Source organism: Bidens hawaiensis, unplaced genomic scaffold (genome assembly GCF_021521415.1).
Source record: "Bidens hawaiensis isolate Kalapana, Puna unplaced genomic scaffold, B.hawaiensis_p1.1 tig00007737_1, whole genome shotgun sequence".
NCBI lineage: Eukaryota > Viridiplantae > Streptophyta > Magnoliopsida > Asterales > Asteraceae > Bidens > Bidens hawaiensis.
In genome coordinates, this window is record NW_027491536.1 from 727,349 (window position 1) to 871,527 (window position 144,179).

Consider the following 144,179-nt stretch of genomic DNA (forward strand, 5'->3'; position numbering starts at 1 on the left):
TTTGACTTCATTAGTGACCTCCGTTCAAAATGGATTGAGAAATACGTTAAATTGGAATAAGATGAAGATAAAATGGAGTGAAGAAAAATGCATCCTCATTAGTAACATTTGCATGTTACTAATGTTACTTATTAGCATAAATAAAGGTTCTAGGGTAATTATAATATGATGATTTATGTTATTAATAATATTGAAAAAGTAGTGCAGAGTTACCACAAAATATTGAAGTTGTTCGTATTGCTCGATCCATACATAAATTCAAATTCTGACGGTCCTAAAAAAAGTATAAATTATGTATGTTTTCACAAATAATTTGTAGGACATAGTTCACTTTTTTATGAAATTAAAAAATAAATAACGAGACTCTCGTTATATGAGGGAAACATATGTAACACCCTTGGTAAATACAACATCGTCCCACTCTTAGGCAAATCTCACATCGGCCATGGACAAGAGAGATCATTGGTTCATAAGTAAATGTCATGTCTCTTTAATCACCGACGCATTTTGGGCTTAGTTGGCTGTGGAACACATATAAACTCCACGGTTAAGCGTGCTTAGGTGGAAGTAGTACTAGGATGGGTGATCTCCTGGGAAGTCTCCATCTGGGCAACCAAAAACAAAGCCGTGAGTTCCCGGATGGGCAACCCATCAGGGACAAAGCGAACAATATTAGTGGTACGAGAGGCCGGGGTGTTACAACATACTTGTATACTACCGTCTACAAATCGAATAAAACGAATTATATAATACAATAATACGACATGAAACAAATTCAAACCGTAGTTTTTTAAACAAAATAGAAGAATTCTAAACTAAATGAAAGCAAATACCATAAGTGTGTCCAATTTAATTAATTTTCAATTTCTATTTAAATTTTGAAACCATCACTTTAATTATCTTTCTTTTTGAATTAAAAAATAATAATTTTTGTTTGGTTTTTTACTTTCAATGGTAAAAATATTATTTGTTTCTAAGGTTACGTACCAATGGTAACCATCTACTTTTTTTTGAAAGAAGTAACTATCTTTAAATATTTAACAAATATGAAATAAAAAAATAAATTATTTATAAAAATATTTTAGTTTATAAAAAGTAAATATAGGATTAAGTGATTATGTTGAATATAGAGGAGTTTAAAAGTAGATGTAGTATCGGAAGATAGTTGAAAATTTTTGTGTATGAAAGTGAATGAGTGTAACTATAATATGATAGCTGATGTGACACGTTTAATTTCTTTTTACTCATCCATAATTGTGAATGCTCTAACATACATTAACCTTACATATAATGGCTTTAAGCCAAAGCATTCCATATTATTATTATTATACTTTTTTCTTTTTTTTTTTGTCAAATCACTTCCTTCTTTGATTTTTATCAAGTAGAACTCGATAATTCGATGACATTAAAAAGCATGTGTAATCCTTTAAATCATAAACTAGTAAACATAAATGCTCATATATGTATCTATAATCATAACAATATAGCAGTCTCATAAATGTTCATATATGTAACCATGCACATCAACCCCAAACGGTAAAAACTATAAAGGTGGAAGTCAAGAACTCACCTTAAGGTAAAGCTCGTGTGTTGATAACGAAAGAAGCAAAGGCAACACGAACCACAATGACCTATAATAAGATTGATCAGTAACTAATGTTACATAAATTTACCATGACTGGGCCACATTCCGCTCATTCACTCATCCAAGTTTCAAACCATCCACCCCTAGTTTCATTTGCATGCTAATTTGATCCATAGCCAACTAGGCCTCTTTTATGTACGTTTATTTAGAACCATTCAACACGGGGTTTATGGGAAACCGGGAGTCACAAAAATGCTTGTACATTATGTGGTAATGGAATAGATGAATGAATGTAATGAATAGGGTAATGAAATGGACAAAGGATTAAAATAGATAATTACCATTTCATTGTCATGTTTGGTTACCATGTAAGAATGGAATGATTAATCACTTTATTATTATTTTTATTTTTATTATTATAAAATAAAAACAAAATTAAATAATACTAATAATAATAATAATATGAATATTCGTAATAACTAATTTTTAGGACCCTCGTGTTGCAACGAGATCGTTAAACCGTATATAAACATAATCATAACAATGTTGAATCACGTATCACATATGTGTGTTTTGAAATGTTAACTCGTCAAATTTTTAAAAAACTAATATTGATAATGTAGTAATAGTTCTAATATAATAATAGTTATATTATAATATACAAAACAATAATAAATAATTATATAATAATAATAATAATATAATAAGTATAATTGAAAAATAATAATAGTTATAATATTATTATAATTATATAATAGTAATAATAATTGTTGGCTCTATTGACTTTTTCATCCTTGAAGTAATGAAAAAAAACACATACCAAAAGAATGAAAATCCTAAAAATGGATGGAGTGATATACGTCTATTTATACATCTTGAATCCATTATAAAGTTGTGTATATTAAATGTTTTGAGTTCGGTTTAGTTCGTGTTTTGTTTATCTTTTATTAATTTAGGTCTTGAGTTAAGTTTATTTATGTTTATCGTGTTTTAAAATCTTTTGGTGTCTTGCATGTTAAGCTTTAATTCTTTCTATAATTTCATGTGAAGTTTAAGTTCGTTTTTGCTCATCATTGGTTACATGATTAGTTCACTTAGAGTTTTGATTTGTTTTCATGTAGATGGTGGCTTGAGAGTCAAGGAAATGAAGTCCTAGAAGGTTCATATCGTTTCTTAGAGTTCAAGGAAGATATCTAGCTTGATTTAGCAATAAAATAACAAGAAAATTCCGAATCCCTTCCTAGTGTGCGTTGCGTCGCGCGACCAGGAGGCCAAGGCCCGTCGCGCGGCGCCTAGGCAGTCTGGTCAGCCAAATTTTGCAAATTAAAGGCCCAACTCGCGTTATATAAATATATTTATATACCTAGACGGGAGAAGACTTGTTTCCAGCCGATTTTGAGAGAGAAACCAAGGGTTTGAAGGTATTTTGAAGCTAGGAATCAAAGACGATCAAGAGTTCTTTCAAGGAGGTGTTCAAGGATCAATCACCATGGTTTTATTGCTCTAACTTTCATTCCTTGTTCATTGTTTCTGTCATGTCTTTCTTCTTTGTTTTTAATACTTGTTTGGGATTATTTTTAAGAATGATTCTAGGCTAGACTTCATGTCTACCTAGGTTTGATGAACATGTTTGACGCTTGATTCTTGCTTTGGACTATTGTTTTGATTATGGATTTGTTGATTTAATAGTAAAGACTTGATTTTGCTTTCATGATGCATATGAGTGTTTGTTATCTTGAATGATTGTTAACTATTGCATCACATAGATCTTTTATCTCTTGATTTTGTTCTTCAGATTTAAGGTTCATGTTTAATCAATTACTTGGTGTTTTGATTATTGTGATTGAATAGGCCTATTATGTAACATCTGCCCCGATCCGACCCGACCCAGGTACCCGTTTCTCTGACCCGATCTCTTTCTTTTATGATTTAATATTTATTTATACTTATATTTTACTTTTAATAATAATATATATTTTCCTTCCCGCCTCTTTCTCTCTCTTTCTTTCCGCCGTCCCGTCCCTCTCCTTCTCTCCTTCCGCCTTCTTTTCCCTCTTGTCGTCGTCCTGCCCTTACGCCTTGTTTCCCTCTTTCTTCTCTTTGCTTGTCCTTTGTTCCTTCCCGCCTAAGGTTGTCTGCGCAGCTCCACGCGCCAGACCCCTTACAAGGAAGCCTGCGCGAAGACCAGTTGTTCCTGCGATACGCGAGGCGAACTGTTCCCGCAGCGCGCTAAGAATTGTAGTTCTTCTCGCAGCGCGCTAAGAACGGTAGTTCTTCCCGCGACGCGCTAAGAATTGTAGTTCTTCCCGCGGCGCGCTAAGAATGGTAATTCTTCCCGCGGCGCGCTAAGGATAATAGTTCTTCCCGCGGCGCGCTAAGGTTTGTTCTGTCAGCCTTCGCCCTCGCGCGTGCGCTCGAGCCTTCTCGCGCTAAACCCTTTGAGTTTTCTTCTATTTAATCTAGCCGTTGCTTTTGTGTTGTCTTATCTTTTGTGCTGTTGACCTAATCTGCTTTATGTCTGAAAAGTTACTTTCGGCGCAGCATGCGCACCAACCCCATTGGTTGGCAGAAAAAGTGACTGACATTATCTTTTGAGATCTGCTTTTTCCATGCCTGACCAGTACCTTTATCTGAACCGCCCATGCTTTTTACTGTTCCCTGTCAGCCTTTTTCTCTTTTTCCCTGCTGCCATATCTTTTGATATCTTTTACTTGCCTTTGATATCTTTTGTTATCTTTTGTTTTGTCTTGTTCTGTTTGTCTTGGAATCTTTTCCCCTTTTTCTGGATTCATGTCTCCTAGGGTTTCCCTATAAATAATAATGTTATTTTCCTAACACTACACACACAAAACACTTAATCTCTCTTCCTTTGCTCTCTGCCGATTGTCCTTCTGCCGCCTTCTCTCTTGCCTCCGTTCTCTCCTCTCTTCTGCCCAGATTTTCGGTAATATATATATATAATAATTTACTTATGCAAACTTATAATCAAGACTTAAAACCAATCATTAAAACAATAATCTTATTTATAGGTTAACTTGTGCTTGTTTAAAGTTGGTTCTTGCTTTATCTTACACCGCATCGTTTATCAAGTGAGTAATCTCGTACCTAATCCCTTTTTATTTTTACTGTTTTGGGATGTTCATGTGTTCATACAAACTTAGAGTCTTAAACTTGTTTATGAACTTTAGTCGCGCAGTATCCCATGTGTTGAGGACGTTTACTTGGCTGTTATTTGTATGTGTGTATCATTAACCGCTTTGTTCGGCCTATTCCGCAGTTTTCATGGATCCATTAGATGAACACGGGAGACCTATCGTTTACGGTTTTCTTTGTTTACACTTGCACAGATGTTTTCTCGTTTTTGTGCTCAATTGGGAGCACGGATTGAACTATGAACTATGAGCTATGATCTATTTAGGCTTGATCACAATTTGATTGCACCCTTGTTAAACACCAGACATACACGTGTTGCGCGCAGATTTATTGTTATCTATTATTATCTATTAAACTTGATTTCTCACCAACACGCAAGTGTTTGACGTTTATTTTAACACATGTTCAGGTTTGCAGTAGCTGTTTTGGAGCTTGTGGACACGTAGGAAGTTTTCTTTATTTTTGACCTAGATTAAAATGTGTCAAGACAAGTTTTTGCTGTTCGAATATTATGATTTATAATATATTGATTTATGATGATTTATGTTATCTGTGTTTACTCTGCGCGTGCGCGAATGAATGTATTTATTAAATATTGACACCCAATAGTGTCACGAGTAATGAAACAATATGTGGCGCCCCGATGTATAATCCGCCTTCGGTCGGGGTGTTATAGATTGGTATCAGAGCTCGTTGACTTTAGGATAGGTGGTTAGACGTAACGGCCTAGAATACCTAAGAGTCCCTTCTCGCGCATGAGAGAAATCTCATGTTTGCGCGCTTATTGTTAATTACTCGTTATTTATGAATATGCTCGCGCTTGCGCAGTATATGATTTTATGTTTTATTTCGCGATATTTCGATTTTTGTTGAATTTCGATTTTTATTGATTTTACTTATATGTTCGTTTGTTGGATTTGAAAATCCGAAAAGTCATGGTGATACATGAATAGTTGATTTTCAATTTCCATTTACGATTATGTTCTGAGGTTGGAGACTTGAAAAGTCATGGTGATACATGAATTGTCAACCTCCAATACTCATTTTCTTGTATGTTTTATATTGAAGATTGAAAAGTCATGATGATACATGAATCGTCAATCTCCAATACTCGTTTGCTCGTATATTTTAAATTGGGAATTCGGAAAGTCATGGTGATACATGAATTGTCGATTCTTGATTCAAGTTTGTTACCTTTATTAAGTCTGCATTTAGGGTCATTTATTTTACTTTAACTTTTGACAGTAACTAACTCCGCGAAACCAAGCTTTACGATGACATACTTTGCGCTAAAACCAAGATATTAACTAAAATTAAAACTTTTATAGAATGCCTCCGCTATCTCGTCGCCATCTCAAGAAGAAAGAAGCCGCGCGCAGACGCTCGCAGCAACGTTCCCAGGAAATGGCCGCCGCAATAGCCCAAGCCTTAAACCAAAACAATGCTAACACCTCTGGTTACAACATTAAGTCCTTTAACGCGGGTAACCCTCCAAAGTTCACAGGTCTTGAAGGAGCCACCGTGATGCTCCAGTGGCTTGAGAAAATAGAAAACACTTTCCTCCACACCCAATGCCCCTCAGACAGACGAACCCTATATGCTTCTAGTGTCCTGGAATCTAGAGCGCTTACATGGTGGAATGGAGTAGCTCATGCGCGTGGCGCAGAAACTGCTTCCAACATGCTCTGGGAGGAATTTAAGGAAATTCTGACGCGAGAATTCTGCCCTCCCAACGAAGTTAAGCGCTTGGAGGAAGAATTTTGGAATCTTAAGCAATACAGTGGCGAAGCGCGCGAGTACGCGACGCGTTTCCATGAACTAAGTTTGCTGGTCCCTCACCTTGTTACCCCTTCCCGCCGAGCCATAGAGAAATTCCTTGGGGGTCTCCCCATGGAAATTCAAGATTCTGTATGGGCCAGAAACCCAGCAACCCTCTCTGACGCCATCGAGTTGGCCGCTGTGCTCAGCGACAACCATGTCAGAGCAGGAACTCTGTTCCTGCGGGGAACTGAGAAGACCAAACCCACCAAAACTGTCCCTGAACCAACAGAAACCAAACCTGAACCCTCGAACCGTAACAACCTCAAGCGCAGGCGCAAAGCTTACGCGCTTACCAGCCCGCCCATAGTCCAGCAACCCATCTACCAACCTCCAGTTTACGCGCCTAACCCACTGACAGCCTACCCAACACCTCCTGTAGTCCATAACTATGCCTTAACCAATCCCGCACTCCCTGCCCCGCCACCTAAGAAACCTTACACAGGAAATCAACCCTTTTGCCCAACCTGTAGACTTCACCACCCAACCCAAACCCCGTGTCGACAATGTAACCGATGTGGCCGCGTTGGTCACTCTGCCGAATACTGTAGAGTCCCTCTCGCCAACCCAATTGCGCCAACACCACCAGTCTACTCGCAGAATCCACAACCAACCTACCAAAACCCACGACCCAGGTCGTGCTATAACTGCGGTGATCCCAGTCATTTCCGGAACGCGTGCCCAAGGCTACAAGTTCAGATTACGCAAGCGAATCCGGTGAACCAGATTTCAAACCAAGTGACGCGTGGACGAGCTTTTAACATAACCGCGCACCAAGCGCAAGCGAATAATGACGTAGTTAATGGTACATTTTTGCTTAACGGATTTTATGCTTCTGTACTTTTTGATACTGGCGCCGATCGAAGTTTTATTTCTCGCGCCTTCGAGCAGAAGCTTGCGCGACCGCGCGATAACTTAAAAGAAGATTTTTCAGTTGAATTAGCTAACGGTGAAACTGTTTTAATTAACTCGGTGATTAAAGATTGCACGCTTAACCTTAACGAAAATGATTTTCTGATCGACCTCATCCCCATGCCTCTTGGAAGCTTTGATGTTATCATTAGTATGGACTGGCTCTCGAAGAATCGCGCCGAAGTTATTTGCGCCAAGAAGTTGATTCGCATACCTCGAGAAAATGGTGATCTTCACATCTACGGCGAAAAACCCTACCGCGGTCTTAAACTTATGTCTTGCGCCGAAGCCCAAAGACTCATGCGGAAGAAGTGTATTGCATTCTTAGCCCATGTGGTTAAACCTGCTGAGGAAAGAAGAAGCTTCGCGATATCCCTGTTGTGCGTGATTTCCCTGAAGTTTTTCCTGATGATCTTCCTGGTATCCCTCCCGCTCGTGAAGTCGAGTTCCGTATTGATCTTGTCCCTGGTGCTTCCCCCGTAGCTAAATCTCCTTACCGTCTTGCGCCCGCTGAGATGCAAGAATTGGCAAGTCAACTTCAAGAGTTGACCGCTAAAGGATTCATCCGCCCTAGCTCTTCGCCCTGGGGTGCTCCGGTGTTGTTCGTTAAAAAGAAAGATGGATCGTTTCGCATGTGTATTGATTACCGCGAGTTGAACAAACTCACCATTAAAAACCGGTATCCCTTACCGCGTATTGACGACCTCTTTGATCAACTCCAAGGTGCCTCTTGTTTCTCCAAGATTGATCTCCGCTCTGGCTATCACCAGTTGCGCATCCGCGATGAAGATGTTCCAAAGACTGCTTTTCGAACTCGTTATGGCCATTTTGAATTCTTGGTCATGTCCTTCGGTCTAACCAACGCACCCGCCGTTTTCATGGATCTAATGAATCGGGTGTGTAGGCCTTTCTTGGATAAATTGGTGATTGTGTTTATCGATGATGTTCTGGTGTATTCTAAGACCAAGGCCGAGCATGAGCAACATCTTCGGTTGGTGTTGCAAAAGCTTCGAACCGAGCAGCTCTATGCTAAGCTTTCCAAGTGTGAATTCTGGTCTGATGAAGTACAGTTTCTTGGCCATGTTGTGAACAAGATGGGTATTCATGTCGACCCATCCAAAATTGAAGCAATCAAGAACTGGATTACGCCATCCTCTCCTTCCGAGATCCGTTCCTTTCTGGGCTTAGCTGGTTATTACCGGCGTTTCATTTCGAACTTCTCGAAAATCGCTTTGCCTTTAACAGCTCTAACGCACAAAGGTAAACCGTATATTTGGGGCTCGAAGCAAGAAGAAGCCTTTCTATCGCTCAAGCGATTGTTGTGTGAAGCTCCTGTTCTTGCGCTACCTGAGGGTAATGATGATTTTGTCGTGTACTGCGATGCCTCCAACCAAGGTCTCGGTTGTGTTCTTATGCAACGAGGCAAGGTTATCGCTTACGCATCAAGGCAACTCAAGGTTCACGAAAAGAATTATACAACTCACGACCTCGAACTTGGTGCAGTTGTTTTTGCCTTGAAGATCTGGAGACACTACCTTTATGGTACTAAGTGTATCCTTTACACTGACCATAAAAGCCTTCAGCATATCTTTGATCAAAAGGAACTTAACATGAGGCAACGCCGATGGAACGAACTCATCAGCGATTACGATTGTGAGATCCGGTATCATCCTGGTAAGGCTAATGTGGTAGCCGATGCGCTCAGCCGAAAACCCTGCCAACTTAACTGTATCTTGCCGCGCACCCAGCTTCACTTCGCGCCGATCCAAAGCAACCTTGAATCGCGCATTCGTGACGTGCAGCGCGCATCCATCAGTAATGGTAACCTTCGCGCCGAGTTAGCGTGTGGCGCGGAAGCGCACTTTGTCCCTAATCTGAGTGGAATTCTCTACTATCTTAATCGCATCTGGATTCCCTTTGATGAGAATCTTCGCGCTGATATCCTGAGTGAAGCGCACAAATCTCGGTATTCCGTTCATCCTGGCGCTGATAAGATGTACAAGGATTTGCGCATTACTTATTGGTGGCCCGGTATGAAAAAGGATATTGCTGTGTTCGTAGCTAAATGTCTGACTTGTTCTAAAGTGAAAGCTGAACACCAACGCCCATCTGGTTTGCTCGAACAACCAGAGATTCCTACGTGGAAATGGGAATGTGTAGCGATGGACTTTATTACCAAGTTACCTTTGACAGCAAGCAAACATGATAGCATTTGGGTAATAGTGGATCGTTTGACTAAGTCTGCTCACTTTCTGCCCATTCGTGAAAACTACCGTGTTGAGCATCTCGCGCAGCTTTATGTCAAGGAAATTGTCTGCCGCCATGGTACTCCTTTGAGCATCATATCCGATCGCGATGGCCGTTTTATATCTCGCTTTTGGAAATCTCTCCAATCTGCGCTAGGAACTCGCTTGGACATGAGTACGGCATATCATCCTCAGACTGACAGACAGTCTGAGCGAACTATTCAAACTCTTGAGGATATGCTCCGATCTTGTGTTCTTGATTTTGGAGGTAATTGGGATTCACACCTGCCTTTGACCGAGTTCTCTTATAATAACAGCTATCATTCCAGTATTGGTATGGCCCCATTTGAAGCACTTTACGGTCGTAAGTGCCGCTCCCCGATTTGTTGGAGCGAAGTGGGAGAAGCTCAAATCACAGGACCCGAACTTGTTCAAGAGACAACCGATAAAATCGCCAAGATCCGTGATCATCTGCTGACTGCCAGAAGCCGACAGAAGAGTTACGCAGATCGTAGGCGGAAGCCTCTCGAATTTCAAGTTGGTGATCTTGTTCTCCTCAAAGTGTCGCCCTGGAAGGGTGTTGTCCGCTTTGGGAAGAAAGGTAAGCTTGCTCCTCGTTATGTTGGTCCATTCAAGATTCTCGCGCGTGTAGGAAAAGTTGCCTACAGACTTGACCTACCGCCCGCGCTCAGTAATGTGCATCCAACGTTCCATGTATCCAATCTCAAGAAGTGTTTAGCTGACGAGAACCTTCACATTCCACTTGATGAAGTTCAAGTTGATGAAACTATGCATTTCGTTGAGAAGCCTGTTGAGATTATGGATCGCGAGGTAAAGCAAACCAAGCGCAGTCGCATCCCTATCGTGAAAGTTCGTTGGGAGTCCAAGCGCGGAGCCGAGTTTACATGGGAAAGGGAAGATCAAATGAAGATCAAGTACCCGCACCTGTTCTCTGCGCAACCTACTTCGAGATAAATTTCGGGACGAAATTTCTTAAAGTAGGGGAGACTGTAACATCTGCCCCGATCCGACCCGACCCAGGTACCCGTTTCTCTGACCCGATCTCTATCTTTTATGATTTAATATTTATTTATACTTATATTTTACTTTTAATAATAATATATATTTTCCTTCCCGCCTCTTTCTCTCTCTTTCTTTCCGCCGTCCCGTCCCTCTCCTTCTCTCCTTCCGCCTTCTTTTCCCTCTTGTCGCCGTCCCGCCCTTACGCCTTGTTTCCCTCTTTCTTCTCTTTGCTTGTCCTTTGTTCCTTCCCGCCTAAGGTTGTCTGCGCAGCTCCACGCGCCAGACCCCTTACAAGGAAGCCTGCGCGAAGACCAGTTGTTCCTGCGATACGCGAGGCGAACTGTTCCCGCAGCGCGCTAAGAATTGTAGTTCTTCTCGCAGCGCGCTAAGAACGGTAGTTCTTCCCGCGACGCGCTAAGAATTGTAGTTCTTCCCGCGGCGCGCTAAGAATGGTAATTCTTCCCGCGGCGCGCTAAGGATAATAGTTCTTCCCGCGGCGCGCTAAGATTTGTTCTGTCAGCCTTCGCCCTCGCGCGTGCGCTCGAGCCTTCTCGCGCTAAACCCTTTGAGTTTTCTTCTATTTAATCTAGCCGTTGCTTTTGTGTTGTCTTATCTTTTGTGCTGTTGACCTAATCTGCTTTATGTCTGAAAAGTTACTTTCGGCGCAGCATGCGCACCAACCCCATTGGTTGGCAGAAAAAGTGACTGACATTATCTTTTGAGATCTGCTTTTTCCATGCCTGACCAGTACCTTTATCTGAACCGCCCATGCTTTTTACTGTTCCCTGTCAGCCTTTTTCTCTTTTTCCCTGCTGCCATATCTTTTGATATCTTTTACTTGCCTTTGATATCTTTTGTTATCTTTTGTTTTGTCTTGTTCTGTTTGTCTTGGAATCTTTTCCCCTTTTTCTGGATTCATGTCTCCTAGGGTTTCCCTATAAATAATAATGTTATTTTCCTAACACTACACACACAAAACACTTAATCTCTCTTCCTTTGCTCTCTGCCGATTGTCCTTCTGCCGCCTTCTCTCTTGCCTCCGTTCTCTCCTCTCTTCTGCCCAGATTTTCGGTAATATATATATATAATAATTTACTTATGCAAACTTATAATCAAGACTTAAAACCAATCATTAAAACAATAATCTTATTTATAGGTTAACTTGTGCTTGTTTAAAGTTGGTTCTTGCTTTATCTTACACCGCATCGTTTATCAAGTGAGTAATCTCGTACCTAATCCCTTTTATTTTTACTGTTTTGGGATGTTCATGTGTTCATACAAACTTAGAGTCTTAAACTTGTTTATGAACTTTAGTCGCGCAGTATCCCATGTGTTGAGGACGTTTACTTGGCTGTTATTTGTATGTGTGTATCATTAACCGCTTTGTTCGGCCTATTCCGCAGTTTTCATGGATCCATTAGATGAACACGGGAGACCTATCGTTTACGGTTTTCTTTGTTTACACTTGCACAGATGTTTTCTCGTTTTTGTGCTCAATTGGGAGCACGGATTGAACTATGAACTATGAGCTATGATCTATTTAGGCTTGATCACAATTTGATTGCACCCTTGTTAAACACCAGACATACACGTGTTGCGCGCAGATTTATTGTTATCTATTATTATCTATTAAACTTGATTTCTCACCAACACGCAAGTGTTTGACGTTTATTTTAACACATGTTCAGGTTTGCAGTAGCTGTTTTGGAGCTTGTGGACACGTAGGAAGTTTTCTTTATTTTTGACCTAGATTAAAATGTGTCAAGACAAGTTTTTGCTGTTCGAATATTATGATTTATAATATATTGATTTATGATGATTTATGTTATCTGTGTTTACTCTGCGCGTGCGCGAATGAATGTATTTATTAAATATTGACACCCAATAGTGTCACGAGTAATGAAACAATATGTGGCGCCCCGATGTATAATCCGCCTTCGGTCGGGGTGTTATATATTAGATCATAGAAGCTTGTTGATAGTTGATTAGGATTTTGAATGTTCTGCTATATTCCAATAGCTGTGAGGTGAGGAGTTGTTCATGTGTCTTGGTCAATCGCTATCTAGGTTAGATTAAGTGACAATATTCTTACGTGGTTATTGTGTTGATCCTTGTTCATGATGTCGTGTTTAGCTTATCAAGTTATCTAGGGTTTAGTGTTTCGTGAGATTGCTTGCTTTAGATACTATTAATTAAGCCTATTTGATAACTGTGAGGAAATAAATTTAACTGATTGCTTAATAATCTAATAATTATTCTTTGGGATATCGTTTCATTTGGTCAAGGGTCCTTTAGGGTTTGTTAGATGAATATGTTTAGAAATCAGTTTCCATATCATGTTAGTTGTCCATTGCTTGATGATTGTTGATGCATGGGATTCTTACCTAGGTAGATTCCTTCTCTTATTGGTTTCGATCTTTTGTTTGATTGCTTGTTTCTCGTTTACTTGTTTATTTACTTTCTTAGTTTAATATTAGTTTAAAAATCCCCTTTAAAACATTAATAATAAATAGTCGTGTCGTAAGTCGTGTCTAAATTAGTTAATTTACGTAATTTATAGAGTCCTGTGGGTTCGATATTCCGACTTACTTAGCTTTAGTACAATTGATCGGTTTACTTGCCGGTGTTTTGTGTAGTTGAGTCTTAGGTCTAGTTTTTATTACTTGTTTAATTTAGTTGATATTTAATTGACTATTTTCACAACATCAAGGAGTTTCATTCCTTGTGGAATGATCTATTCCATTCATGCATGATAACCAAAGAAGCTTTTTTCATTCCTTTTGAATGACTCGTTACATTCCAAATTTCATTCCTCCATAACAAACACTACCTTAAGCTTTTCCATTTGTAAAATAGTAACATACATTAATAAACAAAAGAGTAAAGTGCCATTATCGTTCTCATTGTTTGACTAATAATGCGAATTTAGTCCAAAAAGTTTATTTTTTTGCATATGGATCATCCACGTTTCCCAGTTCTTGCCAATTACGTCTAAATCACTAACAATGTTAAATTTAATCGTTAAGTCAGGAGGGAGACATGTATTTTCAATATTTCTTTTTATAATTCTTATTTCGGTGAACTGCAATTTTTCCTTATGGTTTGTCCAAATATGCGGTTTTAGTTCAATAGTTTCAAGTTTGCAATTTTCGTCCTTGTAGTTTCATTTAACTTGAAATTAAACCAGAATTTATTAATCTCGTTAAGTCTAGTCGTTAACCCATCTGCGTGCCCCTTACATGACGACCGGTTTTGTCGTTTTTCTCCCCAAATAAACCTCAGTTCTAATTCGCAGTCTGGTAGTTAACCCATCTGCTTGTATTCGCAAGCCCCCGACACACTGACATAAAACTTATATAGTTATATGTCATAACATATTAAGAGAGTGGATCAAACTTAACCGAAATTGTTTTTTTTGTACTTTTAGACACACTAATAAAGACTGAAGTTTATTTTATATGTTACCAACTAGTCACATTAATCAACCTGCTTGCTGGACGTGACCGGAACTTGACTGATACCAATCGTGTTAGTTACATAGGAAATGATATGTGATAAGTGCACGTAAACCATCTAGTTTTAACAGTTCATATAATATACAAAATTTGTAAACCATAAAATAAATAAGTATTGAACTACTAAATAAAATGTTATATTATGGCCAATATCTTTGCCATGAGATATTGGTTCATTACTAGCCTTTCCTCATTTGGAAACCAAAAGAAATGAACAACTTTTTCATATAAGGTAATGAGAATGAGAGCATTTATGTTGATCTAGTGAGAGAGAGGGAAAAAAAGTAGTAGCTACTGACTTATATGATCTCCTTAGTAAAAAAAACAATATAGTTGATACTCATGTTTAGTTATATATTATTCTAGTCATGGATTCCTCTCTTTCCCATGATCAAATGCAAATGAACCAGCTTGAATCTGAATCGTACTTCAAGCTCAAAGTTGAGTGCATGAGAGTTTTACACGCGTTAAGATCCGGGGATTTTATGAAATCCATGATGATTATTGAAGATTTGCTGGTTTCATACGAGGACAAGCCGCTAATTTGCATATCCTTGATTTATCGAGTGCGATGGATGGTTTGTGTTCAAGTAGCCATTGGTATTAGAGATTTGGAAGCAAAAGTGGAGAAGCAGTCGAGTATGCGGAAATGGAAACAACGTTATCTCCAAACTCGATCGAGTTTGCACGTTTTTACGTGTGTTTGTTGTATGAAACTGCAATTGATGAATGTGATCATTTTGATTCCATGAGGGAATGTGAATGCACAAATGATATTAAAAATCTGATTGATCCTGGGAAGGATGGGTTGCCTCAGGTAATGGGTGCGAAAATCGACGATGGGCATGTGCATTTAGATGCAATGTTATCCCCAAATTCTAAGGAACTATTTGATTTCATCAGCCATTTGCTTTATGTTGATCAAAAAGATTATGCATCAGACCCAAGGCCTATGCGTTCGCATGAATGGGTTAAAAATGATTATGATTTGATGATTAGCGATCCCAAGGAAAATGCACGTCCCGCGGCAGCTAAGTAGGTTATAAAGGAACCTATGTGAGTAAAAAAGGATCCAGGCTAAGATGCTAAGGGCTTAGTTCTTATAGTTAGCACGTATTTCCCTTTTCTAAGCTTTTCTTTGTTATTGGGACAACTCCTTTGCTCATCTCGAAAGTCCAATATGAAGGTAACCTCTTCAAGTTCCCCTAGAGTGGTGTGCTTATTATTTATGATAAGCATAACGAACTCAAAACAGTCCTTTGGTCTTTATATTTTTATCATTTGTCTTACCCATGCTGCTCTTCAAGGCAGTCTCATATGCAGATGTGAAGTGTCCTAGGGGCTGGACGCACATGGTTGGTTCAGGAACAGAAGACATATTATAATACGTGTCTTCCTTTCTTCAGCAATTGGATTAGACATCTCTTTGAGTTGTTAATACTTTTAGCTAGTGTCTCTTCTACTCATATGGTACATCCTTGTTGTTGGGCCGACTCCTCTTCTTATCTTGGAGGCCCAGTTAGAGTGTAACCTCTTCAAACACTAATAACAAATGCATGATAGTTTGTTTTCGATAGTTGTTCACATGAAGTCATAACAATAGCGTGCCACAACCAACTTTTCAAAGTCATAACAATAACGTGCCACAACCAACTTTTCAAGGTAGGTCTGCAAGAAAATAATATAAATAGGGAATAAACTAGGAGAACAAGCAAATCTATAGGCATTGCGCAACCAGTTAAGCATACCATGGCCACGCAGTGCGGCGTGCTCAAGGGGCTGGCCATTGGCCGGGCCGACTATCTCTCCTCGTTCTCCCGGTTCAATCTTGTTCGTCCCGGTTCCTCATTTTAACTCGTTTTTCGCTCTTTTCAACCATGTTCAACTCCCGAAACCTATATTACACAAAAATGTTAGTAGTGTACAAATTCTAAATAAAAATGATCAAAAATTAATAAAATATTATAAAAATATACAAGGGAAATATTTATATTTATCATTATATCAATACTGTGTCTTCCTTTCTTCAGTAACTGGATTAGACATCTCTTTGGGTTGTTAATAGTTTTAGTTAGTGTTTTTTCCACTCATATGGGACTTCCGTGTTGTTGGGTCGGCTCCTCTACTTATCTCGGAGGCCTTCAAACACTAATAACAAATGCATGATAGTTTGTTTTAGATAGTTGTTCACGTGAAGTCATAACAATAACGTGCCACAACCAACTTTTCAAGGCCGGTTTGCAAGAAAATAATCTTAATAGGGAATAAACTAGGAGAACAAGCAATTCCACAGTAACAAGCATCCAATAGAGAAGGCTAAGATCAAGAAAACAAGAGAGTTGGAGATTAGCATGCTCGGTTAGCATCATCTTTAGGTTTGTTTTACTTGTTTTCAAGATGAATTCAATTTTTAAACCTGTTTCTTTTAATTTGTTCTATTATTATTATTATCATTATTATTATGAGAGGCTAAAATTATTAGAACTATATATCGATGGTCTAACGAGTAATTTTTGAACCTGTTTTCTTTTGATTCGTTTATTTTTATTATTATTATTATTGATGATGGGTAGTGTATCAAGCTAGTGTGTTTTGTTTTGTTACAACGGTGTATTATTGTTCTAAGTGTTTGTTTATTTAAAAGAAAAGTAGTTTGCAATTTGGATTATTTAAAAGAAACGATGGCATTTGTAAATGACTTTGAGTCGGAGCCCCACCAACTACATCCAAAGGTGCCGGTAAACGACACTAGCCATCTGTACCTAGACGCGCTTGAGTAGATTCTCGAAGCGTATATCAATCAGAAGCTTCAATAACAGACTATGGATATGATGGTGTCTATGTTGATTGACAAACTCAATGACACACTTGTGGGGAAGAAGAACATGTCGAAGCGTGTGAAATGTTGTGCCTCAAGCAGGTCGAATGACTTGAACAGATGCTTGAAGGAGATACGGAAGAAAGAGCCGAGGTACGAAACAAGTGTTTGTATTATTTATTTTCAAGTCATAATTACTATATATTTAAAGTTTCCTTGTTTTTATATATAATGCAGCTTCAGAGGCCATTTTCATCATCGGGTGACGTTTGTTATTGCGAGTGCTATAGCTACTTACGGGGCGATGATACTTACGGGGCGATAGGGTTGAGTAAATGATTATAATGTTTAAATGATGAAAATATTTAAACACTAATAACAACAACAAATGCATGAATGTTTGTTTGGATAGTTGTCCACATTAAGTCATAACAATAACGTGCCACAATTTCAAAGTCGGTTTGCAAGAAGACGATATAAATAGGGAATAAACTAGTTAGTAGAACAAGCATTTCAACAACCACAGTACGACAAGCATTCAACATATTAGTGCAAAGGTTGAGATCAAGAACACAAGAGTAGCATCATATATTGGTTTGATTTACTTGTTTACATGATGAATTCAGTTTTTAAATATGTTTCTTTTGATCATGTTTTATTATTATTATTATTATGAGTGGCTATACATATTAGAACTATATATCAATGGTTTAATGAGTAGTTTCTGAACCTGCTACTTTCTTCGCCATGAATAATAATAATAATAATAATAATAATAATAATAATAATAACTAATTCTATTTGATTTTTCATGCTATGCAGTTAATTAGTTAATTGTAAACTTGTAATTTTTCCTTTCATTGTTATTTGTGTTTGTCGAATTTCACCTATTACGTTTTATTTGATATATGCGGTTACTACGACATTGGTGAAAAATATTCTCTCCATAAAATATAAAATGCATCAAAAATAGTTAAACAAGCCAAGCCGCTCACGAGTTGCTCGTGAAAAGGCTCGATCGAGCCCGAGCTCGAGCCTAAAAGTAAGCTCGTATAGGAAAGGAGCCCGAGTTTTTCTTATCAAGCTCGAGCCGGCTCACGAGCCTGTCATTTATTTATTTTTTCAAATATAAATTTAATAATCACTAATAGTATATATAACATTAAGAAAAAATAAATAAAAATAACTAAATAATATATATTATTTTATACTTAAACTTGTAAATGGAAAAATATATAAATAAATAATTAATAAATAGTAAACGACCAGAACCCGAGCTTGAAAATCCAATCACGAGCCAAGCTAGACCTTTGAAAATAGAGCTCAAAATGAGCCGAGCTTGAACTTAAGCTCCGCATAAATTAAACGAGCTCAGCTCGACTTGTTTTTTCCTATAACATATTTTTCAATAACAATATTAATAAACTATTTCAATTCCGTTATTTTCGACCTTTTCTAGTCTATTCCATTTAAATCATATTCCAATTTCCAACCAAATGCAACCTCTTGCTTTTATACATATAAAGACTTATTATAATTTTCCTGTCCACAATAACCTCTAAAGTCATATTCTCCACGAAATATGTATATATACTACAAAATTAAACTTATGTTATATACCACAAACTGTCACCAATTCTCTACGACACCCATAATTCCACGTAGACTTACAATCAACACCAATCAATATTATTATCTACATATATACATAATATATTTATACATAATATTATTGTTATACCAACCCATACCCAAATAATGTCCATCTTATCCCGCCACCACCACCACTATGCCACCGCCATCCGCCACCATCACCACCACAGCTTCCGCCACGACCATCTTGTCTATTGTGTCGTCACGACTCAAATAAACACAAGACCAAAACCCTAGCCACTAGTTATCAACACCACACCACCCATTACTCCCCAAGGACAGATGACCCAAGTCTTAAATCAACTTGGTCCAACCGTGCATGGGTGGCCTCGGGGTGTGGTACTGTGCTCGCTTCCCTAGCGAGCACAATCATTGGGTCATATGACTCACATATATGGTTGGAGCCTGTTTTATTTGGCCTCATTGGCTACTTGTTTGCGGACCTTGGGTCCAGTGTATACAATTGGGGGATTGATAATTACGGTGATGCCTCGACTCCAGTGTTTGGTTCGCAAATTGATGCATCATAAATGGCCCTGGACGATCACCAAACGTCAGTTTGCGAATAATTTACATGCGTTATCGCGTGTAATTACTTACGTTGTGCTACCGATTGATCTGGTTTTCCATGATCAACCGGTAGTAATGGGGTTTGTGGGGATGGCTAGTGGGTGCATTATGTTTAGCCAGCAGTTCCATGCCAAGCATGGAACTAAGAGCAAGCTACCCGTGGTTGTGGTGGCTTTGCAAGAAGCGGGCGTGTTGGTGTCCCGGTCACAACACGGGGCCCACCATCAACAACCGTATAATAATAATTATTGCATTGTGAGTGGGGTTTGGAATAGGTTTTTGGATGAAAATAAGGTGTTTGAGGCTCTAGAAATGGTGCTATATTTCAAGCTCGGTCTACGGCCACGGTTCGCTCCAAACTCCGATTGGACTGAGGAGGTGGAAGAATCTCCGGGAACTTATTTGCCATGATAGTTGTTATATATTGTTCTTGTTATGATTCAAATTCATAAATAAGAAGTATATAACATTGTTAATTGCATTAGTTATTTGTTACCATGAAAAGATACATGTTACACTTGCACTCCACTTACTGTCTCTATAAATAAAGATTTGATTCCTGCTTCTTAGTTAGTGAAATACATTACATTATCTACACAATATTTTTTTTCTATATATACATATATATTTAGCTTAGCTCAATCACAATATATTTCTCTGCTTAGTTGTGTCTAACGGATCATGAATATTAATGTTATGTACCGCATGTTATATGAATGCTGTTATGACCCCGTTTGTCTTCTGTAGCGATGCAAACACTATCTTTTAATAAAATAGAACGGGCGAGTGATATTCTCATGAGCATAATTCATTGGCAGCAAAAACCATCAAGATTCTATAGATCATTGGTACTCCTAGTGAGTCCTAGAGGTGTACAAAACCAGTTTAAAACCCAAACCGAATCGGTTTATAAACCGAACCGGTTTGGTCAACGGCCAGTCAAAACCGGTTTGACTCAAATCGGTTCGGTTTATAAACCGGTTTCGAAGCAAGATAGGTAGGCCTGGTCACACCAGTTCGGTCCGGTTTATAAACCGGGTTGACCGGTTTTTCTCAAACCAGTTCGGTTTTAAAACCGGTTTGATAGATTTGAAGGGGAACCGGTCCTGAAACCGACAGTTTGGGTCGGTTTGGAAACCGGTTTGGGTGAAACCGGTTCGATTCGGTTTGCCTAAAACCGGTCCCAAACCGGTTTTTTTGTACACCTCTAGTGAGTCCTACAGTACAGTGGCGAAGGTTCTCAAGGGCCCGGGGTGGCCCCGACCCCCCTGTTTTTTTACGCAGCAGTGTAAATTTACCCGTTTTCGTCCAAAAATTTTTATACGTAGTGTAAATTTAGTCGTTTTCGGCCGAAATTTTTATACGTAGTGTAAAATTTAGCCGTTTTCGGTCGAAATTTTTTATATGTAGTGTAAAATTTAGCCGCTTTCGGTCGAAATTTTTAATACATAGTGTAAATTTAGCCGTTTTCGAGCAGAATTTTTTATACGTAGTGTAAATTTAGCGTTTTCGGTCGAAATTTTTATACGTAGTGGAAATTTTAGCCGTTTTCGGGCGAAATTTTTTATACGTAGTGTTAATTTAGCCGTTTTTGCCCAAAAATTTGAGCCCGTCCGTCTTTATTTGTGAAATTTTTTATACATTTTGAGTCCGACCCCCTCGGTGTCTTAGTCCAAGCTTCGCCACTGCTATAGTAGTTTCTATTTTCTATAGTAATGAACTATTTGGTATAAAAATTAGATACGGCCCATGACCCTTTATTGGGCCAAGGCCCACCTTACCAACCAACCTAAGTCAAGGGGTGTAAAAGTAAAAATCAGTTCCGGTCGAAACCGGTTTGACAAGATCCGGAACCTGTTTCAACCCAAACCATGGAGTTGAAGCAAGGTTGAGTACTCGTCCGTTGACACCCGTTTAGAAATGGATAAAACTAAAGTAGACCGATAAAAAGCCGTAACCATTTTGGAACTGAGCTAGTCCTTTTCTACTTGGAAAACGGAACATTTTTGAGTAAAAATTAGTTTTGATTTTTGTTGACCCAAATCATTGCGGGTTTGAAACTGTAACCTTTTTGAAAAATATAAGCATACTTTGTTCACTTGTGAAATTATATACCTAATAAACTTTCTACTAGTTGAATAAATTAATTTAAATCTATACCTAATAAATGAGTAAATCAGTAAATGATTGTGTCACGTCTCTCAATTTCGTGAGCCAAACTTATTATTCCTGTGATAATTAAATTTAGATAAATAAATTTTTCTTTAGCTATACATTAGCGTGACTTAAAAATCAAATTGAACTAACTTTGTTTTCCTTCTTATTCATAACAAATCATTCAAAATTTAAGGATTTTCTAGATCTTCATTACGAGATGCTAACCATTTAAGATTTATTTTCATTCAATCTATGTAATATATGAGTTTATAACTTAGTGATATAATAAATTAACATATTTCATTAAGTAACTATCCGTATAATGATTATAGTTCAATACTATTTAGTTATTGCTAAATACTTATAATCCAAACATCGATGATTATATTTATATTTTATAAATTCTTGAGTAACTCGTTTTCAATATGACAATGCTCTAGTGGAGCCAGTGACTTTTCTAGGGAAGATCGATGGTTAGAATCTTGTTTGTGACAAAAGTCATGCGCGAACCAACGATTTTACCTTAATGGGTCTTCAAATGGTAGGTTTCCCTTAAATTGGTGGCGGACCGGGTCACCATTGCTATTTGTGATCATGAGCGTGGGATCTTAGAGGTGCACAAAAAACCGAACCCGAAAACTAAGAACCTGTTTTTTATAACCGGCTTTTACTACCCGAACCCATACCCGACCCTAATCGTAGGGTTCGGATAGGGTATGCATTTCAGTACCAAAACACGTACCCAGAATCGCACCTGATTTGTACTTGGTAACACCTGAAAACTAAAACTGATTCCATACCCGAAATCGGGTTTTTCCAACACCCGAAATCAGTCCTTTCAAATACAAGATCTATACCTGAAAAATACCACAAAAGTACCCCAAAAAAGTACAGCCCGTAGAAAACCCAATCTATACCCGGAAAAAACCCGAATGTAGGGTTTTTCAATACCTCGAAATAGGGTACTCAAATACTAGTTTTAGAATACCAGGCTCTATACCTGACCCGAACATAGTGCATAAAGTATGGTTTTAGAGTCAATACCCAGACCCGAACCAAACTCGACACGGGTATTGCCAATACCTGATTTTCCGATACTTGGTCATACCCGAATCCGGTCTTATACCCATAACTGATATTAGAAAAACCCGATTTGTGTACCTCTATGAGGACTTTTTGCTAATAGGAGTACTGGGTACCCGGGCTTTGTTGTCCCTAAAAATAAAAATTGAGTAACTTGTTAAGTTTTGAGATTCAATAAAATACATAAACGGGAACTAATAACTAGCATGTCATGTAATTATTGTATATCATTATTGTATATCATAAATACATAAATGAGTAACTTTTTACTTCTCATTTCATTTTCGGTTCACAAATCATTAATAGATTATTAAACAACCTTAATCATTGTATATCATAACTATATATAAAAAGGTGAATTGTTCTTTATTATAACAACATAAAGCAACGACTTAAGTTATAAAATAAATAAACCCCAACCACCACCCTCCACCACAAATAAATATATTAATATTTATAAAGGGGGTGAAATGCAACACACCCAATACTCAAGGGAGTGAAAGTGGATCTTATCCACCCACTAAACATAACAGACAAATTGTGGTGTTTGTTGACAACATTAAGAATCAAGAATCCAAGATAATTATAGCATAACAATATGTGTTTAAGGATTAAGTCATTACCTTTAACTTTTACTTATTTCTATATATTCTTTGAAAAATCATAGACATGTCTAAACTCAGCTTCAACTCATGTAGTACCTTAAATAAACCAATGTCCGGCTCACACTCTCACACTCAGCTATAAAGTGTGCTGCTCAATGTTTTCAAACCCGGCCAGAAAGTTGATTCGGACGACTTATCGGGTCCAAGGTCGGACCGGCCCGGAAGGGCAGACCGGTATTTGACCCGGATAACGTCATAGATAATATATTTATTTTTTATATATATTATAATTCATGTTTATGGATTATGTAATATTTATTAAAATTTTGAAGGATTATATATGTAATTGAAAAATAAAATGGATAGAAGGTAATATTTGTATGATTTTTTAACAAAATAAATATTAAAATAACCCTAATTTGAGAGCATATGCAGCCGTCGTCTTCCTCTCTCCTCCCTGGTCCATCAACACAAAACTAATATTCTGATCGCAACCAAATAACCAATTAGATCCGGCACTAATATAGCTCGTATCTTTTTCTTCTTCTTTTTTTTTTCCATTTTGTCTCACAGATCTTGATCTGGGCATCTTCTACCACCAATCCGATAGATGATGAATTGAATGCTTTAAAAGAGTGACGATGATAACCCAGTTGTAGATGAAGCTGCGATTTATGGTTTGAGTCTAGATTTTGATTTTTTTTCAATTAAAAACTAAATAAAAAATAAAAAAAATGGATTTACCGGTTCACCCGACAGTTCACCGGGTCCGGTTCGACTGTGAACCGTTAAAACCGTCCGGGTTCAAATACCATGACCCGACCCGGTATAGATGCCGGGTCCCGGTCGGACCAGTCCGACCGGCCGGGCCGGGCTGGGTTTCAAAACACTGGTGCTGCTAATACATAAAAGGACAAAAGAGAGAAAACTTAATAATACACAAGACTCAAACTCCGTCTCAAAAACCAAACGAGTTTTATTTGAGCCTCGAGCTCGACTCATTTGCACCCATAACTGAAATAATAAATAAAAAATCCCCAACCAAACCAACACTCTCCTTCATAAAATAATAAGGGAAAATTCTAAATATAGCCTTTTAAGTTAGAGAGAAAATGTGTTTTAGCCCTAAATTCTCCAATATTCCCAAAATAGCCCACATAATTTGGACTGAGACAACACATTGGAATAAGATCCAACCAGATTTTTAAACCAATTGTATTTTGACACGTGTAAGAATTTCTGAAAATCCGACTAAATTTTTGAAAATATTGTGAGACCCGTCCACATTTTTCTCACTAAATATTTATCTCAAAAGCAGTCTTCATAGACGGTTTTTTTATGTTTCCTAACTTATCTGTCCAAATTCTAAAAACATTGAAAAATGTATCTTTAAATTCCGTCTTCCATGACGCATTTCAGACGACCAAATTTGTACCAAGAAGACGATATTTTGGCTTTGTTCTTATAAGTTGAAATCTCGTTCACACCGACAATATTTATTTTTAATCCGTTCACACTGACAAGATTTAAGTTAATTTCATTCACACCGACAATATTTAAGTTAATTTCGTCCACCGCAAATATTAATATACAAAGGGAGTGAAATGAAACACGCCCAATACTCAAGGGAGTGAAACTATATCTTATCCATCCACCAAACATAAAGACAAACAAATTGTGGTCTTTGTTCACAACATCAAGAAATCAAGATTATGCACCAAACCCATCAAGGGTTTAAGGATTAAGTGATACCCGCATGGGGTTTTGACAATAAAACCCCATAAAAACCCTAACTTTACCTTCCACAAGAGCTTATCAAGACGGCTGCTGTTACCAAGAAGCTTGGCCTTACAGGGCTTCGGTTTAAAGGGTCAACAATGGTGTTTATGTTTACTACACCCACCGCTAGTAGTTTCAAGAAACCACCTACATGTTTACGGCTTTGTCAGTCAACCCCTAGCTCTACTCATTCCAGTAATAGTACTAGAGATGTTCAACGAAACCGTTTCCTGGAACTGAACCGGTGGACCCGAACCGGACCCGAACCGGTTCCTACCCGTTTTTTTAGGAACCGGACCCTATCTGATTCAACCCGATGATCCGTGACCGGTTCTCGCATTTCTGAGTGGGGGCGGGTAGGAACCGGAACCGGTTCTGGAACCGAACCATCCGGAACCGGTTCCTAACCGGTTCTAGCCGTTGGATCGAATATAGCCGTTGGAAATCGTTTTTTGGCCGTTTTTTTGCTCCCCAAGCACCCCACTACTAGTATAAATAGGTATTTGGTGTCATGGGTTCATCACAACACTCAAAACGCAAACCCGAACGCAAAAAAATACAAAAAAACGCTATTATAACGTTTTGAGTTATCTAATCTCTTGTTTTCTCTTCTTCTATATTCATATATATATGTTAATTGTTTTTTTTATTTTTCATGTTATACAAATACAAATCGTAGTTTAGAATCCAAATCGCAAACGAAAAACGAAAAAAAATAAATTTTTTACACTGTAACCGGTTACGGTACAGGAACCGGTAAGAACCGGTTAGATAGGTTAGGGGTCCGAGGGTGGGAGAACCGGTTCGGTTCCCTAACCGGTTCGAGCCTGAAACCGGTTTAAAAGGGGGTTTTGAATATAGGAACCGGTTAGGAACCGGTTCCGGTTCCTAGTCCCAAACCGTTTTGAACATGCCTAAGTAATACCCTTCAAAGGTTTGTAGTTTTTTTTTTTTGGTTGGAAATAAAAGTGACATTTGTGGGTTATGGTTAATTTTGGGTGAAAGCGGTTATGACTATGAATATGATTTTTTTTAGTTCAAATAATCATATTAGTAGTTGCTAGTTTTTCACTGTGAATAAGATTATTTTTTCATAGATTTTGTGACTTTTGGAGTTTTGAAAGTGGTAGTGGTATGACTAAAGTAAGATAGCGTTTGGGGGGTGGGGTGGGGTGGGGGGGGGGTTGCCACCCGATTATCGCCCAATTTGGCCATTTTGTCGCCCGACATATCGCTCGCTGGGGGGGGGGGGTGTTGCCACTCGATTATCGCCCAATTTGGCCATTTTGTCGCCCCAGTACAGATAGCCTTACTAGTTAAGTTAAGAAGTTGCTGGAAGAAAGAGAAATATGATTATTTGATGAATGTGAATAAAATTAATTTTTGAAAGATTTTGTGACTTTTGGTATTTTTAATTGGTTATGTGATATGTGAATAAAATTAGTTAAAAGTTGGGGTAATTAGATATAGGGGCAGCTCGAGTGGGAGAGCTTGAGCTTAGTTCGTTTCGAGCTCTTTTTCTAAAGCTCGAGCTCGGCTCGTTTTGACTTACGAGAGCTCAAGCATAGTGTGTTTCGAGCTCTTTTTCTATTTTTAAAGTTTGAGCTCCGCTCGGGCTTAACTTGTTTATTAGTTGTTATTTAATTTAGAAAAAAGTCTTCAAATACTTGTGGTTTGTTGCTTTCATCTATTTGTATACAAATTCGAAACCTTTAACACTTTGAATACCTACTGATTTCAATCGTAACCATTTGTATACAAGTTTCCAGAGTTAAATAAAACCGTTCTCCACGGGAGGGGTTTTTCGTCTATTCCAATAAAAATGATCCAAATTTTTATAAAAGACCAAGTTAAAAAATTAAGCCCGTCAGAAAAATACATGGTATAAACATATTAGACTCGTCTTCCCAAAATTTCATATCAGAATCATATTCTTCGATACACGGTAATATATGATCGGCTGCAGTATATATTGCAATCTGCTGCAATATAGATTCAAGATATAATGTTGGTAGATGTTTGATCAATAATGCAGCAACTGTTGCTGCAATATATCGGTTACGTTTATGTTCAAGTCAAAAAAATCTGAACTTTAACACTTTGGTAGATGTTTTGAACGGGCAATTAGATCAATAATTCAATAGTTTGACCAATGGTCAACTGTTGATATATGAACATGTGAATCTTAAATAACATTTATGTGCTTTCAAATTGTGTTCAAATTAGATCATAGATTCATTATCACCTCCTTTTTATAAATATAAATAATTCTTCTATTTGAATCTTGTAAACACAGTTTGACTATTATGGAAAGTCAACTGCTGCTATCTTCTTTTTTAGGCCTGTAAACGGACCGAACAAACACGAACAAGGCATGTTCGTGTTCGTTCATTTAACTTTTAATGAACACGAACACTTAATCGAACAAATATATGTGTTCATGTTCATTCGTTTAAAAAACGAACATGTTCGTGTTCGTAGTAGGCGTGCAATTAGGATTCAAATGATGTATTTTGTTAAAGGTTTCAGATTTGTATATAAATAGATGGAAGCAACAAACCACAGGTATACAAACATATTTTTTTTATTAATTTATATCCATTTTTAAATATTTTATATATTTTGAGGAAAAATCTAACGAGCCTAAACTTGACTCGAGCTCGTGTTCAGAATCTTAAACGAGTCAAAGCTCAGCTCGAGCTCAGCTGTGCAGTGTGAAATTAACACAAAGAAGTCCAAACAAGTTAAAACTTACTTTGATTTCGAATAGCTCGCGAGCGGCTCAACTTGTTTGCACCCTAATTAGATAATTATCTGTTTTGAGTGTTTGGATAATTATCTGTTTCCTTATTATTTATTTTCAGGTGGCGAATTCATGATCCGCATGATAAAAAAGACCGCTTTTGCAACATCGCCATGGTTTTTAGCCCATTTGGATATAACTCACGGTCTTCTATCTGTACCATGTTATTTGCTGAAAGTCAAAGATATTTTAACATGAAACGTAATCCATCATGTGCTGACTTTAGGCTCCATTTAGAATCAAGTGGAAGGAATTCGTATGCAAGGATGGTGCTACGTAGCGATAAAGATAGAATCTTGGGGCCTGTAAATCCACACATCGCTCCTGTCATGGACTCTCGTCCACAAACCCCGTTAAAAGAGAAAGATTCCGAACCGCTAACGTGGAATCAAGCAACGATGGCGTTAAGAGTTTCTAAAAGAGACTCGCTTTCTTCTAATAAATCGAATGTTTACGTGCCTAACGGTCATGCGGAATCAGTCATAACCGAACTCTATAACCATGAGACAGATATCAGGAATGGATTTGAAAATTCCCAAAGTCAACCATCAAGAAAGTCAACTTTTTCATCACCTAAAGTCAACCAAAGTTATCCAGTGTCAAAAATTTCTGAAGATACACCCGTGCGTAATGTTCGGTACGCACGCTCAAACATAACCAAGCCTTGTGAACCCGAGATAGAATTAGGGAATGGATATGAGAAACTCGAAAGTCCGTCATCAAGAGAGTCAACCCGCTCATCACCTAAAGTCAACCAAATTTATCCAATGTCAAAGTTGAGGCGTTTAGAAAAGACACCCGTGCCTAAAGTTCAGTATGCAGACTCAAACATAACCGAGCCGTGTAAACACGAAACAGCGCTCGTGAATGGATATGAGAAGTTTCAAAGTCAACCGACTAATGGATACCCGACTCCAAAAAAGTCAGCCCCATCAGCACCTAAAGTCAACCAAAAAAATCCAGAGTCAGAGTCAAAGTCAAAGTTTTCAGAAGATACACCTGTGAACGGTGTCCACGAAAAAGACTTGCAATGTGACGAGTTTAACGAAACGTATATCGTACCTATAGATTCCAAGGACTCGACTCATTTACAAAAGAGGCTTACGAGCATTTATGACAAGGTTCTTGTAGTTGATGACATCATCACAGCAAAAGATGTGGTCAAGAAACTCACTACTCAGTACCGTCATCTTGTTTATGCTTGTGATACTGAGTTATGCATACTTTTATAAGTTATTTGCTTACATATGTTCTTAAAAGTTAAAACATTTGTGTTGATAATTATCAGGTGGCTGCAATCGATGTGAAACAAGAAACACCTGTCGATCATGGAGAAGTTATATGCTTCAGCATTTATTGTGGACACGAAGCCGACTTTGGAAATGGAAAATCTTGTATTTGGGTTGATGTTTTAGATGGCGGTGGCAAAGATATGTTGGATATATTTTCACCTTTTTTTGAAGATCCCGGCATTAAAAAGGTTATTAAAGTTTTTTTTTAACTTAAATTTTTTACTTCATGATAGTTAAAAAGGTGTTTCGTTATATGTAGGTTTGGCATAACTATAGCTTTGATAACCATATTATAGAGAATTATGGGATTAAGCTTTCGGGCTTTCATGCCGACACAATGCACATGGCTCGGTTATGGGATTCTTCGAGAAGAATGTCGGGCGGTTACTCTCTAGAAGCACTTACAAGTGATTCAAAAGGTATCATGTCGGGTGCTACTTTAGGTCCTAACGAAGAGTTAATCGGTAAAGTGTCGATGAAAACCATATTTGGTAGAAAAAAGCTAAAAGAAGATGGCAAGGAGGGCAAAATTGTAATTATACTTCCGGTTGAAGAGCTTCAAAGGGTAGAACGGGAACCGTGGGTTTGTTATTCGGCTTTGGATTCTATAAGCACTCTCAAGCTTTATGAAAGATTGAAAATTAAGTTATCGAATCGAGTGTGGAATTTTAACGGGGTCACGAAGGGAAATTTGTTTGATTTTTATGAACAATATTGGCGCCCGTTTGGTGAGCTTTTGGTGAAAATGGAAACCGAAGGGATGCTAGTTGACCAACAAATAGCTGTGGATCGGTTTCGTAATTGGGCTTCTAAATTGTGTCCGGATGCTATGTTTATGAATGTCGGTAGTGATACACAGTTACGCAAGCTGTTTTTTGGCGGGATTGAAAATAGGTAAACATCTTTTTAAAAACGGGCATTCTTGACAGTTGCGTTGACCCGACCGCTTTCTTGTTGAATATTAAAGGTTTTTGTAAATATAGAGTCAAATATGTTTAGAAAAATAAAATACCCATTTCTTTTTAACCAACATTTATTACCCATTTGAACTGTTGAGTCAAAACAGAACCCGAATAGAAAGAAAGACTTATAAGACAGTTTAACGATTACATGTATGGTATGGAAAGAAAGTGTAATGTTTTTGGTAAAGGGTAGTTTTGTCAATAAATGAGTTTGTAAAAGCTTTCCACTTGCTGTTCTTAACGGGCCAGGTTGCATCGACTCGTAACATCCCCCCCCCCCCCCCCCCGAGGTTTAAATTTTGTATAAATTTTGAATGTGTCAAATTTGAATATTAAAAATTACAACTGCAGTCTTTTTTTTTGAATAACATGATTCAGAAAGTTTTATACTTGGATGACTTTTGACCCGCTTTCTTTTAAGCTAACCTTTTCTTTTTAGCCAAAATTTTAAAGTCAGAAACATAATATTATACCGTTGATGGATTTATTTTTTATTTGATATTATGTTATGCAGCAAAGATCCGAGCCAGTCTCTACCATTGGAGAAGGAATTCAAAGTTCCAAATGTTGATAATATAATCGAAGAAGGCAAAAAAGTCGCCACTAAGTTTCGAAAAATCAAATTAAAGCAATTGTTTCCGGTTTACAAGCTGAAACGTACACTGCATCCGGCTGGCCTTGGCCTTCAACTAGCGGAAAAGCCTTGAAGACTCCTGCAGGGAAGGTATCGATGGACTATGATTTTATTGACGATGACGTGGAGGAAAAGGATGATGACATGGATGATGATGCTGAGGTGGCAGAGACCAAGAGTAAAGTTGTTACCAATAATTCGGATTATGGTACTGCTTATTTAGCGTTTGGAGGGGGGTCGGCAGGACATGAAGCGTGCCACGCAATTGCTGCATTATGTGAAGTTTGTTCTATTGATTCTTTGATATCCAACTTCATCCTGCCTTTACAGGTAATGGATTTTTTTATTTTTTTTTGCTTAAGATTAAGTATAAATGCTTGCTGACATGGATATTGGTTTATCTTAATTTTTTTCATTACAGGGTAGCCATATCTCTGGTAAAAACGGGCGTATTCATTGTTCACTGAATATCAACACGGAAACCGGAAGATTATCAGCTAGAAGACCAAATCTTCAGGTTTACTTGATGCTTGATTTAGTAATATTAACATTGTATGTGGTTTTCTTAATGTTTAGACTAGAGGTGCACAAAACGGTTTAAAACTCAACCAGTTTGGGTTGAAACAGGTTCGGTTTGGTCAACAAAAGTCAAAACCGGCTTATCATCAGTCTCGGTTCGGGTTGAAACCGGTTTCTTGACCAGGTTACGATCGGTTTAGGTTCGGGTTTTGATCGGTTTCAGTTCGGGTTTTGCCCGGTTTCGGTTCGGTTAACCGGTTTGGAACCGGTTTTGAGGGAGAAAGTTACAAACCGGTTCCAAACCGACGATTTCAGTCGGTTCCAAACTGGTTTCCAGATAATAGGTTTCGAAACCGGTTCAGTTTCGGTTTAGTTTTCGGGTCAGTTCAGTTAACCAGTTTATTTGCCCACCTTTAGTTTAGATACATGGGTTGGTGCTAATATTTAGAGGTGGCGGTTTTGGCCCGTTTATTTATGAATCGGTTGATTTGGGCTGTCTTTTATTTTTAAACGGGCTAGATCAAACTCGTCGAGTCGGGCTGCCCTTTTTATCCTAGTCAACAAAAGTTGCTGGTTTTACAAATCTTGATAGCAAAATTTGACATTTTTACACATTAATATTTTTTATTGAAGTAACAAAAAGATAAAGATACAAAAGTTGCAATTTTTACTAATCTTGATGTCTTTGGTTGCAGAATCAACCTGCTTTAGAGAAAGACCGATACAAGATCCGTCAAGCGTTTGTTGCAGCACCGGGAAAGTCTCTCATTGTTGCTGATTACGGGCAGGTAAAAGAAAGGAACTTTATATATTAATTCAATGGGTGGGTCCCACAAAGATTGACTTTTTTTATTATTTGTTTTTGTACCTTGTGGCGAGTAGTTGGAGTTGAGGATTCTTGCACATCTTGCTGAGTGTAAGAGTATGCTGGACGCATTTGAAGCGGGTGGAGATTTTCATTCGAGAACCGCAATGAACATGTATTCTTACATTCGTGATGCGATCGACAATAAAGAGGTTCTTCTTGAGTGGCATCCTCAACCCGGTCAAGAAAATCCCCCCGTTCCCCTCCTAAAGGTAAATGATAATCGCATTATTTCAATATCGTGTTAAATGTTTTTTATTTCACAACCAAACATTGCCTTTGTCACATTTTATAAATTTATTATAATCAAGGGTGTAACGAGCCGAGCTTGAGCTCCGCTCGTGTGAAAATTTTCAAACTCGAGCTGCGCTTGTTTATTATTTAGTAGTTATTTACTTATTATATTTATACACATTTATAGTTACTTGTATATAATTATATAACGTCTTAGATATTACATAGTGTATATTGATTAGTTTTTTTCTTATTATAATTATTTTTATTATATAATACATATTTATTATATTAGACAGAATCATTATATTCATATAAATAATAGGCTCGTTTAGGCTTGCAAGCCTCTACCCGAGCTTGGTATATGTAGCCCGTGTTCGTTTATTTTAAAGAGCTTATGTGTCGGCTCGGCTTAGTCACACTTCTAATTATATTATTATTTTGTGCATTTTATCATAATTATTTCTCTTCTTAGGATGTATATGCTTCCGAAAGAAGAAAAGCGAAAATGCTTAACTTTTCCATTGCATATGGGAAAACCGCAGTTGGTCTTGCACGCGACTGGAAGGTAAAAAAACAGTTATTTAACTGATTTAAAGATGGTCTTTATTATTGTTATTTTATTTAATTATATTTTCTTGATTGCTCAGGCATCATGTGGTGGCGTTGATAGCCGAAAAACAAGGGTACATGCACCGATCAGCCGATGATTGAGTTCTATGTGCCTTATGTCCAAGGCTTGATGCAAAACTACTATCGAGCCGGGGGTCTCACCGGAAGCAGCCTCTCTATCCCTATGGGGTAGAGGTAAGGCTGTCTACATCTTACCCTCCTCAGACCCTACCATAGCTTTGCTATTGGTGGGATATACTGAGTACGATGATGATGATGATGATATTTTCTTGATTGCAGGTTTCGGTGAATGAAGCGAGAGAAACGGTTGCTAGATGGTATAGTGGCAGAGAAGAAGTGCTTAGGTGGCAAGAAGCCCGGAATATTGGATGTGTCTATACACTATTGGGCCGGGCCCGTACTTTCCCGTCCACAAAAAATGCCCCTCCATCACATAGGGGCCACATTGAGCGGGCTGCAATTAATACACCCGTTCAGGTTCGTTTACCTGCCACTTCATTGTAATCATTTGGATGTTTTTATTATATAAGACACCACCAACAAATCATAAAAAAATTATTAAAAAAAAATAAAAATAAAAAATGTTCTGATTATAAGTATTATGAACTCAGGGTAGTGCTGCTGACGTGGCGATGTGCGCCATGTTGGAAATATCAAAAAACGCTCGGCTGCAAGAGCTTGGGTGGAAACTGCTTTTACAGGTTTTCTTTAATATTCCAAAGTCATAATAATCAACGAACTTATTTAATTATTTACGGGTTAAGTAACGTTGGTATTTTGAACTCAGGTCCACGATGAAGTGATTCTGGAAGGGCCCACGGAGTCGGCTGAGGTGGCGAAAGCAATAGTTGTTGACTGCATGTCGAAGCCTTTCGATGGAAAGAATATTCTAAAAGTCGGGCTATCAGTTGATGCAAAGTTTGCCAAAAACTGGTACTCCGCGAAGTAGAAACCAGCCCGAAGTGGCGTATTTGACTTGTGTTGACTTCTCATTGGACTTTTGGACTACTATAGATATTCTGAAGTTTTGCTGGTTTAATGAATGGCTGGTTTTGCTCATGTAGAGTAGCTGAGTTTGCAAAGATAAATTATTATTGTGTATATAGCTGTTTTGGATTCTAGGTGATGGATATTGTGTAACTTGAAGGGTGGTAAGTGTAAAAATGAAAATTTTAAAGCAGTTTTTGTATGATATTCATGGGAACATTGTTTTTTTTTTCTAAATGACAGACAATGAATTTTGGCATATTCAAATTCTTAAGCATTGTTCTATTTAGGCCCACCTTGTGACTTTTGACTTTTTCAAAAAGTCATAAGTTAGTCTGACAAAATTAAAAGTTGTGAGAGGAATAAGTCATAAGTTCATTTTTGTAGCTTATGACCTATGACACTAGTTACAAGGAGGTTGAAATAATGAATGGAAATTCTATAGACACCTCGGGATTTTAGAAAAACTTATTTTTTTTGTCTTATTATGTTTTTTTTTTGTGTTTTTTTATAGTTGACATTACTATGGTAATGTTTTTTTAGCTTTTGCTTCTCAGATGGTGATGGTAATGCATGTGTGGTTATTTATGTTATCATATATAATAAAGAGAAGAAAGGGGAAGCTGGTGAGCTCAAATACACAATAGCACTATAAGGTGCGTATAGGGTATGATATGACAACCTAGGACTGTCAAAAGCAATCCTAGGTTATCAGTCGTACCTTGTTAGCCGCGTGTAGCACTATACGCGGCGTATATGGTACACCATATAAGACAAACTATACCTTAATACGCGGCATATAACCCAGGGGCGGACCTATTAAGGAAGAAAGGGGGGCGGCTGCCCACCTTAAAATTTCTAGTTTTAGTGTTATAAATACGTGAAAATCCCGAGCGCCCCCCCCCCCCCCCCCTAAAGTTTTGAAAACACCCCCTTAAACTTTTGAAAGCATTGAGAAAAAGAAAACACTTAGTTTTATTTGACCGGAAAAATTTTCCGGCGATAAAGATGTGTAGAAACCTGCATTTTATAAATGAATATAGATGTTTAACTTTTAGGTGAAAGTCTGTCAAAAAGCTGGCAATCAACTTTATAAGTCAAACTTCAAATTCTTTATTATTTTCCTATAATTCGTTCTTTACTTTAATTTTTTAAAACTTTCTGTTTTATTTATTGTTTTCTAAAACTTTCCGTCTTATTGCATTTATCAATAATTATTTTCCTAAAATTCTATTTGCATTTTATATATTTATTTGTACTTTATTGGCGTATTTAATAATATTAAAAATGTTTACATTTTTATTTTATAAACTCTTTTTACATTATTACTTCATCTATATTTTGTATCACTAAAATACTTATTATTATACGGTGATCCAAAAAAAAGTTGTACACTACGACTTTACGATTAAAAGTTTCTAGTTATGTTACTGATTATGCATCAAGAGTGATGTTTGACATACTTTAAACTGTTTGCTTAACTTCTTATTTTAATATGGTTCAACCATAACATGACCGGAAATATTTATTACATAACAATAGTCAAACAAATCATAAAAACTTCCGCCCCTCATGAAAAAATTTTCTGGGTCCGCCACTGATGACCCATAATGAATCCCAAACATCCCCTAAGACCATGCATAGTCAAAATTCACCACCCCTAGACGTTTTACGTCATATGACACCCAAACAACATTTCAAAATTTTATAAAAAAACAGTAGTGAATGAAATACCCATAACTTTCCTGCAAAATTTTGTTGTCTAAATGTATATTAAATCATAAGTTTATCATTATGTATCACTAACAATTTTGCAAGCTTGAATAGTTGTTTATTTATTTGGTAATATGTCACATAAAAATGCATCAACTGCAATAAAAAATAATAAAACTAGATCATAAACTAGAAATAGACAATTACAAAAGTATAATCTCCATTTAAAAAACACATACATATGGCTCAAATTCAAACCAACAATGGGAGCTATATATATCTCATTATAAATCTACTCTGCCAAAAAACAATAACATAACAACAATCTTTGAGTCTTGAAGATCAAAAATCATGCTTTTTGAGCAGAATAACTTGAAATGAAGTTCTTGATTTCATCATTTACGGCCTTATCAAGTGCGGTTTTTCCATCTGCATCTTTAACATCATACTTGGCTCCTGCTTTTAACAACTCCTCGATTTTGGGCTTATCGCCTTCTGAAGCGGCCATCATTAATAATATGTCAACGGGGTGAATATTTTGGCGTAAAAGAGCTTCCATTTTATCGTACGTGCCTTCGACAGCAAGCATGCCCATGTAGTTAAAGTACTGCAGCAAGACAAGTATTTAGTTTGCATGTACTAAACTACTAATACATAGGAGTGTGCAAGAAACCGAAAAAACCGAAAAATCCAAACCGAAAAAACCGAACCGGAACAAAAACCGACGGTTTGGTATTCTGTTTTTGTAAAAACCTAACGGTTCAGTTTTGGTTTTCCATGTAATAAACCGTAAAAACTGAACCGAACCGAATTCCTAAACTTTTAATTTTTAATTTTTTATTATAAGTAATTTATAAGAATTTAATAAATATGTAACTAATATATTTTTGGTCAAATATATAATAGTCTATTAGTTAACAATAAATAAAATTACTTATACCTAAATTCATTATTTTTTGCTAACTTTTTTTTCGGCCTCAAATTTTCAAGCTCAAATGGCAAAAACCAAAAAAACCGAAACCGAACCGAATAAACCGAAACCGAACGGTTTCAAAAAATCCAAAAACCTAAGTTTTGGTTTTCGGTTTGGTTTGGTTTTATGTTTTTGTAAAAACCTAACTAACGGTTCGGTTTTGGTTTTCCATGTAATAAAAACCGAAAAAACCGAACCGAACCGAATTCTTAAATTTTTATTTTTTATTATAAGTAATTTATAAGAAATTTAATAAATATGTAACTAAAATATTTTTGGTCAAATATGTAATAGTCTATTAGTTAAACAATAAATAAAATTATTTATACCTAAATTCATTATTTTTTGCTAACTTTTTTTTCGGCCTCAAATTTTCAAGCTCAAATGCCAAAAACCAAAAGAACCGAAACCGAACCGAAAAAACCGAAACCAAATGGTTTCAAAAAATCCAAAAACCGAAGTTTTGGTTTTAGCCTAAAACCGCACCGAACCGCACCACGCACACCCCTACTAATACAGGACACAAAAATAATAATATTTTGTGTTGTCATATCATATCTAACCCGTTTAATAAACAACTTGTGTAGATATGTTTAACCCAAATTAACTAAAGGGTTCACCTGCCATTCTACCAACGCGTTTACAACTTGATTTCAACTCATTCACAACACAACCAACCTGTTTGACTCGTTTAGATAAAAATGTGCCAAGCGGGTCATATTCGGGCTACATGGTTTGATGTATTTGACATGAATAAATATATATGGGTCGTGTTCAGGTTTAACGGTTCAACCCAGCCAACCTGAAACCCGTTAACCTACCAAACACTGCAGTTGACTGTATGACTAATTTACTCAAACGGGTTTGATTAGTTAACCCGTCAACCCACTCAACTCGCTACCTCTACTTATCACTACATTACACTGATTATGCCAAGTCGGTTCGGTTTGGTTATTGGGGCTTAAGCATAACCATAACCGAGCTTTTTCGGTTATGGTAGATTGCTTAACCTTAACCATAACAATAACTGAACAGTCCTTAAACCGTTGGTTATGGGTCGTTTTCGGTTAGGTTCGTTTAATTGTCCAATGTATTTTTTTCCCTTTGTTCCAAGCCCAATTATAAAGTTTTGAAAGCTAAAATAATATAATATGCCGTTTCCAACTTCCAAGCTTGGTTATGGCGTTCAAGCTCAATTATGAAGTTTCGAAAGCTAAAATATGCCAGTTCCAAGCTATGTTATAAAAAGTTGCAGCATAAACTAAAATATTTGAGGCTAGAAATTGAGACAAAAAAGATTAAAATATTAAACATGAGGTATAAAATTTGGAAAGACAAAAAGTAAGGTTCGATTTCGGTTAAAGTTGGTTAACGAAGACACGTTAACCGTAACCATATCTGAATGGTCCGTTAATCAAATTCACCTAACCATAACCGTTCGGTTATGTACTTATGTCAGTCATGCTTAATTTCAGTTATTTTTTTCGGTTAACAGTTACGGTTCGGTTTGATGTACTTGACACGAATAAATACATGGGTCGTGTTATGGAAGAGTAGAAGACTGATCAACCATAACCATAATCGTATGACAAGTTAACCATCGGTTATGAGTCGGGTATCCAAGCTATGCTATAAACTGTTGCAGCATAAATTTAAATGCTAGAAGCTAGAAACTAAGGCATAACAATTAAAAATTGGAAAGACACAAAGTTCAGTTCAGTTTCGGTTAATGAAGACACGTTAACCGTAACCGAAGGGTCGATTAATCAGATTCACCTGACCATAACTGTCGGTTTTCGGTTATGAATCGTTTTCTGCTCACACCAATAATAATCCCATCTTTGAAAATTGTTGCCACCAGTCCCACTTTCCACACTAATTATTTTCATTGGACCTCCGATGAACGAGGATACGAGTTGATTGATGTAAAACTTACCTCGAAACGGTGCTGGAAACGGCTTGATTTTTGTTATATGGAAGTTTAAACACCCGAATTGAAGCACCATTTCGTTGTTTGGAGCACCTTTTGTGAGCGTGTAAGTTGCACGCCGTATAACATATATGCCGTATATGTTATACGCTCACAAAAGGTGCTCCAAACGACGAAATGGTGCTTCAATTCGGGTGTTTAAACTTCCATATAACAAAAATCAAGTCGTTTCCAGCACCGTTTCGAGGTAAGTTTACATCAATCGATTTGTATTCTCCTTCCATCAAAAGCCTCAAAACATATGTTTGAAAATCATAAAACAATTAATGTAAAAAGTGGGACCGGTGTCAGCTATTTTCTTAAATAAGATTATTAATATCAGCCAACAAACAGTCAAAAATTCACATAAAATATTTAACAAATATAAACCTATAAACAAATAATGAATCAAAACTGGTACCTGTTCAACATCATCTCTATCAAAATCATCTCTAGACTGACTACCATATATCCCAGCACCTTCAGCATCAACACCATTCTTACCAAACTTAAACCAACAAGTGGTTCTTGACCCATTACTAATACCACCAAAAAATCTTGAAGTGGGTTTGCAAAAGCTTAAACCTTTATTCACACCCAAGAACTGTGACCCAAGTTTATGGGTTGTGCATTTTGTGTTTGAAGGTGAAAAGATTAGTGTACAAGATATTATTGTAGCCATTGTTGGTGGTGGTGTGTCAAGAACCAGTGAAACACAACTCTTATCAGTTCAAGATTTTGTGTAATCTTATTAATGCTTGCATTGTATGGTTTAAAATAGATATATTATTATATATACAAATGGTTATGGATTGTTGTCGTCAAATCAGAGTGGCGCAGCGGAAGCGTGGTGGGCCCATAACCCACAGGTCCCAGGATCGAAACCTGGCTCTGATATAAGAGAAGGCTTCCAATTTTTTTCTTATTTTTTATATTTAGAGTTTCGTAAGTTAACGAACGAACATGGACACATGTTTCATTCGTTTTCGTTAATTTATGTTCATGAATGTTTGTTTATTTATATTTGTTTATGTATTAATTTAATATCTATACTCTCTGATAAAAGATTATAAGTTTTGACATATGTCACTTCTACATTAAACCTCAGCCATTTTAACAAATTTATTTATAATAGTAAAATAATAGTTATAATTCTTAAAATTTATGCTTCAAAATTTGTTAATTTAATATTTACTTCATATTTTTTTTTCAAACATTTTATATTTATAATTATCTTTTACTTTAAAACTGTTTTAAAGACTATTGTACAACGAATGTATTAATAGTGTTTAACGGGTTTATTGTTTCTTGTATACTGATTATTTATTAAATATTGTATTTTCAAGAACTGCTCGTTTAGTACACGGTCTTCAAACTAGTAATTAAATATTATCTGGATAAGTCATCTAGCTGAAGGTTTTATGTTTGTTAATGTGTGTTCATTTAAGTATTTTCGTTTATGTTTGTTTGTGTTCATTAAAATTTGTTCATATATGCTCGTTTATCTTTGTTCAGTTATGTTCGTTTAAATTTTAAATAAACGAACATGAACATAAATATTTGTTCGATTAAGCATCAGTGAACACAATATTTCCTTAACAAACGAGCACTTTGTTCGGTCCGTTTACGGCCCTAATTATTCATGCATACCTACCTGTATCCGCTTTTTGACATTTCTAAACACAGAACTACTGACCACAAGATTAAGCCAATACTATGCTAAATACTAAATGAACAACTTTAAAACCTTAGAATTTGTAGACTGGTAGTATGCTATTTACATTAATAACTTATAATACCTGATATACATATTTTTATTTTTGCTGTTATAAATTATTGTGTTTTCGCTTGTCTCAAGCGTTTAGGCAACAAATGAGGCGGTTACGCCTTGGGTGCGCGCCTAGGCCTAGTGTCTTTGGCCACCTAGTAACCAACGAACTATCAATACACGAACTATCGTATGAGTGATGTCCTTACGACCACACGAACTATTCAACATTGCCATCCTCATAAGCGAAACTCGCTTCAACCTTTTTTCTTTGTTTTTATGTCAAACACACTTTATAAAATATAATTTGCAGGAGAGTATACACATTACATACACATGCATGCATGTGTGTATACTAGGACTGTTCAAAAATCCCGTGGCTCACTTGAAGCTCACTCGAAAATAGCTCGAAAAAAGCTCGGCTCAAAAAAGCTCGATTCTAAATGAGCTCGGCTCGATTTCTAAATGAGCCGAACTCAAGCCAGGGTCAGCTCGGCCCGGTTCGTTGGCTCGGCTCGTTGGCTTGTTTAGATTAAACCTTAAATTTTAATATATATAATAATAGCATTCCAAGAAATTAATAAATAAAAATTATACATATATTATGTCACTCGATATCTAAAACCTTACAAAAGAATAACTTAAATAAAACATATAAAGTTATAAATTCTCTAGTACACTCTATAAACGTTAAAGGTATGAGCTTTTTACGGGTTCCTGCATTCGTTCATTCTTTAAAGAACTGCTGCAAAACCTCAGGAACCGTTGGATTACTCATAACGCGGGTAACAGATTCATAGTACACTCTAAGAAGCATATAATTTACAAGTTTCACAAGCAGCTCAAACACAGACAAGAACAGGTGGAACAAAAAAACAATTTCATACCAAGCATCTGTTCAGCCATTTTAAAAAAAAAACTAAAATAATTTAAGGGTTAAGTTACAAAACACAAAAAGATTCAAACTTTATCCATTAGTCTCCGAAAGCTTTGAGAAATTAAGTTTCTTGAACTGATTCGTTATCGGGTCAGGCATTTTGCACTTAATGTCCACAACTTCAACTAAGTAAGACCCTTTTCTTCTATTAGGATTCCGGTTAACTTTTCTTGCCTTTTGGGCCTTGGTTTTTTCGTTCGCGTTGGTGTTGCTCGAGCTTGCTTCGTCTGCTTGTACTCTTGCTTTAACTCTTGTACCAATGGTGGCTTCTTTAGGCTCTAAAATGGCGAGATCTTGAGTTGAAGTTTGTAACTCTCTTGACATTAACGCGCTAATTGTGCCGGTGGTTCCTATCTTGATAGACCCGCCGCCACCCTTGATATCTTCAAGTGTTTGAATCATTTTTGTTTTGTAATAATCTTGAAATTATGCTGCAAGTAAAAAGATATAATGATTATTTTATAAATATAAATACAACTACCATGAAATTAAAACATAGGATCATATTATCATAATGAACTAGAAGTGCCAATATTTATCGGTTTACTTACAAATGGGCGGATTCGGGTTTGTTTTATCTGCAACGGGTCAAATCGGTAAAGTCAACAAATTGAGCTAAAAATGGAAACCGGTCCAACGGGTCAAAAGTCACTCAATATGTATATATAATGAATTTATTAAAAAAGTTATTGTTAATGTGGTGATAGGGGTGGCAACCTTGACCCAAACCACTCCAAATGGGTCAATTTGAGTTGTTTTAAAATTCAAATGGGTTGATTTGGGTCATGGGTTTTAATTAAATGGTCAAAATGGGTCACTTGAAATTCCACATTCTTATTTTTGGGTCAAAATGGGTTGACAAATTTAACTACATGGGTCGATGTGGGTTAGTGTCTTAAGGAAAAGTGACATGTTTGGGTTGAAACAGGTTTTAGATTGGAACGATATCGGTTTAGGTTTCGGCTCGGATCAGCTTTCGTGCCGACACGAGTTTTAGCACTGGACGGGTTGGGTTTCGGTTTCTTTCGAGTTTTCGCACTAGACGGGTCGATTAAGGTTTTTGATTCGTTTTCGTCGACATTTCGGTTTCAGTTAATTTGTCAGGTTTTTTTTTTTTTTTTATGAACGAGGATAACGGCGAAAATATTTTAACTTTTTTACTTTTTTCGTTATTCGTTTATATTTTGAGTTATGATTTATTATTTGTTTTTTTTTGAATTTTTTTTTAGGGATTTTGATCTTAATAGAAACCATCAAAAAATATTCAAAAAAAATCATAACTCAAAAAATAAAACAAAAACAAAAAATGTAAAAAAACTAAAACGTTTCGTCCGTTGTCCTCGTTCAAAAAAATCGACAAATTAACCGAAACTGAAAAGTCGACAACAACGAAACAAAAACATGCTGAAACAAGCTGTTAAGTGATGAAAGGAACTGAAAAGTCGCTAAAGCAAGTTGTTAAGTGATGAAAGGAACTGAAAAGTCGCTAAAGCAAGCTGTTAAGTGCTTAAACGAACTGAAAAAATCGCTTAAACGAGCTATTAGATGCTAAAACGAACTGAAAAATCGCTTAAACGTGCTGTTACGTGCTGAAACGAACTGAAAAATTGCTTGAACGAGCTGTTACGCGCTGAAACGAACTGAAAAATCGCTTGAACGAGCTGTTACGCGCTAAAACGAACTGAAAAATCGCTTAAACGAGCTGTTACGTGCTGAAACGAACTGAAAATTCGCTTAAACGAACTGTTACGTGCTGAAACGAAATGAAAAACCCGTTTTGACCGTTCCAACCTTGACCCGTTCTAACCCGAACCTGTTGACCCTAGCCCGTTCCGACCCGAACCAAAACAACCCTTTTTTAAGTGACCCGTTTCGACCCTAACGCGTTCCGACCCATGACCCGTTTCAACCTAACCCAACCCATTTGCCACCTCTATGTGGTGATATAGTTTTTGTAATCATGTTTAACATAATACATATTTATAAATAAGATAAAGTTTAGACAAAAAGTGTTTCTGGTCGACCCAACACATCTCGCATACACAAAAGTCAAAACTGCAGAAGTGTAACCCACTTTGACCCGTCACATAACCACCCGACCGGCCCATTTTGCCACCTCTAGAATGAACAATGCTATAACGTCTAGGGTTGTAAACGAACAGAGCAAATACGAACGGGGTGTGTTCATGTTCGTTCATATAGCTATAACGAATGAACGATAGAACACGAACATTTAAGCTAACAAGGTTTTCTTGTTCATGCCCGTTCGTTAAGAAAATGAGCATGTTCGTCTTCGTTTAAAGGCAACCGAGCTAACAGAACATACATGAATGAACATAAACTAAAATAACCAAGCTAACATCAATTAAAGGCAAACCAGACATCAATCTATTGGGCCTAAAAAATTAATAAAACTTGACTAAAATTGTTATAGGTGATATCTTTAATTCATAAACTAGACCAGAAATATAACGGGCCTAAAAAAACAAGCGAATATACATATACGAACGTAAATGAACAGACTAAACATGTGCTCATAGTTCATGTTCATTCAGTTAGTAAATAAACGAAATTCCACCCACACGTTCGGTTCCTTTACAAGCCTAATAACGCCTAAGTGGAAAATGCCCAACTCTTATACAACAAGTTGAAAAATGAGATGCGTGTCTACCCTCGAATATTAACATTTTGTCAAGATAAGAACAACAATAATCACCCGATTAATCAGCATACATGAGGGTAATCAAGATCATAATTTAAGATCATAATCAATTTTCATGGTAAGATTAATCATTAATCTATCATTTTAACTCGGGGTGTGCAAGAAACGAAAAAACCGAAAAATCCAAACCGAAACAAAAACCGACGATTTGGTTTGGTTTTATGTTTTTGTAAAAACCGAACTAACGGTTCGGTTTTGGTTTTGCATATAATAAAAACCGAACCGAATTTCTAAATTTTGTTTTTTTTAATATTTTATATGTAGTAATTTATAAGAATTTAATAAACATGTAACTCAAATATTTTTGGTCAAATATATAATAATTTCTAAATTATTTATACCTAAATTCATTATTTTTTGCCAACTTTCTTTTCAGCTTAAAATTTTCAAGCTCAATGGCAAAAACCGAAACCGAACTGAAACCAAAACCAAACGGTTTCAAAAACTTCAAAAACAGAAGTTTTGGTTTTCGGTTTGTTTTTAGCCGAAAACCACACCGAACCGCACCACGCACACCCCTAATTTTAACAACCAAATCATTCATATGTGACCAAATAAGATGCCCTAAAAACAAAAGTTAGGTTAAAAGTTGCTAGAACCACCATTGACAAATGCTCACACAAGAAATCTAACAAATTGGTGCTTATAATTCTTATTAAAGCATCGATTTATTTAATATTGTTACAAACCAAACAGAAAAACTCAACCCAAAATACTAGTATGATGGACTCATTTGGCTTATAAACCCCGCATCAGTTGCCCATACAACCGATATGGGACAAGTCTCGTACCTTGCAACGGTTTCAGACAGTACCGAATATGATAAACAAAAATGAGTTGGATAAAAGTACCAAATTTAATCTTGAATCAAGGGCATTCAATAAACTGGGACAATATCAAGAAACCAAGCAAATAATCATTTGATATCAACTGCAAAAAATTGATTGAAACCCAAAACCCACAAAATTAAAACCCTAGTGCCCACTCTTTAAAACCATCTTTAAAACACATACCAACGGTTATATAATGGGCCAAAGTTTATAAAGTAAACTTTATAAAGGGTGCCCATTAATGCCTGAAATTCTGGTTGGAAAGCATCAAGATTCAATTTTTATCTAGTTTTAAAGAAAACCCTAATGGCAAAAAAAAAAAAAAAAAAAAAAAACTTACTCAAAAAGATTGAATCTTTAAACTGAATCAAGAAAGCCCATCAAGAAAACTTGAAGAATCGTGGGGTTTTGAATAATAATAAAAATAATAATAATATGTGAAATAACAAGAAGGGCTCACTTGTGTTGGAAAGTGATGGAGCTAAGGAGGCAAAGGACCCTCTTGTTTTGGTTTTTTTAAATTTTGGAATGAATTTTATGTTTAGTTTATTATGGCATGTGGAATTGTGGATATCAATGTTTAATAGTTTTCAATACAAATTTCCTCATGTACAGGTAACTAAAGTATAGAATATTAGAATTTGTATTAAATGAAGAGTATTATACAACTTGTATACATCAATCTTTTGTTGAGTCGGGTTTTTATTGGAATCAGTCTCTTTAATTCTACGGGATAGATTGTAGAGGTAAGAATTTCTATATCATACTTCCTTAGAATATACCGTGATTTTACAATCGATGTGATTTACTGAGTACGATAATATGATGTATACAGTATACGTCAATCTTTGGTTGTGTATTTACCTTGGTTCGTGTTTCAACCTATATCTCATCAAACAGATGTTTATGCTATATGTGGAACTTTATACAGAGGTAAAATTGTATTCGTTTTTAATGTAATTATCTCTGTTTTTTTTTCATGACGTAGATCTTTATATAACATGTAAATCTATTGTAACGTATCAAATTGTATTCGTTTTAAATGCACTTCCCATCCTATGGTTTGTATTTGTTATATTTTAATCATTTATATCTACTGATGGCCTCTTTTTCTACTACTATTCATAAAATATCGTGAGTCATATGTTAATATTATTAATTTTATTTTGTTTTGAACGGCGATGACAATTTAGGCTACAACTATTACTAATGTTGATTTTACCAGCGAGGTTTGTCTTGAACAACTGTAAATACTATGGGGTGTAGCTAAGATACAATGTCATTGAAAAAGTAATGTTAGATTTTTATATGAATCTTGTTCAATGTGTCTAATGTGGGGGTGTATATAAACAATTAATGAACTCTGGGCCGAAGAATGTATAGTGGCCCGGGTCGTCATCCTGTGTTTTCGTCCAAATTTCGTCACTGAGTTCACTAACTGTTTTTTACATATATTTTATTTCATACCCGTTTGCATGTTGTACGGAGATCGGTTTGCCTTGAAATTTTGGGTTTCTTTAACTTGTTTCAACTATAATAACATACAAATGTTTATGTTTTCTATGGAGTTATTTCAATGTGTTCCATCTAAAGATGTACATGTAACTACAAAACTATGTTGTTAAGAGACTTTTTACTAGAGATAGAAGAGCAATAAGAGAAATAAAAGTTTAGAGACGAGTGAGAAATAAAAATAAGTAATTATCATACGACATATGAACTTCTAATTTATATTACAAATCGTAATGTGAACAGTGTATGCTAGTTTTTTAGGCTTTTTTACAAATAGATATCGTTAAATGAATCTACATAACTCAAAGTATCAAAAACCAGTCCAAACAAATGTATTTTCCACCACCCTAGATTGACATATTTTACGCTAGCGTAAATGCATCTAGGGACCAATGTATTTTACGGTGGGCATTACAAAAATGATTTCCCTAACTTTTTGTAACATAGATCATCGATCTCGTCCTTCTCGAACCTTCTTCTAATCATCATAATCACATGAAATTAAACACATAGTTCTAATCACACCCTCAACATGATTACTACACCCAGCCATTGCAATTGAATTCTTATTTGACCCGTCTTACAATGTAATGTGCCCTTTGATGTTGAAGATGTAATGCTAACTTGAAGTGTCAAAACTGTAAAGCTGTGATGCATTGACTGACTTCTGAACAACGATTATAGTGGATCATAATACCTTGTACCAAAGGTCATTCTGACTTGCTTCTATCCAGGACCGTCTCCGACAATTGTAAAAAAAAATTAGACTGAAGGCGAAAATTTTTGGTTAGGTTTAACCAGTTAAATTTTTAAATGAACTTACTTGGTTATGATTTGGGTTGTACAAAAATAATCTTGTATAGTCGTGTCGTGGTCCGTTGAACAATTTGCCCTCCTTAAGGGTTGCCCTGCTTCTATCGAACATCAAATCTCGGTAGTTTAGGAAGATTTCTATACAAATATAACCCTTATCACATGCTTCAACGATTTAGGGATGAGCACGGTACCGTACCGTTACCGAAAATACCGATCCAGAAAATCACTAATTCTTGGTACTGGTACCGGTACTGAAATATTCGGTTCGGTACCGGTACGGTCGGGAAATACCGGTACCGTACCGATCCCGAAACTTAAAACTTTGGTACCGATTCCAGTACCAATCGGTACCGAATTTGCTCATCCCTATTCAATATCGCTTTTAAAGTATATATTTTAAAAAAAAAAGTCCTCATAATAATCACATTTTAGAACAAATATACCAACTTTTATGCTTAATCAATTAATGTTTACATTTCAAACTTAAAAATTTATGTTAAAACTTAAAAGGAGCAAAAACAGGTTAATTTAATGAAGGTTTATGAGTTTATCATAGTGAACGTGCAACATCTTGGTCCTTATAACTTATATCAAATATGTCCAAAGCTCAGTCATGTGTTTTAACGTATCATCCAAGTTACATAGGATGTGGATATTAAAATGTACCAAAAAGGCAAAAAAAAAAATTGATGAGGGTATTATCACCACACATTCATTCCTAAACAATTCTATAAATCACCCATTCATCTCGTATTACACACTTGTTGAACCCGAGAACCCCTAAAAATTATGGGGTCCGTGACGAGTAAAAAAGAAATGGGCTCTAAAATTAGAAAATAAATTAAAATGTAACTTTATACGTAATTTTTTAAAAATATTCATTTTGCAAACATTTACTTTAATATAAATTTATATATAATTTTTTAAAAATTATGGGCCATCGGGTACAGTGGCCCTGGCTGATCACCCACATCTCCCCTCATTTGGGGAGGCTCTGTTCACACGAAAGAAGATGTCGTGGTGATCATACTACACGGATGTCATCATAGGGTTAGTAACGAAATGACGTGCACATAATACCAGGGTTAGCTCAGAGGGTAGTCAGGTCTCAGCCATCGCTAGGGCTGCAAACGAGCCGAGCTGCTCGCGAGCTACTCGGGATCAGCTCGTTAAAAAGCTCGAACGAGCCGAGCTTAATCGAGCCCGAGCCCGAGCTCAAGCCTAAAAGTAAGCTCGTTTAATAAACGAGCCCGAGCCCGAGCTTTACCTATCGAGCTCGAGCCGGCTCGCGAGCCTTAACGAGCCTGCCATTTATATAAAGTTTTTAAATTATATATTTAATAATTATTAATTAATATATATATATTGTTAATATGTATTTTTATAAAAAATAAATAAAAATAACTAAATAATATATATATATATATTATTTTATACAGAAAATTATAATAGAAAATAATATATAAAAATAATTATATTATTTAAAAAATAACAAATAAATGGTAAACGAGCCGAGCCCGAGCCGAGCTCGAGCTTGAAAATCTACTCACGAGCCGAGCTCGAGCTTTGGAAATAGAGCTCGAAACGAGCCGAGCTCGAGCTCGAGCTCTGTGTGAGTTAAACGAGCCGAGCTTGAGCCTGGTCGAGCTCGGGCTCGGCTCGGCTCGTTTGCACCCCTAGCCATCGCTATTGAGAGGGGCCCGGAATTCTAAATATATTTTATCTGTACATATACGTTTTACATTTAGAGATGACTAATGAACAGATGAGCTCATTATGTATAGAGCCCATTTTTAGGCCCTATTAGTAATCAAGTTCGTAGAAATTTATATATATAATGGCTTTATTTTATTGATCGTCTGGGTCGTCCGAAATTTCAAAGACAACCGTGATGATATCCTCATTCCTCATATAATATAATATAATATAGATCTCATAACGAATCAAGGTGTACATGATAATATATCTATATTATTCAAGAATGTTATACAACTAAAAGATAATTAATAAGTGCCTATGAATATCTTATAAAGGCTATAATCACCAAACTCAATGATTCAAACTTCTATAATAAGCAATAATCTAAGGAGAATTCACAAAATGTGTTTTCAATGCAGAGAGATTCTATTTTGTTTTTAAAAATAAAAATTTCATATATGTCTCTTATAAATATGTTTTTGATGACATGTTTGGATTCAACGCGTCTTTCAAGACATGTTTGGTCACCAAACTCGTCTTCACGACCTGTTGTGAAAGACTCATTGAGGTCAAATATGTCGTGAAAGACGTGCTGAGACCAAACATGTCGTTAAAGACATGTTTATAAGGGACATTTCTGAAACCATTTTTTATGGAGACAAAAATGGAATATCTCCGTTGATCGGACATTTTGAAAATTTTCGCCTTAAATCAAACATAATAACTTTTGTAATAAACTGTTAGATAAAACATAATAATAAATTGATCAATTGTCTTTAATTGAACTGTTAAAATTTAGGAATACTGGATTTTATTAATCTCTATTGAATGACATTGACCGATAATAATCACTATTCATTTTATCGCCACTGGCGGTCCCAAATTCAAAAAAGTTGCCCCCCCAATGGTCCCCCCGTTAAAAAAGACTTAACGACGTTATACTTTTTTTCCGAATTTCAAACTAACTTTTTAGGGTTATTAATCGGAAGGAAGATGCGAGTCGAATGATATAAAACTTAGCTCCAAACAATGATCCAAACGACTTGATTTTGGTTAATTGTAAGTTCAAACACCCGAATTAAAGCATTGTTTCATCATTTTGAAGCACTGTTTCGAACTAAGTTTTACATCAATCGACTCGTATCCTCCTAACGATAAAAAGCCCTAAAACATTGGTTTGAAAATAAGAAAAAACTATAACGCCGTTAAGTCATATTTAACAGAGGACCATTGAGGCCAACTTTTTTTGAATTTGGGACCGCTAGTTGCGATAAAATGAATATGGATTATTATCGGCCAATACCATCAATAGGGATTATTAAAATCCAATATTCCTAAAATTTAACCGAGTATTAAGGTAGTTTAAAAACCAAAAGCTGTCAAAAAAATGTTCATTGTTCAAGTTTCAATTCTCTTGGAAAGTTTATTTTCTTTAAAGTTTGGCTTGACTTAAATAAGCTAAATGTACATTCCACCAGGCAAATCTACGCTTATCTCTCAATTGATTATAAATTTTGTAAACAATTCCACCACCACCAATTACGCAGTTATACTCAAAACTTGATTCTTTTTCTTTTTCTCATATTTATCATTTTCTTATTGACAATTTTAGAAAATAAATACATATTCAAATGATAAAAATACAAGAAACAAAGTTTGAGCTCTTAACCTTCTTGGTATTTTTATTTAATGTAAACAAAAAGCGGATTAATTAATGCTATAGATATCAGGGCGCTCGGAGTCGATTGAGATATCAGGACAAGATGGAAAACGAATTGGTACCGAAAAAAGACACTGCCCCATCACCTTCAGTACCTTATGTTATATGTGGTGAACTCGTACCGACTATCTTGGTTCTCACTTGACCGTGGAGATTAATAAGAAAACTAAACAAACATGTGGCGATCATAACCTTAATGTATGGTGCACCGTTATTTTGCTCAAAATCCGTATATAGTGACGAGATTTTTAATATAAGATATCACATGTATACATAACTATTCGTCAAAATATTTGTTAATTTTGAGATGAGTTTTTGAAAAATTTCAAACAAGATATGATGCTAGATGGAGAAAAGGTAACACGGCATTGCACAAGTGCACATCCACAGTGAGTCAACTAGTATATTGGCATCCTCGGGACGTAAATGAATATTTTCATGATGATGTTTAGAAACTATCGTTATATATTATACACATATTTTTTTTTCAAAAGTATTAGGCGATCTCATTCTCTAAGGGTGAATTCACCCCTGATAAGATATGTGTTAATGTTCGTTCTTTTAATTAAATTAATAAAAAAATTAATCAAGTTCGTTTATTTATTAAATAAACAAAAATAAATAAACATGTCACGTCTAGTAGCCTCCACGGCCTTGTCATTATTATACGGAGATAACGAAGTTTTAGAGTCACATATGTTAGTCTGATAATCCCTCCAAGAGTCCATGCCATGTCATTATTATACTACACGAAGATAGCTAAGTTTCCAACTTTTTCTGAATAAAAAAGTAACACTTAATTTATGAATTAATTGTATATTAATATATTAAAATACCTCACTTTTTGTAACATTTACAAAGGAGTAAACTGCGGAGTTCGTCACTTTGATTTATCTAAATCTGCGACTTTAGTTCAGTAATTTCTAATTTGTGATTTATGTTCATGTGGTTTCATTTCACTTGCAATTAAACCCGATCATACTAACTTCATTAAGTCTGGTCGTTAAACTTGTCAGCATGCCCCTCACGTAAGGGGCAATTTTGTCCATTTCCTCTCCAAATAAACCCTCGTATTAATTCGCAAGCACCCTCACGTGAGGGGTTGGGGTGTATTTGGGGGGGAAAAGGCAAAATTGCCCCCTCACGCGAAGGGCACGTTAATGAGTTTAACGACCAGACTTAACAGGGTTAGTGGAGTCGGGTTTAATTGCAAGTGAAATGAAACTACAAAAACGAAAATCGCAAATTTGAAACTATTAGACTAATCCGCATATTTGGACAAACCACAGGAACGAAAACCGCAATTCACTTTTTGCAAAGTGATCGATCGCACTTGCTCACTAATTATACATATGAAGTTTTTTAAATCTGCATTCATAAAAGATGGCCAACAGCATCCACTAACCATGTAGTCATTGTTATCGTTGTTGAAAATCAAGTCTAAGAATACGAACACAAAATTTGATCTTAACCAAGTTTGACTCATCCTTTTTATTATAAAATTGTCAAACTAAAAACCGGTGATGAAGCTTGAACGAGTTCGTCGGGAAAAGGGGGGCTCAAAACGTATTTAAAAAATCATAAACTAGGGGGCTGAGCTTAAAATTTTTACAAAACAGGTAAATTTACACTACATGTAAAATTTTCGAGCGGAAAAATGGTCAAATCTACATTACACGCAAAAAGACATAGGGTGCCCCTGGCTATAAGGAAGCTTCGCCCCAACTAATTAGATGCCTCTAACATCTATATATTCTAACATCTATATATATTAAATGGTTTCCTAAACATACTATAACTCAAACTCATGATATATAGTAATCCAAACAAGATAAACTTACAAAACATTCAAATAAAATAAATAGATAATTATAAAATTTCAAACAATAGTTAGACTATTTCAAAATACCCCTTTTTAACTTATTTGATAACCCGTTTCAAGATTAACTCGTGATAGTAGTTAGGGTGCTTGTTGTGGAGCTTCTTAAACTTGTTAGTTAAAGCTTCATGTCAATGCTACATAAGCAGTGAAGCTTTATCTAACACACCCCCTTTAATACCACGTTGTGGTTAACTGACAATAAAGCCTCATCATTTCCTTGGTAAAGTCTATTACCATGTTAAATAACATACGGGCCTTAACACTCTGACATGATGTGCCTAACGTTATCCTCATGCAACATCACTTTTGCCGCCAGTTGCAGATTCAGGAATGTTAGTCGGTGGGTGCTAAAATTGGTCAACCTATAACGGGTCATGTTGAAATGGGTCAACTAAAACGGGTCAAACTAAAATGGATCAGGTAAAAAATTACATTAAAAAACTCTCGAATATAAATGTAAGCAACAAATTTCATAAAAAGTAATAAATAAAATATAAATTACAGTTGACGTAAGCCTTTATAGAATTATGATATTTCAAAGCTCTTAGTATACCAATAAAAAACTTGAGTCCAAAGTTAAATAGTGTAGAACTATTAAAAAGAAATTATATTCTCAATATCTCATATATGGTTTAATTTTCAAAATGATCCAATTAAACTAAAAAAGTTATTACTATAAAGGCTTAATATTAATAACTATTAGACAATTTTAATAGAGGCTTAATTGTTATTTTGTGAAAAACAAAATTAAACTTATGCTTGATAATTTGGGCTCAGAAAGTTAAGTTTGGGACACTAGAAAAAACATGGATGAGACACCTAGGGTCATTAAACCTAATATATTGAAAGTTTATTAAAAAAATACGAACTTGAGGTGATACTTGCACCCCCTTGACTCAACACTGAATCTGCTCATGTTTGCCGCCCCCACAAACACCTCATTAGATTACCATACTTTTTGCCAAATGGTCATTTTTGGCTCGGTTTTTGTGTGTGGGTTTGGTAATAATATGATTAATTTGGTAGGTTTTAGGTTATTGAGTCACACTTTTGTATTTGGTTTCAATTAAAATAATGTGTTTCATTCAAGTTTGTTATGGTTTGATTTCAATCAGTTAAAATATGCTATTTGGTGGATGTTTTTTCCATTCTAAGATATTTTTATAATTGTTTTTGTGTATATAATAAAGGTAGGTAGTTGGATGAGTGACTTACCTGCCTATTTTTTCTAATTGTTTCACAAAAAGACGAATGCATAAGATTACTACAAGTGGCTTTTGATGCCAACAAGTTTAGTCACTTTTTCTAAAAAAAAAAAAGTTTTTGTTCATAAATATTGACAATAAGTTTGAAAAGTGAGTTGCGGCGGCTGCTCAAACTTGATTCGTGAAGAAAGTTTAACGTTTCTAATGGTTATATCTTTGGAAACCCGGAATGATTCAAATCATCTCTTTGTAGTTGTTTTACACCGGCGTGTTCTGATAGGTTACAGTGATAACTCGGTCTGTTCGTTACGATACCGTAAAAAAAAATATTTGTGACGAAAGTTTAAAGTTTTGTGACCAAAGTATAAAAGGCAAAAAGTTTTGAAATGGGTTTTTATAAGTTTGATGATCAAAGTGTAAAAAACAAAAAGTTTAGTGGCTAAAGTATAAAAGTCAAAAGTAAGTTTAGTGGTTAAAATATAAAAGTTGATAGAAACTCCGACCTAATTTACCTATGAAAAGCTTGCTTAAGGTGAACTACGCAACGCAAAACTTCAAGTATTGTGTTTGTTTTATTTTTGTTTTTACATAAGACTTATGTTACATGAAAACTAGAATAATAATCTAGTTATATACACACTAGGGAGACCAAAACGGGCCCTAGTACTGATATCAAATTTTAAGTTTTTGATTCTTGTATTTATCGAATTTTGCATGAAATACCGATATTCTATCGATACCGAACCGAATATTTCTGTACCAGTACGAAATATTTTCAAATTTCAGGATCGGTGTCGGTACAGTCCCGAGCTCTTCCATAGTGCTCACTGTCTAAAATGCTTTACCAATAAAAATTATTGCATTTGGGCAAATATGTAGTAATTAAACACCATGGTACTTTCCTTTAGCTATTTAACTGTTTCATTAAAAGCTATATAGCAATAAAAGTAAGTTTATGTTATATAAAGAAAATAATATATTATTTACAAATAACATGAATTCTAATACTAGTTAACTAGTTAAGCGTGTGAACAAAGTAACTCATTTAAAATCGACTCTTGCTATATTAGAGTGGAAGGGACACTCATGGGTATTATCCATGCATTGGTCAATCATGTACTACCACCTCATTTCTACCATTAAGTACCCACAAACCATAAACTTATAGACATCACCTATCCACAAGTACCCTAGAACTTTATTAATCATTTTAACTCTTTAATGGTCAATAATGAATCAATGTAGTGTGGCAAACCTTTGCCATGAAATGAAGCCATTCACCTTACTCACATGGGATGGGGTGGTGTTACCATGTGGTTTGGAAGCCACACACCCTATCCATATGGGTGCCCTTTCCCCTCTTATATATGTGTAATGAATGTGTTTACATGCATAGAGACGTAGTTAAATTGATAATTATCATTTTCAATTTATATATATAATCAAATCATTGTAAAAATGGGATCACATGACGAGGATCAAACGTGCATTATTAAATCAGCATTGAATGACACACGTTATAAGCGTCTTAACTTCAAAGTTTAGGAGTGAGCAAAGACCAAATCATAACAAAAAAACCCAAAACCGTTAATTGAAGTTAACCATAAATATTTAAAATAATCGAAAGTTAAACCCATCGGTTAAGGTTAGCTCCGATTAACTGATCATTGAATTATGGTTATAGTTAATGTGTCTTCATTATTCGTGTTTTTATCTAAAATTTACAAATTTTAAAAGATTACTAATTTTAGTTATAATAAAAATATTATGTGGCAGTAGAGGTGGACAAATAAACCGGTTAACCGAACTGACCCGGAAATCGAATTGAAATCGGCCAAAACCGAGCAAAAATTGGTCAAAACCCGAACTGGAACTGATCAAAGCCAAGCTGAAACGGATCGTAACCAGGTCAAGAAACCGGCCAAAACCGAGCAAAAATTGGTCAACTCGAACCGACACCAATTATAAACCAATTTTGACTTTTGTTGACCAAACTAAACCGGTTTCAATCCAAACCGGTTTTAAGTTTTAAACTAGTTTGTGCACCTCTGTAGATCACATGATGTGGAAAGTAGAACCACGCTTCACCCTTTATAGATTATTGTAAAAATAGTAGGGAAATGACATGATGTATACGTGACAGTTTCTACACTTCATAAGAAGTAACATGATATTAACACTGAATGATTACAAAGTATAAGTCACACGTTATATTCTATCAACAAATTAAAGTTAAGTTGTAAACAAATTTATATATAAAATAAAATTGGAAATAATTGAAGAAGAAATATGCAAAAAATCACAGCTTTCGTGCACTCACTTTAGGAAATTATGCTTTTATGATAATTGAGAATAGTGTTCTTTTTCACCTTTTTATATTATTCCACACCTTAAAAAGACATTTCATCTTAAAAAGACACACATTTGCTTATTATTTAAACTTGTTAAATACGCTTTAATAAAAACAAAATAAATAAACATCATGGATAAAAACCAATCTTTCAATTCTAGCAAGTATAACCTTTGAGTTGACATGGTGGTAAAGTTTATGTCCTAACTTAGATTTTAATTGAAATAGTGGTTTTAAATAATCTCGACTATGTCATGTTGGAAAATAACAATCTCAACTTTAAACGTGGCTGGTGACGATCCCAACTAAAGGGGTATTTGTTTTTAACGGGCCGCGGCTAACGGATGTAAACTCTGTTAGTGATTTGCTGACATGAACCTTCTTCTCTAGCCGAATCAAGGCGGAAAGCTGCCGGAAACCTCCAACTCTCCTCCATTTTCCCTAATATCGCCGGAAAGCTTCCGTTAACAAAAATCAAAATGGAAAGCTGACGTATCCATGTCTTGTGTTGATATCTCATATATCCATTTAACAAAAAAAATTATGAAATAAAACACGTTTATGAAAAATTGTATATTATAAAATACTGCTATTAAATATGACTATGAGTACAAAAATGATGATAATAATAATATCTTCAAATCATTTAGCAAACGAGATAAAGAATTTTATTATTGATCCAGATCCACCAATTACTTGTTGACATGTGTCGAATTAAATATAATTTAACTATTGTTTCAATCTACATTGGCTTGTTTTGCAATTATCTCCCTACTTTTTTATAATGACAAAAAAGCCCTTCTTCTTTTTTCATTGACAATAAACTTCCCATAGCTTTGCAATATTCCAAGTGCTCTTTACTTTTCTCCAATTGAGATAAAGTTTAACTAAAGAGATGCTCAATGTGTCAATGATGAAGTCATGTTCACTTTAAATGATCAAATAAAGGAATGTGAATTACTTTATTAGCCAAAAGAAAATAGCAAATCAGCATAAGTCATAGATACGTCTTACGTATTCAATATCATAATTTAGTAGCAATTGATATATCCGTCTTAAGTTATATCTTATTAATGCAACGGAATAAACCTTTACATATCATACACGAATCATCTTTTATGAAATATATTTCATCCTTAATAAAACAACTTTTTACTAGGTATAAACATTGAGATGACACTCGATGAGCATAGTCTTAAGGTGAAAATTATAGTCGACAGAACCGTTGTCCGTTGATAACCCGAGACAATGAGTTTAGTTGGTTAAATGTTAGGGAAGGTTTTGCTATTCTAAGAAAGGCATGGGCAAAGAAAGAAAGTAAAAGGCCATTATTATAAAAGCTTTTGCATTTCATTAGGTACTTGAACTAATAAAGCTAAAAATCTAGTTGTCTCCTTCCTTTACCCACAAGATACAATCATGGTTTCTTGGTCCATTTATATGTCTTGGTAGATGGGTTTATTCTTTAAATAAATGAACTTAAACACCTCTTGTGTAAGTTAACGTTATAATCATGTGAAATGACATATTACCCTCTTTTCCCACGTGTCTTCATACCCTTAAGGCTGAGGGGTGTGGGGCGCTAACCGGGGCGCTAGAGCCCCTTCGCTCGTGCCCCGGGGCGCTAACACCACACCACCGGGGCGCGAGCCGGGCGCTAGCGCGGAAATCCAGGCAGGCGTGAGGCTGGTCGCAGGAGAAGAGAGAGAAAAGAGCCGTTAAAGAGCCGTTGGAGCCTGCAATAATTTAATTAATAATAATAAAATTAGGGTTTAGTTTAGTTGACTTACTCGTCCGACTTCATCAGCATTGATTAAAACAAACTCGTTACGGTTATGAGAGCCTGCAATAAGTCGTCCTTTGGTATCCATTGAATCATCAAAAAGAAGAAGATAGAGTGAGGTGTAAGAGGTGTAATTATAATTACTGTGTGTGTGTGGTGTTAGAAGAAGATGTAGAAGAGAAGAAGACAACGACAGACAGCTAGTGGGTGTTAAATTCTAGAGAGAGAGTGTGAATAATAATAATAAAAGTAGAGAGAGAGAGAGAGTTGAACGCGTATGTAAAAAAATAAAAAAAAAATTCGCTGAAGCCCCTGCTGGAGCCCCTCCACACCAGGGCCAGGGGCTCCAACGGGGGCTCCAACACCCCCCTTATCCAGTTTCTCTCTCTGCCACACGTCATAATATTATTGGCTGGAGCCCCCACTGGAGCCCCCATTAGAGCCCCCCACACCCCTTAGCCTAAAGATGGTGTGATTTGCCATGTAAAGGAAAGATTATTACTTGTTTGATAGGCCAACTTTTGTTTTTAAACGTTCAATCAAAGCGAAAATTTTATAAACAAAATAATACGAAACGTTACAAGCAAGATACTAGTAATGATCACCAAGAACGCCTCCACCAAAATATATATTTTAAAGCAAGATACTAGTTTGATAAGCCAACTTTAACCTATTTAATTTTAAATTTTTCTATCATTAAATATATATTTTGTTCACTACTCGACTAGAACTCTAACTCAGTTGAGCATAACTATAGTTACATAAATACCTTAATACTTGTTCAGTTGAACCCATTTAACGTGTCTCTATTTCGATCAATCGGCTACCAGCTAAACCAACAAACCCTACCGGATTACAATAACTTTTTCCTTTCAAAAACATATTGATTAAGTTAAAACTCTGTCTTTTATTTGTGTATTATTCGATGACTTGTCTTTGTGTTGGTATTTAAGATTCACACAAGAGATATATTTATTTTAGAATCAATAATATGTTGAAGACTATAAAAAATATATAATATATTTGAACACGGTACATAAAAAAAATCAAAGTAGTGTGTGAGAGAAAATGTGATCATCAGGTAATCATATTATATATCACATTTAAAGCATTAGAGTTCACATAATATCCGTTATTTTTTTTTGAAAAAAAGGGGGAGAGAGTTATAATGTAAGAAGTGGTTTATGGTGTTGTGAGTAAATGTCAGAAAAAATGCAATGATTTTTCTGTATATTTAAAAGACTATTGTTCACCCTTAATAATTTTATAATTTTTATTAAATGTATTGAAAAGTATTATTTAATTGAATACGAAAGAGAAAAAATAATGATTTTTAGTATAATTTTGAATTTGAAGATATAGAAAAAGATGAGAATGCTCTAAGTGTATGACTCCATTCGTGTAATTCTTAACATGTTTATAACTTTTATATCACGCGTTACCTTTTAGGTTATTCGTGCCAAGTAGTTTTTAACGAGTCTGATCAACAGCCCGATAAAATTACAATTCAATAATCCGTACCATGAAAACATTCTTCAGAAATTTAGATCACACGTCGTGGGCTCGTCGCGGGGTCCTAAACGAGCGCCACACCGCCCCTCGTTTTCATCTTCATTTTGTCCAGCTCGTTCTAGAAACAACGGTCGTTGTTGGCAAGGTGGGGTAAATGAGAGAAACCGACCAATGGCTATGGAGGTGAGGACGCGTGGTCATAGGATAGACATATAGTGGTATATCAGAAAATCATAAATAACTTTGCTACAAGTGAGATTATACTTATTACGATTAGGGTGTGTTTGGGATTGCTTTTTTAAGTGAAAAAAATGACTATTTGTTCAAACGACTTACTAACTTATGAAATTTTTAAAATTTTGTTTGGATTAACTTATGTGTTAGGAAAAACCAAATAACTAAAAATGACATTTTTTTTCAAAAGGGGTGTAATATGTTTTAAGGGTTAGAGGGATGTAATAGGTAAATCAAACTCATTAAGTTAATAAGTTAAAAATTCATAACTTTTCAAAACCCCTTTATTTTACCTTCTCCATAAGTTAAAATACATAAGGTCTTATGGTTAGCTAAACACCTTATACATCTTATTAACTTTTCAAAAAGTTTTGTAAATTATAAGTTGATGAAAATTGAAAATAATGAATCCTAAACACCCCTTTATTTGTTTAGGATAGACATCTCAGTGAAATGACGATAATACCCTCACTTTGTTCTCAACAAGAAGCCGGCTTAATGAATATTTAGTCATACAAAAACACACGAGTCCGAGTCAACCAAAACATCCACAAGTCTTACCCATATAAGTAAATAACTACAAAACAAACACAAACATAAACATAATCAGTTAATCACACACACATACATACACATAATAATAATATTTATTATTATTATGAGACACAACCACCAACACCACCAAGCAACTTTATACATCCATGGATCAAGACTACGTGAAGCCACCGGAAAGCTGACTAGGATCGGCCGGAGAATGGTCCGGCTAGACCATCTCCGATGGAGTGTTGTACTCCAAAAGATATCAGTTTTTAGACAACTTTTGAGGTTTATATGGGACAGGTTTGTTGCTTGTGCTATGTGTAAACCGGTCAAGTACCGGAGGTTGTCATGTTCTCCGGCGGATGACGTGGCATGTGGGGTTGACTTGGAAGATCATATGGTGGTTAATGGTGGGTATGAGACAGATTTGGATATGGATTTGGATTTGGTTAGTCTTAAGATTAGTTTGTTGGGTGATTGTCATATTGGCAAGACAAGTTTCATGGTGAGTTTGGTTGCTTTTGTTCTTTAAACTTTTGCTTTATTATTATTATTATTATTATTATTGTTTTGTGTTTTTGTTTGTTTTTAAAGATTTTGAATATGAACTAGAAAGGATTTTATTAATTTGGTTTGATGAATTTTAAATTTGAAGAAAAATAATCTTGAAATTGTGTCTATATATTATATTGTTTTTACAATTTTGAAGATTTAATAATAGAATCAAATTTTGGGATTATGGTTATTGTATGGGTTTTAGTCTTATTTGAGATACGAGGTGAAATAAGTTGTAAAATAATTAGGTGTTAAAAAAATCATGGGTATTGTATATTGTATGGGTTTTAGTCTTATTTGAGATACGAGGTGAAATAAGTTGTAAAATAATTAGGTGTTAAAAAAATCATGGGTATTGTATATTGGAAATTGTTATATTATGGGGTTGATGAAAATTATAGTTTTGAGGAAAAACTAGTCTTTAATGTGTGTGTGTGTGTGTGTGTGTTTGGATTTTCAAGATTAATATAAAATTTTCTTTTATTATCATTATTATTATTTTTTGTTTGTTTCAAGATTTTAAATATGAACAAGAAGGTATAATTTTCTTTTTTGGTTTTATAAGTTTTCAATTTTGAAGAAAAGTAATCTTGAAAATGTAAAAAGTTAAAAATGATTTTTAAGGATTATGGAGATTGTATATTTGAATTTATTTTATCATGGGGTTGATGAAATTTATATTTTTGAGGAACAAATAATCTTATAAATTGGATATGGTTCAATGGTAGAGCATTCACTTTATTAGTGAGAGTTAGGGGTTCAAACCTTATCATAATTAATTTATATGGAAGATATGAGGGATGACCCTGGCTTGCCAAGGCTCGAGTTCTGATCTCACCCGGTTTTACCGACTCCTCGCTGTCGTGCTATTTGACGGGCGTGGAGGTCAGGTTTTATCTGGTGAATCCCTCAATAGGTGGACCGCCAGGGGCTCCGTCCGTCCGGACTAGCGGCCGGCTCGGGCTATCTTTAACCAATGAAGGTCACGTACGAAGTAACTAACGTTACTTAGTTGGTTCTTAGAAAAAAGGAACAAAATATCTTTAAAATGTGTGTTTTTTGTATTTGTCAAGATTATTATTAAAAACAAGAAAATGTCATGGGGTTGATGGATTTTCCAATTTTGAGGTTAAACATTTATTATTATATATATTAAAAAGAAGATTGGTTTCTCCTCACAATTTTACTATTTATTTTACTATTTATTTTTAATATTTTATTAATTATTATACCATTAATTCACTAATCATAGTTTCAAAAATAAAAATAATAGGCTATACTTTCTTTATTATAATTTTTTTGCAACTAACTAAAATATTTAACCAACTATATTTGTAAACACTAAATGTGGATAAGTGTGACTTTACATATCTTATTTTTGGTTAAACGATTTTTTAAAATTTTGCTTTCATATTTCTTTATAGTTCGTCTTTACAATGACCGGAACTTTTTTCGTGATTTAAAAATATCTCATAGTCGCATGGTTTATATCCGCGTATCAACGTTTGATAACAAGCTCGCCTTAAAATATTTTTTTTGGATTTTTATGAATTTGTGTTGACCGCTAATACAAACCGAATTTGTGTTGGTACCGCTGATACGAACCGAATTTGTGTTGGTTCGCAACAATAACATGCCGGTCTTTTTGGTTCCACATATGAAAATTAATTTGTTGTATTTTGGCATTGACGGGTTTATTCCTTTTGTTTAGTTTCGATGTCGTAACTTGATATAGATTGACTTCGCATCGACTTGCAGCGAGTTCATAGTTTAACATTTTTACTTATGTTTTTTTGGTTAGATTAAACGGTCCCGTCGCGAAACGCGGGCCCTATATTCTAGTTAGTATTAAAAACCAAAAAAATTATCTTTTGTATATATTTATTTATAACATTCATTGTGTTGACAAAAGTTATGCTTTTGAGGTAAACATTGAAAACCAAAAAATTTAAACTTTTGTTTTTATGTGTTTATTTATTTTTTTTATATTTTCAAGATTAAATACGTTGGAGATGAACAAGAAAACAGTAGCTTGCGGATGGCAGGTTTAAATCTAATGGACAAAACTTTATCGTTTGGTGGAGCAAGAATTGCTTTTAGAATTTGGGACGTTGGAGGTAATAAATATGTCACTTTTCAAAAATCAAATACTAAAAAAAATTACATATATGTTTAAAAAAAAAAAAATTAAACAAATGCAGGTGATAAAACGTCGAACGAACAAGTCCCGATAGCTTGCAAGGACGCGGTGGCAATCTTGTTTATGTTCGATCTTACCAGCCGATGCACCCTCCACAAGTAAAAAAAATATTATCTTTTTCATTATTAAAATTTATAAAAGGATTTCTTATATAGTTATATTATGCTTCTTGAATTTATAAAATTTCCAGTGTGCTAGAATGGTATATGCAAGCAAGAAAATGGAATAAGGTATGAAATATAATTTTTATCATCATAATTTATTTATTTATTTTTTGTTGTTAGTTGATTCAAATAAACAAAAGTAAGTTTGGGTAGAGGTGTCTTTACAAGTTAGGTTGTCTGGTCAGGAGCATTGAGTTGTCACTGTTTTTACCTTTATTAAATCTTTTGTTATGAAGTTTTATGATAATATATGTAGAAAATTAGAATAAACTTTTTTGTACTCTTTAGTGTAATGTAATTATGCACATTTTTATGTATGATACTAATTATGCATTATCATAAATATTTTGGAGTTAAAAGGATGTCACTTATTGTTTATAACATAACTTTTTGTCGGTTATTCGCTTTTTTTTTAACGTATATCTACTTTAAAAGGAGGCCATGTTAGTATGTCTAAAGCCGTTTCTTATGAGTTACGATATATGAACATAAAGTCGATGAGCGAATTTCGGTTGATGGGTTGAGAATTTAAATTTAAATAACTAAATAAAATTTTAATTGATATGTTATATAATATATCCATATGGAAAGAACAATCATTTTCATTTAAAAAGTATGAATAATGACCAGAAAATTTATTTGAAAATATTTAATTGTTGCATGCAGACTGCAATTCCTATATTGATAGGGACCAAGTTTGATGATTTTGTAAGCCTACCACCAGATCTACAATGGACCATTGTGACTCAGGTAATAAGATAATAAATAATTGCATACACGTACTATCTCATTTGTTTTGTTTATCATTTTGTAATATATAAAGTAAAAACATTTATTTTATTTTAAGTCTTGAGGATATGTTATTGTTCTGAAAACATAAAGCTTTTAGATATGAATTAAAAATAAATATGCTGTCAGATAATATTGACAATAAGTTGGTATAGAATATAGATGGATATCTACTATCTAGATGGGCAGTGGGTGCATTCTGACAAAAAAAAAATTGAATAATTGTAATAATAATAATATAAATATTAGCAACATTTTTTTTATTATAATGTTTTCATTTTTATTTAAAAAAACTTTTATATATGAACTTGGACTAAGACATTAGTTTGATTTATATTGTTATCAACTTCTAACTTCTTCAATTATTATAAAAAAATATTTCATATGAACATATATGAATGATATATATGTTGTGATGATGTGGTAGGCACGGACATACGCGAAGGTTATGAAAGCGACACTATTTTTCTCGAGCGCAACACATAATATTAACGTGAACAAGATCTTCAAGTTCATTATGGCTCGGCTGTTCAACTTACCGTGGTCTCTTCAACCTAACCTAAACTTAGGGGAACCCATCATCGACCTTTATTAGAAACATTAGCACCTTTTCACATGTAAATAAACCGAACCGAATGGGCCTAGAATGGCCGACCATGATTCAACTCACCCTCTACCTAGCCTGGCTTGGTTTGAACCAATCTTGCGTAAATTGATCTGACCTGAATCTTACTCGAATACCAGCTACATAGTAAAGGCTAACTTTTGTTAACAGGTTTTCTTTTGTTCTTATAGTTCAATAGTTTACAATGTTATGGAAATACCATTTCTCGTTATTGTTTATTTTTGTTGAAAACACGATGGGATAATAGTTTGATATCAAATAAAAATTCAACAAAACACGATGGGATAATAGTTTGATATCAAATAAAAATTCAAGAATAGTATATGACGCTCCGCTGAATATAAACATTTTGAATGTGTATACTATTCTAATGGTTATGGGTTAATAATTCTTATCTATCGTTTAACACGATGGGATGATAGTGTATATGAACAACGCTCTTTTATGCATACAAATATTCTAATGCCTATGGATTAAATGGCACAACAAAATTTTAATAAAACAATGTAAGAAGGCTAAGCAGAATTTGGGATTATTGAAAAATAAAAAACTAATACCGAAATTGCCCTTGTTTATTGAAAATAAAAATCATAACTTACTTCACAACCTTGGGGCTTAAAAAGTCTAATCCTTTTTTTTTGACATCTAAGTAATTCAAACTCATCCATCTTTATTATCTACAAGCTGCTGTTTCACCTTGTTACACGATCATGAAAAGCGAATACATCAATAACAACGCTGCAACGTCTCGAATCTTGAATCTTTGTTCTTCGTTCTTCACTGCTTCGCCTTTTTTAAGTTAAACAAAAAACAATTTAAGAAAACAATGAGTAAAGGGTACATGAAAATAAAAATATTACTGAATAAATGACTTGTTAGTTTGATTTTTCGGGTCACCGTAAATAAAGAATATTACTAAAAAATGGCTTTTCCTGTTAGTTTGACTTTTTGGGTCAACATGTAAATAAGGATATTACTGAAAAAAATGACTTTTCTTGTTAGTTTGATGATTCGGGCCAACATGTAAATAAGGATATTACTTAAAAATATGACTTTTCTTGTTAGTTTGACTTTTCGGGTCAACATGTAAATAAGGATATTACTGAAAAAAATGACTTTTCTTGTTAGTTTGACTTTTCGGGTCAATATGAAATAAAGATAATACTGAAAAAAATGACTTTTCTTGTTAGTTTGACTTTTCGGGTCAACATGTAAATAAGGATATTACTGAAAAAAAGGACTTTTCTTGTTAGTTTGACTTTTCGGGTCAATATGAAATAAAGATAATACTGAAAAAAATGACTTTTCTTGTTAGTTTGACTTTTCAGGTCAACACGTAAATAAGGATATTACTGAAAAAAAGGACTTTTCTTGTTAGTTTGACTTTTCGGGTCAATATGAAATAAAGATAATACTGAAAAAAATGACTTTTCTTGTTAGTTTGACTTTTCAGGTCAACACGTAAATAAGGATATTACTGAAAAAAATGGCTTTTCTTGTTAGTACCAACTTTAATTTTTCGGGTCAAAGACACAACTTCAGTTAAAAAAAAATGGTCAACAACGAACCGAAATAGATTTTTCATAAGGAGATGCATACATATACCAAGACAAATATATCCCAGACTCTGACCTTATCATATTGTAGTGGTGCAGGATTTTTATCAAGATTTCTCATTCTTATATTTTATTTAATCACTTCGTATTAAAGTTGTTGAATATAAACACCAAAAGCGTCTCAAAAATCGTATCTTTTCTCCATTGTATCGGGCATTTCAAGGCGCATAGAAGAAAAATCATCGATCTTTAAATAAACGGATTTCAAACGCCAGAAGAATTTGTTTTCAGGTATGTAATGCTCATCTAGCTTAAAACATTAATTCCATTATTTGTTAGTAAAATTAGGTTCTTAACATTATTCCAACTACAAAACAATTTGGATAACTAAAACCTAAAGCATTAAACTGCTTTATTGTTTTATCAAGATTGTCTTTTTAAACTTATTTCAACTTTATAATTTAAATTAAGGTCTCACTAAATCCCCAATTTCCCATGTCAGGTAACGGGTCAAAACGGCTTAACACTTTTTTGTTTATAAAACTCTAATATAAGTACCAAAAAAATAATTTCAACAGTATTCTATATATTTGTTTTCTATTAAAACAATTTAATACATTTTTCAAACAATTTTCAATATGTTAAAAAGTTGCACACTTGGACAAATTTTTTGTTAAGTTTTCTATAAATATTTAACCTTTTTGACCCGTTAAGAGATTAAACATACTCGAATTAACCAGTTTTCAAAGTAAATAAGTCAAAATTTTTATATGAATATAATCCACACGAGCCTTAATAAAATCCAACTAGTTTTTTAAGTCCGCTTTTAAAAAATTTAGAATCTGGCAAAAAAAATAAAAATAAAATATAATTGTTCGTAATAGTAAAAAAGAGAAAAATTGTACCTGAGAATACAAGAAAGTTCCCAAAATAGCGATTGCAGCGCCAAGAGCGTTGATGGGTTGAACCGGTGTATGGAAGATGATAATAGATGCAACAATAACCGATATCCGTTTCATTGTGTTTCCAATACTAAATGTCAATGGAGATATTTCATCGAGTGACATGTATGAAACTTGATTGTATAAGTGATAAAAGATACTTTGCGCCGCCACCCACCTATTATTTATACACAAACATTAGCCAAATAATATTAGTTTTCTATTTACGAAACTTTTATATAAAATTATCAATTTTCCATCTTTTTACTTAATTTGAGCAACTTTTACTCACATTTCACAAATTCTATCTTCTTTTTATTACAAGAATGTCGTTTTTGGTTGTTTTATGCATTAGTTATATAGGTAATTACAATTAGGCCCGTAAACAAATCGAACGTTTAGTGAATCGTTCGTGAACTATGTGTCTGAAAGTTTGTTTATTTAATAAACGAACATGAACATTTTTTTTTGTTCATTTAGTAAAAATGAACGAACATGATTAGATGTCTTGCTCACTTATTTATGTTCGTTAAAACAAGTCATTTATACCGTTAACGACGAACATAGACAAACACGAACAAGTTTATTTTCTTAATGAACGAACACGAACAAGAAAACTCCGTTCATTTAACTGTTTGTGTTCGATCGTTTGTTCAGTTCGTTTACAAGCCTAATTAGAGTTTATCAAAGTCAAAACGATATCACAACTATGAAACAATGTAACAAAAATAAAAGGTTGGTATCGTTTAGTTACCAAACGAATTGAGGTCCAATTTCAGAGACCGCGTTTTGCCATCCAGCAGCCCACACTTTTGGGCCTTCAACCGCAATCGCAAAAGGCGTAAGGATCAAAAGCGAGAGCAACGATAAACACGCATAATAATTCATTCCACTAACCGACTTTCCCTTCATGCCTCGTTTAGAAAATATGTTTCTAAACACAAACGCCAAGTTGGATATCATAGCCCCCATAAAACCTAAAAACATCACCAACCAACAATAAAAAATTAAATATATATACACATTTATATAAAAATAATAATAATAATTTAAGTTATGTGATTACCGATCATGTTGAAATTGAGTTCGGTAAGGGCGGCAAGACCGCAACCGCCAATGATCGGTAGTAGAGACAAGTAGACCGACGTCGGGAATGTTTCTCCTAAAATAAACCTTGAAACCAAAACACTAAAAGCAGGTTCACCGCTTTTAATTATGTGTGTGAAAGAAACGGCAACCTTCGACATGCTTACGGTTGCTGCTACATGACCAATTGTATGCGCCAATGCAACCTGGTAAATATTAAAATAATTAAAAAAACACATTACACATTTAAGAAAGTCATTTAAATAAAGCATGGATCACATGGGATAAGAGTTTGAATCATAAAGCCTAAAACTGGCACAACTAAAAAAATGACAAATTGATATAAGGTAAACTAAACAATGCACAAATTGATTAGTGAACAATTAAGCAAAAACCGGATTGATTAGTGAACAATTAAGCAACACGCAAATTGATTAGCGAGTAGTTAAGCAAAGTCAAAGTTGATTTGGTTATAATTAAGCAAAACCCAAGTTGATTAGTGAATAATTAAGCAAAATCCAAGTTGATTAGTTAATAATTAAGCAAAACCCAAATTGAATAATAAATAATTAAGCAAACCCCAAAAAAGACCATAAACTGCTTAGTGAATAATTAAGCAAAACCCAAATTGATTAGTAAATAATTAAGAAAAATCCAGATTGCTTTGTGAATTTTAAGCAAAACCCACATTGATAAGTAAACTTTAAGCAAAACCCAAATTGAATAATATATAATTAAGCAAAACCAACTTGAATAATAAATAATTAAGCAAAACCCAGATCATAAACCCTGAAAAGACCATAATTGCTTAATTAGTGAACAATTAAGCATAACCCTTGTTGATTAGTGAATAATTAAGCAAAACCCAGATCATAAACCCTAAATTTCAAAACTTGCTTACAAGAAAATTAAGCAAAAACCATATTAATATGTGAACAATTAAGCAAAACCCATATTGAATTTTGAATAATTAAGCAAAACCCAGATCATATATGAACAACTAAGCAAAACCGAGATCATATATGCACAATTAAGCAAAACCCAAATCAATTTACACACAATTAACCAAAACCCAGATCAAAAACCCTAAAAAAAAACAAAACTTGCTTACATGAAAATTAAGCAAAACCCAGATCATATATGAACAATTAAGCAAAACCCAGATCATACATAAACATTTAAGCAAAACCCAGATCAATTTACACACAATTAACCAAAACCCAGATCAAAAACCCTAAAAAAATCAAAACTTGCTTACAGGAAACAAAGCTTTCCAGAATTCAACATCTGTATGAGGCGCCTCAGCCACTTTAGTAGCCCAAGACACCAACATAATAGCTGAACCAGCAGCAAGAGACAATGTAGACGTCAACCACGGGTACGGAAACGCATTCAACACCTTCTTATTATAAATATTAAATATCACATTCAAGAACCACCACACAGCAAAATACCCACCAATTTTCACCCTTTTAGCCGCTTCAATCTTCTCAATAACAACACCATCAGATCGGTCAGCTTCATATGCTTTACACTCAACAGATCGTAAAGGTTGTATAGATTGTAAAGTTGAAGCTTTTGGGTCCAAGAAACATGTAAAGGTTTTGAATTTGGGGGTATTTTGAGATTAGGGTTTGAAATTGGCGGTAAAATCAAGAATCTTGATGTGGGTTTTGGGTATTTGGTGGGTGTGATGGTGGTGGTTTGGGTTAAAGAGAAGATCATGGTGGTGTGATTGAAGGTTTTGTTAATGATAATAATAATAATGTGAAATCTTGGTTTTTGATTATGATGTTAATTTAAAGGTGATTTGTATCCAGTGTTGTTTGAGAGGTTTTTGTTTGAAACAAATTATGTTTGATCAAGAATTTATATAATTTGAGGGTGGAAATGTGGAATAATTTAATATTTAATTGAAAGGTTTTGAAAACTAAGAAATCCAAGAAAAGGTATGATATCTAGTTTTATAATAAAATAATATTCATGGGTTTGGGTAGAGGTGCACAAATTAGTTTTAAATTTTAAATTGGTTTGGTTTGGTTTGGTTTGATCAATAAAAGTTAAAATTGGTTTATGATTGATTTAGGTTTGGGTTGAAACCAATTTCTTGGAACTGGTTTTATGATCAGTTTTGATTCGAGTTAAGATTAGTTTTTGGCCGGTTTTGATTCGGTTAATCGGTTTGAAACCGGTTTCGGTATAGAGAATTACAAATCGGATCGAACTTACGGTTTCAATCGATTCCAAACCAATTTCGACATAATCAGTTTCAAACCGGTTCGGTTAACTGGTTTTTCCCCACCTCTAGTTTTGGGAATTGGTGGTTCAAGATGGATTTCCAATCGGCATCTAAAGGGGACAGGATGGTGTTCTCGCATATCATTCACCATCCTTCCCACTCCTAGTACCTGTCGGGACTAGTTTGTTCATTCTTCTTTCATGGATTCGAGGTGGCTATCTCGATCGGGAATGGGATAGTGTTCCCGGCGGTCCTTGATTTTTCCACCACCCTGATGCCATTCTTTTCACCCTAACAAGTATTGTTAAATTGTGCTCTCGTTAGACCGGTGAGACTGACCGAAAAGAAAACCGGTGACATATCGTTTGAATCAACTAGCTAAACTTGTGAGCCGTACATGGTAGATTAACCAAAAATTATAAGTTTTTTTAATCTTCAAAAATATTGTTTATTGATTTATTAAGTATTTTAGACGCATTTTTTTATATTTTATATTCAAAGTTAGTTAATATGTATATTTTGTGTAATGGGTATACGTGATCTATATACCTATCGGCTATCATGTAATCCGATTTTGAAACCGGAACAATCATTCCAACTAGTGGATTTTGCTAAAAGTCTCTGTATCAATAATGGTCCGGTTATAAGAATAATAATATTCTTCATGGACTTGAAAACCATCAACTATTAATATTTCTTAATCATAGAACATAGTGAACATCAACTAATTTGATGAATGTTGTTCAATATAAACTATTGTTGATGTAGATTTTATTATTATTATTGACTATAATTGTTGTTTGTCTGCTAACAAATCTAGTTAAAGCTTATATAAACCTGTTAATTGTAGTAAATAATCTATGTTTGTTATGTAAAAGAAGTTTAAGTAAAAGTTACTAATGATGAGATAGGAACAACTTTAATTCTTTAGCAAGTGGTTTTGAAAGTACAAATATTATCAAAGGATCTAATATGTGACTCTTGGGGGGTTAGGTTGGGTGAGACATCTAATAGCATATTCCAAAGGATGTCCTTATCCTTTCACTATTTGTGATGGAACCCTTCACATTACTCAAGGGTTCAACAACCTTTATACTACTTGTAAGTTGTAACAAAAAAAATGTCACTAATGTAGGATTCAAAATGGTTATGTGAATACAATTAGTGTAAATTTATCTTTGATCACATTCGGTTCCCTTAGAGAGTTTAATAATCGACCTGCAAAAGAGTATGCGGTTTGTTATATGAACTTTCAAAGTTTCAAACTCGATGACTATTAGAAACAACTTAATTACAAGTTATAAAATCTAGGAGCGTACATGGGTTGGTTTGAGCTGAAACTATACCAAAACCGAAACTTCGGTTTTTTAGTTTTCATTTGGATTCGATTTTTTTGATTTTGCCATTGGGGTTTGAAATTTTTGTTCTGAAAAGTAAACAATTCATCCTAAATAATGATTTGGGCTTAAATTCTTTTGTTAATTAATAATTAGTTGCTCACTATATATTTTGGCTAAATATTTGGGTTACACCATTTATTAAGTTCTTGTAGATTACGTCAAATTTTAAAATAAAAGCTAAAAATCTATAAATTTCGTTTTTTTTAAATGCAAAACTAAAACCGAACTAACAGTTTGGTTTTTAAAACCTTAACTCAAACTGTCAGCTATTGTTTCGATCCGATTATTTTGGTTATTGATCGGCCTTTTACGTTCATGCATATCCCTATAGTAAGTGTATCATTGTATTTAAATATATCAGTTGGTAGCAAACATACGATGGATCGATAAATTAAACGGTCATGACTCGTAAATAAAAGGCTTAATTGAAATACTATGCTGCAACGTAACGTTTTATTTCACTTGTTTGTGAATAAGCAAGATATTCTTAAAAACATATATTCGTTTATAAATAACAATTTTATAAAGTTTAGGGTTCACAATTTCTAACAAGACAAGAAAGACACAAAATTAATTCGGATTAAGCAATTCAACTCACCACACCTCAACCCAAAAACCTCACTAGTACCGCTTTATACGTGGTAGTAGAGGTGCGTAAAAAATCCGGATTTTGGGTGTCTCCCTAGAAGCTTATCCTGAATCAGAAATGACACGGATGCATCGGAACCGGTTCCACCAATACCCGGTCAAAACGCGGAAAAAAACCCGGCAAACCCAGTCAAATTTCCGACCATACGTGGAACCGGTTTCTACCCAACACAGTTCTTGATTTTTGTTGACTATACCCGGATTCGGTTCCTGAGAATACCCGTTTGTGCACCTCTACCCTATACTCCTATTCCAATAGTTGATGTTTTAATTTGTAATGAAATGGGCCAATTTTGTTGATAGGCTTTGCTGGATTGGGCTAAAATAAGTGCAATTATAATTTACAAAAATATCAAAACGCCTTTCAAAAAAATAAATATATCTGTGTTTAGCAAATTCCCTAACAGTATCAATAAAATAAAAACTTAGGAACTAAACTTAATATTACTAGATTAAATTATTGCATTTCCTTAAATTAATAGAACGGATGCATTCTTTTAATTGTAATTTGTAAGGAACACGTATTTTTGGAACGTAGCCCATGGGCCATGACCCATTTGCAAGTGTGCAACCGTGCATTATCACTTTTGATATGTAAGCCCAGGCCCGTATTTTATTTTTGAGGGCCTTTGGGCCTCTTTTGAAACATGTGTATCACTAGAAGTTACAAAATACCAGTTCCGGACCCAACCCGGGTACCTAACCTGGAACAGGTTTTTATCCGTACTTGACCCGTGGATACGGCATGGTATTGGGTTTCTCCCAGACTTTTACCCGGAACTGGACCCGTCTCAGACCCACAGGAATCAATTCCACCTTTAGCCGGTTAAAACCCTACCTGAAATTAAAAAAAAAACGGAAAACCTGGTCAAATACCCGACTGTACCCGTTATCAGATCCTACCCGACCCAGTTTTGACTTTTATTGACCATATCCAGAACCGATTCTTACCTGGTTTCGGTTCCTAAAAATATCCGGTTTGTGCACCTCAATGTGTCACAAAGTCCTTTTATTTTTGACGAAGTCTAATAAAACTTTGTTCAAACACATTGTTCCCAAAATTCCCAACGTCAAATATTGTCAATTCTGATCATATTTATTAAATTATAAAATGATAAAAGTGGCTTTTAAATGTAAAAGTTTAAAGTAGAATTTATACTACATATAATGTGAAATACCATTTATGCCCTTGAAAGTGTGAATGATAGTTTCTCTTCATTTTTTTTTGTATAATTTTAATTCGTTAAAGCTAAGTGTGAAAATTTCTGACATGACCAAAACATGATAGAATAATAACCCACGTTTTGGGTATGCTAACACAACTGGTTTTATTTAACAGGTGAACCGAACACAACCCATTAAATGTTAATATTTAAAGTTGAGTATTCTGATTTTTAGTTTTCCCTTTATAACTATTAATTTCTAAAAGTGAAATTAACTTTTCCTATTGAAATCTTTCATTAACTCCTTACTTCCAACATATTTATACTTTCATTCCCTTCGTCTAATATCGAGCAAAATATATAATTCTAAGTTTGTAATTGAGAATAAGAAATAACTAAACAAAAACAATTAATTAAACCACATAGGTTACAAAAAGTTTCATTTGATCTAGAGCAATTGATTATTTAAATTGTTTAAAGTCACTCGTCATTACTCATATTCACCAATAAACATTAAACGAGTTCCTTTCCAGTGTCACAAAAAGCCTTTTTTTTATATTTATTTTGTGGTCGAAAATGGTTGTTCGTTGAGACAAAAGAAGCCTCAGAAAAACCTTTTACATTAATACCATTACCAAAAAAGAGCCAAAAGCATGTATGTATTGACATTATTTTCCAGCATCTCATATGCAACACCTACCTTGTACTATGTTGTAGCCCTTCCTTTGCATTCATATAGGGGCAAAATTGGAACACATGTTGTTCATCAGATTGCATGTGAATTGGTACCACAATTCCTGATGAGTACACCTTGTCTTTAGACAATACCTTCCTTCATCTATGCTTAATATGCTTGTTTCTTTTGACATTGCACTACCAACCCATGCTTGGTTTACCTTGGCATTCCACATATATAATTATTGGTGTTTAAAACATTTGTTTGGTGTAGTTTGGTTCTATGAATATGTTTTTCAAATGTTGGTTATTGATCTAACTACATTCACATGGTTAGTGTAGTGTGAGTGAGATTGATAGACGTAAAACTATCGTAGTTAGGATTCTAGTTAAGAATATAATTTAGTCGTCTTCATGATTTTAGTTTTCAATCATCCCCCTAACATTACCATTTTAATCATACTTCTCTAGCTGCTTGACGAGTTAAAAAAACATAAAGAAGTCAAACCCCTTTACATACAAGCCCCGTATCTAAGTAAAGAGGGTCTTGTATTTTACTTTAGTTAGAGCATCCACTATCACGAGACTCCCATGGCCAATCACCTTATTAATTACGGGGACGTGTGTAGAAATATATTGATTATGTCTGATTTATTTTTACCTTGTCACCGTCGTGCCTCCACGGTCGATGCTTGCTATGTAATTTACTTGCAATTGTTTTTAAAATTATTTGAAGAAAAAAAAACATATGTTTTTGTTACGTTCATGTTAACATATAAATACATGATTCAATTCGGGTTCATGTCGTGCTTAAGGTTAACTTGTTAACCTTCGTTGCCGACTTGCCCATAGTCTCTACCCGCTACCACCATCTCATCCAAGAATCAAGATACTTGCAATCATTCTGGTCATGAGCTCAAATGTATCACCTTTATGGTATTTAAACACTTCATTGATTCTATTTCAAAGTCTAAGAGAATGTTTATCCACAATAAAATGTGACACGCACCTCACATATGACCATACTACAATTTCTAATCAAATTCATATCAATAGCTTGTTAGCTACCCTAGCTAGCTCATGTTGTCCCACTATGTCAACCATCATGTCATGGCACATGTCATCAGTAGCCTCCTTAGTCCTTAGCCCATCCATGAATGAATTAGATCATATGCGATGAATAGAGTCTCTATAAGGATGTTTTGTGCCATGTGATGCCCTGTTATTATAGGGACGTTTTATAACAAAGTGGTGTAGTTGACAGGGGCGTAGCTTTAGTTGGGCCAGGGGTGGCCCCGGCCCCCTCCGATTTTTCGCTTGGTAGTGTAACATTATCCTTTTTCGGTCAAAATTTTGTATACATATTGTAAATTTACCTGTTTTCGACTGAAATTTTGAGCACGACCCCTCGGTTTTTTGCTCGGCAGTGTAAATTTATCAACTTTTTCCCAAAAATTTTTATACATAATGTAAATTTATCCGTTTTCGATCGAAGTTTTGAGCCCGGCTTCCTTTTTTTCGCTCGGCGGTGTAAATTTATCCTTTTTCAGCCGAAAATTTTTATACATGGTATAAATTCACCCGTTTCCGACCGAAATTTTGAACTCGCCCCCTTTAGTCTAGGAATTTTTTTATACATATTAAGTCTGGTCCCCTCGGCGTGTATGTCCAAGCTTCGCCACTGGTAGTTGATGGAGCCATTCAAATCATTACTTCATTGTTATTTTATTATTATTTTTATCGTTCCAAAAAAAGTTATAATCTTCTAAATTTAATTGATACTCTACATATTAAGGTGCTCATAGGTTAGTTGAAAGTGGTTTATGTGTTAAAAACAAACATATAAAATATGTTTTGGTTTTAGATTTTCATAACTATAAACGGTTTCGTTAACCATCAACAAACCATTGACCTATTGCTTTGAATGTGAGTGGTTTCAAGAGAATTTCAATTAATGGAATCAAATATATCTCGATTCAAATCAATGGTTTTTAAAAAGCATGTAACTGTAACCAAACAAAAAGAAATCAGTTATGAAATTGAACGAATAATTTCTTAATCGGTTCAATTAATAATTAAGTTTTTCTAATATATATGACTAGCTTTTGAACCCGTGTACTACACGTAATTTGTCAATAGACCGAGATGTAGGTATATTATCATATAGGGATTTTCTTTTGAATTTATAGATTAATTTTAATATTATTACACATACTTCAAATGTTACATATTTAAATTTTACATTTTCCTAAGATTGAAATAATGTTTTAAGATGACATAAAATCAAAGATTGGTGATCACCTAAAAATATTAAATATGTTTTATATGATCAATATGAATGTGTTTTACAAATTGTAAGATTATAAATATTGTATTTATTCAACGAAATTTGAAGTACACATATAATTATATATCTATTTAAACATGGGTCACTCACTAATTAATATACGATAATGGTTCGTAAATCATTATTTAACTAATTATTTAATAATTCACTATCTGATTTTAAACTTATTATACATATTCAATAGTTTATATGTATATTTAAAAAGCATGATCAAACTTTCTATATCTAATAGTAAAATTAGAATTAACGGGTTAGTAAAAGTTAGTGTGATTTAAATTACATTAAATACATTTTTTTATGAGTTACAGTTAATGGGTCATACCAATTAAACCCATGACTCATAGATAGTATGAATTAAGGATATTAAAGATTAGAAAATAAAAGAAAAAGTAAAGTCACGATTGAATGTAGTTTTGCTTATTAGTATAGATTGATGATTTGATTATTTGGGTAGTCACTTTCTCATGTACAAAAAACATCTAGCCTTTATTCATAGTACACAACAATGAGAATGCAAAGTTGTTTGACCTAATTTCATAAGAATAAAACAAACATTTTATTTTGACCCTCTAATCTTGGAGTTTGAGGAAACAAACAAGTCATCATGTTAGCCTTGAAGCACCACACCTCCACTACTACTACTTTTAAACAATAATATTTGACCCTAAAACATGGCTTATTCTCCCCCATGTTTCTTGAAAATGAGAGCCATTATCCTTAAGTTTTTCAATTAACAACGTTAGTACACATCTCCCATTAACATATTTAGTCGTCATACAAAGACTTATTGTATTTGTCTTACGTGGGATTGGACTAAATATTCAAAACACCACATATATGTGCTTATATAATGTATGTATCATACAAGCCAAATATTAATTTGAAATATAAATAAATTAAATTGTAAAGTTCATGAGAAAACTATTCTTTTCAAGTAAAAATGATATACAAAATTCTAATGCGAACACGTGTCATGATGCTTAATTAATTTTACACGTTGATGGTTTAATGTTACCAACGTCTTTCCAATATAAATCGGTTAAGGATTTGCTGAAACTTTCTAATGAACATAAGAGCAACACGGAGGTAAGTTTAATTATTCAAGCAATTTCACATGTCACGTGTTGAATATAGAGAACTCGAAAAGATAAAATCTTCAAAAATATACTGGTAATTTAGTGAATTAGGTGATCAATGACATAAAGGCAACATCGTTCTTATAGGTAAAACAATATCAGAGCGAAGGTCGAGCTTGAATTAGAAGGATTGGTGCGTGTTTAAATTTGTCACTTCCATAGTTTCATTTATAGTTGGCTTGTTTTGATGTTTGTGGATTTGTCAGTTTGTCTTGTTTGTATTTTGTTTGTGCTCCTTGCGGCTTGTAAGTTGTCCCTCTTTTTTAATAACATATGTTTTTAAAAACAAAACGTAAATAAGTTTTTAAAGTAAATAAGAAGTTTTAAAAATGTTTTTTTATTGATCATACGGGTTATTAGACTTTTATAGAAGTTCATGTATGTCACTAAATGTTAAAATGTGGTTACTTTATGTAACATACTTATTTTATCATTCAAATCGCTAGAATAAAATCATAAATATGTCAAATTTTAGAAACATGCACTACAAAAAAATTTGTCTAAGGCAACCTTTATTTCACAAAAAAAACTGCATTAGGTGAAGTTGTATTAGATCTACTGAAATCTTTTTTTAAATAACGCAACTGTTTCTTTAAAATGCAACGTTATTAAAGGGTTGCATTTGAAAGAAACACTTGCATTATCTAACAAAATGGTTGCATTAGGTTTAATGCAACTTCACCTAATGCAGTTTTTTTTTGTGAAATAAAGGTTGCCTTAGGCAAATATTTTGTAGTGATGTTTAATCGTTTACATACCTTTAGTGGATCCACATGACCTTAAGTACTTTAATTATATAATGTTTTATAAGTCATGACACGTGTTGTAATAACGAACCAGCCGCTTGAATTTAATTTAGAAGAGCGAGCAAGGTTTTTCTTTTCGTTCATTAAGAAAATGAACATACACGTGTCTATCTTGATCTTCAAATAAATCCTTGTACATTTGGAAAAATCTTGAAATCTTATAAAATCGCTGGATGTGAATCTGGATTCGTTTTTATGACAACATATGACCTACATTATTGTCTTAATGCAAAGTTCGTATCTATGTCCCAAGATTTGTATAGTATAATATGGGATGTAGTAAAAACCTATCATGTATGTGGCATAAGATAAGACACATAAAATGATATAATGGTATGTTAGATCTTAAACTCTTAACAAACAATTGTTTGTTTTTGAGATAACTATCTCTAATGTTAAAGAAAGTGTTACGAGTGTTCATCGAACCGAATAACGGGTTATTCTGTTCGGATTTATACATTTTAGGACCATATTCGAAATTCAATCCAAAATAGGGTATTCCGATCCGAATATATCCGAATTCAATAGGGTAAGATCTGAATAATTTGAAATTAACCGAATAACAAAACTTTCATAATTTGTGGTTCCTAACATTTTACTAGTTTAGAATCACAAATAAACATAAAAAACAAAAAAAATACAAATTAGTCTTGAACACAAATTCAAAGCTCAAACTTCAAACAATAGTCTAAATAAACTTGCAAAACCGAAAATACCACTAAAAACTATTTATTCGGATTAAACGTATATCCAATCAATCCGAATTCTTTAAAATTCCATATTCAAATCCGAAGAATCCGAATTATTATTCGGATATTCAGATTTATCCTACCTGAATGAATATCTGAATAAGAACTCAAATCGGTTTATTTCGATTTTGGATTCGATTTTCTTTGTTTACAAGTGTAATAATCTTGAAATACTTTGTACACTTTATAGTCATTTAGTTTTTATTTTTATCTTTTTGTTGTATATTGTGAACATTATGTGACAGTTATTTAGATTTGCAGCTGAGAGGACATGGGAAAGAGGAGAAAGAAAAGACCATCATGTACATACTCAGTTTTTCACATGTGGGTTTTATATATATTATATTTATTCAATTCGTATTTGTACTTCTCTTATATAAATTATTTAGGTAGTATGTGTACTTTGTTGTATTTTTTACTATTACACTTTAAATAAATAAATAATCAACCTTAAATCATATGAATATGTCATTTCCTTGCAAAAATACAACTAAAATTAGTTAAACTTGTTCCTCCGTACATACGTCAATATCCTATCTAGTTAAAGAGCTATAGTTTATGTTAAAAGCATCGTAGATACGATATTTAGTACCATACTAGATACGAACCTGACTCGAACCGAAAAATGAATCAGTTCAATTAAGAACTCCTGGGATAGAGAAGAGTTGAATCGATGGTAGATCAAGTCATTTAGAAATAGCAAGTCACACCCTCAAAATGTCTCGCACGTACCAAAATAATAATCCATAGACTCCTCTGAACTAGCACATAGAGGCGACTGGAGCGTATCCATCAACCCATAATATTAACTTTTTCAGGGACAATATGAATCCACTAGGTAGGAAAATTCGTTTGAGGGAGAAGCATAAAATCAATGTGTTTCCAAATCAATTTACTGAAAACGAATCATCAACGTAAAAATCCCAAAACCACGAAACTTCAATCCTGTCAAAAGTACCTGCCCGATTCCTATGAATGACTTTCATATTTTTTACCCATATGTTATTAGGTCTATTAATGAGTCTTCACCTCCATTTTTTAAGCAAGACCAAATTAACCTCTTTTAAGCTATTTAGACATGGAATAAATACCCAAAGTAACGAGCACGAGTTTAATTAAAGTATACCTGCCTTCAACAAATAACAAATTGGCCCAATATTTAAAGGATAAGACGTGACAACTTCAAAGACCACTTCGACTCCATAAAGATTTAACCTATGCAAATTAGTTTCGATTTCAGTTGCTAAATAAAAGCAACTGAACATTTAATTTAAAGCATGAATATTTTGCATCTGTTATAATATTACCACTAAAATTATAACAAGACTATCAATGTATTGAACAATTTGAAGATGACAGAAAACAAAAACATGAGAGAGATATATATTCAGTAACTTTCGATTGTTGCTTCTTCCTTTGTTACATAAGGTTCATATATATACAACTACTTTTACTATTTAGGAAACATATGCATTAAATTTGTGTTGAAAATATTCATCCATTCACATGGATGTTTCTTTTCTTACACGTTTATATGGCCTTTGAAATTTGGTGTCATACAATATTGTCGGCAAGGTTGTCGGTGGTGATTCATAACACTCCCCCTTGGATGACACCATTTCAAAACTTCGGGGTCTTGAAGTACTGCCTCATTAAAAACCTTTCTAAAGGAAAACCCAATGGGAAAAAACTTTAGCTAAGGGAAAAAGAGTGCAGTATATAGCTCTCCCTCAAATTGCAGGTCGTTACATTGTTCGTACATGGCGCATGCCAATATCATGAACATGTTTCCTGAATGTTGCTGTGGGAAGTGCTTTTGTGAAAAGATCAGCTGAGTTGTTGCTGGACTGGACATATCTCATTTCAACCTGATTGTCTTTAATAAGGTCTCGAGTATACTCAAAGTATCTTGGTGGTATATGCTTTGTTCTGTCACTTTTGATATATCCTTCCTTCATTTGCGAGACACAAACTGCATTATCTTCATAGATAGGAGTTGGAATTCGATCTTTCTCTAGTCCACAAGAAATCAATATGTGTCGTGACATAGATCTTAACCATACACATTCTCTTGAAGCTTCATGCAATGCAATGACTTCAGCATGATTTGAAGATGTTGCAATGAGTGTTTGTTTCTGAGAACGCCATGAAATCGCAGTTCCTCCATTCTTAAATACATATCCAGTTTGAGATTTTGCTTTATGGGGGTCAGATAAATAACCTGCATCTGCATAACCAACTAACCCTTCTTTTGAATCGTTAGGATAAAATAAACCTAAATCAACAGTTCCTTTTAAATACCGAAAAATATGTTTAATGTCATTCCAATGTCTTTTAGTAGGGGATGAACTGAATCTTGCCAATAAATTAACTGCAAAAGAAATGTCAGGTCTTGTACAGTTAGTAAGATACATGAGTGCTCCAATTGCACTGAGGTATGGTACTTCGGGACCAAGAATCTCTTCATTATCTTCGCAAGGACGAAATGGATCATTGTCAACATTGAGTGATCTAACAACCATCGGTGTGCTTAAAAGATTTGCTTTGTCCATATTGAAACGTTTTAAGAGTTTCTCAGTATAAGTTGACTGATGCAAAAGTATCCCATTATGCATATGCTCAATTTGTAAACCAAGACAATATTTGGTTTTTCCAAGATCTTTCATTTCGAATTCTTTCTTTAAAAGAGCAATTGCTTCATTAATTTCTTTTTGTGTCCCAATTAAATTTAGATCGTCAACATACACAGCTATGATCACATATCCTGATGTTGTCTTCTTGATGAAGACACATGGACAAATAAGATTATTTGTGTATCCTTTGCTTATCAAATAATCACTCAAACGATTGTACCACATCCTTCCAGATTGTTTCAGTCCATTCAAGGATCTTTGTAATTTGATGGAATACATTTCCTTAGGCTTTGAGCTTATTGCATCGGGGAGTTTAAATCCTTCGGGAATTTTCATATAGATGTCACTATCTAGTGATCCATACAAGTAAGCTGTGACAACATCCATAAGGCGCATCTCTAAATTTTTAGAGACTGCTAAGCTGATTAAATTTCTAAACGTAATAGTATCCATGACAGGAGAATACGTTTCTTCATAGTCAATTCCTGGCCTCTGAGAAAAACCTTGAGCTACAAGTCTTGCTTTATATCTTGTAACTTCATTTTTCTCATTTCGTTTTCTCACAAAAACCCATTTATATCCTACAGGTTTCATTGACTTTGGTGTAATGACAATAGGTCCAAAAACCTTTCGATTTTTTAGTGAGTTTAATTCAGCTTGCATAGCATCTTTCCATTTGTTCCAATCTTGTCGATTTTTACAATCATCTACAGATTTTGGTTCAGGGTCATCATTTTCTTCCATGATATCGCTTGCCACAGAATAAGAAAATATATCATCAATATTTTCCATTTCATCTCGATCCCACATTATATGTGATTTACCATAGTTTATTGACAATTCTTTATTGGAATCATTTATTTCTTCCTGATGAAATGTTATATCATTTATTCTTTCCTGAGGGAAGGTTTTGTCAATCATTTCTTCCTTAGGGTCAGTATCCTTCTCAGAACCCTTTCTTTTTCGAGGATTTTTATCCTTTGAACCGATTGGCCTTCCACGTTTTAAACGTTTTTGAGATTCATGAGGTGCATTATTATGGTTTTGCTTGCTTGGAATCTCAACTCGAGCTGGAGCATTAGCAGCTGGTATATGAGATTTAGTGACCCTGTTTATATCAGTAAATGCATCAGGTAACTGATTTGCAATTTCTTGTAGATGTATTATTTTTTGAACCTCTGTCTCACTTTGTTTTGATCTTGGGTCTAGGTGTAACAATGATGGCACACACCATGATATATCTCTTTCTTGCTTTTTCATTTCTCCCCGTAATGTCGGGAACATTGTCTCGTTAAAATGACAATCAGCAAAACGTGCTGTAAATACATCACCTGTTAAAGGTTCAAGGTATCTTATGATGGAAGATGTTTCATATCCAACATATATTCCCAACCTTCTTTGGGGACCCATTTTTGTGCGTTGTGGTGGTGCAATAGGAACATACACAGCACAACCAAAAATTCTAAGATGAGAGATATTTGGCTCATTTCCAGAAACAAGTTGTGTGGGAGAGTATTTATGATTTGCACTTGGTCTCACGCGTATTAATGATCCAGCATGCATAATTGCATGACCCCAAATAGAAACAGGGAGTTTTGTCCTCATTATTAATGGTCTAGCTATTAGCTGTAGGCGTTTGATCAACGACTCGGCTAAGCCATTTTGTGTGTGTAAATGAGCAACAGGGTGTTCTACAACAATCCCCACAGACATGCAATAATCATCAAAAGCATGTGATGTAAATTCTCCCGCATTATCAAGCCTTACTCTTTTAATGGTATAATCCGGAAAATGTGCACGTAATTTGATAATTTGAGCAAGAAATTTTGCAAAAGCAACATTACGAGTCGATAATAAAGAGATATTAGACCATCTGCTGGATGCGTCTATTAAGACCATGAAGTATCTAAATGGTCCACATGGTGGATGAATTGGTACACATATGTCACATTGAATTCTTTCAAGAAACATTGGTGTTTCTTTATCGACTTTTAATGGCGAAGGCCTTGTAATTAATTTTCCAAGAGAACAAGATGTACATTGAGGCATTTTATCTATTTTATGGATCTTTTGACCTTTAAGTGGATGCCCATGTGTATTTTCAATGATCCTTTTCATCATTGTGGATCCTGGATGGCCTAATCTGTCATGCCATAAGTTTATGATACCAGAATCGCAACAATTTTCTTTGACTGCCATATGTGCTTGAGGCACATTTATATATGTATAATGCAAACCAGAATGGAGCATTGGCAATTTTTCCAATATTTGATCTTTGCTTATGATATGCAAATATTTTTCATTACTAACAGTCCTTGACTGAGTATCATATCCATTATGATATATGTTTCTGAAACTCAACAAATTTCTTGTTGATTTTGGGGAAAATAAAGCATTTTCTATTTTGAGCTTTGTACCATTTGGTAATGCTAAATTAGCTTTTCCCACTCCTTCTATCAAGTTTGTAGGACCTGATATTGTATTGATGATCCCTTTTGTTGGTTTCAGTTTATAAAAATATTTTTTAGATCTAAGTATAGTATGCGTGGCTCCACTATCCGCTATACATATATCTTCTTCATTTGTTTGATCTTGTGCTCCGGTGATTTTCATTTTAAATCTTGAAAAATATTAAGAAAAAAAATAAGTATATAACGAAGACATATGATATTTTAATAAGAACTTTATTTAATTGAAACACAAGTAGTACATGAAAGAGGAACTACATAATTAAAGATAATGAGAACACACTTAATAATTGCATCTAATTATAGTAGTCAATCAACTTTGTTTCAAAGTTCCACCCCAAAGTCTTCAACGCTCAGCTCAACATTGATATTATTAAAGTTATCAACATGGTTCACTTCTTTCTCTTTTCCTTTTAGAGAGGCTTGGTACAGTTCACACAGATGTGGAGCTGTGCGACAAGCCTTTGCCCAGTGGTTTGTACTTCCACATCTAAAACATGAAGTGCCATTGTTTTCGGACCTACCAGCTTCATTCCATTTATTTTGGTGGTTGGAATTGGTATTGTGTGGGACATGATAATTATTGGCTCTTTGGTTACGACTACGACCACGGCCACGACCACGACCGTAAGAGTTATTGTTCCATTTGAATGGATGCTTACGATCATTAAAATGCCTTTTGTCAAAATGACCACGTCCACGTCCACGGCCTCGTCCTCGACTTTGTTCCCATTTATAATCAGAATTTTTATGAGAACTTTTGTGAGCAACATGTGCTTCTGGTATTGCTAATGAACCCGTGGGACGAGATTGATGATTTTTCATCAATAATTCATTATTTTTCTCTGCTACAAGGAGTAATGCATTTAGATCAGAGTATCTCTTAAAATTCTGCAAACGATAATGTGTTTGCAAGTTTATATTTGATGCATGAAACGTGGAGAAAGTTTTCTCTAACTTTTCTTCCTCTGTTACGGGATACCCACAAAATTCTAGCTTTAAACAAATTCGGTATAAAGCAGAGGTGTAATCATTTACCCTCTTAAAATCTTGGAACCTAAGACTGTTCCATTCATCTCTAGAAGTAGGAAGTAAAACTTCCTTTAGATGACCGAATCTGTTTTTCAAATCTTCCCATATCATATACGGGTTATCATAATTAAAATACTCATGCTGTAGTAATTCATCAATATGTTTATGGATGAAAACATCAGCTCTTGCTTTATCCTGGTCAGAGCAATCATTGTATTCTTGGATTGCGTCTAACACATCCATAGATTTTAAATGTCTTTTGACATTTGCTGTCCAAGACATATAATTTTCTCCAGAAATGTTGAGTGCAGGGAATTCGAGTTTTGCTATATTTGACATTTTGTTGCTTTCTTGGTTAGGATATAAGCGGCTCGTGCTGATAACGTGTTATAATATTACCACTAAAATTATAACAAGACTATCAATGTATTGAACAATTTGAAGATGACAGAAAACAAAAACATGAGAGAGATATATATTCAGTAACTTTCGATTGTTGCTTCTTCCTTTGTTACATAAGGTTCATATATATACAACTACTTTTACTATTTAGGAAACATATGCATTAAATTTGTGTTGAAAATGTTCATCAATTCACATGGATGTTTCTTTTCTTACACGTTTATATGGCCTTTGAAATTTGGTGTCATACAATATTGTCGGCAAGGTTGTTGGTGGTGATTCATAACAGCATCAACCATTTCATGAAGCCTTTTTATTTGAACCCTGACCTATGTACATATACATATAAACGGTTGTGAACGAATAAGTTTTGACGTGAGAATTTATCAGAACACGAACATTATAGTTTATGAATAATTTATGGTAAAGGTCCATTATAAAAAATATATATTTAAGTGTCAAGCGTAATTTGAGTCGAAGCAAAAATTTTACCTCATGCTTATAAAAAATGTGTAATTTAGAAGTAAAATTGTTCACTTATTTGGTATTTTACCAAAGTTAACAACTTCCAAGTTATGTCCAACATGTAAAAGGTTCTTTAAGATGACGAAATTGTTATCATAGAGAGGATGATGTTATGGATATAATAAAGTAATATTATAATATTTTTATAACCTTATTGTCAACCGTTACCAACCAAATTTTGACAAGTGTTTTATAAAGTTGTGCACGAAGTGAATCCACGTAAGCAAGCCATCAACGTGTTTGGAATTTAGGGGAATGATTAGATCCATAGATTTGTTTCTCAACAAAATTCTTTTACTTATATTTGTTGGATTAATTAAATAAAATTTAAATATACTTCAATATATATTCTAATTTATGTTGTATGAAAACATTACTAGTATTAATCCATCACATGTGCCCAAGTAGTAAGAATGATTTAGTTTTTAAATGGAAACTCAAGTTTTATTCTTACTTTTGTCATTTTAGATGGATTATGATAACAGGGGATTTGAGTTAGGCTTGTGAGGTTGTTAGTTCGAATCCCGAGCCCACCTGATATTTTGTCCCACCGTGTGTTACGATAGAGAGTCATGCTTTTGTGGTGACACAACGATTGTCAAGTGATAGCTAACGGCATGGTTTCCCGTGAGAACTCCCAAGCCAAACTCTGAAGCCAGCGTGAGCCCGGTTCAGACAATATAGTTTGGCTAAAGTGGGACATCAGGGAGAGTCCGGTGACCTAAAAAACACAAGAAAGTCGTCATTCAAAAAAAAAATACACCATTACTATTATTACTTGGTTTACAAGTTATATACACATGAATTTTTGAAATAGATATAAAAAAAGAAAAGAAAAGTAGCTTAGCTAGGAAATCTCACACCCGTTACACTGTTACACAAAGGTTGTGAGATTAATATATATTAAGTGGCAATTTCCAAAGTTTGATTCTTTAAAAGTTTGTCACCTTAGTTTTATTTCTTTACATTCTATAACTTATAGTTTGGTTCTTTGTTTTGCCACCAAAGTTTCACTTATTTACCTTTTGGTTCATCAAAGTTTGGTTCTTTAGAGTTTTACGACCTAAGTTTCACACTTCTATCTTTTGGCCCTTCAACTTTGGTAAGAAACTTCTAGACTTATAACTTTGGTCACAAAACTTTCATCATAAAGAATTAAACCGATACCGGTCGAGTATCATAGCGTCCTCTTGGCAATGGGTGGGTAAAAATACTTGTTTTATCCATAAATTAACTTGATTTGTTTTAGCTTAATAATTATTTATTACTGTATATTAATATCTCATTATTTTAGTTGTATTGTTACTTTTTGATTTAATTATTATCATTACTCCTCACTTTTGTTCCTTTTTTTCCCATTTTAGTTTCCCTAACACGTACCGGTATTGTAAATAATCGATACTAAGCAAACAACATCAGTATTTATTTTTATGCTTTTCAACCAACGTAAAGTACGTATAGATATCCTTTTGGGATATCATGACTTAATGTTTTTAGCTACACGAGACGTTTGTGTAATTAGACTATTGTAAACACTTTTTTTTAAATTTTCTAATACACATACAAGTTTCTGTTGTATCGCGGTGAGAAAATAAACAAAACAACAAAGCTTTACACATAAGATAATGACACAACTAAAACCTAAAGAAGTTGTAAACAACAAACAATTTGATGTCAAATCCACACCAAGAAAATAGTTATACCAAATAAACTTAATACATAAAACAATTCGTTTATTCTAGAGGTGATCATTTTCATCCATTTATTTAAGTCTTATATAGATAAGGATTAAAAAATATATAGGTATGTGAAGCCATCCAAAGTATACTCATATTTAATTCTTATATGTATATTAGAATGATAGAATCCAAGCAATTCATTTGCTTAATCCACATATAAAAAAATAAAAAAAATCCTCCATTTTAAATATTAATAATAATTCAAACATCTGGTCAACTCATTTCTACCTGTAATCAATACATTGGTTTTCATTATATTTAAAGTGGCTTAAATTCAAATAATTAATTAATGGTACAAATTGTGTTTGAAATATTAATAATCAAATTGAAGAACCACTAGAGGTGCACAAATCGGTTTTTTTAAACGAACCGGTTTTTTTTGGCCCGGAAAAAAACCGGTTCGGTTAATAACCGGACCGGTTAATAACCGGTTTTTGTATCTGAAAACCCTACTCGGTCTAACTGGTTAGGACCGGTTTAGGAACCGGTTAGAACCGGTTAATAAACCGGTTTTTTTATTAACCGGTTTTTTAATAACCGGTCTAACCGGTTAACCGGTTTTTTTTTTTTTTTTTTTTAAATAACCATTATTTTTTCACAGTATAAACAAACCGGTAACTACAAGGCAAACCGGTAACTACAAGGCAAACCGGTAACTACAAGGCAAAACGGACTGACTCCATTCATTGCTTTCGTTGTTAGGGTTCTTTGCTTGGAAGATTAAAAACACATAACTTTCATTTATAGCTTTTACATTAAAAATACAAACATTAAATCGTTATCGCATATTCGTAACTCAAAAATACAAACATTAAAGAATGCTTAGACACGATTACATTAACAACTTGCTGTTTCTTACTCATTATTTTCTTCGCTACCCGATCCCGAGCTATTCCTTAGGTAATCGTCGTACGCGGCTTCTTCATCGGTCATTGGTTGAGTGTGTCCTTGATTGACCTCGTCTTCATACAAGCCCGCCTCATAGTCCATTTCCCCCTCGAGTGAGCGTTGATATTGTGCCCTATCTAAAGAGTCAAAGTAATCCTTGTAGCAAATCGACATCTCTACAGCTGGTGGAGTGAGTCGAGTCCTCCTAATCGATATAACCCTGCCAGAAACAGAAAAAGCAGACTCCGAAGCTACCGTGGAAGCTTGGACCGTTAGTAAATCTTTGGCCATGGCGGCGAGGATCGGAAACTCATCCTCCTTACCTCTCCACCAAGCCAGCAAATCAAGACTTCTAAATTCATCCGGAGTCATGTGTTTCACAAAGTTGGTACCACCATACCTTCCAAGTTCACTGCTTGGGGTGTTTACCTTTTGACGTTTACCGGCGTCTTCCCAAATCATGTAGTACATCCCCATTTCAAGGTCGGTTTGGGATTGGGATTGGGCAACAGCTCTTAACGAGTCATGAATTTGGGAAGACGACCCGTATTTTGTAAGGTAAACATCATACATGTTAGACAAGGTGGTGTTGAAAGCATTCTTTAAAGTTTGGTTATAATAGGGGTTTTGATCGTCGTTTAACTCTAGCTCATCACAAATTTTTTCTATTAAAGCTTCAACACCACCAACATTGATGCAAGGGTTTAACGCAGCAGCACATGTCAAAACAGCGGGTAGTTGTTGAAAATATTTTCTAAATTTTTCTTTCATTTTTACACCCATATCAAAATAAGGTGCACCCATACAATGAAGTTCACTCAACTTTGTGCACATGACAGCAATTTTTGGTAAAGCAATGGGGCTTGTTGGATAGTAAACCCCGGATAAACTAGTTGTGCAAGATTTAAAAATTTGAAGGACCTCCGTAACGATCTCAATCTATAACCAGTTTCTAGGATCGTACGGTGCACATTTACCCCTACTTGACAAAATTTGATGAAACGCAACTAGTGATTCTTTTTGTTGGATGGCTTTCTCAAACATATCACAAGTCGAGTTCCATCTTGTTGGACAATTCCAATTTGGCCCCAACCATTGACAATTAGCTTCTACACAAAATTTTTTGTATATTGAAAATGTTTTATTGTTGCTAAAAACATCTCGTAACATTCTTTTAAAATTGTTTCTTTGCGTTTCGATCACGTTTAACCCATCTTGCACGGCCAAGTTGATAATATGTGCAATGCATCGGCTATGAAAAAACGCTCCATCACAAATAGGTTTATACTTTAATTTTAAATGGCTAACCGCGGCCGTATTATTGGACGCGTTATCAAACGAAATTGAAAAGATTTTATGTTCAATCTTGTATTGCCGAATGACTTTATCCAAGAGTTTAAAAATATTTCTACCCGTGTGCGGGTAATCAAACAATTGAAACGCAACGGTTCGTTTCATCATTTGCCACGACTCGGGGTCAACCCAATGAGCCGTCACACAAATGTATGAGTCGGGCGAACCATTAGGTACCGACCACACATCCGTTGTTAAGTTTACACCAGTTTGTAAGTTTGAAAAGTATGAAATTAGTTCGGATTTAGCGTTTTTCCAAGCTTTAAGACAATCTCTTCTAAGGGTCGAACGACTTACGTGTTGGTAGCGTGGTTGAACATACTTTTGCATCATCTCCGTGAATTGAGGGTTGTCGAAGTGGTTGAAAGGAAGTGTATTTTGAATCACAAAGTTTGAAAACTGTTGACGTACCGCTTCAAGGTCGTACGTAAACACCGTTCCTTGATTCGTCATCTCCGGCTGCGAACTACTTCTCGATTCGTCCTTCAAGGCCTTGCAAAAGGGCCTTTGTACATGCGCTTTTAAAGTGGAGTTTGCATCTTTGCCATAAAACTTCAAACAATGTTTGCATCGAGCTTTTTGGCTACCGTTAGACATTTCGCATAGGTCGAAATGTTGCCAAACATCTTGGTTTCGTTTCGTGGGGATGACCCGAACGACCGTTTCTCCCGTGTTCGAGGCACCCATGTTGACGGATGAAGCAGCACTTTGGGAGGCCATGATAATCGACTACGAAATAAGAGCGTATGGAGTGGTAATGTGGTATAATAGAGCGTGAGATAACAAAATAATCGCGTATGAAATAAACGTTTAGAGCGTTTGGAGCGTTTGGAGTTGTATAATCGAGTGTGTTCTAACCAATACCCAACCTAAACTATATATAGATGTTTGTGGGGGTAGAATGGTAAATAAAAAAAAAACGGTCAAAATTGAAAAAAACGGCTATATAGCCGTTTCACAACGGCAATAAACCGGTTTTTAACCGGTTAACCGGTTACTAAAAAACCGGTTAACCGGTTTTTCTAAAACGGTCATAAACCGGTTTTAAAAAAAACCGGTTAACCGGTTTTTTAGTAACCGGTTAATTAAAAAAACCGGTTTTTTTTATAACCGGTTTGAAAACCGGTTTGGGCTCTAAAAAGTATAACCGATATACAAACCGGTCAAACCGGTTTTAAAAAAACCGGTTTTTTAAATAACCGGTTTCCGGTTTAAACCGGCAAACCGGTTCGAGGATCGGTTTTTTTGACCACCTCTAAGAACCACAAACAACAAAGGTCAAAAGTTTCCCTCACCATGATCAACCCAACTCTATGTATGTGGCCCACAAACAAGATTCCCTGACAGGTGATCTTGAGTTTACTTTTGTTTTTATATCCATAGAATCTTAGCTATATATACACAACCCTTGTAGGACTTTGCAAACATGCTAACAAATTAAACACTACTTCATATTCTTGTAAACATGAAGAGTTTTCAAGAAATGCCTATGATCAAAGATGAAGAGCCTGAAGAAAGCAGTTGGACCTTTTACTTTGAAGAGTTTTTATGGCAAAATGATCAAAAAGTGATCATGAGTTGTAATGAAACCCTAAATTCGTTTGTATCAGATGCGAATTCTTCTTCTATCGTCAGGAAAGCAGCTTGCTTTCGTGACGATCAGACGAAGAAACCGAAGTCGAAGAAAAGAAAAAACAAAGTAATCATTGATGATTCTTTAGAAGACACCGCTAGTTCGCCTTCAAGTGGTCCAAATGTATATTCTTCCATTCTTGTCGTTGCTTTTCTTTTTGTTACTTCGAAAGTAGCTGCTTTAGCTTTAGCCACTTGAATTTTCTATATTTAGATGTTAACTGTTATTCTAGCATGTTAATTACATTGGTACATAAGTTTCTAGTTGTTGTTACCATTGAACTTATATGTATGATGTAATTAGCAACAAATGTTCATTAATTCTCTCTTTATCTTGTTTTAAGCAGGTTACTTATTTTGATCAAGTGAAAATCAAGAACACGAAAACCCTACACATCTCAGAGGTTAGTTTAAACAATTTTCTTACAGTTAGTATTAAGAAAACGAAAAGAAAAGGTATAATAATTCAAATATAAGATCAATTTATCATTTGTTTCTAAATTTGGATTTTGCAGGAAAAAGTTGGCATGTGTGAAGAACATAATAAGAGAAGCGTTGGTTCGAATATGGAGTTGAAGAAGAGAGGGCTTTGTTTAGCACCATTGTCGTCATTAGCTAATTATCTCTCTTGAATGATCACACGACGAGTTCTTTGATGCAAAACCATTTGAAAACAAACTACGATGGATCAGTTTTTGTGAAAAGGTCCAAAAAGCGCACTACGTCTAAGTTGAAACTATTATATCTGTTAATTGATATGTCTGATGATTAATTATGTCCGGGTTGGCATATGCCATAACAAGGGTTAATTAGCTTTTAGTGCCACGTAATGTGGCTGTATATTTCATTTTAAACTATTGATGAAAAAAGTAACTAGTTGTAACTTGCAAATCTACTTAGTTGAGTTCTTTCTAGCTTACATGCGCAAATTTACATAATTTTAGGATTCGAGTGTTTAATCGTCTTAAGGGATGCATGCTAAACCAATTGCATCCTAAGTTTATGCTAGAATCAAAAACCAAAAGACATGTAAAATGCATTTATATGATTCTTTTAAACCCTAAATCTCATCTTATACATATGTTGAAAATTATATATTAAGTTAAATATCTGGGAGAAACGTTTGATCACAACTTTTGTAACGTCAGTTTTTTTACCGATTCAAAATGTTTATAGCCGATTCACAAAATTATAAATCGACTTTACAAAAAGTTACAAATGAATTTTCTTTCATGCATATATTCAGAAACACGTACACTAGTTACTTTTTGGTTCAGTGCCAAATAATTGTGGGTGCTATGCTTATTATTGATATTGATGTACATGTTTACATATGTGTACTTTTTATTTGTCATCGTTATTTCCTTTCTATATATCATCAACTGCAAACAAAAATAAATTAGCACGGCCATGGGGGCCCATTACAAAAACAAACAACATACAAACACATGAAAAACCAACAAAATCCGTTACATGCATGTGTATATATATTATCAATTTTAATTCATATCTATAAATATTAATTACTGAATGAAATAATAATAATAATAATGAGACTACAAATGAAAAGATATATATAATTACAGCATTTTACAACCCAAAAGTTGGGTTTAAGATTCTTTAATTAGGTAAACATGCAATAGAAAAGATGGCACATGAGATTAGGTAGACAATGCAAGCTGCAACTGGCATTTTCAAGACTAAACATTATAAGTTCATAACAATTAGTTAATTGTCAAACCAGTTACATGACTAAACTGTGGTTTTCGTCCATATGGTTTGTTCAAATTTGTAATTTCAGTTCAAAAATTTAAAAGTTGCTATTTTCGTCGTAAGGTTTCATTTTCATTGCAAAATCTGTCCTTTTCGTTAACATATTTTGGACTAAATTAGCAGATTTTATTAACCACAGAGGCGTAAATCGCAATGAAAATGAAACCTTACGGACAAAAGTAACGTAAATGAATCCATGAGGATGGAAATAACAAATTTAAACTTTTGAGCTGAAATAGAAAAATTTAACAAATCACATAAATGAAACCCGCAGTTCTTTTCAGCTACATGCATGTCATTATTTCAAAATAGAGTTTAATTTGGGTGAATTTTTCCTAAGGTTAAAAATGAATAGAATAAAAAAAATAATAGCTAAAAGGAGTTGCTACAAAATAGCCAGAATTGCCAAATCATATAATTTTGTGGTGACACAGTGATCAAGTACGTGCAACATAAAGTAGAGGTTCATATTATGATCTTATGTGGTGTATGCGATTTGTCATTTATGTTTCTCGTGTGCAGGTCACATGACATGTCTGTGGAGACCCCAAGGCGCAGTACACAAAATTATATTCATGTGCTACAAATAAAAGCGAGCTCTTAATATAAACTTATATGTAAACAAAATTCATTAGTTTGATAATAACTGTTATAACAATAAAGAGTACAAAATCATTGTAGCAAAATAACCATTTTTACCTAGTTATATGAATCATAAGGTTCTTCTGCATTATTTGAATCAAATTAATGTTGATCAGTTTTTAATAATCCGTATTTTTTAATATATTACTGCTTTCAATCTATTAAGTCTTTCTTGTGACGTGAATGGTAAGTAGGACTTTAATGATTTCAGTTTTGTAAAACTTTTATTTACATATGTCATCGTTGCTTGAGTAGGACTCTATACACAATTATTGTACAAAAAAACAATCAACCATTTTCAATTTTTTTTAAATATAAATAGCTTTGATATGTGTCAAACAATAAGTCCACGTAAAATTCAATAGCATCAAAATATAATTCTTCACCATACTTGAGTGAAGCATCAAGAAAAGACTACGGTACATAAATCCGGAAAAAAATTAGACGCCCTCCTAAAAGTGGGCCATGTATGTGCGCAATCGTCCACTTGTCAGTTGTCACCTCATTGAGGACGACTCTGAACTTATTTAGCGTATTAGCTATCATTTGTATAGCTAGTTAAGACTATTACGATAACACATTACTTGCACATAACTTGTGTGAATTAATTAACTTGCGAAATTAATACACTTCTACTTAGTCAACTTTTGATTAAATCAAAGTGATTAGTAAAATTCCTGTTTAATTCAAAATTCAAGTGCAATTTAGCATTTATGATGTTTACTTTTAATCTATGTGTAGTGGGCTAACGCTTTGTGCCACCTCAACTAAAATGGGCGTTGAACACCGCCCCCGGGTGGGTGTTTTTGCCTTTTTGGAGTGGTTTAGACATTCAATGAGGGCGAACAATGGGTGTTGGGCTTTTGAATATATTAATAAGAATAAATAAGTCTACAAATAACACCACAAACTTTTATTTGTATTTTATTTCAAAACACCTTTCATTTTATAAGTTTGAATCAGACACAAATGAAATTAACGTGCTATAACAATAAACAGAACAAAAATATGTTATAATGTTAAACGTTGTTTAAAAAATTTAGCTTATATATTTTGTTACCCGTTAAAGTATCCGTGTCTCTTTAGTCTTTACATATTAAATCCACCATTAATAATAATAACTCCTAATGAAAGGCAAGTGATCACTTTTGCACATACTTTTTAAATCTAATTATGTAAGTGTGATCACTCTTATAATATAAATATATTAAATTATTAATATTAATCCCAGATTCATTGATTCTCCGTACGCCGGCAAATTAATATTAATTCCGGTTACTCGAACACGAAGAGATCCAAATCACAGCAATGATTATGACCTCAAAAATCAAATCCGTTGATTTTTTCAGGTCAGATTAACAAACGGTTTATATTAATATTAACATTGTCACTGTCAGTAATATAACAAATTGCATGGGAACAAAAAACATAGTAATTTGTTTTATCACTGTTGTAGTTTATAAACATAATGCATTGCATGGGCAATTATAAAAAAATCTAAGAAAAAAAAAGAGTAATTTGTTTTTATTTTTGTAACTTTTTTTTTTTTGCAAAAGTATAAATATATAGTTAACATGAATGCATGCGTCAATGAGCTGGTGGTAGGGTGGTAAGGGAGAGACTTGGTGTTTCATGTGACCTAGGTTCGATTCATGATGTCCTGCCCCTATCATTTAGTTTTGGTAGCACCGAGTGATGATGGAAGACTAGACGAGTAGATGGTGAAAACTAGTTGGATTCTTGAACCGAATGCGTTTTGTTTTATCTTAATTACCACGTTGTCGTGTCTTCGGGCGATTGTTCATGGGCGTTGGTCTTAGGTGACGGTTTATAACGGATCGAAAGACGAGTGTATCTTAATATGGTGAACTTAGCCAGTAGCACAATTGAAGGACGTTGGTCGTTCAAAATAAATAAATGCTTTGTGAGCTTTAAATGGTTTCTAGAAGAGAGAATATAAGTTTTTGGATAGTTGGAAGTTTTGGTTTTGAACATGTTTTGCCATTCCAAAGCACGGAACCAATTTGAATATGCGTCATCTGAAATGGCAGATCTTTTATCTTAACTCAAACAAGTACATGCTTTTGATTTGATGTAGCAGCCTTTTGACATGGTATACGCCATTTGGTTCCGTTCTTTGGAATGGCGGAACACGTTCAAAACCTCCAACTCACCAGACAATTACCGACAAACATCTGGACACTTCTTAGGATTCACCATTTAAATGACGGATCACCTAGAAATCGAAGGCTAATTTATTCTTTCTCCTAGTAACCTTTTAAACTCTTGTTTTTTTTTTCCTATTTTGAAAAGAAATCTCACAGTATTATTACACATGAGCTTCATATGTTAAGAATAAGATTATTATTATTATTATTATTATTATGCATTTTTACATGCTTTTTTTACCATTTTTTTATTAATATTATCAGGAAAATCCCAAGAGATTTGACAGAGGCATCACTTTCAGGTGCTGGATTGTCCATTGTAGCAGCTGTCTCTATGATATTTTTATTTGGAATGGTAACAATTAGCTCACCTTTTGTCTAATAAGTTTGCATGCTTTTATGTCAAATATATGTTTCAAGTTCATTACTATATACAAAACTCGTCCAATACATAACCAATTTTAAGTGCGCTTTAAGCCTTAAACGCTATAACATATTGCTTTTACTGTAATACATAAGACAGTTATGTAAGACCAGTGCTTATGCAGTGTTACTTGCAATGTGTAACTTTTTTTAACCATAATCTTTAAGCATTTTGTATTTTTGTTGCATTGTTTTGTGCGTTTCGTTTTCTATCTTGATTCGGTTGTAATGAATTGTTAGGAGATTGTTTCATACGTTAAACGATAGCTTCGTATTTCAGGAGTTGCATAATTATTTGGCCATCAGTACTACAACTTCAGTCATAGTAGACCAAAGTTCTGACTCGGAGTTTTTATATATTGGTTTTAATATGAGGTATGGTTCATGAAATCTTGATTGACAAATATAACATTAATGTTATGCAGTCTTTCTACCATTTCATTTAAATGTTGTTTTGCATCTATGTTCATTGCAGTTTTCCAGCTTTATCATGTGAGTTTGCATCTTTGGATGTTAATGATGTATTGGGAACGGTAAGTTCGTCTTACTTCTGTCAGTTACTTGTGATCCAAGTTACCTTAAACTTTATCTTGTTAAAGGATATTTTATAGGGCTGTAAACGAACCAAACGAACACGAACAAGGCCTTGTTCATGTTCGTTTGAATAATGAAAGTCTGTAAACGAATCAAACAAACACGAACAAGGGCGTGTTCGTGTTCGTTCATTTAACTTTAAACGAACACGAACACTTAATCAGACAAATATATATGTTCATGTTCGTTTATTTATGAAATGAACAGTTGTGTTCGTTTGTTTAAAATCTAAATGAACATAAATGAACAAATGTAAATGAACACAAACAAACATAAATGAACAAAAATAAAAACACTTAAATGAACATAAATTAACAATTATAAAACCTGTAAGTAGATGACTCATCTAGATAATATTTAACTATTTTCTATTTGTACAGAACATAAATAAACGAACGGAACATGTGTTCATGTTCGTTCGTTTATTAAATAAACAAACATAAGCGAACTTCCCGCCAAACGGTTCACGAACAGTTCATTCGGTTCATTTACAGGCCTAATATTTTAGGTGGTTTTCTAAAAAGTCATCATGCATGCTTCATATCTTCATTTTGCTTCTCTTATTTGCAGAACAGGTTGAACATAACCAAAACCATACGCAAATACGCAATCGATAAACACTTACAAGCTTAAGGCTCTGAAATTGACCCTTTACCAGTTTTCACAACAATTAAGCATGATGAACAAAAGATTGATGAGGCATATGGTGAAGAATCTGTTACACTAACTTTTCATAATTTCGAACGAATTTCTCGTCAGTAAGTGACTTAACTAAACACATATAGTCATTACATATTTAAGCAATTTACTCTTTTAGCTTATAATAATATTTTGGTTGTTTGTTTGCAGGCATTCAATTTTGGTAGTCAACTTTTTTGCTCCATGGTGTCATTGGAGTAACCTTTTGGTACTCTTATTTAGTTATTTACACCTCTTAAATTATGATATTTCATGAAAATAATGTTTTTTTTGGTATATTGGTTTTTATTAATCCCAACTATCATCTTTTGGTCGCTGCCGGCCCTATCTTTTAACATATTTGTTCCCAACGGTCTGTGACTAACAGAACTCTAACGGCGTTAATCGTAGGTCATCAGAAAAACGCTTTGGCCGGATAAGTCACATTTTTTGCCAGAATACTCAACCTGAACACCGCCACCACCACCACCGACCAACTCACCACCAACCAACCACCATCACTTGAGCACCACCAACCGATTCCGATAATGGTATTAGGGTTCCAGTGACCTCAATAATTGGAGCTTTTACTATAAAAATGTTCCGATCCAAGGTTAAAAGATGTTTGGGACGAAAATGATGAGTTTCCCGGCAAACATGGGCGAAGATTCTTTAGGGCCCGGGGTCCCCCCCCCCCCTTTCGCAGTAGTGTAAATTGACCATTTTTCACCCGGAAATTTGTATACGTAGTGTCTATTCGCATCACCAGATATAACTTTTTATGTTAAGTAAACGATACACGTTTTCTAGTTCTCAAAACCGTCTTGTTTTGCATCACCAGATATAATCCAGTAACGGATGGACGTATTCTTTTGGGAAAAGTGGATTGCACTAAAGAACCGGATCTTTGTACAAGGTAACTGTTAACCTTTTGTTTTGTCCCGTATGCTTATATTTATTTATTTTATTATTTATTTCACTTCATTCGTTAAAGAGTAGTGTTTACTTAACAAAATGGACACAAAGTGTTAACGTGTCAACCCAACTCGACTCTTATATTAATCATTTATCAATACTAATTTTTTCATGTTTTTCAGACATCATGTACAAGGTTATCCGTCTATTCGCATCTTTCGAAGGGGGAGTGATATAAAGTAACTAACTTCAGCACTTCATTGTTTATGTTTATATGCAGTATGTGAAGGGGGAGTGATATAAAGTAACTAACTTCAGCACTTCATTGTTTATGTTTATATGCAGTATGTTGACGTGCATCATAGTTATCAAAGGCGCATAGGCCTCGCCTTGGGCCTAGGCGCGAAACGCAAAATAAATGAGGGCCTAAGACAAAAAAAGCGCACTTAAATAAAGAATATATATATATATTACGTATTAGAAAAATAATACTATTCTTCATATATAATAAACAAAGGCTGTTGGTACCAAAAGCTCTAAAGAGTCGAGATTCAAATGTAATTCCATTTCTTGAATAACAAATTGTTCAAAGTGAAGTACCGAAATGTTCAAAACATAAAAACGAAAAGGTCAAAAAGTAATAAATAGTAAGCGTTCAAATGACTATTGTTCTTGATCCGTCATCAATGCCAGTAGAGGTGTTGTCACCTTCAAGAAGCGAGGGCCTAGGAACTATAAGCGCAGATATTGGGCCTGGCTTGGAAAATGGGCCTAGGCGCAAGAAGCGAGGCTTTTAATAACTATGATGTACATAAAATCTATAAATTCATATATTTTTTTAATATTTTTGAATCAGGGATGAACACGGTCGGGCACATGATCACGAATCATATTATGGTAACCGGGATACGTATAGCTTGGTTGAGGTATGCATATCATCATAGTTTCCAAATTATTAATAACTTATAAAGTAATTAAGATAGTATAACTTTAATAATTAGAAAGTCATTGCCAACACAATGTTTTTTTCTAAATATTTTCTTGCCTGCAGGCAATGGAACACCTTTTGGATTCTGCAAAATACTCGGTAGAAGATAATTACAGAAAGGCTATTATTTATGCAAAAAGACCCGCGCCACGTGAAGCAGGATGTAGAATTAAAGGGTTTGTACGCGTTAAGAAGGTATAATACGTTGGACACTTCAAAATATGGTTAAAAGTTAAAACATACCTTGTACTATGCAGGTTCCAGGCGATATTATTGTATCGGCCCGTTCTGAATCACACTCGTTTGATGCTTCGCGCATAAACATGTCACATGTGATTAACAGTTTTAACTTTGGTAAGAAAGTGACTCCAAGAATGATGAGTGATCTTAAAAGATTGAGACCGTACATTGAAAGCCATGACAAGTTGGCTAGTAAAGCCTATATTAATTTTGAAAATCGAGCTAATGTCACGGTAAGATTTTATTTTAGAGTAAACTGTGGTTTTCGTCTCAGTGGTTTGTCCAAATATGTGGTTTTAGTCCAATAGTTTCAAATTTGTGATGTTCATCACTGTGGTTTCATTTCACCTGCAATTAAATCCAAATTCATTAACCCCTTTAAGTCTGGTCATTAAACCCATCATCGTACCCTTTACGTGCCCTTTACGTGAAGGGCATTTTTGTCATTTTTCCCCCCAAATACACCCCAGCCCCTCACGTGAGGGGGGCTTGTGAATTACGACTGAGGAGGAAAAAGACAAAAATGCCCCTCATGTGAGGGGCACACTGATGGGTTTAACGACTAGACTTAACGGGGTTAATGAATTTGGGTTTAATTGCAAGTGAAATGAAACCACAGGGACGCAAATTGCAAATTTGAAATTATTGGACTAAAACCGCAGATTTGGACAAACCACATGGACGAAAACTGCGAAAACCGCAGTTCACTCTTTATTTTATAAAAGTAACTAAATATTTGCTAAATTAATACTGTATGCTTATTTTTGTAGTTGTGAATGTAATATGCAGATAGAGCATTATCTTCAAGTTGTGAAGACTGAGGTGATGAGTTCATCTCATCAATTGATTGAGGATTATGAGTACACAGCACATAGTAGTTTGGTTAATGCGGTTACGATCCCCGTTGCAAAGTTTCATTATGAGCCATCTCCTATGCAGGTTGAGTTTTTAAAGGTTGCGTTAATATATTTTGTCGTATTGTTTTGAATGTGATACATAAACTTTTGGTTCCGTTTGTGACCAGATATTGGTAACGGAAGATCCAAAATCGTTTACTCATTTCGTCACCAACGTTTGCGCGATTATTGGGGGCATATTTACGGTAATTATTACAATTTTAAGAAATAATATTAGATAATTAGTTGATTAAAGCTATGGATGATTAGGTAATTTTGTATTTATTTTAATGTCTAAATGCATAGGTAGATTCACATGCGTATAATTTGAGAACTTTGAGAACCATTTTTAACCACTAGAAAATCCTTTAAAAAATTATAAAACAAAAAAAAAACAAAAATTTAAAAATAGTAAAAAAACCAAAATTCTTATATTTCATTCCGGTTTCATAAAAAAATAAATAAACAAATAAATAAAAAACTTCGTATTATACACATGCGTATAATTTCATTTAATCTCCAATTACGTAATGTACACATATGTACATTATCATAATATCATTTACCTTAAATTGTACATATTATACATATATGTATAGTTTAGCTAAACCGTGACGTTTTTTTAATGAAACCGGGATGATAAATAAGAATTTTGGTTCTTTTTTTATGATTTTTTTTTTTGTTTTTGGGTTTTTTGTGGTCCAAAATGGTTTTCAAAATTCTCAATTTCAAAATAGTTCTCACATGATCCCAATCCGGTACACAAGTATGCTTTATAGGAAGTATAACTCTTAGTGATTTATTAAGCAAAGAAAGTGAAATTACCGTTTCGGTTTTTTCATTGGTTTTAGGTGGTGAAAATATTGGATTCGCTTCTATACAACACAGTGAGAGTAGTGAAAAAGATCGAACTTGGGAAGGACTTTTAGCTTGGATACAACGTTAAAATTTTATCGGGCTTAGAACAGATTTTTCGGTTTTTCAATGGCTTGGTAACCCGTTTTTCACGCTTTATCGGGCTATCGTTGCTTCGTTGAGAAGTTTTTGCAGTTATATGTAGGAAACTTGTATTTATCAATCAAAAGAAAATAATTACAAAATTAAGATCACGCGTCGAAACTACTATTTATTAAAAAGTTCCTTCGTCTTGACCCATTTTGACCCAAATTTATGTAAAGAGAAATAAATATTTTAAATTCAATTTATTATTTATTCATATGCAAACATTTATCATACTTCACACTTCAATACACAATAAGTACAAAATGCAAATATATAATTTGAAATAAAAAATAAAGAGGAAAAAATAAAATAAAATAAAATAAAACAAACACTTCATATGCAAACCATCAACTCAAAAAACAAGCAAGTGCTCCCATGAAGCAAAGGAGGCTCATGACAACCGAAGACGCGCCATTTGGAGAAGAAGATGGCGGTTTCACATCCGATGGTGGGGTCGGTGACTCGCTCCCTGACGGGGAGGGGGATGGTGGTGACTTATGGCTTCGGTCCGCTATGACTACCACAACAAGTTTCTCATTGTTTTTGCAATGGTCTGAGACTCCGCTAATGAAGTAGTGGGGCCCGGACCGGTCAAACTTGATCACGGTGTGGCCATCGTTGTGTTTTGCGATGGGGTTTTCGGTGTTGCAATTGTCATAATCTTCTTTGCTCACTTCTAGGACTGAGTCTTTATCATCATCATACTTGAACACTGCATGAAGTGCATGCCAAAATGGTAATTGCTTATTGTTTTCACAGTTTGGGCTTGAATATAATGAGCTATAGCCCAACAATTGACTAAACAGAGTAATGGGCTTTTATATTATACTTGGGCGTTAAACGGGTCGTGTTTGTTGATTGTCGGGTGGGAATGTGGGATCTTACATGAACAGAAAATTGTGTCAGGCCTAGGGGTGCAAACGAGCCGAGACGAGCCCAAGCTCAACTCGTCTAACTTACACAGAGCTCAAGCTCGGCTCGTTTCGAGCTCTATTTTTAATGCTCGAGCTCGGCTCGTGAGTTGATCAGCAAGCTCGAGCTCGGACGGGGCTCGGCTCATTACTATATATCAATTACTTTATATAATATTAATTATTTTAATATATTTTTTTATGTTATAATTTTATGTATAAAATAATATATATTATTTAGTTATTACTATTTATTTTTCGTAACTTTATATATATTAATCAAAAATGATTAGATATATTTTTTTTAAATTATATAAATGACAGGCTCATTAGCCGGCTCGAGCTCGACAAGTGAAGCTTAGGCTTGGGCTCGTTTATTAAACGAGCTTACTTTTAGACTTGAGCTCGGGCTTAGGCTCAATCAAGCTCGGCTCGATCGAGTTTTAAAATGAGCCGATCTCGAGTAGTGAGCAGCTTGGCTCGTTTGCACCTCTACAGTCTGGCCGATAACACGAGTTATTAAATGTTGACATAAACATGACTCGTTTATGCTGATATTTTTTTTTTCCTTTTTTGTTTTTGCACATCCATACTCTAAACTTGCAAACTTAAAAAAGAAAAACACAAATGTATATAAAAAATATCGCATTTAAACTATAAAACTTAATAACTATTTTTCTTTTATGACTTTATCTATTACATTTTGACATAATATACCAAATGTATTATGTTACTGTGTAAAACATTTAAAAAAAAGATTATAAAATAAAAGGATCAACCTACAAACACGTCATGTCAACAAAAATACGACCCATTTAGATAAACATGTAACAATCAATATATTTAAATCCGCCAATATAGCAAATTACAAACGGAAATGAAGAAACTTACGTAACGTGTCACCAACTTGAAACCGATTTTTCTCGGCCCACTGATTGTAGGAAGCCGTAAGGCTCCACTCACCCGAACCACCTACTTTGAAGTCATACGCATCTCCTTTCTGAATCAACACTAAAAGACTTAAAACCGCCACAATGTCGACCATCATTTGGTGGCTAGTGATGGAGTTTGCCATGTTATATTAAAAACAATGGTAGAAAAATGATTAGTGTGAAATGAGGATGGTATTGTGTGGGTATTTGTAGAGAGAAAATTAAAGATGAAGTAGCAATGAAGCTTTTGGTTATTCTCTTTACACATTTCTTGAGTTGTGGTACAAGGCATATTAGAACTTAATGTATTAAAGGTTTAAGTAACATGATAAAATATAACTAATTAGACAACATATATAACTAATTACACACCTTATAAAATAATCACGCAATCTGTGTTAATAATTACGCAACTGTTACGAAACTTATATTTTAATGACATATATTATTCCCCATTAAATCTCATTATATGGGGATTAAACAAGATACTTATTATGTTGTGAGATGTATTCTACTATATATATGTCTCATTGTAATAGTGTTATTTACACATGAAATAAATGTCTTTCTCCTTTATATTCTCTCCCGTCTATAACAACAACCTATATTTAATCCTTTTTACGCTTTGAACGTTAAGATCCCTTTGTATTTAAACATTTTTTTGTGTATACACACACACATTTCATAGCCAATATCATGTTAAGAGTCGCGTAAACACGTGTATACATACTTCTTCAACGAAAAGTGTAAAATCAAATGGACGGTTTATTTCTCACTCCCCACTCTTTCTTTGATTCCATCTTCTCACCTAGTTTTTATTAAAGCGTAACAATATGCACATGTGCATGTAATGTATGTATTTAGATAAAAATCATAAAATGCAACTAGTACAACATTTTTTTAACTTGAATCGAAGACGTTCCAACCTCATGTTTTAAAGTCTTTATTTTGTTACTGAATCACCAACCCATTAATATATTAATGTTTCTTCTCTAAAAATAGATAAAATGCTAAAGTAATTATATATCCATATTGAGCCACTTTCTTTGTGGGGTGTCACACTTTGCTTTGCAATTTTACAAAGAACATTCTTTATACAGAAGGCCATGATTGGTTAAATGATTCCTGTAGAGCCACTTTAGGATATGTAAATTTAAATGCCTCAAATAAACTTTATTTCTCAATATTTTTATATATAAAGGATCATATTCATGTATTTATTGATAATTAGTTAATGGAAAAAGAAACCTAGTTAAATTATTAAAAAAAACATTTGTTTTTATACCAATTATATTATCTGTTTTATCCACATAATCAATGTGTTCAAACCTAGCTAATACACGTCTAAAGTTTCATAACATTTGTTTTTATACCAATCAATATTATTCGTTTTATCTACAGAATCAGCGCGTCCAAAGCTTGTTAATAACATTTAAAGTCGGACATCCTTATAACTATAACTCACTATCTTTCATGCGGTCAAATATATATGTGTGTGATATACCATTGCTAGCGGTATTCACTTCATTATCATCTTACTCTTAATGTCTGAATACTTATTTTCATGCCTGAGCTTGATCACATAGAGACTTGGCTCTCTTTATGTGGAGAGTACGATGGGTGTTCATGTAAGCTATTGGAGTTAGGGAGAGTTCCTAGCTATTCATTCGCGGATATCTTGTCCTTCAACAAATATATATTTTACGTCGAGCATGAGTTGAGTTGATCTCACTCGTTGGCTCGCTGTAATAATTTTAACATTAAATTTAGTACCGACACTTATGGGTTTTTAAATGATTATACTTTTTTCATATTCTACTTGATTCCAAATGTGTAATGCCAATTTAATCCAAGTAGGCTAAATCTTATGGTAAGTTGGTAACTATTGATTGTTGCTCTTCAAATATCATTGTATAGTTTTGTACTTAATATAGTAGCACTGAAGCAGATGATGTTGTTTTACTAGAACCAAAACCATAACCAAAATCGGAGGAAATATTTTATAAGGTGCCTTCGGCAAAATTTGTGGGTTCAATCCCATGGCCTCGTATCACATCTCACGATTATGCACAATTGCAACGAAGAGAACTATCCTGACGCGACAGAAAGCAAACATTTAGTGAAATTGGTTAAAATTGGGACAATTAGGTTTTAGGAAATTTGGGCATAGATAATTATGTTTTATGATTGTTAATTTGGTTTGTGTTCTCCTTGACGAAGGATTCGCAATGAATTAAACTGTGTTCGAAATGGAGATAAGATGAATTAGATATAATGTTCTAACTTGTGTGTGTTTGAAATTGAAAAGTAACAAGTTTCTTTATATCGTGTTGCAGCAAGGACGTGACAGAAACTTAGTTGATATCGATCTGATTTATTAGTATATTGTTAAAAAATGCATTTTGTAACCAAAGTTAAAAGTGAAAAAGTGTTGGGTTAAAAGTGAAAAAGGAAATTGTGAACAATATGTAAGTCTAAAAAGTTTGTGGTCAAAAATGAAAATCTAAAAGTTTTTTGCAAATTATAAAAGTGTTTTGCAAATTATAAAAGTGTAAAAAAGTATTGTGTCAAAGTTAAAAAAAGTTAAAAGACTAAAAGTCTTGTGGTAACAGTTAAATTAAAAGAGCAAAAAAGCAAAAATAAAGTGTAAAAGTTTTGTACTTAATGTTTAAAAGCTAAATGTTTTGTGGCAAAACTTGAAAGTATATTGTAAAGAATATGAAATATGTAAATTTATGAAATGGTTATGTTAATGTGTAAGATGCTGATCAACTTATTGTCCTATTATAAGGATGTATTGATTGTTAGGATGTTTATAAAGTAATATGAAATTGGTAAAGATCATGGAATTTGTTATGTGGATTCTTAGGATGATTATGAAGATGCTATTATGATGCTATGATGAATAGTAGTATGAAATGAATAATATAAGTTCAAGGGATTTTGATGATGATGTTACGACGAATGGCCATAGTGACGAAGCTTGAACGAAAACTTAAGGTGAATGGGCTCGAATTTGTGGACGAAAACGTGGCTGGCCCCCGAGCCACAATACATGTTTCGCCCATACGATTAGGTGACCAAGTCTTCCATATTCATAAGGTCGTGATATTGTTGTGAGTATAAGAATAATAAGATGAGATATGATATAGTTGATCATGATATATGTGTTATGATGCATTGATGTGATGGTGAATATGTAACCTCCTTGTATGTATATTTGACCATGATATTCTTATGAAGATGTTACCACATATCATGATCTATTGATGATGTAGTGAACTAGTGATGCTTATGTATATGATTAGGTAAAGTCTGGAATGAATAAGAACTTGATTATGCGAAAGGTTAATGTGTGTGTTAGGCTATGATATTATGTAAGTTTAATAAGACTCCATAGGGATGACATACGAATGCATACAATTATAAGGTCATATAACGTTTTATTAATATTAAGGAATATGGTTATATGAAAGAAGACAAATACATATAATCATAATCTAGTCATAAAACATTCGTTGTTTAATTACTTTTACTTGGTTAGTTTGGTTATTCGATTTTTTTTCTACACCTTCGTACACTTAGCAACATCCAAGTATAGATATAGTTAAATTACACTATAAACGATCCAAATCAAGCATGAACCTGAACAAATTTGAGTTACACATCACACAATCTTTCAAAAACACGATAGGAGCTCGTTTTCAGCCATCGTAAGCACACACCCGACTCGTTGTACATCCATCTTAAGCTTGGGCTCAACTCGCACGATAAAACTCAATCGAGCCCGAGCTCAAACATAAAAGTAAGCTTGTTTAATAAACGATCCTAAACCTGAGTTTCACTTGTCAAGCTCGAACTAGCTCACGAACCTGTCATTTCATAAATTTTATAACAGTATTATTATTATTAACTAATACAATTACGAAAAAAAGAACTAAAATATATATATTATGTTATCTATAAAATTATAATTAAAAAAAAAATAAAATTGATTATAAATATATAAAAATTAATTAACAAATAGTAAATGAGCCGGGCTGAGCCAAACTTGAGATTGAAAAACTACCCACGAACTAAACCTGGGCTTTAGAAATAGATAATTTAAAACACGTCGAGCTCCAGTTCTGCGCAAGTTAAACAAGTCGAGCTCAAGCCAAGTCAAGTCAAGTTTAAACACCGCTCGACTTGACTCACTTACACCCCTAGATAAAACCTCGGGGTAGTTGTGTTTGTTCTAAAAAAAAGAAAAAATGTAGGTACTATTTACTAACTAATTTTGGCAAGTTTAACCCATCCAAACACACCCAATACCCATCTCATGCACAAATCGAGAACTAACAGTCCCCACTAAACCAGACGATGGCCAAATGTCCGCCAGGGCCAGAAACCTAACCAAACTCCTCCTGACGCCCAAACGCCTCACGCGTACCGCCGTAACCACCACCACCGCCACGTCATCCGACGTAACGCTGAAGAACTACATCAAACTAACTACCACAAACTCTGATAATAATAATAATAATAATAATAATAATAATAATTCCGGTGGTGGTGGTTCTAATTCTAAACCGTTAAGTGAGCTGGCAGTTGAGAGCCTTAAGGCTCGAACTGCTACAGTTAGCGGTACGGTTGTTGTTATTGTTGTTGTTTATATATACGTTATGTTGTATTGATTTGTGACCTAATTTTTAAGTAATTTGTGTGTTTGTGAAATGTGTTGCAGATTCGAAGAGAGATCTGTTGAGGCGGTTGAAGAGTATTGTTAGCGGTGAGTGTTGTGTGAAATTGAGCTAAATTTGGTTATTGTTTGGTAATTTGCTGTATTGAATGTCAATAGTTTAGTGATATGTATATGTGTATATGTGATATGTATGTGTATATACGAAGAGATATTTGTTGAGGCGACTGAAGAGTGTTGTTAGTGGTGAGTGTTTGGTTCCTGTGTGAAATTGAGCTGAATGGGTGTGTTATTAGTTATTGCTGTTTTGTAATCTGCTGTATTGGATGCCAATAGTTTAGTGATATGTATGTGTATGAGATATGAATGTATATGCGTATATACAAAGAGATATCTGTTGAGGCGACTGAAGAGTATTGTTTGAATGTCAATAGTTTAGTGATATGTATGTGTATGTGTGTATGTGTATGCATATGAGATATGAATGTGTATGTGTATATACGAAGAGAGATCTGTTTAGGCGACTCAATAGTATTGTTAGTGGTGAGTGTTTCGGTACCTGTGTGATGCTTGTTGTGTGAAATTGAGCTGAATGTGTTTTTGGATGATTATTCTGTGTGTTATTAGTTATTATTGTTTTGTAATCTGTTTTATTGAATGTCAATAGTTTAGTGATATGTATGTGTATGTGTGTATGTGTATGCGTATGAGATATGAATGTGTATGTGTATATACGAAGAGAGATCTGTTTAGGCGACTCAATAGTATTGTTAGTGGTGAGTGTGCTGGTTCCTGTGTGATGCTTGTCGTGTGAAATTGAGCTGAATGTGTTTTTGGATGATTATTCTGTGTGTTATTAGTTATTATTGTTTTGTAATCTGTTTTATTGAAAGTCAATAGTTTAGTGATATGTATGTGTGTATGTGTATGCGTATGAGATATGAATGTGTATGTGTATATACGAAGAGAGATCTGTTTAGGCGACTCAATAGTATTGTTAGTGGTGAGTGTGCTGGTTCCTGTGTGATGCTTGTCGTGTGAAATTGAGCTGAATGTGTTTTTGGATGATTATTCTGTGTGTTATTAGTTATTATTGTTTTGTAATCTGTTGTATTGAATGTCAATAGTTTAGTGACATGTATATATGTATATGTGATATGTATGTGTATGCGTATGAGATATGAATGTGTATGTGTATGTGTATATACGAAGAGAGATCTGTTGAGGCGACTGAAGAGTATTGTTAACGGTGAGTGTGTTGGTTCCTGTGTGATGCTTGTTGTGTGAAATTGAGCTGAATGTGTTTTTGGATGATTATTCTGTGTATTGAAGGTCAATAGTTTAGTGAAAATGTGATATGTGTGTGATATGATATGTGTATATGTGATATGTATGTGTATATGCAGTGTTGTAGAACTCGATAGGCGCTAGTAGCATGCTAGGGTGGGGAGTAGCGATTAATCGGTTTGGAAGTTGGAATTATATATGTAATTGTCAGTTATATATGCACACACACACACATTTTTATATGTAGTTTAAAAAGGTTGGCTGGTGATTTGGTCCGAATAGGATTGATTTGGTTTGAATAGACCTGGCTAGGAACGATTTGACCGATTAGCTAAAAATTAGTTATTCAATGGCCAACTAGTAATTTATCGCTGACTAGTCCCGATATTTTCAACACCGTGTATATGTATATGAAATATTGTAATCATGTATGGTATGCGCATATGTGATATGTGCGATATGTATGTATATATATGTTTGATGTGTATGTATATGTGATATGTGATAATCAGGTAGGTTAAGTTTTAATGGCGAGTCAGTAAAAGTTGACTGTTGCTCTTCAAATATCTTTGTATAGTTTTATACTTATTATAGTAGAACTGCTGCAGATGTGGTTGTTTTACCAGAACCAGAACCCGAATCGGAACCAGAAGAGGATAATTATGATCAACCTTTGGCACATCTTTTGGATTCATCATGGCCTTGTCTTATATCCAACACTGCTGCGCAACTGCAGCGAAGAGAAGTATCACGAGACAGGAAGCAAGGATGGTTTTTCAAGAGTTCACAAAGCAATCGTTTTGAGAAATTGATGAAATTGTGCGCGCAAAAATTAGGGTCGGTTGCTACTATAGAAGTTTTTAATAGATTGGACCGTCAAACGGGTGTTAAAGAGTTTAATTGCATGATAGAAGTTTGCATAGAGAAGGCTAGGAATGCAGTTGATGAGGATGCTGCTTTAGAAGAGTTTCATAGGGCGTATATGGTTTTTGAAACTATGAGGACACGCGGTTTTGAAATTGGGGAAGTAACTTATGGCCCGTTTCTGATGTTTATTATTGATATGGGCTTTGTTGAAGAATTTCACTTTTTTTGTGATACCATTAAGAAGGAGAATCCAAAGTGTCTTCCAAGACTAGCTTATTATGAGATGCTTCTATGGATAACAGTAGGTGATGAAGAGAAAATACAAAAGCTAATTGAAAATGCACATGATAATGACAATTCCAACTTCAATGGTATGTAATTAATATACATGAATAGGTTTTTCAAAGTTGTTTATCTGAAGTATTGTTAACGTCATCGTTGATGTTGCAGAAAGCTATTTGATAGCTCTGTGTGAAGCGGATCGACAAGAGGAGGTTTCAATACTTTTAGAAACAATAAATATAAAGAAAGTTTCTTCAAAGGAGAATATGGAATTGCTTTTTAAATCTCTGGGAATGCTTTTATTGGAGTCCCATGCAAAGAAATTTATACTCGAACTCAAAACAGAAGGTACGGTACTCTTATTTTATAAAAGTTGAATTCTGCACTAAAATCATTGTGATGAACGATCGTCTACCTATTAATTTGGTATTATACAGATAAAGGAGAGCACGATCTGTCAAACTTGATTTTCAGTTATACAATTAGCATGCCAAAGATACATGTGAGTAGTTGTTTATCTTAATTTGCATTCATCGCACACATTGATAGGCCTTTATGGGATCTTTATGTCTTTGCTATGCTAAATGGCAAATGCTTCAAATCATGATAATTTGAATCGCTGATAAATGATCCAGAAAAGTTGTTAATGATACTGTTTTATTGTAACTAACTTGCATATGCTGATCTTGATTTGGTTTGAAGGCTGAAGACGTTGAAAACTTTAAAAATTTGCATGCTGAATTGGAGGTTCCCACGTCATCTGGATCTCATGAGAAGCTTATTAAAGCCTGTTGTAATTCACTCGAGGTTGGATAAATCTGAATCTCTAAAGAAATATCATATTATAAAACTTTAGGTTGTGTTTCGATAAAACCTATGTAGTTTCTGTTTTTACTATATTCTGATTGTTCATTTATAATCTTCTTGATCGAGATAGGTACATTTGGCAATTGATTTACTTGATTCTATGCTTGAAGATGGTTTAAAAGTGAAGATAAATACGGTCAATTCCATACTAGCAGCATGTTATGCAAGCTGTGAATATACACTGGTACACTGTCAGGCTCTTTTCTGTTGGTGATTTGGCGTTATGGCCGTTATTTAAGTTTACTAAAGTTGCAAATTTTGTATTTCTTAAATTAAGCTCTTTGATGGCAGGTCCATCGCATTCATTCTTTGATCATGAAAGTATTACACCGAATGCTGAGACCTTCAGAATTATGATAGGCATGTGTGTGAAAATGAAGGATGTAAGCGATGCGATGCTTCTTGCACTTGATTTATTTTTATTCCTCATATTGAAATCTAAACATTTTGATACAAGTTGGCTTTGTTATCTTTGATTTTTATTTGCAGTTTGATCGAGCATATGACATGATTGAAGAATTAGTGAAACTGGATTTACTTCCTACTGCTAACATGTACAACGCTATAATGGGTGGTTACTTTCGACAGGTATTTATATTCCATTCATATTATACTTATTAGAGGCGGGGAAAGCGGACGGTTCAGTAGCCGGTCGAAACGGTTCGAGCCAAAATGAGTAATTTTTATGTGTAGGTCAACACGTGTCAGGTCGGTTGACCAACCCGGCATCACTTTCTCTGAAACTTTTTTTACTTTTTGAATTTTGCAAATTAATTGTTGTATTAAGTATGGAGTATTAACTATGTTCTAAATAACTATATTATAACGATTTAAGATGGTCAGGTTAACATGTCAAAATAGGGGCCTGGTTGGATTATTCCACCACATCCTTTGTCTGTTTTTTTTTTGAATAATTGATGCATTAAGTATGACTAGCAAATTAAATTTGCAAAATAATACAGCTTTTTTTTTCTATAAATAAAATGATTTGGGACGATATAACTTGTAAGCACTATTGAATACATGTTAGACGCCTTTTTAACCGTGTAAACCTCTCGACCCATTTGACCCGTTTTGCTATAACTACTTTTTAACATTATTCGACCCATCATCAAACAAATACAAAGCTAAACTGACACATTTTAATTTAAATAGGCTAAAACTGCCACAAATATGTGTAATGAAATGAGTTGACACAAACAAAGTATCAAAATTCAAGATAAGACGCATTTTTACTTGTATATACGTTATATAGTTCACTGAACTCCATTAATTCAGGCATAATTGTATTATACAACATGTCTGCATGTGAATCCTGTTTTTTATTGTAGAATGTGTGACAGCACAATAACATCCATGCTGTTATTCTTCACTTGATTGGATGATTAATTTGCTTTTTCTTAATTTTATTATTATTTTATATATTCAGAAAAACTTCAGTAAAGGGCTGATGGTTCTTAAACAAATGGATGCTTCAAATATCAAACCAGATTCTCAAACTTTCAGTTATATTATAGGCAATTGCAATAGTGAATACGATATTAACAAGGTAAGCAAAGTATATGAAATTGCAGTTCTCAAATAATAAATTTAAAATACTAATTCAAATTATTTGGTGATGTGTTATGTAGTACCGACGAGAATTGCGTGATTCAGGAGTTCAACCTACAAAACACATTTACATGGCACTTATTAATGCATATACAGCTTGTGGATTGTCTGAGAAGGCTAAAGAGGTATACTTGCTCTTAAAATTCTAATTTTTAATCTTATGAAGTTAAAAGTTTACTGATTTGAGATTTGAAACCCGTTGTAGGTTCTTTCAGACAAAGGTATTCCTGCCATTAATTTGAACGAACTCAAAAGTGTGCTTGTTTCTGCTCTTGCTACGAATGGCCAGTTAGCCGATGCCCTTGAAGTTTATGAAGAAATCAAACAACTTGATGCAAAATTGGAGCCAAAAGCCATCATAAGTCTTATTGTAAGAGTTCATGTTTCGAGTCTATGGGGAGGGTTCAAAATGAAAACCACTAATATACTTGAAAACTCATGAAAACCACTTTTAACATTTAAATTTTTATTTTTTCATTCTTTTTATATGTTAAATAATCATTACCAAAAATAAAAGAAATAAATAAATATATGCATACATATATTTACCTCGTATAAGATACATATATGGAACTTCAAAAGATACATACATGTACTTTCACAAATTTATTTTTTATTTTGGAAATGATTAATAATATATAAAAAGAACGAAAAAAATATAAATTTAAAAAGTTAGTGTTTAGAAGTGGTTTCTACGAGTTTATAAGTTAAATGTGGTTATTGTTGGAACCCTCCTTTTGAGTCAACTCTATATATTTATATATTTTGACAATTAAATTAATTTATTAAACCAATACTGATAATAATAAAATGTAACATATAACATTTTTCAGGAACATCTTCAATCTGAAGGTGAGCTAAGTCGGTTACTTCAGTTACTGAACCAATTACAGAATTCAGAACTCTGGGATGATGGATGTGCAAGGATAATTTTGTATTGTGTTCGCCACAAGCTTTCAGAGTATGCTTTGTTTATCCTAAATCATGCTTTGTCTATTGCAACATGTTTAAAAAAAATTTAAGGTAAGGGGCAACATAGTAATTTTAGTGTTAAAAGGGTAATTATGAAACTTATGTATGAAATTAGTCGAGAAAAAGAAAAACTAAAATGGAAACGGATCAAATAGGCTGAAGTGTTGAACATGTTGAATGTTGCCCCAAGTGTTTATTTTAATGCGTACAACCTCCTAAATCATGTTTAAAAAAGTATGTTGTTTTGTAATGATATTGTTTTTGTGAAACATGATCAAATACATTTTATTCTTAACATGAAAACAGTGAGAACCAATTTGTTGTTAATATTAGGTTTATTTTTATAGGTGTTTGCTGTTGGTTTTCATCTGTACTTGCTAATTTTCGATTATGAGACGTTATAAGTATTTGCTGATTTATATTTTGCTGTTATTATTAGATTTTTTCTTTTGTTGTTATAAGTATTTGTTGGTATTTGCTGTTATTATTATGTTCTTGATTTTGATTCTTTTGTTGTAATTTTTAGGTTTTTTTCTTTGTTATTACAAATCATTGTTTATGTATATTGGTATTGTAGTTGGTATTGTTTCTTACGCTCTCATTTTTTTATAAATCGGTATTATTTCCTACGTTCTCATGTTAAGATTAAAATGTACATGAACCTTCCCCTAGTTTTTGTTGTATTATTTTAATGCATTAATTTCTTGTTTTAACATGTAATAGCTCGGCCGTTGATTTACTCAAGCAACGTATGGAGAAGTCAAGCGCCAATGAGATGGTTATCGATGTTCTTTTTGATGAGGTTTTTTGCTTGCTCTCTTTCTTTTATTACTACAATTTTTTATTTATTTATTTTTTATGTTATTCTATACCATGGTGATTTTAATTCAGGTATTTTGCCAAATCGCGGAGGCAGAGCCACCCGATGTGCAATTCGGGTTGGATCTACTTCAAGCCCTTAAAAACGATATCGGGATTCGACCATCAAGAAAAAGTCTTGATTTTCTCCTTAGTGCTTGCGTTAATGCTAAAGATCCAGAACGTTCTTTTATAGTTTGGAACGAGTATCAAACAGCTGGCCTTCCTTATAATGTCTTAAGTTATGTAAGGTTAGTTGTGCACTAGGCATTAGCCTACCTTACATTTATCAATTTTATCTTCAGTTTGTTTAACTTATGAATTTGATTTGTAGGATGTATCAAGCACTTTTAGCTTCGGGGGCTCATAAAGCAGCGAAGGTTATACTAGAAAAAATACCCGACGATGACCCGCATGTGTGTGGTGTCTTGAAAGCAAGTCTTGAAACTTTTGGTAAAACCGCATCTGTAAAAAGCGAGGGAAAAAAGAAGAAAAAGAAAACGAGTCGTGTCCTTGAAGCAATTCTAGATTTTTCAGACAAACCCGCCACTGTGAAGAGCGAGGGAAAGAACCAGAAGAAAAAAAAGAAGCCAAAATAGAGGTATGAAATCTTTTAGGGGTGTTCCTCGTGTTTGTTTTTCGGGTTTCGGGGGTCGGGTTCTTCGGGTTTCAAAGTTTTAAATCTTGGCCCGAAACCCAAACCAAATCTCTCACGGGTTTTTCGGGTTCGGGTAATTCGGATGTTTTTCAGGTTGGGTTAATCGGTTTCGAATATCTAAGAAAACAAAGACAATTAATTTAAAAAACTACAATGCTAAAATTAAAACAACGTATGCTTCTTTGATCGTAACGTAAATAATCAAATACTAAACCAATATAACCTAATAAACAATTCAAAAGAAGAGTAAAACAAACTCCCACCATAATTATTTTCAATCAAGCACAATTTGTTTGTTCGATTACGGTTGCTATTTGTCATAAACGGAAAACATAAATTAACAATAAACAGTCGACCCATAATAGGTGGAATAACGCGATTATGGCCAGATTCTAATAACTTTAATGGTTAAGACTTAGTCTATAATACTTAAATATATTTGGTTTTAAAACTAAAACTTTAGTCGGGTATTCAGGTTGACCCGAAATTCATAAATCAGACCCAAGAACCTACCCGAATAACTTCGGTCTTGGGTCGGGATTCGGGTGAAAGTGACAGCCCCAAAATCTTTATTTATTTCATTTTCCAATATTGTGTGTCCCATATCGGTCACTCTTGATATTTTTTATGAATTATGACAGCTGCACGAACCAATGGCGGGGATACTTAACATGAGTAGACAGTAAATTTAGGATACAATACAAGGTTATGCCAGCGGATAGCTGAGTTTTGATTAGTAGAGGTTCATTTTAGGATTGCGTGGTTGGTTTGGTTCTTTGTCGGTCAATCTCTCGGGATATTTATGGGATTGTGAGGTGACATCTTAATTCTTCAAGTGGTCATTGATGAGCAAGTGATTGATCATATTAAAGTTGTAACGACCTAGCTTAGTTATTGTAATTGTAACGCTTTAAAAACCCGTTGATCTAGCCTTTTGTCATGGAATGTTACAGGCGCGTTATGTTACTTATGTATAACCATTTTAATTTGAGAAGTACGAGAATCACAAGTATTTGTATCATTGTACGCATTGCGTAAAAAATAATCAAATGTAGTGAAATGGATTGAGAGGCCGTTAAAAAACTGTTTTATGTATCACAGTTATAAAACGATAATGTATAAGTGCTTACAGTTCTTTTGGTAAAATTGATTTTGTAAGCATATTGCCACATACAAGTTAAATCAAATTTAAAGATAACTAAATTATTTCTGTAATGTTACTAATTAAAAATATTTGATCACTAGTAATTAAGGGTGAATCATTTTTTAATAATAAAATAAATAATATATTTGGAAATTTAAGTTTTATGTAGGTATGGTGTATTAGATTATGTGCAGTCGAGCCTCATGCCACGTTACCCTTTAACATGAGCAACATAATTACACAGGCGTGAAAACTCATTTTCCAAAGCTTTAAGTATGTGAGGAGTGTGAGAGATGGGGTCCATCCTCAACCAATCACATATTTTTATTTTTATCTTTTTATTGATTTTTAGTTAAAATCAGTATACCCTTATGAGTTACTTGAGTGATTTATTTAAAGTTTCACTGCCTACGTAGTAATAATGTGATACTTTAACAATGATGTGCAATTAAAATTAGTACACATAGCCTTATAGTAATGTATACATGTATGGAAAATTGTATGTTAGATGGTATCTCTATGCATTCACGTAAGTAACTTAACAAAGATAAGCGAACATCAATGAATACATTTAAATGAACGCAAATGAACAAATACAAAACATTAAGTACATGAAATAAGTTGTTTAAAAGTGCCTGAATACATGATTCACGAATATAAACAAACGATCACAAACATAAATGAACGAATGGAACATGCTCAAGGACGAATTGATATAATTCACAATTCATAAAAGAACATGAAACTAATAACTCTTGTTTATTAATCATAAAATGTAACTCAAAAAACTGATTACAATCTTTGATATCTTTAGTTGGTTTGACTCTTGATGAACCATGACTCGGTTGCATCTTATGTGTTCTGTAATGTCTAGTCATACCTCGCTTTATAAAGACTAACCCTACTTGCTAACCAAAACTTTACAAATTTTAGTTACACAACAATTAGGAACCATATTGTATGTAACTAGAAAACTTAACCAACTATGTATGTACCTCAAGTTCATCGACTTGTGATTAGGAGTCTGAAATGACCAACACATGTGTTTTGTTCATTCGTTTATTAAATAAACAAACTTCCCGTTGAACGGTTCACTGAACTAAAGGTGCACAAATTGGGTTTTTCTAATACCCAATTTCGGGTACGGAACTGGTTCATGTATGACCGGGTATTGGAAAATCAAGTATTGGTCATTTCAGGTTGGGTTCGGGTCCGTGTATTTTCTCAAAAAAACTATACCCTATGCATCGGGTTCGAGTTGAATAATGGATATAGAACCGAGTATTCAAAATACTATATTTCTGAGTATTGAAAAAACCTTATTTTCTGGTTTTTCTTAAAGTATTTTTCGGGTAGATTAAGTTTTTTAAGGGGATGCGCTGTTTTGAGATATTTTTTAAATAACTTCAGGCATCTGAAAAACCCGGGTATAAACCATTTCAGTTTTCTTTTTTGGTTCAGGCTTCTTGTGCACTTTTACACTCAACGTTTGGTTCGTTGTATTTTCTTATTTTATAAATACAGAAACGTGGATGACACCAATAATAAAATACCTCGCGGCAGGTACACTATCAGAGTCAAAAACACAGGCAAGAAAACTACGCTGTAAAGCATTGAATTATCAACTCGTCGATAACATCCTTTACAGACGTAACTTTCTTGGCCCACTCTTAAGATGCGTGGACAACCAAGATGCTGACTACCTCCTAAGGGAAGTACACGAAGGCATCTGTGGAGTACACGCAGGTCCACGCGCTGTTGTAGCTAAGCTAAACAACGCGGGATACTTTTGGCCGGGGATGCATACGGATGCGCTGGCATACATCAGAAAATGCAGGTCTTGCCAGCTCTACGCACCCAACACGCACCGCCCGAAGAATGAACTTGTTCCAGTCACCTCTTCATGGCCATTTCAGAAGTGGGCAATCGATGTGACAGGCCCATTTCCTACAGCAGCAGGAAATGTTCAGTTCCTAGTGGTAGCCATCGACTACTTCACCAAATGGATAGAAGCAAAACCCTTAGCCTAAACAACCGCGAAACATATCAAAAAATTTATTTGGGAATTTATTATTTGTCGTTTTGGACTTCCACAGAATTTGGTGAGCGATAACGGCACCAACTTTGCTGACAAGAAGCTACAACAGTGGCTGAAGGAACTTCAAATCACCCACACCTTTACCTCAGTTGCACACCCGCAAGGTAATGGTGAGGTGGAAAGAGCAAATAAGAGCATCGTCGAAGGCATAAAGAAAAGACTCTTGGAACACAGATCCGGCTGGGTGGACGAGCTTCCGCACGTCCTTTCGGCAAACAGAACGCTGAAGAAGGCCAGTACGGGAGAAACCCCGTTCAGTCTCACTTATGGCACTGAAGCCATGGTCCCGGTCGAAATTGGTTTACCCTCACCAAGGGTCTTGATTCAGCCAGAAGACAATGATGCGGAAAGACGGTTAGACCTTATGCTAACCGAGGAACGCAGAGACTTAGCCGCAGTGCGTGAAGAGAACTACAAGCGACAAATGCAAAAGTACTACAACACGCGGGTAAAACTCTGCAACTTCAATGTAGGAGACTACATACAGCGTAACAACGAGGCTTCGAACCAAGAACGCCCAGGAAAGCTGGCCCCGGTCTGGGAAGGGCCATACATTATCAAAGAAGTTCTGGGAAAGGGCGCATACCAGCTCGAAAGGCTCGATGGCACTCCCATCCCAAGAACATGGAATGGAGCTCAATTACGCAAATGTTATATGTAGATCAATTCCAAACTTGTAAAGGCCGAGAGCCACTTCTAATGGAAATGATTCTCCTTTCACAATGTGTTGATAGCCTTACCTTTATACTTATGAACTTCCCACACTGATGTGCCGGTATTCACCGCATAAATAGGGGAAGAAGTAAGTCGTTACGTGTGGAAGGCGGCAAAACCCGCATAAACACAACGGTAAAAATTTCAAGTTTTAAGGAAAACCTCCACGCAGGTCAGATGTAGGTAAAGTTTAGCCATCCTTGTAAGTGCAAGTGACGGTCTTACCCGCACAATCACGAACAAGGAGGCAAAACTTCAACCTATTATCTACCACGTCCAAAGGTTAACTTATTCTGAACACTTAGAAAATTTCAAAGGAAAAGATGAGGAAAACTTCCACGCAGGCCAGATATAAGTAAAGCCATCCTACTAAGTGTAAGTGACGGTCATACCCGCACAATCATGAAAGAGGAAGCGAAACAAACTTATAATTTGCCACGTTAAAAAGTTAACTTATCTAAGTACTAAAGAAATTGCTAAGTTATATCAAAACATGCGTAGAATAAACAAGGCAAAGAACTAACACAATCTTTATTCCATCAAATTCAAATATTACAAAGATTGCTGGGTGCATACCCGCATACAAAAGAAGCTATACAAAAGCAAAAATCTACGCTAATGGTGGAAAGGGATCTTCAGGATCATGCTTCAGGACCACTTCCACTTGGACCCGCACCATCAGTCGAGCGTGGCGGTTCAAGGAAAGCTTTAAGGATAGCTAGCCCATCATCAGCAGCAGCGACTTCGTTTACCTTCTCCACCACCGGATGCGGGAAGGCGGCATACTGATTCACTGCTTGGTCATAAACAGCTTCAGTATCCACATTATACAAAGGGAAGTTGGAAGGCGGGATGCCTTTCTCAACAAACCCTAGACCAAGCAGGAAGCCGGCCTTTTCCCCATCCTCATGAGAAGTGTTGAGGGCTATGCTCATGGCATCGTCATAAGACGTCTCCGTGAAGACCCGATGCACAACCTACAAAAAAAAATATACAAGTATCAAACCCTTTTCTATTTACAAAGAAAAGCGTAAAGACATGAAAAGCTTACCTGAGACAACGCTTCTCGAAGAAGCCATTCCTTGGCAACCAGAGCTTCTTGAAGGGCGGCTTGAGCTTGATTACAGGCGCGTTCGGCTTCACTTTTATTTAGGTTGGCAAGCAACAGTTCCTTTGCAGCAGCCTCTTCGACGCCCTTTAACTTCCGCTCAGTGTGGTCAAGCACGCCCCTCTGGTCCAGGATCTCTTGGAGCTTCTTCGCGTCCTCCATCGCCAAGGCATCATGAGCCTGTTGGAGCGCCTCTAATTTAGCTTTAAGTTCCTCATTCTCGAGGCGTAGAGGCTCAGCAACAGCTTCAGCCTTGGTGGCCCTTTCAGTCGCGTTCCTAGCAGTTTCCTTAGCTAGCCGAAGCTGTTCGTTAACAGCTTGGGCAGCCTTGGAACGGGCCTCGAGACGGGCCTGAACCTCAACTTCAAGGGCCTTGAACGCCTTCTCCTTCTCTGCGGCCGCGGCAGAGAGCCTCCTATTCTCCTCCCGGACAGCCCGCGCCTGAGCTACTTCCTGTATGCGAGCTGCTTTTAACTTGTCGTTTTCACGACAAAGCAGCTCGACGAGCGGCTGCATCCGGGCCAGGAGAACCCGAAGCTCATTGGTTAGCCTACCCTCCTGGTAGCTAGCCATGGCTTCCCCCAACGCACCACTGGGAGCTGCGTGACGAGCCCACTCCACAGGTGTGCGAAGGGTTGTTCCTCGGCGGATGTTCCATCGAGGAACATACACTTCATTGGAATCCGACACTGCAAAAAACAAAAAGCAGTTAGGAAAAGATGATATAAAAAAAAATAATAATAATAAATAGGCCAAAAGAACCCTACGCACCTGTAGGGTCAATAACAGGCCGATAGCCGCAAAACCCATCACCTGAACCCAAGGGAAAGCCGTCCAAGAGGTCAGGTAGATGGGAAGGAGGCAGAGGTTGGCGAGAAGCCCCATGCATACCTGAAGGATCGGCCGTCGTTGCCGATGACGGAGGAGGCATGGTGAAGGCCGCCGCGGCCGCCGCTGCGGAATCCGCAGCAAAAGTAACCGCCGGCTCATTGAAAGATGCGGTAAAAATGGCACTGACAGCCGGCGGTGATGTCATCACAGCTGGAACAGTTGGCTCAATGGATTGAGCAACTGAACCAGCGGAAGCAGGCGCAGCCGCCTGGGTCGTCGCCTCAGGTAGGCTGACCAAGCCTACCGTCATGGGCGGGGGAGTACTCTTCCCTGCTCCACCCTGGAATGCGTCAACATCCACGCCTGCACAAAGAAAAGTATTAAAGATGGAAAACTATGAAGTTAAAAGATAAAGTTTGTACTTACGGGTTTTCTTGAGCCTGAAAGTGCGGACAGGTGGGGATGAACCCGATGGAGCCGGCCTCTTTGCGCCGCTCACCATCGTCATCCGGGGCTCTCCGGAGGTGACAGTCGTCACAGCCTCCGGAGCGGTGGTCTTCTCACCACCGGGGTTCCCCGCCACCTCTTCGCTCTCGGCCTCGGAGTCAGACCGAGGCACCGGATCGGCAGTGGAGGCCACCTTCTCCTTCCCCTTCCCGCCGGCAGCCTTCTTCTTCCTCACCAACGGAGGACCATCTGCGGATTCCTCATCAGAACATAATATTAGAGGAATTCCAGCAGAGGTTTCAACATTGAGGGGTCGAGGGTTGAATAGCGCCTTACCTGGCCGCCTGGCGCTCAGGATCTCGTGGCCTAGCGGGTAGACCTCCACGAACCGATCCGCCGTTTGTTCTAGGATGGGCAACTCGTTCTCGTCTAGAGCGCGAGTACCCATCCGAGCGGGACCGTCAGCCTCCCGCGGATACAGGAGCGACTGCAAGTCGTTCCCCTCTGAAATAAACAGGAAAGAAGTTAGAAGAGATTCTAAATCAACAAAAAGAAACAGAGCACCATAAGGAACAGAGTTCAAACCGTATTCGAGGATGATCGGGATCTTTCGCGCATCCGCATCCTTCCACACCCGGCTCATCCCGAGCATCACCATCCCGGACTCCGCAAACCGGTAAACCGGAGATTGGACTCGGGATATCCTCGAGAACCATTCCGCCTCCTGGTAGTTGGAGGCGTAAAGGCTGGGAAGTGCTTGCCCATTTTTGAATTTCATGGCAAGGGGGATGGCACGGGCGGAGATGAAGAAGAACTCCCGCTTCCACGAGCGAAGACTGCGCTCGGTTGCGCAAATCTTCAAACCCTTTATCCGGGTTATCAGGGTATACCACCCCTGGATTGTAAGGCCCCGTTACCGGTAACCCTACTTTCGTGTTGGATTTACTCATAAACACTGTTCTAAATATCAGAGTTAATTAAAAACTTTACGCGGAATATAAAACTTTCATAAAACATTACATATCGATTCATAATCATGTCTTAAAACATTCCTCTTGTCTTTCAAAATCAAAACATAACTTATAAAACATATCAGATCTTCAGATGCCAGGCTTTAGTCTTCTGCCATGTGTCCTCCACTCAAGCCAGCTGTCTCAACCTACTCACCTGCGTGCATACTAAAAGTCAGCTACGCTGAGTGAGTTCTAGTTAATCATACAATACCATACAATACCTTATTACATACATACGTACTTAACCTCATAACTTTCTTTCATACACACATAAGTACTCATGCCTTCATTCTTACTTACATACTTTCTTTCTTACTTACATACTTTCTTTACATTCATAATCATACGTTTTAAAGAGCCTTTCGCCCTATAACCTCACAGATATTATAAGGGTCTGGTCCCTAACATCACAGATATTATAAGGGTCTGGTCCCTAACATCACAGATATTATAAGGGTCTGGTCCCTAACATCACAGATATTATAAGGGTCTGGTCCCTAACATCACAGATATTATTAGGGTCTGGTCCCTAACATCACAGATATTATTAGGGTCTGGTCCCTAACATCACAGATATTATTAGGGTCTGGTCCCTTGTTTTCGAATATTAGTAGGGTTCGATTCCCTCTTCGTTACCATACAACCATACATCATACCTCGAGTATTATTGGGGCTCGGTACCCTTTTCGTAACCATACAACCATACAACCGTCATTTCCTTCCTTTATTAACTTTATTACGTTCATACACATAAACATACATATCATACTTGCCATATTTATAACGTTACAACCTGACAGTACGTGCAATATCCGAAGATCGTTCACGTACCATCAAGCAATCATCCATACATATCATACTTACCATATTTATAACGTTACAACCTGACAGTACGTGCAATATCCGAAGATCGTTCACGTACCATCAAGCAATCATTCATACATAACATACTTACCATATTTATAACGTTACAACCTGACAGTACGTGCAATATCCGAAAATCGTTCACGTACCATCAAGCAATCATTCATACATATCACATATATCACATATGGCATACACTTATCACTTAGGATAAATGTATTAACAACACATCAAGTATGCACACAGCCCCGAAAACATAACAAGGAATGGGGCTAGAAACTCACCTGGATCCTGTTACGCTCGCCGTTGATCGTAATTCCTTTCTTTAACTGGGCTCGGCTAACTGTATAATATTTACACATATCAATTAACTACTACTACTCGCTTTGTATTTCTATCTATAAACGACCCACAACGAACGGGGGTCCGGGGGCAGCGCCCCTGGCAGCGGGGTTCTAGGGGCGGCAGCCCCTAGCGGGGTCCAAGGGGCAGAGCCCCTGGCTGGGGTTAAGCTGCCAGGTCAGCTTGGAAAAATTTTATTTTCGATAACTGCCTTAACACATTTTCCATTAGGTTTTTACTTTATTTTATAAACGGACTTCACTTCAGGCGAAGTTAAACCTTAGGCGAACTTGGCTTCAGGCGAAGTTATACCTTAGGCGAACTTGGCTTCAGGCGAAGTTAAACCTTAGGCGAACTTGGCTTCAGGCGAAGTTATACCTTAGGCGAACTTGGCTTCTGGCGAAGTAAAACCTTAGGCGAACTTGGCTTCAGGCGAAGTTATCCTTAGGCGAACTTGGCTTCAGGCGAAGTTAAACCTTAGGCGAACTTGGCTTCAGGCGAAGTTAAACCTTAGGCGAACTTGGCTTCAGGCGAAGTTATACCTTAGGCGAACTTGGCTTCTGGCGAAGTAAAACCTTAGGCGAACTTGGCTTCAGGCGAAGTTATCCTTAGGCGAACTTGGCTTCAGGCGAAGTTAAACCTTAGGCGAACTTGGCTTCAGGCGAAGTTAAACCTTAGGCGAACTTGGCCGTAGGCGAAGTTATCCTTAGGCGAAGTTACACTTGAAGGCGAAGTTACGCTTGAAGGCGAAGTTACGCTTGAAGGCGAAGTTCATCAGGCGAACTTATTCTTGCAGGCGAAGTTATCGCGCTGCAGATCTGTTTTGCCCATAAATCCTTCGTTTCTTAGCCAAATAACTCGATTTTGGTACCCACGGAATCGTATGATCGGCGCCTACAAATCCCAACCATCAAATCGGCCTAAAATTGACGTTTTAGGGGTCCGATTTGGGCAGTTTGGGTTTCGGGTCCGGTTAACCCATCCAATCCTAACCATTTTCAGTAATATTAACTTTGTTGGATTTGTTCTTACCTTACCAACTCAGATCTATCAACGAAATCTCGGGTCTCGGCTTCGAATCTTGATCGGTTAGAATGCGGTGTTTTGAGGAGTGTGTGGAGTGTGTGTGGAGTTTGGTGAGAAATGAGATATTTTGGGATTTTGGGGGTATTTATATCCCTGAAATCCCATTCTCATTTATCCTATCTCAATTAATCCAAGTCCATGACCCGCTCCTACCCGATATTAATAATTAAAAACGCGAAATCACTAACATAACTTTCTTTATTCAACATTATAAATTTTAGGATGTTACATGGATGCACCTCCAAGAGTAGAAGGTCATCAGGCGGTCGACAAAGGGCTCGATGCCCAGAATCCGGCACACCCACTCGAAATGACGAATCTTCGCGATCGCCATCGGGTGCACCTCGGTCAGGTGCACACCGTGCCTCTCTAGGACACGGTACACAAACTTTGTCAACGGGAACCTAAGATTCCCGTAAACAAAGAATGCAGCATATACCCCGATCTTGCCTCTGGGGGCATCATACACCGTCTGATGGGGTTCATGAAACTCAGGCTCGAGAGACTCGAGCATGAACTTCCTGACGATGTACTGATACAGATCGACAGGCAGAGCACACTGGCACTCGCCAGCAGTACTCTTGTCATCGACGAACACCCCAGACTCCTGGGCTGTAGATTCGAGATCACGAGAAGACATCTTGCAGATGAAAGAAGAAAACGATTTCAAGAGAATGCTCGACTGAAAGGTGAGTATTCGCCGGAAATCGTTTTGAAGATGAAGAGAAAAGTGAAAGTGTGGATTACAAAGAACCCTCTCCCCCTTTATATACTAATCGCAATTAATGCGATGAATTTAATGCGGAGGAGAGAGAAATCGAAGGTGCAATGAAACTATGACACGCGGCAAAAAGCAAGCTGGCAACAGCTGTTGAAAGGACGCGTACCATTAATTTCGCGGTCACGCGCCCGAAAAATCGCGCCCACGCGCCTGAAAAAGCGTCTGGAATGACCAGGTACTGCCACGTCACCATAACTTCCTGCTCGTCCTGACACAGTCAGAAGAAACCGTCGCACGACGTTTCAGAGGTTTGGACTGTTCTTATCCTTTCACCAACTCTTCGAATTTCAAAAAAAAATTCAAAAAGATTCAAAAGTAAGCGGGAAAATACCCCTTACCTTGGCAACCAAATAACCATAAGACGGGTGCGGGTACAGTGTCAAGGCAAAACCCTTCACATACTTAGCACCCGCAGGGAATTGACGCCAGGAGTACCTTGGAAGTAAAGTAACCGTAAGACGAGTGCGGGTACAGTGTCAAGGCAAAACCCTTCACATACTTAGCACTCTGCAGGGAATTTAAACCAAGAAGGATCTTCTGGGCCATGCTTGCGGAAACGGGAATAACATCCCCGCATGACGGGAACGTCGAGAACTATATTGTTTGAAACTCCAAGATGGAATTGGTGGTTTTAGCATAATTGATCAATATGTTGAAAACTACCAAAACCCCATGGAGAATCCACACAAGTGGGACTCAACGCTCCTGACTTGCGAGGAGGTTACAAACCTACCCGCTTCATACCCAAAGATCAAGCAGAAAAGTCGGGAATTTCTGCGTGACATCAGGAAAACCGCGGGAAGAATCCCCACGGAAAACCTAAAAACTAAAAACCCTTTTCAAAACCCATTGCTAGTCCAAAAGTTCACCTCACTTATTAATAATTCATGAGAAGAACATTGGACTGGGGGGACTTGAAGAGGTAGGTCCCAGCAGAGCCCAGTTGGACCCGCAAGACTCACCTTGAACAGGGACGTCTGCGCAACGACCAACTGCTCCCGCAGGACCCACCATGCTCAGAGAAAACCTTACGCGCAGTACGCCAGCTGTACCCGCAGGGAAAGCCTCCCAATGGTGAAGTACCCCGCCTGTTTCCGCAGTTGCGGATACAAGCCATCAGGGAAGGCTACCCGCACTAACAGCAAGGCTACACGCACAAGGCACTAGCTACTTCAGTAGTCACATGAAGGAATGAGCAAGGCGGGAATACTCCCGCCTAAATGAGCCAGTCCGTATGCTTCTGGAAGATCTTTTGTACTATACCTACTAAGGTATGGGCAGAACAGACGATCTGACCAGAACAGCCCATGAACCAATCACAGGGTGACAGCTCACCGACAACAGTACGAGGAGGAGCACCCTCTAGTACTGTTTGTCACTATTAGCCGCTGCCTACTCACCAACCCCTGCTATAGGACGTGCGCAGCCTACAGTTGGTGGAACAGTGCATAGCCGGCAGTAAAGGAACAGTGTACAGCCGACCTTGTTACTGTCGGCCGTAGCCTATCCACCAACCAGCATGGCCTGTGCGTAGTCCACTGTTGGTAGAACAGGAATACTATTCAGCCGGCTGTACCTTCTAGGAAACCCGCCTTCGGCTATAAATACTCCAACACCTTGGAATGGTAAGGACATCATCTGATATCTCATCTTATCTAGCAATCTCTTAATATACAATTATATTCAGAGCAATCTAGTCTGATTCTCACGCCGGAAGGTGGTCACAAGGAGGAACCCCCCCCCCTTCTCAGTGACGAGCTTACGGTGTCTGTTTTGCAGGTCATCTGAAGAACAATCTTCTCTGCTGAACCTCATCCTCGTGGGAAACATTACTTAACCCCCAGATTATCTATAATCTGCCCCGGGTCACTTAGTGTTTCTTCAGATATAGAACCGAGTATTCAAAATACTATATTTCTGAGTATTGAAAAAACCTTATTTTCTGGTTTTTCTTAAAGTATTTTTCGGGTAGATTAGGTTTTTTAAGGGGATGCGCTGTTTTGAGATATTTTTTAAATAACTTCAGGCATCTGAAAAACCCGGGTATAAACCATTTCAGTTTTCTTTTTTGGTTCAGGCTTCTTGTGCACTTTTACACTCAACGTTTGGTTCGTTGTATTTTCTTATTTTATAAATACAGAATTATAACACTTGTAATGATTGTGACATTTGCTAGCTAAAGTCATATCATTGGTAGTAAAACAAATAATATATTTATTTTTCCACATGTTGGTGCTTCAGTTAACAATCCACTTCGTCACTTTCTTCTTTCTTCCCCAAATTTACAGATCCCATCGATCTAATCATAATAATCATATCATAACATTCATATTTCATAATAATCATACCATAATAACATTCATAATAATAATAATAATAATCATCATCATAATCATGCTTGTGCTGCTTTCACACACTCACTCACACCCACCGATACTCTAACAAACAAACTCTTGTTAATTAATTAAATTAGTTAGTTACATCACACGTGCTAATGGCGGTGGTGGCACGTGCCGGCCGAGGCGGTGGCGGATCATCGGCGTTACGCGGCATCTTCTCATACCGGATATTCGTGTCAGCTATGTTCACTCTTCTCTTCTTCGCTACGGCGTCCGTACTCTTCTCGTCTCATCCTCCGCATTTCTACGATCACGCTGTAAGTCTCTCTCTGTTACTGTTACCAGTAATAATAATATAATATAATAATAATATTACTTTTGATATATTATTATTGTGAATTGATGTTGAGTAGATGCGATCATGCGACATGAGATTGGCATTGTGTGCAATTAGGTTCAGTTTTGCATGATTAAGACTTGATTTGTTACTTATTTTATTGTGAGTTTGTAATATCAGTTTTAGCTAGGTTTTAGCAATGGAATGGTGTAGTGTTGGATCGATTTTAGAATGATCAGTAGATGTTTAGTGGTATAAGAACAGTATGTATTTATTTTTGTACCTTCAGTAGAAAATTAGTATGATCACGCTGTAAAGTCTCTCTCTGTTATTACGAGTAATAATATAATATTATTATTACTTTTGATATATTATTATTATTATTATTATTGTTGTTGTTGTTGTTGTTGTGATTTGTGAATATGAAATTGACATTGTGTGTAATTAGGTTCAGTTTTGCATGATTCAGGCTTGATTTGTTAGTTATTTTATTCATTGTTAATAATTTGTAATATCAGTTTTAGTTAGGTTTTTAGCAATGGAATGGTGTAGTATTGGAGCGATTTTAGAATGATCAGTAGATGTTGAGTGTTATAAGAACAGTATATATGTAATTTTGTAGCTTCAGTAGAAAATTAGTTTCAGTTATGTATGATTAAGGATTGAATTGTAACTTTGTAAGTTATTTTGTTGTAGAATCAGTTATAGTTAAGTTTTTAGCATTGAAATTGTGTAGTATTGGAGCAATTTTAGAATGTTAGGTGAGATGTTGTGTGTTCTTGTTGACAGGAAATTCGAATTAAGTATAACTTAGTTTTGTAGCTTCAGTAGAAAATTAGTTTCAGTTTTGTATGATTAAGGATTCATTTGTAAGTTATTTCGTTGTAGAATCAGTTTTAGTTAGGTTTTTAGCAATGAAATTGTGTAGTATTGGAGCAAATTTTTAGAATGATCAGTTTCTTCTGTGTTAGGCTTCACTTTTCGATTTGAAATTGAGCTAGCACATAGTTAGTTTTGTAGCTTGTTGTGACAAATTAGTTGGATATATATAGACTAGGATTACAAAGATTAGGGCTGGCTATAATCAACTTAGGGCTGGGCCTATACTAAGACTTTATTAACTAATAAGTTTTGCATGATTAAGGCTCGATTTGTAAGTTATTTTGTTGTAGAATCAGTTTTAGCTAGGTTTTTTTGCAATGAAATTGTGCAGTATTGGAGCAATGCTAGGATGGTCAGTTTCTTCTGTTTGTTGAGGTGTTGTGTATCATTAGAACAAAGTGTTGCACATTTCAGTTTGAAATTGACAGTGTATAATTAATTTTGTAGCTTGTTGTGGTAATTTAGTTTCAGTTTTGTATGATTAAGGCTCGATTTGTAAGTTATTTTGTTGTAGAATCAGTTTTGGTCAGGTTTTTGCCAGTGAATTGTATAGTATTGGAGCAATATAGAATGATCAGTATTTTTGCATGTTTAAGAATCTTTTGTAAGCAATTTCATTGCAAAATCAGTTTTAGATAGGTTTTTAGCAATGAAATTGTATAGTATTGGTGAAATTTGATTTTTGTTGTGAGTTTTGCTCGCAATTTGATTAATATTGTTATGAGTAGCCTTACTTTTTATATACTATTGTGAATTTTGCTTGCAGTTTGATTTATATTGTGTTAATTGATTGGATAGATACGATCATGCAATTTGAAATTGACATAGTATGTAACTAATTTTGTAGGTTTTTTGTGGCAGATTAGTTTCAGTGTTGTATGATTAAGGCTTGATTTGTAGATTATTTCGTAGTAGAATCAGTTTTAGCTAGGCTTTTGGCAGTGAATTGTATAGTATTGGAGCAATTTTAGAATGATCAGTTTCTAACAATAACAGGATTTCAAATTAAGGTCGGACTTTTCAGTTTCAAATTGACATAGTATATAACTAATTTTGTGGCTTCAGTAGCAAGTTAGTTTCAGTTTTGTTAATTTTAAGGCTTGATTTGTAACTTATTTAATTGCAAAATCAGTTTTAGCTATGAAATTGTATGGTATTGAAGAAATGATTAATGATCAGTTTCTTCTGTGTTACTACTTACTTAAGATGCTGTGTATTATAAGATTAAGAACAATCATTTTATTTCATGTTAACAGGAAATTCAAACTACTGGGAGGGCATCTATGCACAGAACTTTTCTTGCTCTGAAATCAGATCCATTAAAGACTCGTTTGGAATTAATACATAAACAAGCAAATGATCACATTATGCTTGTGAATGCATACGCTTCTTACGCAAGAAAGCTTAAGCTTGAGATATCGAAGCAGCTTAAGACGTTTGATGACATGGCACAAAACTTTTCAGATTTGAGTATGAAACCAATGTATCGCACTGCGTTGTTTGATTCAAACGTGCCTGTAGATGAAGAAATCTTGAGACAGTTTGAAAAAGAGGTTAAAGACAAGATTAAGGTTGCTAGATTAATGATTGCTGAAAACAAGGAATCTTATGACAATCAGCAGAAAATTCAGAAGTTAAAAGATACGATATTTGCAGTCAATGAGTTGTTAGTTAAAGCCAAAAAGAACGGTGTGTTTGCTAGCTTAATTGCTGCTAAATCAACCCCTAAAAGTTTGCATTGTCTTGCAATGAGATTAATGGGAGAACGGATTGCAAATCCTAAAAGTTATACAGATGAGAAACCGAGACCTGAATTTGAAGACCCCTCTTTGTACCATTACGCATTATTTTCGGATAACGTGATTGCAGTTTCTGTTGTGGTGAATTCAACTGTAAATAATACTGTAGAGCCATGGAAACATGTTTTTCACGTTGTGACGAATAAAATGAATCTTGCTGCAATGAAAGTTTGGTTTAAATTGAAGCCAGTCGGAAGAGGTGCTTTCGTTGAGGTGAAAGCGGTTGAAGAGTTTACTTTCTTGAATTCTTCATACGTTCCAATACTCAGACAACTCGAGTCTGCAAATTTACAAAAGCTTTACTTGGACGACAAGTCAGATAATGATAATGAAAACGAAAATGAAACCAAAGACGAGAAAAACACAAAGCATTTGTCAATGTTGGATCATCTTATGTTTTACTTGCCAGAAATGTATCCAAAGCTCCACAAGATATTGTTTTTGGATGATGATGTTGTTGTTCAGAAAGATTTGACAGCGTTGTGGAAAGTTGACTTGGGTGGAAAAGTCAACGGGGCGGTCGAGACATGTTTTGGATCTTTTCATCGTTATTCTCATTATTTAAATTTCTCGCACCCGCTGATTAGAGATAAGTTTAATCCTAAGGCTTGTGCTTATGCTTTTGGCATGAATATATTCGATCTTGATGCATGGAGACGTGAACGATTAACCGATCAGTATCATTACTGGCAGGATCTGGTAAGTTTTTGCTTCTTAACAATGTAATATTAGAGTTATTTACACAAATGGTCCCTGCGGTTTGGACAAGCTAACACCTTTGGGTACTAAGGTATAAAAGTAACAAGTTTGGGGTTTGTGGTTTCAGTTTTGTAACGAGTTTCGGGTCTAAGGCTAATTTCCATTAACTTTTCTGTTAACTTGACCAAAATACCCTTTCCAATAAAGAATTTTATACATATTATCATATAATATGTATATTATTATTTATTATAAGGGTATTTTTGTCATTTTACCTAAAAATTAATAAAAGTTGGCCTTTGATTTCAAACTCGTTACAAAGTTAAAACCCCAAACTTGTTACTTTTCAGACTTTAGTACCCAAAAGGTGTTACTTGGGCCAAACCACAGGACCGTTCGCATAATAAACTTTTAATATTAAAAATAGTTTGATTATTACTCCCTCCGTCCCATTAAAAGTGTTCACATTTTCTTTTTTATTTGTCTCATTACAAATGTCCACTTTCAAAATTTATTAGCCAATTTCCAAGTTTACCCTTAAACACACACAACTAACATTAATAAACAATATTTATGGACCCAATTTCCAAGGGCATTATTGTCATTTGGTATTATTATTATTATATATTGGTATTTTGGTAAAAATTGGTAAAAAGTAGTGTTTATGAAAAAAACTGATAATTTGTGAATGTCGGTTTGATCAGAACGAGGATCAGAGTTTGTGGAAATCGGGGAGACAACCGCCTGGTCTGATGACATTCTACTCGACAACAAAATCATTAGACAAAACATGGCATGTTCTTGGACTAGGATACAACCCAAGTATAAGCATGGACGAGATTAAGAAAGCTGCTGTCATACATTATAACGGGAATATGAAACCATGGCTCGATATTGCGATGAACCAATTTAAGAAACTATGGACTCGTTATGTTGATAATGAAATGGAATTCGTGCAGATGTGCAACTTTGGTCTATAAACAGAGTTACTGTTCTTAGTAGTGTAACGTTGAGCCTGTGCTAAGCGAGGCTAGTGTCGCGTTACTTTTTCACACGTCATCATAGTTTACCGTGTTATAATTTCAAGTTGAACGATGCGTGCAGGTAACATATATGTTTGATTCTTTCGTCTCTCTTGTTAAGTTTAAGGTGTTAGATTTTGCAGATTTATTGTTAACCGAACTGTCGATTCCTTTTTTATCTGTTAGTATATTTATGGGTTGACGGTTTTTGGTGGTGGCGGTGGTTGGAAGGGGAGTGGCAACGAATCAACGACAACAATGTGGTAGCATTGATGTGACGACGACAACACAATAATATGACCGAATGGATGATTTTAAAGGGGATTTTGGACCTTTTTTGTTATGACATTAGCAAGCGAGTTTTAGAAAGATAATCGTTATGGTGTTTAACATAGTTAATTAAAAGCGTTAAAAGTGGCGGTTTGAGTCTAGTTATGTGTTAAATGTTATTGCATGTTGAGATTGTTGGTGTTATTCGATGTGCGTTGATTATTATTCATACGTTGATAATTTGTTATGATATGCACGAGACGTGTTACAAAACGAGTTTTATGTTATGTTACGTTATGTTAAGTTGATATTATATTTGAATGAGTTCATCATGGATGACCTTACAAGAGTGGTCAGTGATCTTTCGATAATAGTCGTGGGTATTGTCAGCAGTCTGTTGTAGAGGTACACAAAATACCCGGTTCTGGACCTGACCCGGAACTGGTTCCTACCCGTACTTGACACACAGGTACGACCAGGTATAGCATTTCTCCCCAGAGCCGTACCCGGAACCGACCCAGACCCGCCATAATCGGAAATACCCTGTCAAACCCCGACTCGAATTCGGATAACCCGGTCAAATTCTCGACTATACCTGGAACCGGTTTCCACCTGGCCTGGTTTTGACTGTTGTTGACCGTACCCGGAACCGACCCGGACCCGCCATAATCGGAAATACCTGGTCAAATACTCGACTATACCCGGAACCGGTTCCTACCTGACCTGATTTTGATTGTTGTTGACCGTACCCGGAACCGACCCAAACCCGCCATAATCGAAAATACCCGGTCAAAACCCGACTTGAATTCGGAAAACCCGGTCAATACTCGACTATACCCGGAACCGGTTCCTACCTGACCCGGTTTTGACTGTTGTTGACCATACCCGGAACCGGTTCCTACTCGATTCCGGTTTATGAAAATACCCGGTTTGTGCACCTCTAGTCTGTCTCTGTCGCAATATAACTATTTTTCCGATAGTAATTACCGACGGAATCCATCAGTTATCTCTATCATATGGGCTATTACTATATTTCCTAATCAAATCTTGATAGTAAAGTACATTCTTTCAAAGATATCTCTATTAACAAATAAGTGATAATATTAATATTAATACTAATAACAAATAAACAAGTAAAGATCAAAAGGAATTAGCCACAAGAATGGCCTGTCTGCACCTAGCTTTAGCCTGCTGAATCCTCTCATTCAAAGTCTCTTCTTTCACAGAGGCTTTCACCATTGCCAAATCCATCTCCATCAGCTTCAAAACCCGAAACAACTCGGTCACCATCCGCTCCTCCACCTTCCCGTCGTCTAACAACACCTCCGCCTCCTCTCTCGCCCTCTCCGCCACAATCTCCCCTACTTTTGCCAACAATGCCGTTGATCCGTAATCTCGGTCCATCAGCTCATCCAGTTTCTCAAGGAAATCCATTATCACGTAACCTGTAGGGCATGAAACCGAAAAAACCAATCAGGAATCAAAATACCGAAGAAAACCAAAGAGAAATAAAAACCGACGGTTTTGTTCGGTTTTGGTTATGCATGTAATAAAAACCAACTAAATTGAATTTTTTTATAGATTTTCATTTTTAAGGAATTTAATAAATATATAACTCAAATATTTTATCCTAAATGTGTATTATTCAATTAGTTATTAATTAACAAAATCATTTGGGCTCAAATTCGTTACTTTTTGCTAATTTATTTGGCCCAAAAATTTTCAAGCTCAAATGACAAAACTGGAAAAACCGAAATTAACAAAAACTGACAGTTTGCTTTTATGGTTTTGTAAAAGTCAAACTTACGATTCAGTTTTGGTTTTGCATGTAATAAAAAACTAAAAAAACTGAACTGAATGCATAGATTTTAATTTTTTTATTTATTATATAACAAAATAATAATTCATCAAAATTTTCAAGCTCAAATGCAAAACCAAGAAAACCGAACAATTTTCAAAAATTCAAAACCGAAGTTTCGGTTTTTGTTTCCATTAGCCAACCCAAACTGAACCATGTGCACCCCTACCTATCGGTTTCTCCAGAGGAATCGGCACCGTCCTCTTCCACCCGACTTCAAAATTCGGTGGTTCCGGTTTCACAAGCCCGGACTTGGATTTTCGGTCCCGAATAATTTCCGATCTCCGACGTTTTTCGATCGGGAAGGCTTCCGGGCTGGTGGTGGCAGAGGAGTCTGGTAAGGGGAAATCTGGTGATGAATTTGAATTTGAATTTGAAGTGCATTTTATTAAGGTGGGTTTGTTAAGTAATGGATTGATAGAGGCTTTGAATGTGTGGATATAGAAAACTAGTGATGGTGAAGTAGCAGTAGCCATTGCAGCATAATATCATCAAGTGAATGAAGAGCAGATAATAATATGTCTTATCTTGACCCGCCAATATTATTTGTTTTAAGATAAAAACTTTTTTTTTTTCATATTTGAAAATTGGGCTCAGCTCGTTTTAATTTACGAGAGCTTGAGGTTAGCTTGTTTCGAAAGGTTTTGTAAAGCTTAAGCTCTACTCTAGAGTCGTCTTTTCAAGTTCAAGCTTGAGTTCAAGTTATGTTCAGCTTATTATTTATTTTTAAAACGGGGCGACTTTTGTTTTTATGTTTAGGTCACCGTACTCTTCAATTTGAAGAGTCGTATTGCTCCACTCTACCATACTATGTTGTTTTAACAGAGTGTGCGTTGGCCTCAGAGTTTGGTTTGGGCGTTCATTAGGAAACCATACCAGGGGCTGCCACATGACAATCGTTGTGTCACTACAAGAGCAGAACTCTTTGGCGTAACACACGGTGGGACGAAAACCGGGTGGGCTCGGGATTCAAAACTGACAATCAAAAACGAGTACGGAATCGACCAAAAAGAAACCATAACCCAATCCGTCCTGTGTGAAAACTCGTGTTAGCTTGAAACCTGAACCGAACATGTTTCAATCTGAAACCCATTTCGTGCCGAAACATGTCTCGTGCGAAAACTCGTTCCGATCTGAAACCCACCACATTTCCTTAGGACACTAACCCACATCGACTCATTTCTTTGGATTTGTCGACCCATTTTGACACGAAAATAACAAGTTGGAATTTCAAATGACTTATTTTGACATATTTAATTAAAATCCTGACCCAAACCAACCCAATTAATTTTTAAAACAACCCAAATTGACTCATTGAAAATGATTTGGGTCAAGATTGTCACCCCTACTCAAATCCTTCATTGTCATAATTTAACAAAAGTGATACAAGTAGGGATTAAACTTGAGTCTTCACTCGAGAATCTAAGCCTCTTTCCAATAGATCAGAAGTGGGGATTGGATTCGACTTATTTACTATTTGTCAATAATTTATATACAAATATAATTATTTTTATTTTTTTAGTTATAGTGTTTATATATAACAAAATATATATTATTTTATCATAATTTAATATATAATAAATATTATTATATAAATATATTTAATAATGACATGTGTGTAACGGTAAGGCTTAGTATTTTAAAGTTTAGATTTAAAACCTGACTTAAGGGGTTTTCCTCACAGTGGTAGGTTTCTACTTTGATAGTGTTTTTAGGTAACTTAGGCCTATAACGTCAAAACAAATATAGACGGTTGAAATTTTTTCTCGGGAAAACTTACTCGCGTATTGGGGGTAGTTTCAAGCGTTCAAAACATTTTAACACATTAAATAAATATTATAAATTATAGGCTCATTAAGCTTGAGCTCGATAAATGAAATTAGGGGACTCTTTATTAAACAAGCTTATTTCAAAGCTCGAGCTTGTTTTAACTCAATTTAATTCAAAAATTTAACAAGCCGATCTCGAGTAGCTTATGAGACGACTTGTCTCGTTTGCACCCCTTTATATCACACAAAACACAATACAATAACAAAAACTTACAATTATTATTAAACCTAAATGTGCCAACTTATGGGACGAATGTAGCTAATGTCACATGTAGCCCATTTATGCAGATTGAAAATTGATCCAATGGACCGACTTGAGGTTGATTTCATGCGTTTGATATATAAAATAAAATAAATAGACTAACCGGGTTAGCGATAAACCGGTTTGGACGGTGAACGAGTCATGTTCGGATTGAACTTACACACTCATTACATTTTCAAAATAAAACTTATAAATTTAAAATGATTACAATCTATCTGTCGGAATACATCTAATTTAACCTGCCAACTTATTTGACCACCTGAGATAATCAAGGTTGTGTTTAGATTAAACGTGTATGTATTAGGTTCAACTTTTCAACACAATTAAGTTATCGGTTTGTGTTTAGGTTGGGTTACACTAATCCATCAACTTGAAGTCGACACGAATTACCACCCGGAGTAATACCTCTCGTACCATACACCAAACAGAGTGTATTCACCGTAGTTGACGTTTAAGAGTTTGTTTACGAGCTAATTGCAGTTTTAACACACAATTATTAAAAAAATAAAATAGGATTTCGTGTTACAAGTGACAAAAGTCGTCACGTTTCCTATTTTATTTCCTTATTATTAAATATCTTTTTATTTATAACAACAACTCACACACTCTCTAACTCTACTTCTAATTATATATTACATTTTTTTAACAACCAAAGAACTTGAAACTCACTGTTTTAAAACACAAAATTTTATCCGACGCTTATTATTATTAATTGTCCAAGTGATTATTTTTGAAGTGAAATATTTTAAATACGTAAAACCTTAAATAAACTTTATAGGGTTGTTTTCATTAAAAACTTATAATGAAAGTTTGAGAACATATATAACATTGGGATGTAACATGTATTGTATGAGTCTCAAACAACCCGGGCCACCACCACAAACCATCACATGACACGCATCGTTGTTGGACCACCTACACACAATTGATGGATCGTTGCTCAACCTTATACTCGTCTTTCCAAACCTGTCTTTCTGCTCAACATCTCCTTCACCAGTTGTATGTCGCTCATCACTATCGTTGTCGTTCGTTTGGATCCATCTTAATGTAAACCCAATATTATGAAACGATCGAAAAGTGGAAACAAGAAGAGCTTACACATAATGACTATCTAAGTATACAAAAGTGGCTTGTTTGGGTTGACACATTATTCGTAATAGGTGAACCACTAAACCAAATAAAATTGGTCATATATAAATGTAAATCAATTATCACAAGTAAAAGTGTTTAATTCATAAAAGATATAATTATGGAATAGTATAAAGTTTAAAATTAAAATGTTATTTATTTGTAAATGAAAAAATAAGTAAAAAAAAATGCTCACGGTATTATTTCGTCGGCGTTGATGAAATTTCCGAGCCAGAATAGTATCTGTGATTATTGAAAAAACTAAATCAAATTAGTCGGGCTGGCTGGCTTAGTCGGCCTAAACGAATTAATTTTTATTGTCGATGACTGGGTCGTTCATTTACATAATATCGTGCAGTTAGATTTTTGAAAGTATAAAAATGTTATGCTTAAAAAGATTGAACATTCCTTTTAAGTATCAACTGTTTACGTATTAAATGGGTTAGGAAAAATAAGGAGAAAAAAACTTAAGAGCAATAAATGGGTTCAAATAGTGCACCTTACGCGTTATATAATTCTTAACCTTCATATATGTGGCCTTTATTTTACACTTTTTTTGTTATTAAATTTTGTAGATAAAAAAAATTAGTTTAACTTGTTGGTTCCAAACCGTGAATAGGTTTTTCAATCCTAAACTGTTAAACTAAACCGTATTAATTCCAACTCAACTGAAAATTTGATTTAGTCCGGTTTGGACTCATAGGCAGATTCATGGTTACATAATCCTAAACTGTTAAATCAACTGTATTAATTCCAACGCAACCGAACAAACTGATTTAGTCCGATTTTGACTCATAGGCAGATTCACAGTTATATAATCTTAAACTATTAAACCAAACCGTATTATTTCCAACCCAACCGGTGTAATACATAGCCCGATTTTCTTGTTATAGAAGGTAGCTAAGGCCCACCGTCCCAATGTAATAAATAGCGCAATTTTCTTGTTTTAATCTAAATGTCTACCTTTCAATACTTCAAAGTTCAAACCCAAGTCCCAAACCAATTAAAATCTAATCCTAGTTGGTTAATTATGATTCTTGAACGCATCCCGCCATCGCCTCAACTTCAGCATCTCAAATACCGCTCTGACTTCTCATACTCTCCCATCACATCGCGTCGCCCCACTACCGTAGCCTTTGTATGGACTCTGGGCGGTCCGATAAGTTTAAACGAATATAAACATTATAACAAATTTCATTTCATCAAGTATTGTATCAAACTTAACACAAATGAGCTTAAAGTCATAGATACAAAATTACAAACTATTGTTCACACATAAACAAACTCTTTTTTTTTTATTTAATTTGAATGGAAATGAAATGACACGTGGCCATGTGGGTGGTTAATGGTTATGTATGTATGATTATATTATAAGAAACATTGCTGGCTGATGATGTAGTGTGTCGTATTAGTTAACTGCTTTGAAACTTGGTACCCAAGTTACATGCCAACCCAACACGTATCATTGTCGACCGGATGACGTATTCAACCGAACCGGTAGCTTCTAAACCGCACAAAACATGTGGTTTAATGTTTATATAATTATGTTTATATAATGGACCCAGCTACACATATTAGGCCTTCAAATCGTTATTTATTATGTTTATATAATTATAAGTTACCGAACAAGATGGCCATATAAATATAGCCTGTCATATGGTAACGCCCATTTTAATTATAAACTACTTTTTATGTTTAGTTTCGTAATTAGAAAACGAGAATTTAGGGTGGACTATTAAACTAAATGATTGGTCATATGAACATTTTGTTGATATTGACATTTTAAGTCGATATATTGTACAATAATGCCTTAACGTACGATAGGTACGCGAGACGCTCAAAGAAAAAAAAACAAAGGCAAAAATACTAAAACGCTCGGCCGAAAACCTAAAACGCTCAAAAACGGGTTTCGTGAAAAAAGTAAAAAAATTTATCGATTAACGATCCAAATATGTTTTTTTCGGTAAATCGATAAGTAATTGGGTATGTATTGATGATTCCGAGATGTTGAGATGTGATTTTATGAATAAATTTCGTGAATATAGATACTCTTGTACGTTAAGGTACGATAAGTATTATTGTATTGCATCTTTTCTCTTGACATTTTTATTATTTTCACTTTTTTTTTACTAGTTAAATGATTAAATAGTCCTGTTTTCAATCAAAAACTTTTAATTTTTCTTTTCGTTTATCAATTTCATCACTCCTTTAGATATTTTCTCACATATTGGTTACTCCTTTTGACTATTTTATGAATAAACTTTATTATACGCGTTAACGTTTTAATTAAAGTCACATATTTAATTTAACAAGCATTTTGCCTTCACATGACATAAACACGACTTGGTTGACATTTGAAAAATTCGTTAAGAACTTAGGTCAAAGTAAATATGCGTCAAAGCAAACGATGAAATCACCAATCTCTTCATTTTGCAACATATTGAAACTAATGTTCCATAATATTGCTTACTAGTTTGAGGCCCGTATATTACACGGATAATTGTTGAAAATTTTAAACTTTGACCATTAAGTGAAATACAGTTAACAATTTTTTTTTGTTTAATGAATCCTTTTATATTTCATAGAAACATCCAAACGATTTACAATGAAGCGGCAGGTAAGCGAGCAACAAGCTGCGCCGCAACCCCTCTTTTGGATAGCAAACTCAATCCGACTAAAAACAAAGTTTTGATTCTTATGGGCTGATACGTTACTATACACAACTTTCTGAACCCTATTCAAAAGGTCCACGGCATCTGGAGCTAAGAAACCAAAAGTGTCAAAGGCGAAGGGGATAAACACGTGTTGATTCTCCAAACAAGCTCTCTCGTGTTTAGCTACTTTGCCCGATGCCGCCTTCAATGCTGCCTGACCTGCTACAAATCCAGTGTCCCTAATCCCGACAAGAGGGGACACTCCTGTGAGGTCGACACAAGCGTGTTTTCCCCCTACCCACCCAAAAACAAGTATATCGGCCGGTCGTAATGTAGATCTTCCTTCTTGAGGATCTGTAAGAAAGTTTACGGGGGCTTCCTTTTTAGCCGAAATTCCGGCTCGTTTAAGAACATCGCATAGAACATCCCTCACCAAATCATGCCTGTACTTAAACCCAGACAACTCTTTGCAGTTAACAAATTGATTATATATTGTTAATACAATTATAATTAAATTAAAATTACAGATATTACATAACTAAGATTACATAAATATGTTACAAATAGGTAAAAACTTCTTTTTACACTACATTTGTGATTGTATTAGTAGGTATACATTGTTTATCAAAAATCAAAATATTTAGTCCATGTCTGTTTGTAACTCTTAATAAAGTAACATATATGTCTGCTTATAACTCTTTATATAACCATATATAGTTGTCCGTGTGACAAAAAAGGTTCTTCAAGTACATACCAACTCTAGATAAATGATAATATATATCTATGATACTAATAAAAAAAATATTCATACACATAAAATATCATAGCTTTTAATCAATTAATATGATGTCATTTGAGAACATCTGCTCATGTTTATCTAAAAAAAACATGATTATCCCAAAAACCATATACCTAACTTTGATGTTATAATCACCCTTAGAATCATTACAATTTAAAATTTATTGATCATGATAAATTTGTCGTCATTAATATACTGTGTATGACAAATTTTTAATTAACTTTATATTTACAACTAAAAATTGTATAATCAAGCAACATGAAAACCGAAAATTTAAATATAACAAAATGATTTGTTTATTTCATATGAATGTAATTGCTAGGAAAATGAAAAATACATACTAACATTAAAACCATGTTCAAATAATAGTGATTATTCTGAGTTAGAAGAATATTAGAAGATTTAAAGTTGTATAAAGTGAAGGTAGTGATTCTTATTTATAATCGTTGAAAGTAGGGCTGTCACTTTTACCCGTAACATGAAACCCAACCCAATAAAACCCGTACCTGAACCCAAACTAACCCGACCCGAGAAACTCGAACCCAAGAAAATACTAACCCGAACCTAAACCGAAGTAATTCGGGTTGGTTCTTGGGTTTGAATTCTAGGTTACGGGTCAACCCGAAAACTTATAGTTTTAAAATCATATGTATTTTTAGGTATTAAAGGCTAAGCCTTAGCCGCTGACGTTATCAGGATTTAACCCAAGTCGATTGTTCTCATTCCACATATTATGAATCGAATGTTTATTATTTATTATTTTGAATATAAACCATAATAAGCACTTTAATTAACACTTCAAAATTCACTAATCGTCTTTTGTCAATCCAATGGAGAATACTTATTATATGTAATAACGGATTCAGTTTGAATAAACCTATAAATCTAATGTCATATATTGAAATGACTTAAAAGGATAATGACCATATATGAAAATTGGTTGAAAAAAAGTGAAAAGGGCTATGTGATTGACAAGTGATAAAAATGATAGGTTTTTATTAGAATAGATAGATTATTACCTTTAAATCATCTTTTGAAATGATTCCAAGCTATTTTACTCAAATGAAGACCATTAATCTTAAAAAACCTACGCTAATTGGATTGAGCCCAACAAACTCAAGAATGAAATAATCTGATACTTCAAAAGTTATTAGGCGGCCAATACATATAACGGATTCAACAAATTTGGACTTTTAACCTCAAAATAAAACCCTAAAATTTCTAAACAATGGCAAAAAAATAAATGAACTAAAGACTAGAGACTAGAGGTGGAGGTCCAAGGATTGGACTGAGTAATCACCGAATTCAAAGCCTTGAAGGCCAAGTAGACTGACTTTTGACCGAGTTTGACCGTTGCCAAGTAATATTGCTGAGTTGGAAAAAGTCGGTAAGGTAGAGATCCGAGGACTGAGTAATTATCGATCCCAAGGCCTTAGAGGTCGACTTTTACAACATTGAAATAATCTAAGATTAGATTGTCTAACAAGATATTTGAATGATTCTAAACATTCGATATTAAAACTGAAGAGACGTGGATCGACTCGCTGGTAGACGATCTACTTTCCTCGGGTGTGATTATACTCTTTCACCGATGGTTTTCTTGGATCTGTGTTCTTCCACCTACAAAATGAACAGCACCGTTAACTTACCCCTTAGAAAGGGACAGAGGGGTCCTCTTTGGGGTAACCCTCCGGTGTGAGAATAAGTATCTGTAGGAGAAGATAATGTTATGAGAGTAAGAAAATCTGGAGAGTATTGCTTAATAGCTGAATACTCTGTAGTTTTCTGTGATTGAGAGTGTTACTGACTGTAACTGTCTGTGAGTGAATGTGATTGAATATGATTGAATGTGAATGAATGAGTATGT

General features: G+C 35.1%; 7 protein-coding genes, 1 long non-coding RNA gene and 4 pseudogenes across 10 annotated transcripts; 8 read left to right on the forward strand and 4 right to left on the reverse strand.

Moving 5' to 3' along the window:
- Positions 1 to 17,074: 17,074 nt before the first annotated feature.
- On the forward strand, positions 17,075 to 19,704 carry LOC143635854 (fatty acid desaturase 4-like 2, chloroplastic pseudogene; annotated as a pseudogene).
- A 4,961-nt stretch (positions 19,705 to 24,665) lies between these two features.
- LOC143635855 (DNA polymerase I B, chloroplastic/mitochondrial-like) lies at positions 24,666 to 34,075 on the forward strand (annotated as a pseudogene). Its single transcript, XR_013154134.1, has 13 exons — positions 24,666 to 25,161; positions 25,837 to 25,851; positions 27,782 to 28,952; positions 29,009 to 29,200; positions 29,272 to 29,906; positions 30,489 to 30,938; positions 31,030 to 31,125; positions 31,823 to 31,915; positions 32,010 to 32,204; positions 32,702 to 32,794; positions 33,139 to 33,336; positions 33,471 to 33,560; positions 33,647 to 34,075. The product of XR_013154134.1 is annotated as a DNA polymerase I B, chloroplastic/mitochondrial-like (transcript).
- A 1,704-nt stretch (positions 34,076 to 35,779) lies between these two features.
- LOC143635873 (protein LHCP TRANSLOCATION DEFECT-like) lies at positions 35,780 to 39,237 on the reverse strand. The gene is made up of 2 exons (XM_077103597.1): positions 38,923 to 39,237; positions 35,780 to 36,166 (listed from the first exon to the last, which is right to left on the reverse strand). The coding sequence occupies exons 1-2, from the start codon at positions 39,181 to 39,183 to the stop codon at positions 35,909 to 35,911; spliced, it is 519 nt and encodes a 172-aa protein (XP_076959712.1). The 5' UTR covers positions 39,184 to 39,237; the 3' UTR covers positions 35,780 to 35,908.
- A 20,854-nt stretch (positions 39,238 to 60,091) lies between these two features.
- On the forward strand, positions 60,092 to 64,344 carry LOC143635832 (septum-promoting GTP-binding protein 1-like). Its single transcript, XM_077103568.1, has 6 exons — positions 60,092 to 60,515; positions 62,562 to 62,682; positions 62,767 to 62,863; positions 62,956 to 62,995; positions 63,596 to 63,679; positions 64,146 to 64,344. The coding sequence occupies exons 1-6, from the start codon at positions 60,129 to 60,131 to the stop codon at positions 64,311 to 64,313; spliced, it is 897 nt and encodes a 298-aa protein (XP_076959683.1). The 5' UTR covers positions 60,092 to 60,128; the 3' UTR covers positions 64,314 to 64,344.
- Positions 64,345 to 64,878: 534 nt separating this feature from the next.
- Positions 64,879 to 69,705, reverse strand: LOC143635875 (glucose-6-phosphate/phosphate translocator 2, chloroplastic-like; annotated as a pseudogene). Its single transcript, XR_013154140.1, has 6 exons — positions 69,185 to 69,705; positions 67,907 to 68,132; positions 67,595 to 67,817; positions 66,805 to 67,018; positions 64,939 to 65,132; positions 64,879 to 64,893 (listed from the first exon to the last, which is right to left on the reverse strand). The product of XR_013154140.1 is annotated as a glucose-6-phosphate/phosphate translocator 2, chloroplastic-like (transcript).
- Positions 66,019 to 67,019, forward strand: LOC143635876 (uncharacterized). The gene is made up of 2 exons (XR_013154141.1): positions 66,019 to 66,655; positions 66,690 to 67,019. It is a non-coding gene; the product is annotated as an uncharacterized LOC143635876 (long non-coding RNA).
- Positions 69,706 to 91,451: 21,746 nt separating the features above from the next.
- LOC143635833 (vascular-related unknown protein 4-like) lies at positions 91,452 to 92,560 on the forward strand. The gene is made up of 3 exons (XM_077103569.1): positions 91,452 to 91,885; positions 92,109 to 92,165; positions 92,277 to 92,560. The coding sequence occupies exons 1-3, from the start codon at positions 91,595 to 91,597 to the stop codon at positions 92,391 to 92,393; spliced, it is 465 nt and encodes a 154-aa protein (XP_076959684.1). The 5' UTR covers positions 91,452 to 91,594; the 3' UTR covers positions 92,394 to 92,560.
- Positions 92,561 to 95,484: 2,924 nt separating this feature from the next.
- On the forward strand, positions 95,485 to 102,199 carry LOC143635835 (protein disulfide isomerase-like 5-4; annotated as a pseudogene).
- Positions 102,200 to 102,296: 97 nt separating this feature from the next.
- On the reverse strand, positions 102,297 to 104,219 carry LOC143635836 (early nodulin-like protein 9). Its single transcript, XM_077103570.1, has 2 exons — positions 103,883 to 104,219; positions 102,297 to 102,792 (listed from the first exon to the last, which is right to left on the reverse strand). Exons 1-2 carry the CDS (start codon positions 104,064 to 104,066, stop codon positions 102,428 to 102,430), a joined length of 549 nt encoding a protein of 182 aa, XP_076959685.1. The 5' UTR covers positions 104,067 to 104,219; the 3' UTR covers positions 102,297 to 102,427.
- Positions 104,220 to 108,293: 4,074 nt separating this feature from the next.
- Positions 108,294 to 117,060, forward strand: LOC143635856 (pentatricopeptide repeat-containing protein At4g04790, mitochondrial-like). Its single transcript, XM_077103584.1, has 17 exons — positions 108,294 to 108,549; positions 108,650 to 108,694; positions 110,500 to 111,129; positions 111,209 to 111,388; positions 111,478 to 111,552; positions 111,750 to 111,847; positions 111,978 to 112,098; positions 112,199 to 112,290; positions 112,397 to 112,495; positions 113,337 to 113,456; positions 113,539 to 113,643; positions 113,724 to 113,888; positions 114,352 to 114,479; positions 115,214 to 115,292; positions 115,382 to 115,599; positions 115,683 to 115,949; positions 116,648 to 117,060. Exons 1-16 carry the CDS (start codon positions 108,294 to 108,296, stop codon positions 115,945 to 115,947), a joined length of 2,676 nt encoding a protein of 891 aa, XP_076959699.1. The 3' UTR covers positions 115,948 to 115,949; positions 116,648 to 117,060.
- Positions 117,061 to 128,928: 11,868 nt separating this feature from the next.
- On the forward strand, positions 128,929 to 133,837 carry LOC143635877 (putative galacturonosyltransferase 9). The gene is made up of 3 exons (XM_077103598.1): positions 128,929 to 129,090; positions 131,249 to 132,490; positions 133,195 to 133,837. The coding sequence occupies exons 1-3, from the start codon at positions 128,929 to 128,931 to the stop codon at positions 133,468 to 133,470; spliced, it is 1,680 nt and encodes a 559-aa protein (XP_076959713.1). The 3' UTR covers positions 133,471 to 133,837.
- Positions 133,838 to 134,865: 1,028 nt separating this feature from the next.
- LOC143635837 (protein CHLORORESPIRATORY REDUCTION 41, chloroplastic-like) lies at positions 134,866 to 136,141 on the reverse strand. Its single transcript, XM_077103571.1, has 2 exons — positions 135,810 to 136,141; positions 134,866 to 135,227 (listed from the first exon to the last, which is right to left on the reverse strand). Exons 1-2 carry the CDS (start codon positions 136,114 to 136,116, stop codon positions 134,923 to 134,925), a joined length of 612 nt encoding a protein of 203 aa, XP_076959686.1. The 5' UTR covers positions 136,117 to 136,141; the 3' UTR covers positions 134,866 to 134,922.
- Positions 136,142 to 144,179: the final 8,038 nt, after the last annotated feature.

Coding starts and splice junctions, on each gene's coding strand:
- LOC143635873 (XM_077103597.1), bottom strand. CDS start 39,183: ATGGCTACAATAATATCTTGTACACTAATCTTTTCACCTTCAAACACA. Junction 36,167..38,922: donor ATAGAGATGATGTTGAACAG/GTACCAGTTTTG, acceptor GTCTTGCTGCAG/TACTTTAACTACATGGGCAT.
- LOC143635832 (XM_077103568.1), top strand. CDS start 60,129: ATGAGACACAACCACCAACACCACCAAGCAACTTTATACATCCATGGA. Junction 62,864..62,955: donor AGCCGATGCACCCTCCACAA/GTAAAAAAAATA, acceptor TAAAATTTCCAG/TGTGCTAGAATGGTATATGC. Junction 63,680..64,145: donor AATGGACCATTGTGACTCAG/GTAATAAGATAA, acceptor ATGATGTGGTAG/GCACGGACATACGCGAAGGT.
- LOC143635833 (XM_077103569.1), top strand. CDS start 91,595: ATGAAGAGTTTTCAAGAAATGCCTATGATCAAAGATGAAGAGCCTGAA. Junction 91,886..92,108: donor CGCCTTCAAGTGGTCCAAAT/GTATATTCTTCC, acceptor TGTTTTAAGCAG/GTTACTTATTTTGATCAAGT. Junction 92,166..92,276: donor AAACCCTACACATCTCAGAG/GTTAGTTTAAAC, acceptor TGGATTTTGCAG/GAAAAAGTTGGCATGTGTGA.
- LOC143635836 (XM_077103570.1), bottom strand. CDS start 104,066: ATGGCAAACTCCATCACTAGCCACCAAATGATGGTCGACATTGTGGCG. Junction 102,793..103,882: donor TCAAGTTGGTGACACGTTAC/GTAAGTTTCTTC, acceptor CACTTCATGCAG/TGTTCAAGTATGATGATGAT.
- LOC143635856 (XM_077103584.1), top strand. CDS start 108,294: ATGTCCGCCAGGGCCAGAAACCTAACCAAACTCCTCCTGACGCCCAAA. Junction 113,457..113,538: donor GTGAATACGATATTAACAAG/GTAAGCAAAGTA, acceptor TGTGTTATGTAG/TACCGACGAGAATTGCGTGA. Junction 113,644..113,723: donor TGTCTGAGAAGGCTAAAGAG/GTATACTTGCTC, acceptor AACCCGTTGTAG/GTTCTTTCAGACAAAGGTAT.
- LOC143635877 (XM_077103598.1), top strand. CDS start 128,929: ATGGCGGTGGTGGCACGTGCCGGCCGAGGCGGTGGCGGATCATCGGCG. Junction 129,091..131,248: donor CGCATTTCTACGATCACGCT/GTAAGTCTCTCT, acceptor TCATGTTAACAG/GAAATTCAAACTACTGGGAG. Junction 132,491..133,194: donor ATCATTACTGGCAGGATCTG/GTAAGTTTTTGC, acceptor CGGTTTGATCAG/AACGAGGATCAGAGTTTGTG.
- LOC143635837 (XM_077103571.1), bottom strand. CDS start 136,116: ATGGCTACTGCTACTTCACCATCACTAGTTTTCTATATCCACACATTC. Junction 135,228..135,809: donor TCCTCTGGAGAAACCGATAG/GTAGGGGTGCAC, acceptor CATGCCCTACAG/GTTACGTGATAATGGATTTC.